This window comes from Podarcis raffonei, chromosome 13 (genome assembly GCF_027172205.1).
Source record: "Podarcis raffonei isolate rPodRaf1 chromosome 13, rPodRaf1.pri, whole genome shotgun sequence".
Classification (NCBI taxonomy): domain Eukaryota; kingdom Metazoa; phylum Chordata; class Lepidosauria; order Squamata; family Lacertidae; genus Podarcis; species Podarcis raffonei.
Window position 1 is genome coordinate 8993398 of NC_070614.1, and position 143459 is coordinate 9136856.

General features: G+C 44.6%; 3 protein-coding genes across 10 annotated transcripts; 2 read left to right on the plus strand and 1 right to left on the minus strand.

The window, feature by feature from the left end:
- Nucleotides 1-1321: 1321 nt before the first annotated feature.
- On the minus strand, nt 1322-48179 carry USO1 (USO1 vesicle transport factor). 4 transcript variants are annotated; one of them, XM_053363035.1, is made up of 26 exons: nt 47963-48179; nt 44386-44472; nt 44199-44263; nt 43380-43459; nt 40941-40952; nt 35781-35881; nt 34462-34564; nt 30007-30062; nt 28838-28958; nt 26749-26927; nt 26414-26554; nt 23931-24019; nt 21494-21648; nt 20742-20953; nt 19261-19281; nt 14163-14273; nt 12225-12343; nt 11134-11315; nt 10127-10248; nt 9078-9216; nt 8308-8471; nt 6158-6250; nt 4613-4702; nt 4225-4335; nt 3262-3477; nt 1322-2657 (listed from the first exon to the last, which is right to left on the minus strand). In XM_053363035.1, exons 1-26 carry the CDS (start codon nt 48026-48028, stop codon nt 2571-2573), a joined length of 2922 nt encoding a protein of 973 aa, XP_053219010.1. In that variant the 5' UTR covers nt 48029-48179; the 3' UTR covers nt 1322-2570. The 4 variants fall into 4 exon arrangements, with proteins under 4 accessions (XP_053219010.1, XP_053219011.1, XP_053219012.1 ...); XM_053363036.1 differs by lacking the exon at nt 40941-40952 and having other exon boundaries at nt 47963-48178; XM_053363037.1 differs by lacking the exon at nt 19261-19281 and having other exon boundaries at nt 47963-48178.
- A 2696-nt stretch (nt 48180-50875) lies between these two features.
- On the plus strand, nt 50876-88155 carry G3BP2 (G3BP stress granule assembly factor 2). 2 transcript variants are annotated; one of them, XM_053363056.1, is made up of 12 exons: nt 50876-51066; nt 61698-61816; nt 66844-66925; nt 70025-70198; nt 71126-71216; nt 74811-74913; nt 76831-77011; nt 79153-79251; nt 82174-82276; nt 83433-83561; nt 83727-83845; nt 86962-88155. In XM_053363056.1, the coding sequence occupies exons 2-12, from the start codon at nt 61722-61724 to the stop codon at nt 87232-87234; spliced, it is 1449 nt and encodes a 482-aa protein (XP_053219031.1). In that variant the 5' UTR covers nt 50876-51066; nt 61698-61721; the 3' UTR covers nt 87235-88155. The 2 variants fall into 2 exon arrangements, with proteins under 2 accessions (XP_053219031.1, XP_053219032.1); XM_053363057.1 differs by lacking the exon at nt 79153-79251.
- Nucleotides 88156-96045: 7890 nt separating this feature from the next.
- CDKL2 (cyclin dependent kinase like 2) lies at nt 96046-125427 on the plus strand. Of its 4 annotated transcripts, none has more exons than XM_053363045.1 (14): nt 96046-96144; nt 98335-98483; nt 100666-100863; nt 103863-104057; nt 105916-106094; nt 106730-106842; nt 107714-107853; nt 109604-109692; nt 111221-111344; nt 113117-113409; nt 116202-116295; nt 119292-119409; nt 120760-120899; nt 123334-125427. In XM_053363045.1, exons 3-14 carry the CDS (start codon nt 100696-100698, stop codon nt 123391-123393), a joined length of 1713 nt encoding a protein of 570 aa, XP_053219020.1. In that variant the 5' UTR covers nt 96046-96144; nt 98335-98483; nt 100666-100695; the 3' UTR covers nt 123394-125427. The 4 variants fall into 4 exon arrangements, with proteins under 4 accessions (XP_053219020.1, XP_053219023.1, XP_053219022.1 ...); XM_053363048.1 differs by having other exon boundaries at nt 120760-120866; XM_053363047.1 differs by having other exon boundaries at nt 119292-119400.
- The last annotated feature ends 18032 nt before the right edge of the window (nt 125428-143459 follow it).

Consider the following 143459-nt stretch of genomic DNA (forward strand, 5'->3'; position numbering starts at 1 on the left):
CTTTCAGATACCTTCTGAGCTCTGCTTCTCCGTGACCCGCCACTCTCAAAATGGCAAAGGCGCCCTTCCCTTCGCTTTCCTGCTCTTTTTTCTAACCTCCTGGCTAGAGCTGGCCTGTATCTCCCCTCCTCCGAATCTGAGCTAGAACTGAACCCTGGCCTTTCCTGGGAACAGCCGGTCCCTCCCTGTTGTTCCTCTTGCTCTCTTCTCTTCGATTCACTGCTCTCCTCCCCCCCTTGGGGAATGCTTTCTCCCTCTGGGAAACTGGAATCTTCTAACTCTAACTCTTCCCTGACACTCAACATAAAACAACCCAATGGTGGAAGCTACATAGTCATGCCGGCTCATGTGTTAAATGCAACTGCTTATTGGGAGGGCGATTGCATGGGGTAGCTGTCTTAAGAAGCATGCCCTGCCACACGTTACAGAACGGCAGATTACACCTTTGTAATGGGACAAATTACACAGAGGCAAGGAAGATTCTTTGCGTGGTAATTTGAAATTAAATTATGATTTAGAAGCCCGCTTTGGGAAGGGGCCAACTTTAAAAACATTGCATACAATTATACATGTGCAAATTCTCTTCGTAGCTGTAAAACTTCTGCACAACCTGTTGCTAGTTATGAATGCATTTTAACAAATTATTCCACTTAAAAAGAGGCCTTGGGGAAAAGTTTAAAAGGGCTGGGGAAGGCAACTGCTTGCGGAACTGAAGAGCTGCTACAACACAAGGTTTGGTGAAAGCGTGGGTGGCGCTGTGGGTTAACCACAGAGCCTAGGACTTGCTGATCAGAAGGTCGGCGCTTCGAATCCCCGTGACAGGGTGAGCTCCCGTTGCTCAGTCCCAGCTCCTGCCAACCTAGCAGTTCGAAAGCACGTCAAAGTGCAAGTAGATAAATAGGTACTGCTCTGGTGGGAAGGTAAACGGCGTTTCCGTGCGCTGCTCTGGTTCGCCAGAAGCGGCTTAGTCATGCTGGCCACATGACCCGGAAGCTGTATGCCGGCTCCCTCAGCCAATAAAGCGAGATGAGCGCCGCAACCCCAGAGTCGGTCACGACTGGACCTAATGGTCAGGGGTCCCTTTACCTTTTTACCATAACTTGCCACTGTGAATTAGGGCTGCTGAACTTCAGTCCTTGAAGTTAACTGAGTTCTGTGGGCAACTAGTTCCTACAGTTTGCAATATTGAAGTGTAACCCTTCCTGCTCCTTGCACATAGAAGCAGATATATTGGTTAAAAAACCCCAAAAACAACCCATGTTGGACAAAAGAAAGCCTTTTGAATATGGAATATCCGTATTTCCAAAGAGGGATTACAATATCGAGGTAGCATTCCAATTTATTTTGCTGCAACTCAGCTTATGTTACCTGTATCTTGACAAACTGGTAAGTACAAAATAGAGTATCTAAAAAATACATTTTTGTATAGCATTGGCCCAAATCCTACTTACTTTAGAGTTAAGAAGTAACTGCTCTGTAAGCTGAGTCAATAATTGGAATGAACAGAAACAGCTCTACAAATTTTGCAAACATCTTCACCAATTTGCCATGTTTCCCTGATAGATGCCATGTTTGATAGCACTTTAACAAGTCAATCTTTTTTTTTTAAAAAAATTAAGACTATTCCAAATACAGCAGCATTCAAGAAACATGATTTAAAGCAGTCAGAAGTCAACCAAGTAATTGAATACTAAATAGTTATAGCATCTATTTTTATTACCAAAACAGCAAGTTGATGCAGCAACTGCACTTAATGTCTCTTTTTAAAAATCTTATCTATTGGGCGCAAAAGTCAATAAATTAGAATCGATCAGTATGTGATTTTAATAATAGAACAAAAGGCTTGTTTTTAACGTGATAATCTGGTAGCATCTTAAAACTTCTGCATGGGTTTTTGCTAAAAATAAAATTCTGTTTTATTATGCTACCAAATGCTGCGGAAATTTGTCTACGGAAATCCCTCCCAAGTTGTTTCGGTTTCTCTTTCTCCTCTGAGGTACAGAATGCAGCCGTTTCAGGCGCAAGGCACTCAATGCTGTACAGTTCCTCCCAATCTGAAATCCACCAACAAGCAGCCAAAAGGTAAAAACCCCTTAACTTGCCAGTCCCGTACACTCCAGTAATAATTTCTGTTTTGAAGTAGCAAGAAAGAGCCCAGGAGCTCTCTCCATGCTGAATACAGGAAGCAATGATTTCATTCAACAGATGTTAAACCATATACATACCATATTTAATCACACCGAAGATCCAGATTAGATAAGTAATGACAAACACACGGAACATATGCAAATGCCAACACGCTTGGTTAACCAAACTGTTACCTTCCAATGCTTCAGGAAAGCATCTAAAACAGCTTCTAGTGTGTTAACAATTCGGTTCGGATGTGCATGTAAAACTTAAAACGGCAGACTTCTGTTTCAGCTACAAAGCATTTCCCAACTTCACACCAGAAACTCAGGACTAGTTCGAGTGATCCTTCCGCTTCTTTAACCAGGTATTTTGCATCACAAGGCCATCAACATTTATTCTTATAATGCAGTACAGGATTCCCATATTTGACACAATAAAGCTTAATTATCTTCCTCGTCGTCTTCCTCATCGTCCCCTTCATCTTCCTCACCTTGGTCGCCAGATTCCAGTTCATCGTCATCTTCAACCTTTAAAAGAAAAAAGAGGTTGTGGCATTTAGTTAACAGATTAAAAAGTCTTCTCCATGTCCAACAATTAACTGGACAGATTTTTAAAACGGCATTTTATTTTAAAAATGGCATTAATTTTACTGGGGGGGTAGTGGTGTGCTTTTGTTACGTATTTCATGTTTTTATCTTGTACTTTTATGTTGTGAACCGCTTTGAGATCTATGGATGAAGGGTGATATGCAAATTAAATACATAGAAATAAATTGTTTTAACTGTAAATAAAATGTTTTGCAAAAATAAGAAGTTTACTAAAAACTTAGAACGTAAGTTAAAACTGCTTTTGACATAAATACTTGCAAAACCGTGGATGAGAAGAAGAGGATGAAAGCGTCCTCTGAGATGGTTGGAGCCTGTCTGCTACAGCACATGAATACAGTACTAAAGTCAATGAAAACTAAAGCGGGGCAGCCTTTATTCCAAATTAGTTAATCCAGAATACTTCTTCTGGCTCTGCTCATCATCAGAGCAGCAAAAATGTTGCCAATCCAGACCAAAACTTGGGCTGTTTGCTTTCCATGATTGGAAAAACGAAATGCTCAAACCTAATGAACGTTCATCTTACCGGTTCTCCAAGCTCCTTGAGCTTATCCTTTAACGCAATTATTTTCTGATCCTGATCAGCCAGAAGAACCAGCAGATCGTCCTGTTCCTTCTTAGATTCTGCAACTTCTTTCTGCAATTTGCTTTTCTCGTTTTGCAAAATAGCCACGGTACTGTTGGATGAGTCCAGCTGCTGCTTGAGTGAAGCCTTTTCTTCGCCGTGGGCCGCAATTTCATTCTGGCAGGAGAGGGAGGGGGAAATATTAGCATGCATCACTGCTAAAATTGCTAACGCCACCCAAGCTGATACCAAAACAGTACTTTAATATGAAAGCTATCCTGGATGTCCCAAACAAGGGGCTTTTTAAAAATAAGAGTGACCCGCTGTAATCAGAATCCTCCCTTTCCTTCCCTCAGTGCTCAATCCATATGTACGATAAAAGGAGCTAAATGGACCAAGATTTGATATAAGGACAAGCACCAAGGAATTCTTTCCTCACCTTTAGGAATGCCAAAAATCCTTCAGTAGTGAAGTTACACTTTACCAGTTTATTTTGACATCTCTATGGAAACTAATTATTCTAAGCAACAGAACTTGGTAAGGCGGTTCTGTTTTCTCCAGCTTAAGGGGTCTCCCAGCAGTGGATAGCTGTTTAATCGAGGTGTTGAACTTGGAGATCTCATGCAATTGTTCTACCAGTGAGCTATGGGTCTTGAAAATCAAGTATTATACAATCCCCTGAATGTGAACATGCAGGTCCTGCTTATCAAAATACAATACGCTCCCAGGAAATCATTTGTTAGGTGAGCGTTTCGCATCATGAGTCCACGATTTCCATTATTTCCTATGGGAACATTTCTAATTTGTGATATCTGCCCCTTTCCAACCCCAATGTTGAGTTGAGCAAGGATGAGGCTGCCAGTTCAGCAAATCTTAACTGAACACTTAAATTAAAAACGTAGTATTTTTTGATTAGGAAACAACCTTTAGTTCTTTATTCTCTTGCAAGAGCGTCGAGAGCCTTCTTTCCAAGTCGGCTGTCTTTGCTACCATAACGGTGCCATTGTCTCCTGATACAGGAACCGGGGTTACGCTCTGCAAAACAAAGAATACTCAACAAGACTGACAGGGTGCACGAGATATACTTGGTCCAACACCTGCAATGTGTTCTGTACGGCAAAGTACAGCTAATGCAACAAATCAGACAATCTGTGTAAACGTGGGCCACTAGAGCTTATGTGGTATAAGAAAAGACTATGGCTATTTATGGATTATGCTGGACAGTTGAAGGAGACAAGAGGACTACTGCTGTTTATTACATCCCAGAGAAACAACACAAGGACAAAAGATAAGAGTGAAAGTCTTATATTACCAGTTTTTGAAGCAGTTCTTGCTTTTCACTCTGAAGTTTAATAATGTCTGTGGACTGTGACTGGGTTTGGGCCCTCAGGGTTTCAACTTCCTGTGAAGGGGGGAAAAATAAATGAATTCCGCTGCTAAGATAACAGCATTGTTTGCAAACAGAAGCAGGATAAGCGAATTTTCCAGAGGTTTGGAGGGCATCACCAATGCACACAACTCATTTCTTTTTTTCCTTTTTTATTATTTTTAAAAACAAAGCAGAACAAACAAGACAAAGCAAAGCAAAACAAAAAAGATAAGAAAGAAAACAAAAAGAAAAATCACATCTACAAAGAAAACCATATCATCATACTAATCATTATGTAGATATACACATACTGACTTCCTTTGTTCTGAGACCTCATAGTTTTTAATCTTTCTATACTGTTGTGTCTAGTGTAGATTACCTCTATCTTTATGCCTCTTGCGCCATTTTTCAATTGGTGCCGTGCAGGCCCACCAGGGAGGTACAGTGGTGCCTCGCAAGACGAAATTAATTCGTTCCGCGAGTTTTTTCGTCTTGCGATTTTTTTCGTCTTGCGAAGCACGGTTTCGGAAAAGTTTTGGAAAAGCTTCAAAAATCACCAAAGTCTTCAAAAACCTCAAAAAAGGCTACCACACCGCGTGCTATGAGTTGCTCCTCGAAGTCAAGTCGCAACTGTATTAACGGTGTTAAGAAAAAGGAAACAAACTTGCAAGACGTTTTCGTCTTGCGAAGCAAGCCCATAGGGAAAATCGTCTTGCGAAGCAACTAAAAAAACCAAAAACCCTTTTGTCTTGCGAGTTTTCCGTCTTGCGAGGCATTCGTCTTGCGAGGTACCACTGTATAAGTAGGCTTCTAAATGATAAGCACTGCCTCCAATGACTCAAAGGGTGGAATTATCCCCCTACTCTGAGAAAGAATGGCTAAATAAAGACAGCAATGAACTTGTACTACATATATGACTTGGAGCACTGTTCTGGACAGGGGCCTCTTTATGGCTCGCTGTCCTTCCAAAGCTTTCCTAATGGAGGAAGCATAAGCTTCCTGACCTCTGCAGATCAGCTGCCTTCTTTTTGTTGCGTATTCGGCTGGGCAATTAAGGCTTGTGCCAAAAACGTAACAAAGGTAAGGCTGGGTCTCTTCCCATCCTAATTACCTCATCCAGAGGAAAGGAGCAAAACCAGGCTTCCTCAAACTCGGCCCTCCAGATATCTGGGGACTACAATTCCCATCATCCCTGACCACTGGTCCTGCTCACTAGGGCTCATGGGAGTTGTAGGCCAAAAACATCTGGAGGGCCGGGTTTGGGAAAGCCTGGGCAAAACAAACTGTGCTGCTAAAAGCACTAGATCTCAGAGAAGGGACTCTGACTTCTCCCACCAGAAATAACAAGCTCAGAAAAAAAAGATTTATATAATGCTACTTTTTGATCAGGTTTGATCAGGTTTCACACATTGCAACTGGGGAGGAACCATGTTCTCAAACAGCAGCAGTCACGTCAGAATATCTTATGGAAGCACCAGGAATTCTTACTTTATATAGTTCTCTGTCAACCTCAGGGCCACTTGGCTTGTTCGTTTGTGAAGACTGCTCTGTTGTTGTTCCTCCTGCTGCAGGCGAAAGCTTCTGCAAATATCGGATATTAACGAAGGAAACATTAATTTTAAAAGAATAAGTATTTTTAACAAAGCACTTCCATAAATAGCATCCTGAGAAACTCAAACTTTTTCTTTTTCTTTTTTAAAAGTAAGCCCTTTGGGATTCAGCAATAGGCTGTCAAGTTTGTGGCACTGCCTGATGCTGTCTTTGAAACTAGAAGATACGCTGCAACATTTTCAGTGATCAGAAGGATTCAGGAAGTACAGTGGTATCTCGGGTTACATACGCTTCAGGTTACAGACTCCACTAACCCAGAAATAGTGCTTCAGGTTAAGAACTTTGCTTCAGGATGAGAACAGAAATCGTGCTCTGGCGGCGCAGCAACAGCAGGAGGCCCCATTAGCTAAAGTGGTGCTTCAGGTTAAGAACAGTTTCAGGTTAAGTACGGACCTCCGGAACGAATTAAGTACTTAACCCGAGGTACCACAGTAGCACAGACCATTGCCACTCTGCCCATGAACAGCAGATACAAAATATGCAATATAATGACATATTTTCACATACATGGCATAGAACTCAATTTTCCATGCAGGTGTTGCTGTTATTATTTTTATTATTATGTCAGCTCTGGTATAGGTATTTATTTATTTTTTTTAAATGACATTTATTACTTTTTCAGCATTTTCAACACAACACTACAAACAAAAAAAGAAAAGAGAAAAAAACAATACAAATACAATACAAAAACGCTACATGGACTAACAAAACAAAGCAAAAACAAACAAAAACAATTTAAAAACACCTCAAACATTTTCAATATCTTATATTTCATCTGGTATAGGTATTTAAAACCAAAATAAGAGGAATGAATAATGCCTTTTCCATCCCAATCCACTACTTGACAATTTGCCAGTGAACAAGCAGCACTGCAGATTTTACATATTGCTTGTGACTACACTGCCTCCATTATTTAACAACCATTCAGAGAAATGGTGCAACAAATCAGTGACTATAATTATAAAGTTGGAAGCATTTACTACATGTGCCTCCTTACAATTCAGACACTGACACTCATAAGGTTATTAGGTCAGCATATCCATTTTAGCCTTGTGAGGACATATGTATGGAAGTCACTTACAACAGTGGACTGAAAATCATTAAAAAAAACTTCAATAATGGCTGTGAACAACCATCAGGTTATGATAGCATTTAAAACAATAGGCAATTGTAGGTCTCAGCAGTTAAGATTTGCCACAGAGTCCCATCTGAAGACCACTTTTTGAGATTAGGTAAGTAGCTACTGAAAAAAGGATATTTATAGCAGTGGTATCCAAACCCTGGACACCCCAGCCTAGACATGCATGCTTTGTGCCTTGTTTACTATTTTTTAGGCAGTCAATGAAATCTGTCTTGTTCTTTTTTGCCTTTAACAAAATAGCTTTCAAAAACATCCAAAGCCCATTTAAATGCATTTCTTTGTACTGGTGTTTCAAAGTGGTTTTATCAGCTGTTTTTATTTTTCCCTTTCGTTGTCGCAAGCCACCGCCTTGAGGCTATGTGCATTACGATGGGATAAAAGTCTTACAAACAAACATATCCATACTGCAAGCCATGTTCTTTCCCATTAACCACTCTGTTCAACTAAGGAATAAAAAGTGACAATGGGACCAATTGCCTTCTTCCCCTGGTATCAGGAACTTGCCTGCCTTCTGATCTGAGAGCAAGAAAACAAGCCTTTTCTGATCAGCATTTTACCCAAGAAGAAGAAGAGTTTGGATTTGATACCCCGCTTTATCAGTACCCGAAGGAGTCTCAAAGCGGCTAACATTCTCCTTTCCCTTCCTCCCCCACAACAAACACTCTGTGAGGTGAGTGAGGCTGAGAGACCTCAGAGAAGTGTGACTAGCCCAAGGTCACCCAGCAGCTGCATGTGGAGGAGTGGGGAAGCAAACCCAGTTCACCAGATTACGAGTCTACCGCTCTTAACCACTACACCACACTGGTGTACTGCTCTTAACCACTACACACACAGATGGACTGGAATTTTCATATCAGGTATCGATAGCCAACACTCATGTACTCACCAAGCTTTCAATCAAAGAATCTCGTTCCTTCAGTTGTTCCTGCAACAGTTCAAGCTTGTGTTTCCATTCTTCTATCTCCCCATGCAATTTGCTGATTTCTTCCGGCTGAACGCCATTCATCTGAGCCACATCGCCATGGGAACTATGATGCTGATTGTCTTTTCCTATTAGTCAGATTTGAAAATGACCCATTTGTAGAGTTCTGGGACAAATTTCCACAAATATTACCCATCCCAAACTCATTTAAAATCTTTTCTTCCTTAGAAATGGTACTATGAGCTAAGTAAAGGTAAAGGGACCCCTGACCGTTAGGTCCAGTCGTGAACAACTCTGGGGTTGCGGCACTCATCTTGCTTTATTGGCCGAGGGAGCCGGCATACAGCTTCCGGGTCATGTGGCCAACATGACTAAGCTGCTTCTGGCAAACCAGAGCAGCGCACGGAAACGCTGTTTACCTTCCCGCCGGAGCGGTACCTATTGATCTATTTGCACTTTGACGTGCTTTCGAACTGCTAGGTTGGCAGGAGCAGGGACCGAGCAACGGGAGCTCACCCTGTCGCGGGGATTCAAACCGCCGACCTTCTGATCGGCAAGCCCTAGGCTCCGTGGTTTAACACCTGTGTCCCAAAAACTAGTACTAGTTTCATGCATTTTCCAGGGCTGCTCAAACAATTTGCATCAAAGTAAAATGTGGCGTTCCATGGTCTGAAAATGCGCAGGAATCTGCATTTGACAGCAAAACTTAGACAGGACACAGCTAGCAGTCCTACCTAGCTGTACTTTAAGGAGATTGTACTGGTCCTTGTGTTGCTGGATCTGCGACATTTGCTGGGTGACTGTTGTCTGAAGTTGCTCGTTTTGAGCTTTTATAGATTCTACTTGTTTCTTCAATTCCTCAAGCTCCTGATCCTGGAAAATAAAACAAGAATCTACTTAATGGTATCTTACATTCATTTTTTAATTCTGTTGATTGCTACTGTTATTTTTTTTTTAAAAAAAATCACCACAAAAATTAAGCACCCATAGGCATTTACCTACAGACATTTGCAAAGGAACTTAGCTCTAACTGCTTATGCTATACAGAATGCCAACAATGCCACCGGTCTAAAATAATGCTTGCGCATGTCTGTGCATTTGCATAGGGTGCCTGTGTTTGCCAGTGCATTAAACTAGTAAAAAGGTAAAGGGACCCCTGACCATTAGGTCCAGTCGTGACCAACTCTGGGGTTGCAGCGCTCATCTCGCTTTATTGGCCGAGGGAGCCGGCGTACAGCTTCCGGGTCATGTGGCCAGCAGGACTAAGCCGCTTCTGGCCAACCAGAGCAGCGCATGGAAACGCCGTTTACCTTCCCGCTGGAGTGGTACCTATTTATCTACTTGCACTTTGACGTGCTTTCGAACTGCTAGGTTGGCAGGAGCAGGGACCAAGCAACGGGAGCTCACCCTGTCGTGGGGATTCGAACCACCAACCTTCTGATCAGCAAGTCCTAGGCTCTGTGGTTTAACCCACAGCGCCACCCATGTCCCTTTCGCATTAAACTAGTAGCACTGTGCAATATATTTTATGGTATAAGCAGTTAGTGCAACAAACAAAACTGCCTATTTCCAGAATTTAGGGAATTCACAGGTGTCAGTGCACCCAGAGTGCAATGGATTAATGCCACCCTCAAGCTGCTTTTTGTTGAGAGGGTTGCAAGTTCTAATAATATGTTTAAATAGCACGATTACGGTAATGGGTAGTTTGGCCCTAATATATACCACCTTAAGCAGATACAGGGCCAACTAGTGCAAATGAAGCTAAGATGTTTGGGTTTTTTACCTGAACTCTAATGATGCTTTTGTAGCGTGTCACTATGTTGTCATGTTGTTCTAAGGACTTCTTCACCTCCTCTTCCTGTTTATCTTCTTCACTAGACTTATAAACTGCCTTTGTTATAATGCCTGTTTCAAAAAAAAAATCGTTTCTTTTATTAGACATTCTAAGCCCCATGGTTTTGAAGCAATCCCAATGCCTGTTCAGATATAGAAGCTTAACAGGAATTAGTCATTTTAGGGATTCTATCAACGAAAAAGCCATTCAAGATGCAATAAATGTGTTGTTGTAGTATGGAAAAATCACTTGTGCTCCCAATCAATGGAATGCCTTTCCAACTGACATCTTCCTGGTTTTTAAATCCAAGCCTCTCTATAAGATACTTCCTGTTCATTGTTGCTGTTCTCAACTGATCCTTGCTCACTTTCCCTTTCCTTCCTCCCTAGTGTGTTATCTATTTACCTATAGACTACAAGTCCACAGGCATGGTCCATCTTATTTTGCAAATCTCTGTACAGTACATAGCAATTTTACTATCTAATAGATCAACTACAACCTTTACAGCAGATAATGTAGCCTAATTTTGTAAGAGCAAATCTACTAGCTGCCAGGAAAAATAAATGACAAACCACATTCTCAGATGCAGAATGGATCAGAACATGTTACCAAGAATTTCAGCAGGTAAGCCTCACTGTGCTGTAAACTAATTGCACCATCACCTTCTCACCAAAGTAAACACACATGATGCAGCAAATCCTCAAATATTAAGAAGCCAAATTAACTGGTCTTATAGCACACCGTGAACATAGCAAACCTATTGTACTTCCTGTGTAAAACTGTTTGCCTCCAGTGTCATAACATGCTTTAGGATTGCAGAAAATTAAAAACCTTGAAAGGTATAACTTAATTAACTTTACATCCAATTCTGAAAAGGAAAGGCTCTAAATCTTTCAGATCTAATTGTCTTAAGTAGTAAACACAAAGCTCAAGAGAGGCAAAGTAACATGTCTCACCCTCTAGCTCCTTTACCAGTTTAGTAAATTCATGATCAAACATCATATGGTCCGGGCTAGAAAAGCTTGGCTGAGGTTTCTGAGCTGCTCGGGAATAGAATTCGTGTTTGCTGATGAATCCCAATTTCTCAACGAAGTTTTCCTTGCCAATCCTCTTTTCTATCAGTTGTTTCAATTTCTCCCTGGGGGTGAGAGACGGATCACGTAAAACCACTGCGAACTGCACAAAGATGCCCTCTTTTCCATTTCACCCCACCAGTCCACCCCCAGCAAATTCCTATTTAACAAATAGTTATATCAGTTATATCAAAGGCAACAGAGTAGTAGTACAAAGTGGTAGAGACAGATGTGCCCTCAGATTTGGCAGTTTGAATGGAGTGCAGAGGGCGAAATAGAGAACAGATGAGTTTGCAAAACCGTAAAAGCACTACTTTCAAGACCTTGGAAATAATGAGCTGAAGGGAGGCTATAGTGAAAATGAACAGGAATGGCTTTCATTTTAATGTTGAGACTCAACGTTCAGTCGTGTAAGAGAAATACAACTCATCATGCTAATGGTGGAATTATGGTGGAAAGCATTCGACCCTACCAAAGTTTGTAATAATAAAATAAGTTTAAGTCTGTATCTAATTTTCTCTGGCTTAACCATATTGGGGTGTGTGTGTTAATCTATTTCCTAGTCTTTGCCTTGAAAATTATATTAGAATAGACCAGGGGTCAGCAAACTTTTTCAGCAGGAGGCCAGTCCACTGTCTCTCAGACCTTGTGGGGGGCCAGACTATATTTTTTGGGGGGAAATAATGAACAAATTCCTGTGCCCCACAAATAACCCAGAGATGCATTTTAAATAAAAGGACACATTCTACTCATGTAAAAACATGCTGATTTCCGGACTGTCCGCGAACCGGATTTAGAAGGCGACTGGGCCGGATCCGGCCCCCGGGCCTTAGTTTGCCTACCCATGGAATAGACCGACCACATTTGTAGGCAGAGGAGTGAAGCTGTATTCGTCTCTCTTTTTTTTTTTTACTTGGTACACCAGGAATTGTGGCCACGACACAAGTTTCCCATTCACCCTTCCAAGTACTCACTTCTTATAATTCTCGAGCGAGTTGTCATTGTAATAAATGGAAATTCCTAGTAAGAGAGCACACAACCCTTGGACTAAGTGCTCCTCTTCTCCAAGGTTTTCCGCTATCTGTCCTGTCAGCTAAAAAATTGAGTTAAGGATGTGTAGACATTTCATAGACAGAGGCATTCCAATTCTTGTACAATCCTTTTTTTCTTTTCTTTTACTAATACTAGCTTAATCAAGCACAAGCATATTTATTTGTACCACACCTTTCCTCCCGAATGAGCCCAGGGTGGCAAACATTAAAATATCAATAGAATTTAATTAAAGCATGCGCTATTTATATGCATATGGCTGAGAGGAGAGATCAAAGTACAGTGGTACCTCACAAGACGAATGCCTCGCAAGACAAAAAACTCGCTAGACGAAAGGGTTTTTTGTTTTTTGAGCTGCTTCGCAAGACAATTTTCCCTATGGGCTTGCTTCGCAAGACGGAAATGTCTTGCAAGTTTGTTTCCTTTTTCTTAACACCGTTAATACAGTTGCGACTTGACTTCGAGGAGCAACTCATAGCACGCGGTGTGGTAGCCTTTTTTGAGGTTTTTAAAGACTTTGGTGATTTTTGAAGCTTTTCCAAAACTTTTCCGACACCGTGCTTCGCAAGATGAAAAAAACCGCAAGACGACAAAACTCGCGGAACGAATTAATTTCATCTTGCGAGGCACCACTGTATGAGACTTTTGAGCTCCCTTGAAAGATAATGACCAGATTCTACAGAATGTCAGAATCTGAAACGTCTGTTACAACTGTTAAATAAAAACTTTTGCAGGATTACAACACCTGTCCTTCCATTAAAGTTTACAAGTGCACATTCAAAATTAACATCCCTGTGATTTTATCCACGCGTCCAAGCCTATACCTGTCAAAAACTCCTTAAGAAATTTACATACACTTGTCAGTTTGCATTTCTTAGTACAGAAAGTATTGATATGATGTGTAGAGTTCTTCCTTATTCTACGTAATTCAAGAGGGTTCTGGAAGCTTCTCTGTGTGAAAGAAGCAAGCAGAAGGTTCATGATGTTTGGGTTATTCCTTCAGAGAAGCTGATTACAGCTGGCTTAAACTGGGACTGTTATCTTTCTGTCAAGGTCATGCTGACTATAATAGTAGGGCCAGAAGGAGCCTGACTTTCACACTTTCTTTTTCTATCTCTCCTCTGGTGTGGTGTTTAGGTTAAGTCTGCTGCAACTGGATTTCTTATGAACCAGGGCCAATCCTGAGTGTATTGGATTTGTGACCATTATGCTCATTTGCCTCCGGTAAAGCTCTGCTGGATGAAATATAATTGCCTCTGGTCTATTTATTGCGAACCCTGCAACGTGTTTAAGTTTTTACTCTGCTAACTATATATTGGAATCTACTCTGGATCAATATTGAGTAGAATTTCAATGACAATACTTCCATCAGACAGGTGGTGACATCAAGCCTGCTGATCAGCAGCACTTCAAAAAAGCACTTTTTAAAAGCCCCAGGTGGCGCTTTGAAGTCCCAAAAGTCATCACCTTACATGACTGTAAAAGACCAAAAGGTGAATGGCTGCACCCACCTTTCAACTTTAGCCTGTGAAGGATAGAGATGAAGTTCACCACCTGTGGCCTAAAGTGTTGGGGCAGCTCTGTAGGTTATGCAGAAAATATTATTTCTACAGGTATAATAGTTTCCTGCAGCAAATATGTGAAATGTGGGCAATATGTACACTTACTGAAACACCACATATACTACCTTGAGTTCCAAGAAAGGAGGGGTGTAAATGTATTTAAGAAGGAGGTAAATACTGCGTTGCAACACTAAGGTATGGAGTCTCCTTACTTTGAACTCGCATACAGAAACTTGCGCTCCTAAAGAACATTTCCTATCATAATTCAGAGACATTAATTGCTGACGTGTAAAAGGATACAAATGGAACATTGGCAGAATTGTGCAGAAAATGTGTGACAGCAATGGGGCAGTTGCTTAGCCAGGTACAAAGCAGCATTAATAATCCAACTCTTGTCTGCACTTTGCTTCCCTGGAAGAAACAAACAAACAAACAAACAACAAACTTTTACTTGTATTTACAGGTTTTCTGTTTTTTCCACGCATTGTTTCTACTTTGAAGCCTGCAGCAGTCTTAAATGTTGGGTGTCCAGAACAAGACTGGCACTTTTTACACAATTATTAAAATTCAACCATTTCCTCTATTAGGAGTGTGAATCCTTATGTAGCAAAACTGGCAAAGTCCACACACAAGAGGGAGGTATCAGAACACCCGGGAGATGGAAAGAAGAAAACTGAAGGTTTGCAGAAGTACAGTTGTTGTTGTTGTTGTTGTTAGAAAACAAGACCTTAAGGGCTGGGATGGGGAGAACCCCTCAAAACAGCTACCGTATTTTTTGCTCTATAAGACTCACTTTTTCCCTCCTAAAAAGTAAGGGGAAATGTGTGTGCGTCTTATGGAGCGAGTGCAGGCTGCGCAGCTATCCCAGAAGCCAGAACAGCAAGAGGGATTGCTGCTTTCACTGCGCAGCGATCCCTCTTGCTGTTCTGGCTTCTGAGATTCAGAATATATTTTTTCTTGTTTTCCTCCTCCAAAAACTAGGTGCGTCTTGTGGTCTGGTGCGTCTTATAGAGTGAAAAATACGGTAAATGAGGACCAAACATGGGCAGTAGCCACAGAACGTTGGGCCAATTGTTGAGGTGGAGGAGAGAGAAGGGAGTGGAATTTCCTGGCGGGAAGTAGCTGGTGAAAACGGGAATGCAGCTGCAGCAACCCAAGAAGCATAAAAACACTTCTGATCAGCGAAAAATGTGTGTGTGTATCTCTCTCCATTATCCTGTGCTCCCTTTCTCTCCTCCCCTTTCCTCACCTGAGATAAACAGGAGTACAGGAGGATGCAGAAAAGAGACACACATATAAGAAAAGAGAATCACATTATTGTCCGGCTCAGTCATCTCCTGATTCGCTCTGAGAGGCTGCCTTTGAACGTTCCCAGAGATGGAGGTGAGAGCTAGATATCAAAGAAGAAATCAAGTATCTTGGCACAGCTGTGATTGTATGCCAAGCGTGCTCATCCACACCCCCCCAAATAAAAGATACAGGAAAGGAAAATAATTCCAATTCATTCTAACTCAATTGCTATTCAGTGCAAAACAGTTTCTGGTGCAAATGCAGTTCATTGCCCCCACACTGGTTAGAATGGGCTGTTACTGGGAAAGAGTGGCGTGTGACATCCATGCGGTTTAGTTCACACACTGAATATTGCAGACCAGGCTCCCAGTGGTTTAAGGCAACCCTGCAGGGTTGCTCAGAGGTAGGAGACGGCTTAAATTGGAATGAGAAACAGAAAATACAACAGCTCTGTCATAATCAGGCTGAGGGCTTGGCTAGAGAGCAGCAGCCCTTTTTACTGCTGGAGGACAAAAGCTGGGTGTGTGGTCCCAGTCAAAAATTCTCCATACCTCTCAGGATCGTGGCAAAGATTAAATTGCCTCCGCAGACCTTCCTCTTAGGTCAGACCAAATACTCAATTGCGTGCAGAAGCCACATGCATGTAAACTGATTAACCCTCTTAAACGTTTAAAAACAAAATAAATAAGATTAATGAATACAGTGGTGCCTCGCAAGACGAACACCTCGCAAAACGAAAAACTTGCAAGACGAAAGAGTTTTCCGTTTTTGAGTCGTTCCGCAAGACGAATTTCCCTATGGGCTTGCTTCGCAAGAAGAAAGCCCATAGGGAAATCTCCGGGGACCTCTTTTAAATGCTGGCGGTGGGGAGCAAAGCCTTTCGCCCCCCTCCGGCCTTCAGAAGAGGTCCAGGAAGGTCGGCGGGGGCCGAAAGGCTTTGCTCCCCACCGCCAGCATTTTAAAAGCGGTCCGGGATAGCAGGGAAGCGCGCTGCGCTTTCCCGCTATCCCGGACCGCTTTTAAAATGCTGGCCATCGGGAGCAAAGACTTTCGCCCACCGCGAAAGAAAAGCCCTTGTCCCCCCCCCAGCCTTCAGAAGAGGTCGGGGGACAGACTGTCCCCAGACCTGGTCTGAAGGCGGTTTCCATAGGAACGCATTGATTGATTTTCAATGCATTCCTATGGGAAACCGTGCTTCGCAAGACGAAAAACTCGCAAGAAGAAAAAACTTGCAGAACGAATTAATTTCGTCTTGCGAGACACCACTGTATATGAATATTGCATACAAAAGTCAAGTCTAAATCAGAGCAGGGACTCCTGCCTTTTTTCAGGTCCCTCAGGCTCAGGTAACTCATGCACACCAGAGATACCCTGCAACACTTTGCATAAGCCTTTTAATGAGCAGGTTAATGAACACTACCTTCCAGTCTTGGTTCAAATGTAAAGTCCCCCAGCTTCTTAACCATGGTTAAGCAACTAGCAGACCCCCTTAATGAATTCTGTTTCCCTTCAAATTACTCCTTCCTTTTGCTATGATGAGTGTTCCACCTGCGTCTAGTCGAACAACAATCTCTATAGATTTAAGCCAGATTTTAAAACCATGGTTGGAGGTGAGTTTCACACTTTATTTTAAAACAAAAGCGGGGGGGAACACTTAATATTTCATCTGTGCAGAGTTGAACGCTAGCTATGGCTAGCTCTGAAAAGGGAAGGAAGGGATCTTAGTGGGAGAGGAGGGCACAGGCCTAACGCGGAACTGAGCAGGCATGGGGAGAGAGGAAGGTGTGCTCAAGCCAGCCCCTTCTGATACCTTAACCATGGTTAAGATACAGTGGTGCCTCGCAAGACGAAATTAATCCGTTCCGCGAGTCTCTTCGTCTTGCGGTTTTTTCATCTTGCGAAGCACGGCTATTAGCGGCTTAGCGGCTATTAGCGGCTTAGCGGCTTTAAGAAAAAGGAAACAAACTCGCAAGAACTCGCAAGACATTTCGTCTTGCGAAGCAAGCCCATAGGGAAATTCGTCTTGCGGAACGACTCAAAAAACGGAAAACTCTTTCGTCTAGCGAGTTTTTCGTCTTGCGAGGCATTCATCTTGCACCACTGTACTGGGAAATATTATGCCTGCACAGAGGGGTCAAGAGAAAAAAAGCACAAACCAAGAGGCTCAATGCAAAACCCTACAAAAACTTAACAGCAGCAGCATGAAAAAGGGCCTTGTTTAATACTGACCACTCATTTCAAAGAAACAGGAAATAAACAGAAAGCAGCACACACTCTTGAAATGAGTGTTGTTGTTTTTTTAAAAAAAGGCACTGCCCTACTGATTTTATTGCTGCCTGTATTTAGAAAGCAATGATCTGGCATTGCTGGTCAGTTAACTGGAGGGTTCCTGCTCATACCCGCAAAGGAGTTCACCTTCAAGTAACAAAACCCAAGGCCCTTGTTAAATTTTGCATACATCTGCAGCAGTCAAAACATCAGCTGGCAAACTAATCTGTCTTGTCTATTTCTATACCAGAGATGATTTATCAAAACAAGCAAGATCTCTGTTTTTAGACTAAGACCTTTGCGGATGGAGGACTGCGTGTTGAGATTCCTTCATTGCAGGGGGTTGGTCTAGATGACCCTCAGGGTCACTCCCAACTGTAAAATTCCGTGATTCTAAGACGAATTATTTCCTTCATCCCGCAACAGAAAATTAAGGTCTCAGTCCACAGAAACCAAGGCTGCAATCCTATCTGGCAATAGGCTCCACTGAATTCAGTGGGACTTAGTCCCACGCAGATATGCATACACTTTTCAACCAAACTCAGGCACCCGTGGATTTGAGGACTGTGCAGTGTGGGGTATAACTGTTTACCCTATGAAGCTCTCAGGGAAAGGGCAGGGGAAAGAGTGCTGCATATAACTTTTGAATAGATTGCTATTTTTTTGTATAAAAGGTAAAGGTAAAGGACCCCTGACAGTCGCAAACAACTCTGGGGTTGTGGCACTCATCTCGCTTTACTGGCCAAGGGAGCCGGCGTACAGCTTCCGGGTCATGTGGCCAGCCTGACTAAGCTACTTCTGGCGAACCAGAGCAACGCACGGAAACGCCGTTTACCTTCCCACCGGAGTGGTACCTATTTATCTACTTGCACTTTGCATGCTTTCGAACTGCTAGGCGGGCAGGAGCTGGGACTGAGCAACAGGAGCTCACCCTGTCGCAGGGATTCGAACCGCCGACCTTCTGATCGGCAAGTCCTAGGCTCTGTGGTTTAATCTGCAGCGCCACCCGCGTCCCTCCATTTTTTTGTATACTACTACTTAATTGCTTCAAATGCTGATTAAACTTATTGGAAAGGTCACTGTGGTGTTTGCCCTCCTAGATGGATCATAAGGAAAGGGTTAAATGAGTGTGAAGTGATTGGCCAGTGGGAACCCAAGGGGAGGAGTTAAGAGTTGGAGTTGCTGGGAGTCAGTTGGGAGGTGGAGAAGGAAGAGGGAGGATAAGTCTGTGGATTGGTCTAGTTTTGATGTGAGAGTGAGTGAAACTGTTAGGGGGAGTCAGACAGACAGTTGGGATAATTAGTTAGGAGTTATTAGGAAGGTATAGGCCGGTATAGAAACTAAGGATAAGAAACTGACAAGAAAAATGATCTGAAACCATAAACTTGTTCATGCTTATAAAATAAACTTGATTATTTGTTTTAATGTTAACAACTGTCTGGACTCAGTGTGTACCCGAGAGAAACGGGTTGGTGGCAGCGGGGAAGTGATTGTAGTGGTGGCACAGGGATCAATAGACGGTCAAACGTCCGGGGACCCTGTGTGATCACCACAGTCACAATAAATCCACCCTGAGAAAGCCGTCTACCCATGGCTTTGCAAAGCCTCCACTTGTGGAGAAAGAAAGCACCGTAACAGCCAAGTTTCCCACACCACAGTTCCCAAGAGCACCAGTAGAGAAAGAGAGCTGGTTACTGGAAATAAAACTGGGCAGCAACACCAAACTGTTAAATAGGGGAAGGGAAAAACTTCAAAGCAGTTATTTCATAAAACACACGGCAAAGCTAAGATAGCAGAAACACCCTAGTGTGATCCAAGCTCCAGGCGAACCAATACATACCCGTCTGTCGATCTTATCACCCTGTGAATCATACATTAAGAAGGATAAGGGAATGTTATAGGTCTATTATATACACTTACACAAAGCAGGGTTAACTTCTAAATGTTTTGTTTTTATTTTCACTGATTGGAGCTGCCCCATGTATATTTATATCGCAGGCAGCGTACAGATTAAATAAATAAATTAGCAGTGAATTAAATAAATTAGCAGTGGCCATTTCTGGTGGAGCCTGATTAATACCCTATTTTGCATGAGATGGAAGGCAGCGCAGGAGCCCAGAGGTCTGGTGACTCTGCAGCTTATATAAGTCAAATCTGACTCACGGGGATCGTATTGCACCTGTAGGCAAGCAGCTACCCATGCTGTCCCCCCAAATGCAAAACAGGATATTGCTCATTAGATAAGTAAGTAGGCAATTGTGATTTATTGCGCTGCATACCAAGCAAGAGAAAAGCCTGAAAAGCCCATTTCAAGGCTTATCGAGGAACAGACTTGCGTGTTGAGACCCAGCAGCCACCCCTCGTCGGGAAATAACTCACACAAGGACACAAATATTATGTTATTGGGCAAATTTGGCCACAACTTTATTGAATTACAGAATGTGAGCGGTATTGGCTTAGGCATTGATTGGACCAGACTATATCTGACTCCTGCGTGCTGTGCAGGAAGTCCGGTAAAGGTAAACCACCAGTAGGGGGAGGAAGCGATCCAAGAGGAAGTCCTTCGGCTCGCTCCTCGGTTTAAACTGCCCCGGCCACGCCCCCCCTCCGGCCAGCGGATTGGCCAGCCGGGCTCTGACGTGGCCGGGATCCCCTGGGCAATGGGGGACAAAGTCCACCGTTCCCCGGTGGGGAGTGGGTGGCCATGCGGTCCACCACAACTCCTCCCCACTGGGAAGTGGAGCAGATTTATCTTTCGTAATGGGCAGATGGGGGCGGGGGGGGGGACAACAGGAAGAACGCGAACCTGTTTGGCCTCCGCTTGTTTAGCAAAGTACAAAGTTAATACAGAAATTGGTGTACCCACACAATTCTTGGCATCTTGTCAGAAAGCAACTCAAATGCTAATACTGCCCAAGCCCCCAATCTATTATGCATATTTTGATTGCCAGTTCTGTTGAAGGCTTGCAGATCCACTTGACTACATTATTTAGTTCTCAGCAACCCGCCGTTCTTTGTGTTATATAAGCCACAGATGTTGCTTGTTAGGCCAGAGAGCCTGACTTTGCCCATCCTATTACGCCCAGCACGCTAACTGCAATTCAACAGGAACCGAAAGAGATCGTGTGCAACCTCTTGTGTCCGAGATAATTCACTAGGCACCTTGACTTGTTACAACAAAAACAATTAGCATGAAATTTAAAATGACCAGCAGCCTCCTTTCGACTGAAGAGAACGGCACTTCTTGATATAAAGTACCGTTATTTCCCAGCTTAACAAGAGAACGATTAACGTGAGACACACAAAACGTAAACGCTGTACCTGAGACAGAATGTTGGTGCACTGTTGGAGTAAGGACACTGGAGGGTTGCCAATGCTGGTTGCCAGCTGCACTCTTAGCAGCTGCTCTTTCAGAGTGGCGTTTTCTTGCAAGGCGTGAGCCAGGGCCACAGCCGCACACCAGTTGGAAAGAGAGTCTGTAGAGAAGAGTCCTCCACAGAGCAGCTGGCCAGCCGAGACGGAATTCCCAGTAGCTGCAATAGGAGGCACACAATGAAACAAAAAAATGTATTTAAATTATATATATATATATATATATATATATTAAATCCCTGGGAGTTCATTTAAAATACAGTGGTACCTCTGGTTACATACTTAATTCATTCCAGAGGTCCGCTCTTAGCCTGAAACTGTTCTTAACCTGAAGCACCACTTTAGCTAATGGGGCCTCCTGCTGCCGCTGCTGCACGATTTCTGTTTCCATCCTGAAGCAAAGTTCTTAACCTGAGGTACTATTTCTGGGTTAGCTGAGTCTGTAACCTGAAGCGTACGTAACCCAAGGTACCACTGTACACCCGAAACATGTCAAATACAGTTGTACCTTGGTTGTCGAACTTAATCCATTCCAGGAGTCCGTTTGACTCCTGGAAGCGTTCGAAAACCAAGGCGCAGCTTCCGACTGGCTGCAGGAGCTCCCTGCAGTCAACTGGAAGCCGCATCGGACGTTCGGCTTCCAAACAACATTTGAAAAACCTCACTCATAAAACTACAGCTACATATTTAAAATTCTATACCATCAATGGTTGAAGGTAGAAGTGTTGACACAATTTCTCCTTGCCCCTTCTCGTTCTTGTATAAAAAGCACTGGAAACAATACAGGACTGCACAACGCAGGACAAATGGTTGTCTTTCATTCACCATCGACATAAGTAGTACTACAATTGCAGGCCTGTCAAGTTTAAAAGAAGAAAATCTGTTAGTTTGGTGTTTTTTAAATGTATGCAAGTATAAAAACAATAATGATATTGGGGATTTGAATGATTATTATTATTAATAATAATTTATCTATATGTCAAACATCTGACTGGGTCCCGTCCCCCCCAGCCACTCTGGGTGGCTTCCAACAAACTGAAACATCAGCTAAGAGCAGACATTGGAGGCTGCTCAACCACGTGATTCTACAATAAGCACATCCATTATTATTTTTACTTATTAAATTTGTATACTGCCCTGCATCTGAAGATCATAGGGCAGTTCAAAACATAAAAACAAAAAATGAGGACACAAAATATATTTGAATAAACAGATGAATAAAAACACCAGCACTAGATTCTTATGCAAAGCAAAGAAACAGTTACGCTGATTGCAACAGGTGCTTGTGGAAGTCCTCTTTTACAGACTGAAAGGAAGTCTTGCAGAAATCAGAGCACAGGTAAGTGACAGAATGCACTTCAGATGGCAGTGGACTACAGCTCCCATGTTCCTGGACCATTAGCTACCTTGGCTGGGGCAGATGGGAGTGGGGAACCCAACATCATCCAGATGGCACCAGGGTGGCTAACCCCGACTTAAGAGGACTACAAAATAACAACAACAACCCTAGACCCAAAGTGGCCTGTCTGTACAGCTAGAAAGTTTCAGCTCAATGAGATGCCAGCCTTGCCATTAGAAAACAGGAGAAGCATTGATGACGTCTTGATTCTCCTTTGTTTTCACGAAGGGCTGTGGCTTGGTGGTAGATCAAATGTTTTACACGCAAAAGGTCCCACGCTCAAACTCCAGGTATGGCAGGAAGGGAGCCTTGTCTGTTGCCAGTGAGCGTAGAAAATATTGACTTAGATGGATCAGTGGTCTGGTCTTGGTATATATAACACACCTTCTTATGTTCCAAAGTTCTTCCAAGGAACAACTGTAACAGCTCAGATCAAATGCGAACAGCACTCAAAGCTAGAATGCAATGTTAACCCATTTAGGGATCAAAGAGAAATCTATTCCGCTGCTGGTGTTTTGTCAGCTGGCAAGAAAATGCTTCCTTAAGCTCTTTCCCCCTTGCATATAGGGATTCTCTGTCTGCGCACTCCAAGTACACATGCCAAGTCGACTTTCCACCCAAGTAGCTATGCTCATAACAGGAAGAAGAGTTTGGATTTGATATCCCGCTTTATCACTACCCGAAGGAGTCTCAAAGCGGCTAACATTCTCCTTTCCCTTCCTCCCCCACAGCAAACACTCTGTGAGGTGAGTGGGGCTGAGAGACTTCAAAGAAGTGTGACTAGCCCAAGGTCACCCAGCAGCTGCATGTGGAGGAGCGGGGAAGCGAACCCGATTCACCAGATTACGAGTCTACCGCTCTTAACCACTACACCACGCTGGGTCCAAGCTGGTACACCTACCTACAAGGAACTCTACTTAAGACAGCCCGTGCCCCTGCTTGCATTTCCAAACAACAAGAGTGAGCTACGCTCTGCTGTGAAAGCTAGAGGGGGTAATCCAGGACAGGCTATACAGAAGCTGGAGGAGGATCCCCATTTCAGCAGCAGAGCACATTTACCTTCAGAAGTCCCCGGTTCAATACCTGGCTGCCCCGGTTGAGGCTCTCAGGCACCAGATCTAAGATGGACCCCTGCCAAAGGGCCCTGGAAAGCTTCTGCAAAAGTTGATAAAACTTTTCAGAACTGGCGTCAACCTTTAATCCCAAGTACTTCTAACTGAAAAAGAAAATGGCGGTGTGGTGCCACTGGTGGATATAACTTATGTCAGGAAACAAAACATTCTTTGTTCTCATTCCTGAGGTACAAAACCAAAGGTCCCGACAACGAGCTATATGGATCAATGGTCAGCCTTGTCATGGAAATAGCTTCACAAGGTCGCTGCAAATTAAGCTTCATGAAACGCCAGAGGCTTCTGTTTTTGCCCGTTTCTGATCATAGAATCATAGAGTTGGAAGAGACCACAAGGGCCATCGAGTCCAACCCCCTGCCAAGCAGGAAACACCATCAGAGCACTCCTGACATATGGTTGTCAAGCCTCTGCTTAAAGACCTCCAAAGAAGGAGACTCCACCACACTCCTTGGCAGCAAATTCCACTGTCGAACAGCTCTTACTGTCAGGAAGTTCTTCCTAACGTTTAGGAAGAAATGACATTTCTGGTTTTACACCAATCAATTCCAGTTGCAAACATCTTGCGATTTATGTTTACAATAAAGGGCATCAAAATTTTCCTTACCCTACCTTGGTGGGTTTGAAGGTGCATTTACTGAAGCAAAGTAGTCTTGATTCATTTGACACCCGCGAATGACCTCCGACACAGTGTTAATGGTCTAGAAGGCAACAAAGCAAAAGCAGGTTACTGAACCATCAGAACCGAGAGCAGTACAATGAACTGGTCCCAGCTTCGGGTCTTCAGAACTATGCAACGCTATAAAACATGCAGGGACGCGGGTGGCGCTGTGGGTTAAACCACAGAGCCTAGGGCTTGCCAACTGGAAGGTCGGCGGTTTGAATCCCCATGACGGGGTGAGCTCCCGTTGCTCGGTCCCTGCTACTGCCAACCTAGCAGTTCAAAAGTACGCTGTGCAAGTAGATAAACAGGTACCGCTCTGGTGGGAAGGTAAACGGCATTTCCATGCGCTGCTCAGGTTCGCCAGAAGCGGCTTAGTCATGCTGGCCACATGACCCGGAAGCTGTACACCAACTCCCTCGGCCAGTAAAGCAAGATGAGCACCGCAACCTCAGAGTCATCCGCGACTGGACCTAATGGTCAGGGGTCCTTTTACCTTTAAAAAACATGCACATTGCTTTGTGTTTCTGTGAGTATGTGCTAGCACATGCTTTCTGCAGGTCTTGTTCTCAGCATGAAACTGTTTCAGTGAAGAATGTAAAGTAGGCAAAAACAAAGAGCCAAGTTTTCTGAGGGTGAAAAGAATCCCTTTATTTGCCAGTTCAAATCATAGGGAGGAGCAAGGGGAAAGGGTAAATGATCCAAGGCAGAGCAACCTCTCTAGCCTCAACTGTACCATCGTATGGGGTTTTTTTTGGCATTAATCATAATGCATCTGGTTTCATGCTCATCATTTGATGACTTGCCTTTGTGACAGAGACACTATAGGTAGCATTTGAGCATCAAACAGTCAAGGGAATTGTAGAGTTCTACAATTCCATGAGGATCATGAAGATCAGGGGTCAGCACACTTTTTCAGCAGGGGGCTGGTCCACTGTCCCTCAGACCTTGTGGGGGACCGGACTATATGGGGGGGGGGATGAACGAATTTCTATGCCCCACAAATAACCCAGAGATGCATTTTAAATAAAAGGATGCATTCTACTCATATAAAAACACGCTGATTCCCGGACAATCCGTGGGCCGGATTTAGAAGCCAATTAGGCCGGATCTGGCCCCCGGGCCTTAGTTTGCCTACCAATGATCTAGACTCTAGCCCAACTCCCTACAATGTGGGTAACTCCTGGCCAATGTGGGGCTCAAACCCACGACACTGCGATTATGAGTCTTCTGCTCTACTGACTGAGCTATTGATTGACAAGTAATGCTGTTCAGCAACAGCTCTCACGTTCATCACTGAAAAAATAACTCAGCATCCAGTGATAAGTCATGCCTGTGTGAACTGAGACTGTGGGTCACTACTATAATGCATTCAAGGAATTTTGACTGAGTTCATAGTCCACTATTGGTTTTCTTACACCTTAGAGAAGAAGAAGAAGAGTTTGGATTTGATATCCCGCCTTTCACTCCCCTTCAGGAGTCTCAAAGCGGCTAACAATCTCCTTTCCCTTCCTCCCCCACAACAAACACTCTGTGAGGTGAGTGGGGCTGAGAGACTTCAAAGAAGTGTGACTAGCCCAAGGTCACCCAGCAGCTGCATGTGGAGGAGCGGAGACGCGAACCCGGTTCCCCAGATTACGTGACTACCGCTCTTAACCACTACACCACACTGGCTCTCCACACTGGCTCTTTAAGAACTAAGGTTAAGAACCTTAGTTCTTAAAATGAAGGATATTCATAACAATGGAACTATGGGAACTATTCAGCTGCACAACCCCAAGGACACATTTCCAACATCTCCAGCGGACTCTTATGTTCTTACCAGTTGCACTGGGGATCTCAAGCAGAAAAGTGCTGCTGCACTCATGTCCCGCTTATGAGATTCCCAAAGGCATTTGTCTGGCTGCTGTAAGAACACAATGCTGGACTAGATACGTGTCTGATCTGACCCAGCAGCGACCTGCTTTTAAAGGTAAAGGGACCCCTGACCGTTAGGTCCAGTCGTGACCGACTCTGGGGTTGCGGCGCTCATCTCGCTTTATTGGCTGAGGGAGCCGGCGTACAGCTTCTGGGTCATGTGGTCAGCATGACTAAGCCGCTTCTGGCAAACCAGAGCAGCGCACGGAAACACGATTACCTTCCCACTGGAGCGGTACCTATTTATCTACCTGCACTTTGACGTGCTTTCGAACTGCTAGGTTGGCAGGAGCAGGGACCGAGCAGCGGGAGCTCACCCCGCCGTGGGGATTCGAACCGCTGACCTTCTGATAAGCAAGGCCTAGGTTCTGTGGTTTAGACCACAGCGCCACCCGCGTCCCTGACCTGCTCTTAAAAGCATCCAAATCCATATCATCCTCTCCTTGCCTGATCAGATCTGTTCTCAGCTACGGAGTTTATTGTTACTAAATGCACCACCTTCCTTCTACTCCCTTACCTCAGTAAGAATATCAGCAGGAACTCCAGTTGCCATCAGGATTGTGCAAAGCTGCTGCAGCAACCCACAATGAAACATGGCTCTCTGACAACTGCTCGTGGCACCAGGGGGGTTCGTGGGAGACACCAGCACTCGGACCAGCTGAAAAGGATTTCATATAGCGTCATATACACATGCTAAAAATCCACCCAAGGAACTTTCCTTTTTCACAAGGCAGAACTATGTAGAATTACATGAAAGTCAAAGCACACCTTCATCATGATATAGAGGTGAACGCAACAGATCTGACCTCAAGTCACTTTGCCGACCATTACATTATGCTGAGAAGCATTTACCTGGAGCATCAGATGAAGATTGGTTACTTTCTGAGCTGACCATCCAGAATTGTCGTCGCCAACTTCAAACCACGGCTTCATACGCTGAATATAGGAACCTTCCTTAAAGAAATTCTGATTGGAATTGTTGTTCTTCAACAAATTTTGCAGCAAGAGAAGGCAATCCTCCACAACTATGCCTGAAAGGACAGAAGCGTCAAAGCACGTTAGTTTCAACAGTCAGAATTACTCCATGCAGCCGCTGGGAGAGACCATCAGGAGGTTTGGGCTGGGTGTTCATCAGTATGCGGATGATACCCAGCTCTACCTCTCTTTTAAATCAGAACCAGTGAGGGCGGTGAAGGTCCTGTGTGAGTGTCTGGAGGTCGTTGGAGGATGGATGGCGGCTAACAGATTGAGGTTGAATCCTGACAAGGCAGAAGTACTGTTTTTGGGGGACAGGAGGCGGGCAGGTGTGGAGGATTCCCTGGTCCTGAATGGGGTAATTGTGCCCCTGAAGGACCAGGTGCGCAGCCTGGGAGTCATTTTGGACTCACAGCTGTCCATGGAGGCACAGGTCAAATCTGTGTCCAGGGCAGCTGTTTACCAGCTCCATCTGGTACGCGGGATGAGACCCTACCTGCCCGCGGACTGTCTGGCCAGAGTGGTGCATGCTCTGGTTATCTCCCGCTTGGACTACTGCAATGCACTCTACGTGGGGCTACCTTTGAAGGTGACTCGGAAACTACAACTAATCCAGAATGCGGCAGCTAGACTGGTGACTGGGGGCGGCCGCTGAGACCATATAACACCGGTCTTGAAAGACCTACATTGGCTCCCAGTACGTTTCCGAGCACAATTCAAAGTGTTGGTGCTGACCTTTAAAGCCCTAAACGGCCTCGGTCCAGTATACCTGAAGGAGCGTCTCCACCCCCATCATTCTGCCCGGACGCTGAGGTCCAGCGCCGAGGGCCTTCTGGCGGTTCCCTCATTGCGAGAAGCAAAGCTACAGGGAACCAGGCAGAGGGCCTTCTCGGTAGTGGCGCCCGCCCTGTGGAACGCCCTTCCAGCAGATGTCAAAGCGATAAACAACTACCTGACATTCAGAAGACATCTTAAGGCAGCCCTGTTCAGGGAAGTTTTTAACGTGTGATATTTTACTGTATTTTTGGTTTTTATGGAAGCCGCCCAGAGTGGATGGGGAGGCCCAGCCAGATGGGCGGGGTATAAATAATAAATAATAATAATAATAATAATAATAATAATAATAATTATTATTATTATTATTATTATTATTAAATTTTAGCGCCACATAATACTATTACTATCATCTAGCCACCGAAAAGACTAGAGTGAAGGCATCTGTTATCAAGAGTTAGGGAGCTCCAAAGTGTGGGGGCTGACACACTAAAAGAATGATTTCTTACAAATGCAGAATGAGTATTTTGTGGCACTAAAATGTTATGAGATACTAAAAGGCCTTCACTGCGCAAATACATTTTAGAACCAATTCTTATGTTACGATGTACGGAGCCCATCTGTCTAGATTATTTATTTCAGTTATAAGAACATTCATGGGCTGTTTTCAAACCCTAACAAGGATCATGAAAGCAGACAAGACCTTTTAAAAAACAATTAAAGCAATATTTCGCAAGGTGAAGAGCAAAGAGTGTAAAATTAAAACCGCAATACCCTAATTAAATGCCATTGGAATAATGGCTCTCATGCAGCCCAAAGGATCAAGGAGTCAGAAAGGACTAAGCACAGAAATTTAGGACATTTGGGGTGAAAGAAATTTAGGGTGAAAGAACTAGTCTCAGACATGCTGCCAAATGGCTTCCCCATCACACTTTTAGGCTATGAAGGAAGCTATGAGCACTGTGTTATACTGGCTATTTAAAATTAAGTTTCATTATCCCACCACAAAATGAGGTAATAAGGTTTAGGCTTTGACCCACAAGCTGTTCAAGCTCTTTTTTCTCCCTAAAGAAAGCAAGCTGGGAAAGGGTTAACCAGGATTCCTTAACCCAAATCTGAAACTGAACAGGTTCATGTTTGACATTCAGTGCTGCATAAGCTATGATGACAGAGCACATCTTTCAAGGCATACCTCCATCGCTGTTTCCCTCGTCCGTTATGATATCCAACAACCTCTCAAAGGCATTTTCAAAAGCGACTATTTTCTGGATGGCTGCATTACTTTTTGTCAACTGCTGAAGTAACAAGACACCCTAAGGGAGAAAAAGGCAGACAGAAGTGACCAGCAAAACTTTAACTGTAAAAAAAAAAAGGTTTCTTTAAATCAGGGGTCAGCAAACTTTTTCAGCAGGGGGCCGGTCCACTGCCCCTCAGACCTTGTGGGGGGCCGGATTATATTTTTTGGGGGGAAATGAATGAATTCCACTGCCCCACAAATAACCCAGAGATTCATTTTAAATAGAAGCACACATTCTACTCATGTAAAAACACGCTGATTTCCAGACCGTTCACGGGCCGGATTTAGAAGGCGAATGGGCTGGATTTGGGCCTTAGTTTGCCTATCCATGGGGACGCGAGTGGTGCTGTGGGTTAAACCACAGAGCCTAGGACTTGCTGATGAGAAGGTCGGCGGTTCGAATCCCCACCACGGGGTGAGCTCCCATTGCTCGGTCCCTGCTCCTGCCAACCTAGCAGTTCGAAAGCACGTCAAAGTGCAAGTAGATAAATAGATACCGCTCCGGCGGGAAGATAAACGGCGTTTCCGTGCGCTGCTCTGGTTCGCCAGAAGCGGCTTAGTCATGCTGGCCACATGACCCGGAAGCTGCACACCGGCCCCCTCGGCCAGTAAAGCGAGATGAGCGCCGCAACCCCAGAGTCGGCCACGACTGGACCTAATGGTCAGGGGTCCCTTTACCTTTACCTTGCCTACCCATGCTTTAAATGATACACCAATGTTCAAGTGAGCAAGATCCCACCCGGCAGAATCAGACGAGCAACGGCGTGTGCTGCTGTGTGTGTGACTGTCAGGAATGGAAGGATCAACACCCACTATCCATTATGCAATGCCCTGAAGATCTTAATGCGCTTTCTAAACCTGAACAAATATCTTACAATCAATAATCTAGTTTGGGTACCTATTTGGACATATGGACTGCTTATATCGATATATAAATTAAGACTGATGCGTTGCTCTTATTCTTAATGTAAGCTGCCATCCCCCCTTTTTTTAATCTGTTGTACTTGCAATAAAAATGAAAATATGATTAGCTACAACTGTACACTCTGTTATTTTCTACTTACATCATTCCGTATGACCTCTCTAGAATCTGCTAGCAGGTCCATCAGCCTTGAGACGCCTAAAAGAGAGAACCATGACAAAATATTGTTATGCCCAGGCCTATAAAGCTGCCTTAACGCAAGTCAAAAGGTAAGCAATTTATTATTATTATTATTATTATTATTATTATTATTATTATTATTGTCGTCGTCGTCGTCGTATTTTCTGGTGTATAAGACGACTGGGTGTATAAGACGACCCCCCAACTTTTCCAGTTTAAATACAGAGTTTGGGATATACTCGCCGTATAAGACTACCCCTCTTCCAACGCACACCAAATAAAAATTAAAAAACCAGTCTCCAGTCCGGCTTGGAAATCCGCTCCACTTCCCAGTGGCCGGGGGCTTCTGGGGCCAATTTTCAAGCGTATTTCTGCTTCATCTAGAGAGCTTGGTGTCCTCTGATTTAATTTGCTGTTGTTTTATCCTTTGGTGAGGAGTTGCTACAGGAGCTGCTGCTGTAGCCGGCGTATAAGACGACCCCCAACATTTGAGAAGATTTTCCTGGGTTAAAAAGTAGTCTTATACGCCAGAATATACAGTATTATTATTATTATTATTATTATTATTATTATTATTATTGCTGTTGCTATTATTTATTCAACTTATTTGCCATACAGAAAGTCTCCAGGTGGCTTCCATATACAACAAAAACAACTACAGTGGTCCCTTTGTTCTCAAATGCCTTAGTACTCAAACAACTTTGGAACCCAAACACTGCAAACCCGGAAGTAAATATTCCGGTTTGCAAACTTTTTTGGGAAGCCAAACGTGCTCTGTTTTGAGTGTTGTGCTTCCGATTTGAGCGCCACACTTCTGTTTTGAGTTTTACCCCGAGGTCTGTCTGGTTTTGCTATTTATTTTGCATTTTTGTTTTTGCGGCTGTGTGGAACCCAGTTCAATTGATTGATTGTGTGACTGTAGTACATTGTTTATTGCTTTCATTTTATGCATCAATGGGCTTGTTAGATAGTAAAATTCTTGTTAAATTGCTGTTTTAGGGGTTGTTTTTAAAAGTCTGGAACAGATTAATCCATTTTGCATTACTTTCTATAGGCAAGCATGCCTTGGTTTTGGAACGGTTTGGTTTTGGAACGGATTAAGTTTGAGAACCAAGGTACCACTGTATTATGTTTAGCAAAACAATATTCCTCCAAAAACACACACACACACGATTATCATAATTCCTCAAAAGCCTTAACCTGCTGCTAAAAGCCAAACACTTTCTCCTCTAACGGGCAATGGATCTCAAGGGTCTCAACCAAGAGGCCTTTCCCAGCCCTACAAATGGAGATCCATTTAATTAAAAATGCCAAGAACTGAACCTAAGAATTTCTGCATTCACACTGTGAGATGTGTCACACTTAAAGAACCTGTGAAAACAGCAACATCTGGAATGGCTTACCAGCATTCAGAGACCTTAAAAAGCTGTGGATCACTACAGCCTAGCAGATGTTCTGGCTACATTTCAGACGCAGAAATGTGTTCAGGCTGCTCTGGATAGAGCATCGGATTCACAGGTTGGAGGATGCTATTGGGCTTATCTCTGAGAGGTCAAGTGGCCTTGAAGACATGAAGCACCTTTCACCCGTTTACGTTGATGAATCTCTACTGGATGAAAATAGCCTGGCCACAGTAATTACGGCCTGGTAATATCCTGTTTGGATTACCACAATGCAGCCTAGTTCAGAAACTAGACAGTAACTTATCTGCTGTACAGTGGTACCTCGGGTTACATACGCTTCAGGTTACATACGCTTCAGGTTACAGACTCTGCTAACCCAGAAATAGTACCTCGGGTTAAGAGCTTTGCTTCAGGATGAGAACAGAAATCGTGCTCCAGCGGCACGGTGGCAGCGGGAGGCCCCATGAGCTAAAGTGGTGCTTCGGGTTAAGAACAGCTTCAGGTTAAGAACGGACCTCTGGAACGAAAGAAGTACTTAACCCGAGGTACCACTGTATTCTGTGCTCAGTGGGATCAGGCATGTTGAACATACCTAGTCAGTCAATCTTGAACAGCTGAACTGGCTTCGGATCAGTTTCTAAGCCAAATTGAGGGTGCTGGTTTTAGCTTTAAAACCGTAAATGGCTTTAGAGCACAGTATTTCAAGGACCGGGACGCGGGTGGCGCTTTGAGTTAAACCACAGAGCCTAGGGCTTGCCGATCAGAAGGTTGGCGGTTTGAATCCCTGCGACGGGGTGAACTCCCGTTGTTCAGTCCCTGCTCCTGCCAACCTAGCAGTTCGAAAGCACCTCAAAGTGCAAGTAGATAAATAGGTACCACTCCGGCGGGAAGGTAAACGGTGTATCCATGCACTGCTCTGGTTCGCCAGAAGCGGCTTCGTCATGCTGGCCACATGACCCGGAAGCTGTACGCCGGCTCCCTCGGCCAATAAAGCGAGATGAGCGCCGCAACCCCAGAGTCGGCCACGACTGGACCTAATGGTCAGGGGTCCCTTTACCTATTTCAAGGGCCACCTACCACAAGATTATTTGACTTAGCTATTAGCATCCTTAGGGACGCGGGTGGCGCTGTGGGTAAAAGCCTCAGCGCCTAGGGCTTGCCGATCGAAAGGCCAGCAGTTCGAATCCCCGCGGTGGGGTGCGCTCCCGTTGTTCGGTCCCAGTGCCTGCCAACCTAGCAGTTCGAAAGCACCCCCAAGTGCAAGTAGATAAATAGGGACCGCTTACTAGTGGGAAGGTAAACGGCGTTTCCGTGCGCTGCGCTGGCTCACCAGATGCAGCTTAGTCATGCTGGCCACATGACCCAGAAGCTGTACGCCGGCTCCCTCGGCCAATAAAGCGAGATGAGCACCGCAACCCCAGAGTCGGCCACGACTGGACCTAATGGTCAGGGGTCCCTTTACTATTTCAAGGACCACCTACCACAAGATTATTTGACTTAACTATTAGCATCCTTAGAAGCCCTGATGTTGGACCACACCAGACCCCTTGGTGGGATGGATGTAGAAGCGGAACAGGACTTTCTTTTGGTTGTGGCACTTGCTGATGGAATGTGCTCCCCATATAGGATTGTCTGGTGCATAATTTTATCTTTTCTGCACCAGCGAAAATCTTTTCAAGACGTCCCTCTCTCTCGGAGGAGAGATTCCCCGCTACGTCCCACACAGAACGAGAACAGACCAAATTTTGGAAGCATGGCATCCAGCGCCTCTTGACCCAATTTCGATTACAGTGGTACCTCGGATTACATACGCTTCAGGTTACATACGCTTCAGGTTACAGACTCCGCTTACCCAGAAATAGGACCTCGGGTTAAGAACTTTGCTTCAGGATGAGAACAGAAATCGTGCTCCAGCGGTGCGGTGGCAGCGGGAGAAGCCAATAGCTAAAGTGGTGCTTCAGGTTAAGAGCAGTTTCAGGTTAAGAATGGACCTCAGGAACAAATTAAGTACTTAACCCGAGGTACCACTGTACAAGATCTTCAGGTGATCATGAAGATGGATAAGAGGCACTTAAGAGATTGTCTCTTCAAGTCCGATGCAGAAAGGGATTTAACCACGATTGCCTCTACCAAAAGTTCACTATGGTTCCCACTTATCAAAACGGAGCACATCCGAGCTAGTTATCTGATAAAGCTCCCACTTGCCGTACTAAGAATCGCTTTTACAGTGGCACCTTAGCCGAGTCTGTAACCTGAAGTGTCTGTAACCTGAAGCACATGTAACCCGAGGTACCACTGTACAGAATTACGATTCCAATTGATGCCCTCGGCGGTGGTGGATGGTCGTTATGGCAAAGTACAGTACAAGGAGAGACTTACATAGAGGACCTGTGCCACTATTTATTGCAATGCCCGCTATATATAGAACCAAGAGTCAGATTTATAAAACCCCTGCTTACGAACGGAACACACTTGAACAGGACGGAAAGGGTGAAATGGCTGCTGAGTGATACTGACGACTTCGTAACTTATAAAGTAGCACTATATGCGTTGGCAGCTAAGAAGATCAGGAGAAAAGAACTAGATAAAATACTGGTCAGTTGCAAAGGTGATTCGGATATTTAAGCTGGCCCATTCTATCTGAGAACCAACTGCTATTCTATCGTATGCAACAAATAATTTCTAGCAGACGTGACCGTGGTTTATTGTATTTGCAGTGCCTGATGTTTTTATGGTTATTGCTGTTTTTCTTTTTCTTTCCTTTGTGAATGACGCCATGGCCTTTGGCTAGTGCAATAACGTTTATGATGATGTAAATCTTTTCATGTGTCCAGGATAGTATGCCTTGATGGATGGCTTTATTTGGTTCTTAAGAAGTTTTTCTTTTGCTGGCCTTTCCTTGCTTTATTGTATGGATTTTTACTGATGTTTATTTTTTTACTGTAAACTGCTTTGGGAGGTCACTGCATCTGAAAAGCTATACAGAAATGTTTTAAAATAAAATAAATACTTACCCATGGGGCTGACTAGTATTATCTGCTGCACTTGGGGGCCCTGCTGTTTTAATAGCACTGTAAGAAGTTTCACTCCAGGCCACCGGACGTGAAAATCAAATTCCTGCAAGTCAACATGCCTAAGCATTAAAATCCACTGTATTTCATTGCTTACGATTATTCTGGCCAATATTTGTGCTATTATTTTACCAAAAACAACAACAACAGCCACAAAATGATATGCTCTGCTTCTGTCAAAGGAAGTTTACTTTCTGGTCTAAATGACAGCCAAATTAAGATAATCATAACATCACCAACATTTGTATAGAACTTCATACACATAATCAATAATCCTTACTGCAAGGCAGGCCAGTATTATTCCCCTGTTTCAGCCATCTAGTATGCTGAGGGATGTGGGTGGCGCTGTGGGTTAAACCACAGAGCCTAGGACTGCCGATCAGAAGGTCGGCGGTTCGAATCCCCGCAACGGGGTGAGCTCCCGTTGTTCGGTCCCTGCTCCTGCCAACCTAGCAGTTCGAAAGCACGTCAAAGTGCAAGTAGATAAACAGGTACCGCTCCGGCGGGAAGGTAAACGGCGTTTCCGTGTGCTGCTCTGATTCTCCAGAAGCGGCTTAGTCATGCTGGCCACATGACCCGGAAGCTGTCTGCAGACAAACGCCGGCTCCCTCGGCCTATAGACCGAGATGAGCGCGCAACCCCAGAGTCGGTCACGACTGGACCTAATGGTCAGGGGTCCCTTTACCTTTACCTAGTACGCTCACAACAGGGGCAAAATTTGCTGCAGGGACTTTCTGGTTCATAGCTTAGCCACTTTAGTGCAATTAATTTATAATTTTGAAAATTCAATTACTGTTCCTGGGTACTCTACTTTAACACTTGGACAGATCTAACAAAGCTTGAAGGCACACACTGAAATTGAGAACAGGTTGCTATGCTACTTAAATGAAAGGATTGTTTTTTACATTTATATCCTGCCCTTCTTCCCAGGTGCTCAAACTACCAGGGCTCTTCTCTTCCATGTTATCCCCACAATGTGACACTGAGCTAATCCCCCAGATAGCGTCACAACTGAATGAAGATAGGAACCCCTGACTTCCCAAGTCCCAGTTAAACATCACTTCCTCTACAACCCTTCAAATAATGCTTTTCCCCTAGCCTGGCTCTGTGACTGGATTTGCTGGTCAGGTAGGGAAGACAGCAGTAAAAAGGAGCGGACAAGATCCACCTTCCCCTCCCCATATTAATACGGCTTTGTTCACGGCAATATCAGCCAACAAATTTGTATTCTTATTCTATGACTAAAGGAGAACAGTTCTCACCTCCAAATAGGTCAGCAGAAGAGTGACATTGTCTTGCTGTTTAATGAAAAGCTCTGTAAATTGACTTCCAAGGTCTTCTGTTTGTTTCTGCGAATTTTCTTCTGTAACATTAACAAAGGTTCAATTACAACAAAGCTTCAATCAGCTCCGTAATTGCAAACAAGTACTATCTGAGTAAACATAATAAAAATTTTAGCTTAAAAAATAATTGTCATCCACCAATCAATGCTACAGAACATATTTAATGTGCACTAGAACATTTCACAACTTCAGGCGTGAAAGTTAACAGGGACTTGCTGGAAAATGCTGAAGACAGTCAGGAAATTTACCAATAAATTGTTCATTATTTAATAGAAGTATTTCTATCCCAGCTATCCTTCCAGATGTTCACATTAATTTCATTGGGCCTGCTCTTTGCAAACATTAAATATTAAAAAAAATTCCATATGGGCATTTAGGAATAAGGCATCAACCATGGCAATATTACCACTGTGGCATATGTTGCATCTATTTATGAATCCAAAGCATATTTGCTCCAAGCCTTTATCCCGTTAGCAAATCTGCTAGAAACTTAGCTTGTAGGATTCTGCTGTCTGACCCACAACTGACAGGAAATTTGGGAGAATCTCACATCAGGTGGCAGCAGGTGGAGTTCTTCCTGAAGCTCACATCAAGAAAAAGGCCTCTAAGAGGTCAAGTGTTTTGTTTAGCAATGTACTTTGCACATTTAGCTAGTATTATTTATTGACTTTGGACTGTTTACAGGGGTGCCCAAACAATTTTCTAAGAGGGCCCGATTTCTTAGGATTGAAGTTGTTGAGCTTTTAGGATTTTGCACCAGGACATATACTGCCACAGGAGCCAGATTAAATCGATCAGCAAGCCACATTAAGCCCCCAAAACGGACTTTGGACATGCCTGGTTTACATCACCCGGACAGTGGCTTTGTTTTTTGTCCACCCCACTCATTTATTTACTACATTATTCCCCAAAAACTTTATAATTAGCATATGTATTCAGTGGTGTGACATGCAGAAAGAAAAACTGAGACCTCCACTTTCCTAGGAGGCAATGTGTTAATAATTGCATGTTCATGACAAACATAATTATTTGAGATGTGCAATGCTTTACACGGCAGATATGATGGAAATGCATATTCATGCTCAAAGCAGAACCATACTCAAAGGATGATACCTTTAATATGAGATCACATGTACAGTTCCCTGCAGTGAAGTATGAAAATCTAGCTTATCTTGGAACAGTTGCTTTTTTAAAAATTCAGAGAGGAAAAAATGAACAGACTGGTACCTTGGTAGATGAACTTAATACGTTCCGGGAGTCCATTCGACTCCCAGAACGGTTCAAAAACCAAGGCGCAGCTTCCGATTGGCTGCAGGAGCTTCCCAGTTTGTAAGCTGCTCCGGAGATTTGGCTCATGAAAAACATTCGTAAACCAGAATGCTCACTTCCTGGTTTGCAGCGTTCGGGAGCCAAAACATCTGAGTACCAAGGTGTTGGACAACCAAGGTACGATTGTAAAAGGAAGGCTGGCTTCTGGAATTCACAAAAAGAAACAAGCATTTCTATATCAAGGACACAGGTGCAGAACCTCAGGGGACACTACCATGGCACCTGCAACTGGCCTGGGAGCTTGTAAAATGGCCAGACAGGCCAAGATTACTGCCTCAAGATTACTGAGAGCCAGTGTGGTGTAGTGGTTAAGAGTGGTAGTGTTGTAATCTGGTGAACCGGGTTCGCTTCCCCGCTCCTCCACATGCAGCTGCTGGGTGACCTTGGGCCAGTCACACTTCTCTGAAGTCTCTCAGCCCCACTCACCTCACAGAGTGTTTGTTGTGGGGGAGGAAGGGAAAGGAGAATGTTAGCACATTCACTTAGGTAGCACTAAAGGGGCCTGTGTCTACCAGAGAGAGGGCCTGCTCCCATAGCATTGCCCAACACTAACGCAGCATGCCTGTCTCATGAATTTGTGGCAAGTATCCACCACCCCAGTGGGACGCAGGTGGCGCTGTGGGTTAAACCACTGAGTCTAGGACTTGCCGATCAGAAGGTCGGCGGTTCGAATCCCCGTGACAGGGTGAGCTCCCGTTGCTCGGTCCCTGCTCCTGCCAACCTAGCAGTTCGAAAGCACGTCAAAGTGCAAGTAGATAAATAGGTACCGCTCCGGCGGGAAGGTAAATGGCGTTTCCGTGTGCTGCTCTGGTTCGCCAGAAGCGGCTTAGTCATGCTCGACACATGACCCGGAAGCTGTACGCCGGTTCCCTCGGCCAATAAAGTGAGATGAGCGCCGCAACCCCAGAGTTGGCCATGACTGGATCTAATGGTCAGGGGTCCCTTTACCTTTACTTTTATCCACCACCCCTGACAGAACAGATAACAGCTGTGATCTGAACAAACGGGGAACTTACTATCACAGCAGGCACATGGTAGCAAGGTAAAGTAAAATGCAAAATGAAAGAGAGAAAGCTTAAATAAAAAAAGGAGGGGAGGTTTTTTTTAAAAAAAGCTCAAAATGAAGAGAAAGTTCTGACAATGTTATCACTGTAGCAACCATGATCTGAGTTGTGGCTGGGGACAGGCCTGCTGCCAAAGCGTTTCATTGCCCAGATTCCAAATGTTGCACCGTAGAGCCACAAAACATGCATGTGGGACTCCACGTAAAGAAGAAACTACCATACAGAAGTGATATCCTGTTTGCCATAGGATTCACATATTCATGAGTAAAGAACATTCCCAATTTGTAGAACTTCCTTTATTCTTGAAGCATCAGAGAAACATTGTCTTGTGTTTTTTACTGAACAGGTGCAAGCAAAACTGCCAATTTATTAGCTCCTGTCGTTTACTGAGCTATACTCTTGCTCTGCTACTGGAAGAGGAATCCAAGACTCCTTTGACTTTAACCTTACCCCACTCCATGTGTATCTTGCTATGAAGAGAAAATAGTGAGTTTTGTATCGTAAAAGCCTGGTGGGGACAGTCCTCCATAAACGAGTGTACACAAATGACAGAATGGTTTGGTTCAGCCGTAACATATCATTAAACTAAGCCAAAATATTTTATGCAATTTGGACAATGCTATACTTGTGGCCTATTGTAGTCACAGCTTCCCATTTGTGTCAGCTAATTCCTCATTCTCAATGGAAAAGAAACAGCATGATCTTCAATACGGAAGGAGAACATCTCCATTTTGACCACATGTATCGTATAGAATCAGAGATGGCTGGTGTAACCTTTCCAAATAAGGCGTTCAGCAATTTATACATAGGGATTATGAAGACCAGGCCCACTGGCTCCCAGCCAGCACACCTGAGAATCAAGTCTGAAGTGTTGAGGGCTTTTATGTCTTCTTGCAGGTTGTTATAGGTACGTTGTATGCTTCTAGACAGCGTATTTACTTCAAGCAGTATGTACTTCTCCATCAAGCAGTAGCTTTTTTCAGTCCTCTTGTTAGCTATTGCCTTCTTGTATAGTTGCAGGACTTTGGTCCTCCAATGGCAACTTCAGAGATAGGCTTTCCAGGAGTTAGGAAAGTGGACCTCTCCCTTTTGGCTTGCCCCGTGTCTCTACTTACTTATTTTTTGCTGGGCTACCTCTCCTGCCAACCTAGCAGTTTGAAAGCACGTCAAAGTGCAAGTAAATAAATAGGTACCACTCGGGCGGGAAGGTAAACGGCGTTTCCGTGCGCTGCTCTGGTTCTCCAGAAGCGGCTTAGTCATGCTGGCCACATGACCCGGAAGCTGTACGCTGGCTCCCTCGGCCAATAAAGCGAGATGAGCGCCACAACCCCAGAGTCGGCCACGACTGGACCTAATGGTCAGGGGTCCCTTTACCTTTTTACATCTCTACCTAGTTCACTTTGAGACTTGTTAGGCAGACTCTGTTCCCCTGAAGCCCCATCTTCTGCTCTTCTAAGTCGCACCAGGTTCAGGAGGAGCCGTCATCCTATTTTCCTCCTTATCCCCTCTAGCTCCTTTTAACCTCTACTTCTCAGGCAAATCTTCTTTCCTGCTAGCCATAACCCTTCTTTGACCTCAGAAGGGCAAGCCTCTCTTCAATCTGCTCCACTCCACCAGTCCCTCTGTTTGTAGGAGTAAGGGCTAGGGAAAAGCCAGGAAGGGGCTGCCAGAGGAGGAGAGTGAAGACAGTATTGGCAGCCACAGCCACAATGGAAGCATGCAGTTTTGTCCATTTGTCCCCACGGACACACCAGTCTGAAAGTTAAAATTCCTCAATGTCATCAATTTCCCCCCAGCTTTGAGGACACTGATCATCGAAGTTGACATCAAATCCAGTGAGCTGTAGCCAACCAAGTTCTACTCCCGGATAGACCCAGTGAAATTAATCAACCTAAGTTAGTCATGTAAAGTAACTTCAGTGGGTCTACTCTGAGTAGGACTAGCACTGGCTAAAACCCAACCAATATGCCAATGCCATATTCCAACATTATATTCCTTATCTTCCAAAATGTTAAAATAAACTGACAGAGAAAATCCAGGAAAGGATACAAGCACAATAATATGTTAATAGCAAGAAAGCCTCATATGCATATCAATATTATGCTATTAACCAGGTTACAATGTATTTGACATCGTTAGTACAGTATTGCAACAAAGTATTTTAAGATTAGCCGTTTGATATAAAAGTGTTTATGACAGAAGATGCCTGCAACATGATTCCAAGTGGACCTTGGAATCAAAGTGCTGTTAAGATGCATGCTCATGTACACAGCGTTGTTTAAAAAGGACACTGCAAAAAATACACTTTTGAACTTCAATTGCTATAAAATATTTGCAATTCAGCAAATATTTCTGAACACTGGGTGTTCATATTGCCCCCTTCATAATGAACTCAGCAATCTTATTAACAAATGGAAAAGTATTTCAGGTATTTTAATTCAGTATCTAACGTTACAAGACACATTTCTCTCCATCAATTATCAATCTGAGCAGTCACACAGCTCCCCTTTGGCATGAAAGGGGCCAAAACAGTTGCAAAATTTGAAAGTGTAAGAAGAGAGGGCTAATACACTTGCAAGTCTACACAGTATCCTTTTAAAAACCGATTAATGGTGTTGTGAGTCAGTTAATGCTTAGAACTATGGCTAAAGACACACCATGCTAATATAAATTCAGGTTGCTTTACCTTCAGAATCATCTGTAAAGGCAGACAAGAAGAGAGAAAGATTCAAAACTGAAGCAGATTTCAATTTAGTACTGCACAAAAGATCGGTTAATGGCATAAAATTGACTTCAAAAGTAAGAACTACAGATCAATGCTCACTTACAGTGGTTACTTGATTAGTTTAACTCAGGCACCCCTAAACAAATGTAGTTAAAAACATCCTCTGGAGGCCCAGCAAAGATTCCACAATCTTGTCCTCCCAAAACCTTGATCGCTACGCTGATGTTTCTACACTCTCTAAAGAAACAGGTGTGTCCCTGTTCTCCCCGCCTCCTATGGGATGCCGTGGTTTGGCCAACTGTCATCAAAGCATATTCGCCATCAAGAATGAGGAGACAGCCCTCTTGATAGCGAATATGCTGGCATAGCCCTCTCCAAAATTGGCCTAACTGGGGGCAACTGCCACTTGTTTCTTCCCTCTCTGCAATGCCTGTAAAAGTTATCATTCCAATCTGGGTAGTATATAACTGTAACGTAACTGAATCCACTTGTTTGCCTATGTCCCTTCTTTCTTTTATTGTCCTGTAAGGCATTCTGGTGGTTCAAATTCAATTTTAAGCATTTAACAAATAAAGTATCATCTGCTCACAGAATATATAAAGTATCCTCAACATTCCTTCCTCGATTTGCATTTCAGAACCTATTAGCTAAAAATTCAGAAAATTACTTATGAAGAATCAATACCAGAACCAGCAAGATATACTCATGCAAGTAAATATTTTGGCACATTCAAATATGTCTATACAGTGCGAGGCCGAATTGAAAATTCTGTTAATGCACATTCCATTATTCAACATAAAATGAAATATTCTAGAAAACTACCTGCAAGCATTTCTATCTTGAATTCACGTAAAAAGTAAGAAGCTCTGTGCAGCTATTTTCATCATAATTTTCTTCCTTTTACTTTGTAAACATTGTACAGCTTCTCAAAAACCTAGCTGACCTCCAACTCATCAGGAAAAGCATTAAAAGTCCTGCAAGAACTTGTGATCCTCCAGAGTTGCTCCTCCTGCCCAAGTCAGCCCATAAACCAGGCATAGGCAAACTCTGGCCTTCCAGATGCTTAGGACTACAATTCCCATCATCCCTAGCTAACAGGACCAGTGGTCAGAGATGATGGGAATTGTAGTCCCAAACATCTGGGGGGCCAGTTTGCCTATGCCTGCCATAAACTGCTGTACTTGTACACATTTGGATGATCAGCAGGGACATGAAAAATATTTGGTGGTGTGTAACCTGGCATCTGTAAGGGACGCGGGTGGTGCTGTGGTCTAAACCACTGAGCCTCTGGGGCTTGCCGATCAGAAGGTCGGCGGTTTGAATCCCCACAACGGAGTGAGCTCCCGTTGCTCAGTCCCAGCTCCTGCCAACCTAGCAATTCGAAAGTACATCGAAGTGCAAGTAGATAAATAGGTACCACTCTGGTGGGAAGGTAAATGGCGTTTCCATGCGCTGCTCTGGTTCGCCAGAAGCAGCTTAAGTCATGCTGGCCACATGACCTGGAAGCTGTACGCCGGCTCCCTCGGCCAATAAAGCGAGATGAGCACCACAACCCCAGAGTCATCCGTGACTGGACCTAACGGTCAGGGGTACCTTTACCTTACATCCAAATAAATTTTGGAGCGAGATGAGCGCGCAACCCCAGAGTCGTCTGCGACTGGACTTAACTGTCAGGGGTCCTTTACCTTTACCTTTTTTACCTGACACCTAGTACAGGTCTTAGGAAGTACAGTAGTTCTCAGTGCGTTAGCAGCACTAAGAACATGACCAAAGGCTCTGAACGGTAGATAGGGACAAGGTACAAAAGAGTGTGTGGCCACATTTGGCCCTGTCACATGTTAATACAATCCCTAGATCTTAGCAAACTGTGAGAGGAAGCAGTAGCACTTGCAACTCCTTTTTTCCCACTTCGTTAGTGGAGAAACTCATAATCTCATTCATAAGGAGCCAACATTTGGATCTCAGGAATATGACCTTGGGAGAGATCTGCAAACTCTACTCCACAATTACAAGCAAAAAAACTCCTGTGGTTCAAGTCACTTGTTTCCTTCTGTCTTCCTCTTATTTGTGTAACCTATGAAGGGCTCTCATTTCCTTTTGAGAAAAGTCCTTCACTGACTTCTGAAATGATCAGGTCAGCTACATCTGTGTCCTTCTGTCTGAAGATCAGTAACTTTACAGTGCTCCACAGAGTGTTGCTACAAATCCAACAGCTGCAACCAAGCAGCTGCTGGTTTTACCATACGGATGGAAAGAGCATTCATTGTCCTGCTTACTTCAAGTATTCAGAAAGTGGGCATATGTGTTCTGACAAGTTTACTGAGCCCTAGATAACCCAAAAATGGGGCATGCTTATTCATCTAGTTGTTAAGAAGCTAATATAAAAAAGCAAGTGTATACCTTGTTCTTCCTCTTCCAAATCATTCGAAATGATATTGTAGAGCGTATCCAAAGCATAGCCAATTATTTCGGAATCTGAACTGTGAATACAAGCACAATCTCTCACTGAATGAAAAGCACTAACATTCCAAAAAATAAAATCATCCACGCAAATAGTAAAAGTGGCCTAATTAGCAGCAGCAAAATAAAAGGCTGTAGCATTGATGTAAGGCTGCAAAGATCCAAATATGGTATCTCTTATGGGGCTGTGACTGTCTTATTCAGGGGTCAGCAACCTTTTTCAGCCATAGGCCAGTCCACCATCCCTCAGACCATGTGGTGGGCCAGACTATATTTTGAAAAAAATAATAATAAACGAATTCCTAAGCATTTTAAATAAAAGCACACATTCTACTCATGTAAAAACACCAGGCAGGCCCCACAAATAACCCAGAGATGCTTTTAAAATAAAAGGACACATTCTACTCATGTAAAAACACGCTGATTCCTGGACTGTTCGTGGGCCGAACTGAGAAGGCGATTGGGCCGCATCCGGCCCCCAGGCCTTAGCTTGCCTACTCCGGTCTTATTAGCCATTATTGCTCTTCATCTTTCCAAATACAAAACTGATATTTTTAAAAGCTTTATGGACTTGCTGAGGTTAACTGAAAACAAATTGATGTTTTGGATTTTGGTAAATGCGTTCTATTTAAAAACCCGTGCAATTTCATCATTTTCACATTAATTTGAATTCAACTGCAGCTCATGCTACACGACAGAAAAAGTGACTAATGCGGAACAGTTGCTTGGATACTTTTAGATTTTCCGTAAGATGCTTACCGATCTGTCTGGAGAACATGGATAAGATGAGGCATAGCTTGAACCCCCACTTCCAGGCGATATTTCTGTGAAATTGAAGAACAGAAGTAACAACTAAAAGAAAATTACAGAACTCTCAAATTGCCACCAAGTACTATTAGGTGTCATACACAATTGAAATGTCATGTAAGGGACAAAGCATACATACCTTTGAAAGAGATTTTAGTGCACGTACAGCATCCCTGCGATCATCAAGTAAGGTTGAAGATGCTACTCTATCACATAATTTCTGAATCTATAAGAGAAATAAAATGTAAGTATTTCAAAAAGTTCTCTGTTGCTTGTAAACATCTCCTCCTCACTTCATCTTTGATCTGTTCCACCGCTGAAACTTTACCGGAGTTGAAGCTCAAACTGTTCCATCAGCCTCATGCAAAAGCAAGTATCAAGGTCAGACCGTGGTCAGTTTCAGGCAGGAGTCCTTCTCAGCCTTTCCTGGAGATGCCAAAGTCTGACTCCTGGAACTTTCTGTATCCATAACATCTGCCCTACCACTGTGCTACAACCCTTCCCCACCACCACAGGGTGGCATTCAACTAAGTTGAACTGAGAGCTGACCAACTGAATGCATGACCATGCCTAAGTTAGACCCATTAATTTCTGAGTAAAACTTAGCTGATTACTACCAGTAGACTCTGGAAAAAAGGAGCAAACCTAGAATTATAGTTAGGAATGCTTAACCCACATGCGTGAGATGTGGGTAGCACTGTGGTCTAAACCACAGAGCCTAGGGCTTGCCGACCAGAAGGTTGGCGGTTCGAATCCCCGTGACGGGGTGCGCTCCCATTGTTTGGTCCCAGCTCCTGCCCACCTAGCAGTTTGAAAGCACGTCAAAAGTGCAATTAGATAATAAATAGGTACTGCTCCAGCAGGAAGGTAAACGGCGCTTCCGTACGCTGCTCTGGTTCGCCAGAAGCGGCTTATGTCATGCTGGCCACATGACCTGGAAGCAGGTCATGTGGCCAGCATGTATGCAAACAAACGCCAGCTCCCTCGGCCTATAGAGCGAGATGAGCACGCAACCCCAGAGTCGTCCGCGACTTGTCCTAACGGTCAGGGGTACCTTTACCTTTACCTTACATCCAAATAATTTTTTAAAATAATGAATTCTGAACTTGCGCGTGCCAAGACTCACTTGTTTTGTTAAAGCATCAACTACTCAACAGCATGTGCCAAATGAAAAGATGATGCAGATCAAGAACCAAGGAAGACTACAAGTTTTTTATTTTAAAGATATTAGAAGCATATATTTCTACAAAGTATTTTCACTCCCTCAGGTGCTTTCCTGTTATGCTTATTAATAATATAGCTTAATCACCCAAGTTATGCCCATGTGTGTGTATGTAAAGGTACCCCTGACCATTAGGTCCAGTCGTGACCGACTCTGGGGTTGCAGCGCTCATCTCGCTTTATTGGCCGAGGGAGCCGGTGTACAGCTTCCGGGTCATGTGGCCAGCATGACGAAGCCGCTTCTGGCGAACCAGAGCAGCGCATGGAAACGACGTTTACCTTCCTGCCGGAGCGATAACTATTTATCTACTGGCACTGGTGTGCTTTCGAACTGCTAGGTGGGCAGGAGCAGGGACTGAGCAACGGGAGCTCACCCCGTTGCAGGGATTCGAACCGCCGACAAGAGGCTCAGTGGTTTAGACCACAGCGCCACCCGCGTTCCTGTGTGTGTATGTATGTATGTGCATATACACAGTACACACCAACGTCTCAAATAGTTGATTTTTCAGTGAAACAAGTTAAGACCTACACCCACACACTCTATTAATTGCAGACAATAGGTTTTTGTTTAGTACTCAACATGAAAATGCATATAATCTCTCAAAAGTTTTTAGCACAGCAAGCAGTGGCTACTTTCCTGGCAGCATATCTGAGAAACAAAGTGATACATACTGGGAATACTCAGAAAATGCAGGGAGTTGTTTCTCCTTTGACTCTTCAGTGCGATCAAAGGCCACAAAACATCATCTTTTATTGCAGCCTCTGCACTGAGATAACTTTCATATAGCTCTGAATGGGAAGGAGATTCCTGCAGTTGAGAAATACTCACCTGGTCTGAAACATGGTGAAGAACCAAACAAGCTAAGATGCTCTTGGGCAACGAAAATTTTGTGGCCCTACTGTAATAACTTTGCCTCCTTTGCAAGTATGGAAACCACACTGTTGTTAAACAACTGGGAATCAGAAATCTTTCACAAATCATCCAACAACAGGGTTGCCATATTTCAAAAAGTAAAAACCAGGACACCCAAAAGTTGTTGAGCTTTGAATTGTTCAGCTTTTTTTAAGGAAAATCTGAAAGTTATTGACTTTTTTTATAGACAACCCCCCCCCCAATTTTTGATTTTACTTCTTGGGGAGTTATTGGTATCATATTTGATGTCCATATGAAATGTGCTGGGTGTGCATCATACACAGAATCACAGGTTACTAAACCCTCATTTATAGTGTGACATAAATCCAAACTCCCACACACAAGTTACACAACAATGTGCAAGAAGTCAGTCTGGTAAATTATTTTGTATTCAAGTTATGTCACTACTGGGGACAAAGGAGACAGGAAAGAGTGGTAATAGTGTTTTGGGTAATATATAATCACACAAATGTAGAAAGCATTTTAGCAGACTAGCGTAGAGCTAGCAAAGATGTAGCTACCAAAAGTCTCTCTTATTAAATGGAAAGGCCTGGTAAAGTATACGGACCACAAATATACTCACACCAACTAAGTGGACATGACAGTGGGTGGGGCAAGAAGTTTGAAAAAGCAGATGAGGTCAAACAGCGGTTCGTAAATGGCAAAGTGACATTATTTAATTTGCATACTCCCTTCCACCCGAAGATCGCAGGCTGGCTCACAGCATAAAAACACAAGAACACATGAAAAAGAACAAGAACAAACTAATAACCACTCCCCCAACACGTCTAAAAGGATGTAAGGTCCGTATAGTTAAAGCTATGGTTTTCCCAGTCATGATGTATGGAAGTGAGAGCTGGACCATAAAGAAGGCTGATCGCCGAAGAATTGATGCTTTTGAATTCTGGTGCTGGAGGAGACTCTTGAGAGTCCCATGGACTGCAAGAAGATCAAACCTATCCATTCTGAAGGAAATCAGCCCTGAGTGCTCACTGGAAGGACAGATCCTGAAGCTGAGGCTCCAATACTTTGGCCACCTCATGAGAAGAGAAGACTCCCTGGAAAAGACCCTGATGTTGGGAAAGATGGAGGGCGCAAGGAGAAGGGGACGACAGAGGACGAGATGGTTGGACAGTATTCTCAAATCTACCAGCATGAGTTTGACCAAACTGCGAGAGGCAGTGGAAGACAGGAGTGCCTGGCGTGCTCTGGTCCAGGGGGTCACGAAGAGCTGGACATGACTAAACGACTAAACAACAACAAGATGTTCATCAGCCCAATATAGAAATAAAATAATAATACCATCGCCGTATATCAAGCCTGCATACCGGCCTTCCCCCGAGAATCACTGTTATTAAAAACCACATTGAAAAGCTTAGGGACAAACGGGCTGTGTACACGCAAGGCCAAAACACGCGTGTTACACGTAACGTGTGAATCAGCCCCGGTGACGTGATGGCGGTGAGGAAGGGCGAGTGGAACAGGGAGCCGGGCGCCCCAAGAGAGGGACTTCGCCGGGGAAGGGCGACCCGGGTCGCCGCCGGGGTGGGACCTAAGCGAACTTCCCCGTCGGAGGACTCACCGTCTCGGCTCCGGAGGGCTGGGGCCCGGAGCTCTGGCCGCCCATGACGCCCCGCAAGAAGTTCATCTTCCCCGGCCGGCCTTCCCCGCCTCGCCAGGCTCGCTAGGCCGCGGCTCCTCTCCTCGGGCCGCGTCAGCTCCCGTCAGCAGCCAACAGCGCCGCCAGTGCGCCTGCGCCAAGACGTGGCACAAAGGTAGCCATCCTACGGAGAGAGACGCCGGAGAGACACCCGGCCTGAACTTCCGGTGTCGGGCACAAAGGTAGCCACCCTAGAGAGAGGAAACTGTAGAGTGACACGCCGCCTCAACTTCCGGCTTCTGTAGACTTCTCTTGTTTTATTTCTTTTCTCCCCCGAGGTTAGGAGTGGAAACTAGCCCATGGAGGGGAAATCCAGGGCTTTTTTTTGTTTTGTTTTTCCAGCGCAGGCTCTGATTTGGGGCAGCCCTCCTCATGCAGAAGGCATGGCTTGGCTTCAGTTATTATTTCACTCCATTAAAAGCGTTTAAAACTGCAACGTTGTTGTTGTTTAGTCGTGTCCGACTCTTGGTGACCCCATGGACCAGAGCATGCCAGGCACTCCTGTCTTCCACTGCCTCGCCCTTCCTCACCGCCCATCACGTCATCGGGTCTGATTCATACGTAACGTGGAACACGCGTGTTTTGGCCTTGTGTGTACGCAGCCTGTTTGTCGCTAGGCTTTTCAATGTGCCAGTTACAGAAAGGTAGCCGTGTTGGTCTGCCATAGTCAAAACAAAAAAATTTTTCCCTTCCAGTAGCACCTTAAAGACCAACTAAGTTAGTTCTTGGTATGAGCTTTCGTGTGCATGCACACTTCTTCAGATATCTTTTCAATGTAGCAGTGATTCTCGGGGGAAGGGCAGTATGCAGGCTTGATATATGGCGATGGTATTATCATTTTATTTCTTTATTGGCCTGATGAACATCTTGTTGTTGTTTAGTTGTTTAGTCGTGTCCGACTCTTCGTGATCCCATGGACCAGAGCACGCCAGGCACTCCTGTCTTCCACTGCCTCTCGCAATTTGGTCAAACTCATGCTGGTAGCCAACAAAGGTCCGTATAGTTAAAGCCATGCTTTTCCCAGTAGTGATGTATGGAAGGGAGAGATGGAGCATAAAGAAGGCTGATCACTGAAGAATTGGTTCTTTTGAATTCTGGTGCTGGAGGAGACTCTTGAGAGTCCCATGGACTGCAAGAAGATCAAACCTCTCCATTCTGAAGGAAATCAGCCCTGAGTGCTCACGGGAAGGACAGATCGTGAAGCTGAGGCTCCAATACTTTGGCCACCTCATGAGAAGAGAAGACTCCCTGGAAAAGACCTTGATGTTGGGAAAGATGGAGGGCCCAAGGAGAAGGGGACGACAGAGGACGAGATGGTTGGACAGTGTTCTCGAAGCTACAAACATGAGTTTGACCAAACTGCGGGAGTCAGTGGAAGACAGGAGGGCCTGGCGTGCTCTGGTCCATGGGGTCACGAAGAGTCGGACACGACTAAACAACAACAATGGTATTTTAAATTGTGTGCGGGGGTAGGTGGCTTATAGGGCTGAAGAGCGGCATGTAGCTATAAAATAAAAAACAATACCGATGATGATGATGTTTCTAAACGCCGCAGCCAATGTGGGGCCCAGGGACTCAGCTATACAGCTGCAAACGAAGCGTTTTGAATGTGTTGTACAGTGCCATATACAATTTGTGGCACTAGACGGCGACTGTGAGCTATAGCAAATTCAATGCCTTTTTCAAAACAATTTTTTTTAAAAAGCATTTTCACAACGTTTGTAACACGCTTGTTAGATTCCACCCAGGTTCCAGACCGGCTCTGACAGGGGCGAGAAGTGTGGTCGATACGGAAACGCTTTCCTTTTCTTGAAAGAAAGAATGTCTTTTTTAAAAAAAAAACATTTTTAAAAATCATTTTTTCAATACAAACAACAACAAAAACCATATACAATAAACCACAATAACACTAATAACACAATAATAAACAATTCAGATATGAGTACTGATATACCTATAACTACACCTTTTTAACAATATTTCCCCAACTCTCCTCCCCCTACTTCCTAGCACTGTCCGCCTTATCACTTAAGTATTCCTTCCAGATTTCTTCATATTTATCCATTCTTAATTTGCGTCGATATGCAATTCGTTCGTAGGTAACTAGTCTGTCCATATTGTCAATCCATGTGCTCAATGGGATCTTTTTGCGGCTCTTCCAATTCATCATGACAAGTTTTTTTGCTTCCAATATGGCACGATACATCCATATATATATATATATATATATATATATATATATATATATATATATATATTGCTTCCAATATGGCACGATACATCCATATATATATATTATATATATATTATATATATATTATATAATATTATATATTATATTATATTATATTATATATATATATATATATATATATATATATATACATATATATAATGTATATAATATATATATATTGACCCCTTGTAATCTCCCGCGTTTCCGGTATATAATTTAGAATTAAATTTAAATTAATTAAATCAATTCAAATTTAAATTAATTTAGAATTAAATTTTGAGTGTCGTCACTCGGCGCGCCCTTCGTCACTCGTCCCGCGACGGCGCTGTAAACAGCGCCCTTTAACCTGGGAAACGCAATTGGGAGGAAGCGGGCGGGCGGGCGGAAACCATAGAGATGAAGCCGCCACTTCCGGCCAAAATTCGAAAAAAGCTACCATTGGCCCTAACAAAAAAAAGAAAGAACAAAACCTGAGTGCGCGTGCGCACGCGCGTGCGCCTTCCGCTCCGGCGGCCTCTGACCCCGCCCACGTCCGGGCCGATCTTCCAGAAGCTGCGCGCGCGCCACCTTCCTCCTCCTAAACTCCTCCTCCCCCACCCCCCCTCCCGCCCGCTCCTCCTTATTAGAAAGCGAGAGCGGACGAGACATCCGGTTCCGCCCCGAATCCGTGCTTGTGAGGGAGGGAGGGAGAAAGAGAGAGACGGACGCGCTGCCCCAGTCGCTCCTCCCCCCGCGCCCTCGGCCGGGAAGCGAACCCCGGACCCTGAGACGGAGAAAGAAGAGCGCCTAGGTAACGGGGGGGAGAGGGCCGGGCCGGGCCGGGCGGGGAAGGCCGGGCTCCCTCCCGCCTTCCCCCGCGAAGGGGGTGTGTGGGGAGGGGGGCAGCGGGGCAGCTTCTCCTCAGAGAATGAGAGCGGGAGGAGGAGGATTGGCGGCTGTCAACAGCCCCGCAGGCCCCTTCCCCGGGCGCCCAGGGGGGTGCGGGGCCGGTGGCTGCGCGACCTTCTTCCCTCCGGCCTCGCCCTGAGGGGGAAATGGGATGAGGAGGTGCCAGGTAGTGGCGGTAATAATAATAATAATAATGATGTGCAATAAGTCCTCTTTTAGGCGCCCACGCAGCTCGCGGCAGCATCTGCAGCAACGAAACCGCTAGCCCGTTTGCAATGCTAAGCAGGGTTCAGACGGGATGGGAGGGGGAGGGAAACGCGTGCTGAGGTTCCCTGCATGGCGGGGGTGGGCTAGATGACCCCCCGGTGGCCCCCTTCCGACTGTTCGGTTCTGTGATTCTATGGCACACAAGCCCGCCTTTGAAAGAGTAAGATTGTGAGTGTGCACGTCACTCTCTTTCTCTCTCTAATGTTCCAGTTACAGAAAGGTAGCAGTGTTGGTCTGCCATAGTCAAAACAAAAATTTTTTTTCCTTCCAGTAGCACCTTAAAGACCAACTAAGTTAGTTCTTCGTATGAGCTCTCGTGTGCATGCACACTTCTTCAGATACAGATGTATCTGAAGAATGTATCTGAAGAAGTTCTTCAGATGTAGCTGAAGAAGTGTGCATGCACACGAAAGCTCATACCAAGAACTAACTTAGTTGGTCTTTAAGGTGCTACTGGAAGGGAAAAAATTTTTTGTTCTCTCTAATGTGTGCATGTACAGTTATGTGTGTCCCCGTATGTGCGCACATACACACACAGCTTCCTTCACTGTGGGCTCAGTGACAACTGCCAAATACTTAGTGCTCATGTGGCACCTTTCAAGTTCCCAGCACACCAGAGTAACATGCTTCCTGGCAAAAACAGCCCTGTAAGGTAGGGGTGGCAGTGCTAGAAGCGTGTGGACCTCCAGGTAATACGAGTGTTAGGAATCATATAATGGTTGGGTTGGAAGAGACCCAAGGATTGCTGAGTTTGTCAACCCCACAATAACAAATTGCTTTAACCTTTTCTTTTACCTTTTGACAGATGTACTTATTTACTATGCATTATAGCTGGTCCTAGACCTGATTTGAAAACAAAGCTCTGTTTGGTTAAAATGATAATAAAAAATAGAATTCCCTTAAGATGTATTATCATAGTTCTGAACACTAGCCTAGCCACCTTAATGTTTACTCCAATGCATTCATATGCAAATACCCTAGAGACAAAAATAGATCTTCCTTCCATTCAGAGAAAAACAGCAGCTTTACTGCATGTATGCATGCTAAAAGATCCATGTAGTTCCTCATCCTGTTTTCCATTGTAGCTAACCAAATGCTAATGGAAAACCCCCAGAGATGAAGTGGAGAGTGTGGGCTACTTTTACTTAAAAAGGTAAAGGTAAAGGTACCCCTGCCCGTACGGGCCAGTCTTGTCAGACTCTTGGGTTGTGCGCTCATCTCACTCTAGAGGCCAGGAGCCGGCGCTGTCCGCAGACACTTCCGGGTCACGTGGCCAGTGTGACATCGCTGCTCTGGCGAGCCTGCACCAGCGCAGCACACGGAACACCGTTTACCTTCCCGCTATAAAGCGGTACCTATTTATCTACTTGCACTTTTAAGGGTGCTTTCGCACTGCTAGGTGGGCAGGAGCTGGGACCGAAAGACGGGAGCTCACCCCGCCGCAGGGATTCGAACCGCCGACCATACGATCGGCAAGTCCTAGGCACTGTGGTTTTACTCACAGAGCCACCCGCGTCCCTTTTACTTAGCAGTCTATAAAGGGCCAGGCTAGGCTGCAAACAGGGTGAAGCTGCAATTGTGCAGAGCCTCTTGTTAGCTCTTCCTATAGGGCATAGGTGCAGGAAATAGGTGAATTAGGCACAAACCCCCATGAGGGATGTGTTTGAATTGGGGGCAAATTCTCCTTTTGCATGTCAGACAACAAGTGGTCATGCCAAAAGATAAGTGGGGAGGGAGAAGCAAGCAAAATTGCAATCCAACCTTCACTCTCCCCTAACAGTTTTCCAACCACTCAGGTACAGCAGGAGGGCATATTATGGGGCACAGCATCCTGACCCAGCAAAGACCTAGAGGGTTGCACCAGGAACCCCAGGTTTCACACACAAGTGGTCCCAAGTTCACAACTTCACTGCCATTTCCCACTAGAAAATTCTGGAAGGACCTAGGATGCCTTGGTGAATGCAGAGTCTTGAGCCATTCAGAGGAAATACCACATCAGTCAATTGTATGACTCCCACGTGACCCAGTTTGCTTTTGAAGCACTCAGTCCCTGCCATATAACCTAGCCACACTATTCCACATGTTCGTATGCATTACAGTGGTGCCTCGCAAGACGAAAAGAATCCGTTCCGCGATTCTCTTCGTCTAGCGGTTTTTTCGTCTTGCGAAGCAACCCCATTAGCGGCTAAGCAGATTAGCGCTATTAGCGGTTTAGCGGCTTAGCGGCTATTAAAGGCTTAGCGGCTTAGCTGCTAAAAGGCTATTAGCGGCTTAGAAAAAGGGGAAAAAAGCGGGGGGGGGGAATGGCGAGACTTGCAAGACGTTTTCGTCTTGCGAAGCAAGCCCATAGGGAAATTTGTCTTGCGAAGCGCATCGCAAACGGAAAATCCTTTCGTCTAGCGGGTTTTCCGTCTTGCGAGGCATTCGTCTTGCGGGGCACCACTGTATTGTCTGGTACTGCTGTTTATTTCCTCTCTATGTCTTGAGGAAAGACATGTCCCCAATTCTTTACCCTAACAACAGACTTACTCATTCCTTCACATGCCCACTGCGTAATTCATCACATCAGAAGTAACCAGGAGGCTTTTCAACTGTTAGGGGTCTCAACCCCCTTACCTGGAATTCAGATGGCCAAAGAAGGAATAAACTACACCAAGACCTGGTGGAAAAGAAATCTTTGAGCCCCTTTCTCTTCATAATTCTATCCTGACACGAGCGCCTGTGAATAAGAATCAGCAGGCGTGGAAAGCAGGGTTCGAAATTAGCAGGGCACCAGGCACATTTTGTGCCTAAAGATACTCCATTTGCGAGCACCGCAAAAGGTCTGGGTTCCATTTTTTTGCACTTGGCTGACACTCAAGGATTACTGAAATGTATGTGCTTTGAAGCCTCAAAGTATATGTTAAGAATAGACAGTACATTAAGGAGTTTAATAATGTAGAGTAGAGTGTTTTGAAAACTGAAGTCTAGTACCAATATTTTATTGTAAACACCAAATTAAACATGTATTTCTTTTTAAAATGGGATATTAACAATGTGTCACTTATGGGAATTGCATATTAGTTCATGCTTATCAAAATAATAAAAAGTGTTGCCGGACCCACCCCTGATGGCAACTAGACATTCTGTTTTGGCACTCACAACCCAGGTCCCACGAGCCATTTGGCTCCTAGCTTTTCTATCCCAGTTTCTAACCCTGGTGGGAAAGGGTCCTCGGCTCCTAAACCCCATCAACACAGAAGTGGCAGCTGTAACAAAGCGGAATGAGATCTGGAAGCAGAAAATATGAACATAGCTGCCAGTCACCTTGTCTCAGCAGGGCTCCTTCACCTTTGCTATGTGGCCAACAGCAAAGGAACAGGTGTATTGCTCCATAGCGCTCCATCTCTGTGTTGGCTAGGGCTTCAACAATACATAGCTGTCTCCCAAGCAGCTTACAAAAAAATACAGGAGCTTAGTAGATCAGGAAAGTCCGCAAAACACAAGGAATAGCACCGGTCACTGCGCTTGCTAACATTGTAGTCCTATTGTGTAGTCTTAGTAGGAACTGTCCTTAGAGGGCTGCCTGTGAGCCAGGAAGAGTTGGGGACATTAATGAGCAATGGTCAGGAATCTGCAACATGTTGTTGTTGTTGTTTAGTCGTTTAGTCGTGTCCGACTCTTCGTGACCCCATGGACCAGAGCACGCCAGGCACCTCTGTCCTCCACTACCTCCCGCAGTTTGGTCAGACTCATGTTTGTGGCTTCGAGAACACTATCCAACCATCTCATCCTCTGTCGCCCCCTTCTCCTTGTGCCCTCCATCTTTCCCAGCATCAGTGTCTTCTCCAGGGAGTCTTCTCTTCTCATGAGGTGGCCAAAGTACTGGAGCCTCAGCTTCACGATCTGTCCTTCCAGTGAGCACTCAGGGCTGATTTCATTAAGAATGGATGCGTTTGATCTTCTTGCAGTCCATGGGACTCTCAAGAGTCTTCTCCAGCACCATAATTCAAAAGCATCAATTCTTCGGCGATCAGCCTTCTTTATGGTCCAGCTCTCACTTCCATACATCACTACTGGGAAAACCATGGCTTTAACTATACGGACCTTTGTTGGCAAGGTGACGTCTCTACTTCTCAAGATGCTGTCTAGGCCTGTCATTGCCCTTCTCCCAAGAAGCAGGCGTCTTTTAATTTCGTGGCTGCTGTCACCATCTGCAGTGATCATGGAGCCCAAGAAAGTAAAATCTCTCACTGCCTCCATTTCTTCCCCTTCTATTTGCCAGGAGGTGATGGGACCAGTGGCCATGATCTTCGTTTTTTTGATGTTGAGCCTCAGACCATATTTTGCGCTCTCCTCTTTCACCCTCATTAAAAGGTTCTTTAATTCCTCCTCACTTTCTGCCATCAAGGTTGTGTCATCTGCATATCTGAGGTTGTTGATATTTCTTCCGGCAATCTTAATTCCAGTTTGGGATTCATCCAGCCCAGCCTTTCGCATGATGTATTCTGCGTATAAATTAAATAAGCAGGGAGACAAAATACAGCCTTGTCGTACACCTTTCCCAATTTTGAACCAATCAGTTGTTCCATATCCAGTTCTAACTGTAGCTTCTTGTCCCACATAGAGATTTCTCAGGAGACAGATGAGGTGATCAGGCACTCCCATTTCTTTAAGAACTTGCCATAGTTTGCTGTGGTCGACACAGTCAAAGGCTTTTGCATAGTCAATGAAGCAGAAGTAGATGTCTTTCTGGAACTCTCTAGCTTTCTCCATAATCCAGCGCATCTTTGCAATTTGGTCTCTGGTTCCTCTGCCTCTTCTAAATCCAGCTTGCACTTCTGGGAGTTCTCGATCCACATACTGTTTGAGCCTTCCTTGTAGAATTTTAAGCATAACCTGCATAAGCATAATCTGCAACATAGGCTCTGGCTAGTCTCAGCTTCATCTAGCCTTTCAGAAGGGAGCTATCACCCAGACAGTACTTGCTCTTTTTCCTGTGGGGAGCTGCAGTGGAGTTCTTTGTGCAGTGTCCACTTTTTTCAGACTGTGATCCTGAAAGGCAAAAGGAATGATGATTGTTTGGGTGGCACTAGCAGTAGTGGCAACACAAAGCTTACCTGCACCTGAGTCTGTGTCACTACCCCACCCCACTAAGTGTGTGTACTTAGATTTGCATAGAGACATCATTACTAGCTTTGGGAGAGGACGGCTTTGTAATGCAAAAAGTTTAACCAAAAAGGTGTTGTCGAGTAAGCATGTTACCTCCCATCCCTTGATTAGTTTTGTGGGGTGCCTTGTCCTTTCCTCCCTTGCTGGGGTAACAGAGCAGCAGTTCCTGTTGCATTGGAGTTCCCATATAATACTATTTAGAGATACCCATAATACTGTTTAGAGGATAAGCTTTTTGTGGAAAGTGCTCTTTCACTTTAGGAACGAGCCAAATCGTTGATTCACCTACTGTCTCCGCCAATTGGCAGGACCTCTCCTGTGTTTAGGAAGGAGCCTCTCCATCACACTCACCATGTTACCAGGAGTTGCCAGGTATTTAACTTGGGACCTAGATATAATAATAATAATAATAATAATAATAATAATAATAATAATAATAATAAAGTGTTGTTGTTGATTAGTCTTTTAGTCGTGTCCGACTCTTCGTGACCCCATGGACCAGAGCACGCCAGGCACTCCTGTCTTCCACTGCCTCCCGCAGTATATTATAATAACAATAGTATATAATAATAGTAATATATTATTATTATTTATACCCCGCCCATCTGACTGGGTCTCCCCAGCCACTCTGGGCAGCTTCCAACCAAATATCAAAAACAAGACAGCGTCAGACATTAAAAAGTTCCCTAAACAGGGTGTCTTTTAAAAGTAAAATAGTTGTTTATTGCCTTGACATCTGGTGGGAGGGTGTTCCACAGGGCAGGTGCCACTACCGAGAAGACCCTCTGCTTGGTTCCCTGTAACCTCACTTCTCACAATGAGGGAACCACCAGAAGGCCCTCAGAGCTGGACCTCAGTGTCCGGGCTGAACAATGGGGGTGGAGATGCTCCTGCAGATATACTGGGCCGAGGCCGTTTAGGGCTTTCAAGGTTAGCACCAACACTTTGAATTGTGCTCGGAAACGAGCCAGTGTAGGTCTTTCAGGACCGGTAGATGTTCTACCACTGAGCTACTGTCCTTGTGTAGCTCCCACCAGCAAGGTGAATCCCAGTGGTACAGGTTTTCCAGAAAATTTTGGACTGGAAAATTTATGTTGCCCTAAGGCATTTGAGTTCTGATTTAGCGCATTTGTTTGACTTACTTTTTATTTTTGTTTATTAAATGTGTGCTGTATTAATTTTACATGCTTATGAACATCTCCGAAGGTTTTCCTATATCCAAAAGTATTAGAATGGAAATTCCCCCCCCCCCCCCGGTGCTCCAAATGTAGTTTGAAATGTTGTATTCAAGCAGATTCAAAACTTCACTTGAAAATTATTTTTATTGGAATATTTGTAAATAATTTAAGGTTTAACAATTCAATAGCGCATACTTTCCTTCTGTGGCAGAGGAGGATGAAGGCACTGCAAATGTTAACATTAGAACTTTTATCATGCCGAAAGAACAAATAAGTGTGCTTCCTACAGTCACCTTATTCCAGAGTATTGTATCTATTCAATTTGATTTGAATTGTATTATGTTACATGACATACCAAATTTAAGGAAGACACTGACAAACTGGTGTGTGTCCAGAGGGGGATGACTAGCTAGAATGGTCAGTCTGGAAATACATGCTGGACAGAAGTAGCTGGGTATGTTTAGCCTGGAAAAAAATAAGATTAAAGGGAGACACAGTGGGGGTCAAGAAGATAGGGCAGCTGTTTGACTTCACCCCCCCCCCGCCCCGGAGGTGCATTTCATTGTCTCTTGAGACAGACAGATGCCAACAACAATTGACTAATTGCATGGGGTGGTGGAGTCAGCAGTGGTTTAGCTTGGGTAGTACATTGGTGCAGGGGGCTTAACATCAAACCCTAAAGCTCTCCAGCCAGCATAAATATAGGCTTGCACCCTTAGCCATCTCTTTGATAAACTGAAAAGCCCCCAACACTTTAGCATTTCTTAGTAGGGTACTTCAACCCTGTCATCTTCCTGGCTGCGCTTTTTTATATCTTTTCCAATTCTGTATCATCTTTTTGTGATGATACAACTGAAATTGTAGATAGTATTCCAAATGCAAGTGCTTTATAGATTTATATAAATGTGATATGATAGCAACTGCTTCATTTTAAATTCCTTTTGTAATAATTCCGAGCACGGTATTTTCCTTTTCCATTACAACCATGCTCTTAGTTAATGATTTTCACAGAGCTGTATGCACTGTGGTCGTAATATACATATTTTTTTTATTAGTCACCACATGTTCAGATCTCATCAATATACAGGTTTTTCCCCTCCAACGTGTATCAGTTTTCACTTAACTTGCATTGAACCTAAGTTTCATTGACTATTCATGCAGTTGGGAGAGATTTTTCAGCTTCTATTAGTTGGCAACCTGAATAATTTGCTGTTCTCTGCAGACTTGGCCATTTTAGTGTTCACGCTTTGTCTACAGATCATTTATGAACAAATTAAATGGTATCAGTATCTTATATAATGATTCATTGTACTTCCCATCATTGAAATAATTTTGTTATTTCAATTCTTTGCTTCCTGTTCTTTAGCAAATTAATGAATCTCTGTTATTTCTTCCATGACTGCTACATTTACACATAAGACTTTGGTGGGGTACTTTGTCGAAAGCTTTTTGGAAGCTAGAGTATATAATCTCTACTGAATCATTCATATCTACATGCTTGTAAAGCCCTAAAAGGCGCTTTATGGGGGTGGAGCTTTCTGGTGGTTCCCTCACTGCGAGAAGCCAAGTTACAGGGAACCAGGCAGAGGGCCTTCTTGGTAGTGGCACCCGCCCTGTGGAATGCCCTCCCATCAAATGTCAAGGAAATAAACAACTATCTGACTTTTAGAAGACATCTGAAGGCAGCCATGTTCAGGGAAGTTTTAAATGTTGGATGTATTGTGCTTTAATTTTTTGATGGCCACCCAGAGTGGTTGGGGCAACCCAGTCAGATTGGCAGTATATACGTATTCAATAATAAATGATTATGATTGTAGAAAATGAAAGGTTGGCAAGGCAGCACAGGACTCCACTTTGCCAAAGCCATGTTGTTTTGCTCCACCTTCCTTCAACTTCAGCCAGTGTGGCCAATGATCGGGGAGTTGTAATGCAGCAACATCTGGAGGACCACAGGTTTCCCCATTCCTAATTTAGAATCTAAATCTGCAGTCCTGGGAATAAGCCCCTTTGAACATGGTGGAACTTACCCTGGAGTAAACATGCATTGGGTCAGAACGTTGGGCATCAAAGTACAGTGGTACCTCGGGTTAAGTATTTAATTTGTTCCAGAGGTCCGTTCTTAACCCGAAACTGTTCTTAACCTGAAGCATCACTTTAGCTAATGGGGCCTCCTGCTGCCGCCGCATCACCGGAGCACCATTTCTGTTCTCATCCTGAAGCGTATGTAACCCGAAGTACCACTGTAGTATATTCCTGAAATAGTGCAAGTCCCACATAGGATGTGCGTCCCATGGACATGTCACGGAGAAGGTGGTCAGAGAGTTGGGAGGGGCCAACCGAAGGCAAGGTTCTAGTGGGTTGAGGACTTGCAGCCCCAGGGAAATTTCCAGTGGATTAGGAGGAGGGGATCCAGATTCAGGAGAAGGGCCTAGTGGCTTGTCAGAGGTGGGCTTCCCAAGCCATACATCACCAGCTGTGGAGGTGGTTTCAGCAGCACCGTACCCTGAAAGTGAAGAGAACTCTCCTGTGAGCTGGCTATGCCATCTCCAAGGATGCGGAGGCAACAGCGCTGGTGCAAGCAGACCATATATGCCCGGTCTCTACAGAGGAGTTCCCATTTGCTTCTCAGTCCCAAGGCTTGGGACGTCAAATGCGCGAATGTGCCTGCTTCAGTCTTCAAACGTAGAGGGCAGGGAGCACGTCAAGTGTAGGATCAAATCTTAGGCCTAGCTATGTATCTTCGTACTCTGGCTTGCTTTCATAGAATCATAGAGTTGGAAGAGACCACAAGGGCCATCGAGTCCAACCCCCTGCCAAGCAGGAAACACCATCAGAGCACTCCTGACATATGGTTGTCAAGCCTCTGCTTAAAGACCTCCAAAGAAGGAGACTCCACCACACTCCTTGGCAGCAAATTCCACTGTCGAACACCTCTTACTGTCAGGAAGTTCTTCCTAATGTTTAGGTGGAATCTTCTTTCTTGTAGTTTGGATCCATTGCTCCGTGTCCGCTTCTCTGGAGCAGCAGAAAACAACCTTTCTCCCTCCTCTATGTGACATCCTTTTATATATTTGAACATGGCTATCATATCACCCCTTAACCTCCTCTTCTCCAGGCTAAACATGCCCAGCTCCCTTAGCCGTTCCTCATAAGGCATCGTTTCCAGGCCTTTGACCATTTTGGTTGCCCTCCTCTGGACACGTTCCAGTTTGTCAGTGTCCTTCTTGAGCTGTGGTGCCCAGAACTGGACACAGTACTCCAGGTGAGGTCTGACCAGAGCAGAATACAGTGGCACTATTACTTCCCTTGATCTAGATGCTATACTCCTATTGATGCAGCCCAGAATTGCATTGGCTTTTTTAGCTGCCGCGTCACACTGTTGGCTCATGTCTAGTTTGTGGTCAACCAAGACTCCTAGATCCTTTTCACATGTAGTGCTCTCAAGCCAGGTGTCACCCATCTTGTATTTGTGCCTCTCATTTTTTTTGCCCAAGTGCAATACTTTACATTTCTCCCTGTTAAAATTCATCTTGTTTGTTTTGGCCCAGTTCTCTAATCTGCTTTAATGGCTTGTAACCTGTAGACTCATGCTGGGCTGCTGTATGAGTCAAACTTTCAGAACGGTTTGCATTCTGAGTCCAAAGGGGGCTCAGGATATCGGAGAAATATTATAAAATAAAGAATTGCAGCTGCTGCTTGTAAAAGCTGTACCTGCCCATCCCAGCTTTTATGCTCTTATCATATGTAAGTGAAGTGAACACTAGGAAGGGGGAATTACAGAAACCTTAAATTCTTTTGAAATTGAATTTTGCTGGATAGGAACTACTGTAGTTCTTTCCCTCCCTGCAGTTATAAGGTTCTGCTGCATTTAATGTTCATCATCCAATAGAGTACTGTACATTTCATCTCACGTTGTGTGTGCTCTCTTGTATTACAGCCTTTGACACTGTCTACCAAAGAAATGGTGATGGAGAAGCCAAGTCCGCTGCTTGTAGGGCGGGAGTTCGTGAGGCAGTACTATACCCTGCTAAATAAAGCCCCCGACTTCTTACACAGGTAACTTCTAAATATATCAATAGCTGGTGTTGTCTTGACTAAAGGAGCAAGTTGAATTGACCCCACTTCCTCCAAATGTAACTGTTTATCTTCTTATGGACAGCTTAACTTGACGATATGGACTAGTTCCGCCTTAATGTTTTTATTTTATTGTATGCAGCCCTTATAGTTTACTAAAGGGTGGCTTTAAAATCTTTAAATTAAATAGGTGTTCTTTAAATAAACAAGCATAGCCAACTTGGGCTATGTTTATTTTGTGTCCCATAATTTGTTTCACGCACAAAGAAAATCCACCCTTTCAAGCCATAAAAAATTACATTTCGAAGTGTAGTTTTAATTTAGGTTCTGACTAAAACAGCTGTTCTATCTAAATTCGAAGTGTTTTTTTTAAAAAAATTGTGGGCTTCATTAATAAAGTATAAGCAATTGAAAAAGCAGCTGAACAACATAAATTGGGAGTGTTGAGAGAAGAAACAAAGCACAGATACCCTGCCTCCTATTCCTGTGTCTTTATTTATTGAAGGCTTTGTTCAACTAAGTCATATTCAGTATTGACACACTGAAATCATTGGACTTCAGTTGCTCATGACTAACAATTCCATTGATTTCAGTGGGCCTAGTTTGGACATGGCTTAGCCAGATACAACCCTATGAAAGTATTATGCAATTATACTCCCAGGGTGGTTTGCAAAAACAAAAACAATTGCAGCGTGAATGCAAGAAAATACAGCAAATGAAAAAGCCGCCAAATCATAAAAGCAGCATGATACAGCAAGATTAAAATTGCTTCTTTAAAAGCTGGAAAAATAAAAAGGTCCTTACTGGTGCTGAAAAGATGTTAAGGTAACAGACCAAGCAAACCTCTCTAGAGATAGTGTTCTGCGCTGTAGTTGCCACTGCTGAGAAGTCTTCTCATACCCTCCCCCATTACATTAAAAGGTAAAGGTACCCCTGCCCGTACGGGCCAGTCTTGCCAGACTCTAGGGTTGTGCGCCCATCTCACTCAAGAGGCCAGGGGCCAGCACTGTCCTCAGACACTTCCGGGTCACGTGGCCAGCGTGACAAGCTGCATCTGGCGAGCCAGCGCAGCACACGGAACGCCGTTTACCTTCCCGCTGGTAAGCGCTCCCTATTTATCTACTTGCACCTGGGGGTGCTTTCGAACTGCTAGGTTGGCAGGCGCTGGGACCGAGCAACGGGAGCGCACCCTGCCGCGGGGATTCGAACCGCCGACCTTTCGATCGGCAAGCCCTAGGCGCTGAGGCTTTTACCCACAGCGCCACCCGCGTCCCTCCCATTACATTAGAGAGACGTTTACAAGAGGTCCGTCATTGAGAATCTAAATATATGGGTAGGTAGCTACAAAGACAAGCGGTCGTCAGCCAATCTCATGTTCCAAATGATGCCAAATTAAGCATACACATGTTCTGTTTACATGTAAGAGACGTAGAGAAGTTATTTTGAGTGATCTCATAAATGCCATAAACAAATATTTTGATTGGGAATTCCATACTGCAGCTGATCACAGTGGAGCTTGCTGTCAGTAGTCATCAGCTGATCAACATTTACAGCAAGCCTTGCTTGCCAAGGCTCCAAATTGTTTCCATGATGGTGGAGATGGAACATGTGGGTATAGTTTGGAGAAAGCAGCCTTGTGGGACAAATCAGGATTCCCACTGGACCTAATTTTACTTGCAGGGCAAAGGTTCTCCACTATTGCACCAGTTTTCAAAAAAGCTACTTCAGAGTTTGCCTACCAACAGCAGAGACTGAAAATACCCTCCTGTTGACTGACAGGATTATAACACTGTGATGTAGCTTTTCAGTTACTCTCCACTGGCCACAGTTTCTTTTCTATTGCCATGATTTTCTGTTATATGCGCCAGATAAATCTCTTGTTGCAAGAAAACTCCTTGCAATAAAGCTCATTCTCCATGATGCATGCTGAGAAGCAGTAGAAGACCTGTTACATCCTGGATACCTTGAAGTGATTTAAGTTATTCTGACCCAAGAGCTGCTTATTGACAACAGCCAATAAGAGTGAACTGTAAATGGTTAAGCGTCTCAACTGTGGTTTCTCGGCTTCCTGTGCCACACAGTTATGGAGAATGATAAGTGCTGTAAAGAATTCAACATGGGCAGTGAGGTCCTCAAGCAACAATTTTGAACTGTGAAATGGAGCATCTTTTTCCCATCGATAAGTGTTGAGATAAATAGGCATCATAATTATCCCAGAAAATGCATATGACTAACACTGATGCGGGTTTTCTTCCTACTGGGGTAGTCTGCTGCTAATCAAATGATTAGTAGGTCTGTATTTCAACATAGTGGTAGCTGACAAGAAAATTAAGAATGTCAAGGGTCATCACATGCCCCTTTACTGTGATGATGACCTAGCATTCTGTCTTTGTCTTAGGATTTGGGTCGCAATCTGAATGTGTGAAGAACTTGGGCAATAGTTCAGGAATCACTGCTTCTCTTATTGCATCTCTTACCATTAGATCTGATGGTATTAGCATCTTGGAAGCTTTTAGAATTTCATGAACAAGAAATGCTGAATCATAAATGCATATTGATGTACTCCTTTACGGCTGCTTCCAGTTTTCGGGCTGCTCTTGGAGACCAATATATTGTTTGATTAGTTTTGTATTCTGTTGGCTCCACTTAAAAAGTTACTGCACTACAGTGGTACCTCGGGTGAAGAACTTGCTGTATTTTTCGCTCCATAAGGCGCACCTGACCATAAGGCGCACCTAGTTTTTAGAGGGGGAATTCAAGAAAAAAAATATTATTTAAAGGGAGTGCTGAGCAGAGCCTGTATGCATCCCAGGCTCTGCTCAGTGCTCCCTTTCACGAGCCGCATGGAGTGTGTGTGTGGCTCTTGGGGGCTTTTGCAGGAGGTGGGGGAAGAGAGCGTCTCTCTGTCACTTCCCCCACCTCCCGCAAGAGCCGCGCGCTCTTTAAAGGGAGCGCGGCTCTTGGGGGCTTTTCTCCCCCCCACCTCCCGCAAAAACCAGGGATAGCCGTGTGAAGCGGGATGAAGGCTCCCCACTGGCCTGCAGAGGCTTTGTGCCGCTAAGGCAGAAGCTAAAACAGCTAGAGGGAGTGCTTCACGGGCTACCGCAGAGCTGCTCAGGAGCTTGTCGGGGCTGGCGAGGGAAGCCCGGGTTTCTCCCCCCAGCCCCAGGGATCACACATTCGCTCCATAAGACACACAGACATTTCCCCTTAGTTTTTAAGAGGAAAAAAGTGCGTCTTGTGGAGCAAAAAATACGGTAATTCGTTCTGGCGGTCCGTTCTTAACCTGAAACTGTTCTTAACCTGAGTTACCACTTTAGCTAATGGGGCCTCCCGCTGCTGCTGCCACCACACAATTTATGTTCTCATCCTGAAGCAAAGTTCTTAACCCATGGTACTATTTCTGGGTTAGCGGAGTCTGCAACCTGAAGCGTCTGTAACCCGAGGTACCACTGTAATGACTTTGAAATTACTGGTGCCTTGTGGTTGGATGTGGGCAGGGGAGATCAGGGAGATTGTATTAGAGCTTCAGAGTACTGTATTTTAATTGTTTTATTTAGTGATAAATAAAAAATATTTCCAATTTAAAGGGATATAAACTGACCTGAACTCTGTGATCATCATCTGAGGCCCTTCTTCATGTGCCTCTTCCATGAGAGGTCCAGAGGGTGGCAATACAAGAAAGGGCCTTTTATGCAGTGGCTCCCCGTTTGTGGAATGTGCTCTCCAATGAGTTTTGGCTGGCGCCTTTGTTATACATCATTAGGCGCCCAGCAAAAACCTTCCTCTTTAAACAGGCCTTTGGCTGATGTGGCCTTTGAAATGTGTTTGTGGGAGGTGGGGTTATTGTTTTGTTTTTGTTTTAACTATTTTATGCTTCTTTCCTGGTACCTCGGGTTACATATGCTTCAGGTTACATACGCTTCAGGTTACAGACTCCGCTAACCCAGAATTAGTGCTTCAGGTTAAGAACTTTGCTTCAGGATGAGAAGAGAAATCGTGCTCCGGCGGCGCAGTGGCAGCAGGAGGCCCCATTAGCTAAAGTGTTGCTTCAGGTTAAGAACAGTTTCAGGTTAAGAACGGACCTCCAGAACGAATTAAGTTCTTAACCTGCGGTACCACTGTATTTTTATCTTGTGAACCTCCCTGAGATCTGATGAAGGGAGGTATATTAAATTGAATAAGTAATCATAATTTTAATACAGAGAACAAATAGCAAAAAGTAATCCTTAATTATTTCAGAACTGTAGATATCAGCATTGTATTTCGATAACTTAAAGGCAGATAGGTAACAGTTGAAATTGTTCTGGCTCTCACCATATTAAGTGATCTCCTTTAGGAGTGTACCCACAGATAACCTGGAATTATGTACACTGATCCTTAAAAGACACAGTTTGTTTCATCCATGTAGTTTTATTGCCCCTGGAAAGGGATTTTGGGTGAAGTTGCCACCCCCTGAACACCCCAGTAGTTTCCCTTGAAACTAAGCAGGTCAAGGTCTGGTCACTTTCACAGGAGAATTTTTGAGAACCATTTGTTTTTATTTTATTTATTAATTTATTAAACTTGTATACCACCCTTCTTCCAAAGATCACAGGGTGGTTCACAACATAAAAATACAAAATGCAAACACAGAATACATAATAAAACAAAAGCAAAACAAACCAATACCCACTTATGTCACTTTGGGTACCATTATGGAAGAATGGTGGGATATATTTTAAAATAAACTTTCGTAAGGTGCCTAGATACAAACCAGATTTAGCGTTATCTTATATCTTATAACATCATCATTATTATTATTATTATTATTATTATTATTATTATTATTAGCTATGGGCTTTTGAACTGCATCAGAATTTTATTGATTATACCAGGTTTTAAAACCCTATAGTCCTCTTATCTAAAGCTTACATTAAACTTCTTAGCATTCTTTTTTTTTAATTTGCTGAAAACCAGATGTGCTCCTATATGACTGTCCTAAACCTCATGCTCGAATGTCTTTGCAGGTTTTATGGCAGGAATTCTTCTTATGTGCATGGTGGACTGGATGCCAGTGGCAAACCACAGGAAGCCGTGTATGGCCAGGCTGTATGTACCTAACCAATTATTTTGTCATGTTCAGTCACAATAAATAAAGGCATAGCCTTTGGCAATACATAATGTTAAATATGGTGTTTCCATTACTTCAAGCAGTAATCTAGAGAGAGCATAGCCATTTGTTTGCAGCAGCAAACATTTTAGGGTTGTTCCCAATGCAAAGCAGAAACCTATGGTGTGTTTTTTCCCATGTATGCTGATTTCTATAGGCCTTCTCTGAGTTTGGCTTAGTTGGATACAACCCTTAGTTGCCAGATGCTGGAAACAATTGTCCCCTGCAGTGTGTAAAAATATGGGATATGGCTGATATAATCATATTTCAAGGAGGAATAGGGATATAAATGGACCCTGAACTGCACGAGGGTCAAGTGATGGGGCACATCCTGTTGCGTTTACCATATCCCCTACCTTATTTTTTTAACAGAGAGGGTGTCCTCCGAAGCAAAGGTGTGGACATTTGTGTCCACCATATTTGTTTCCCAGAGCGCTGTGCCATAGAACACACATAGGAATGTGAAAAAGCCAAGATGGTAGGCACGATTATCCGGAGCCTTCGTGGGGGTAGGTTTGTTAAAGTTGGGAAAAGACAGACAAGGCTTCTGAAAAGTTTCAAATACATTTGATTTCCCATAGAGTTTCTTGCTTGGCAGTGCTAATGTAAGAGGCTGATATCCAACAGAAAATATTGGGCTTGGATGTGGGAGACCACTTCTTTCAAGGCCTCATGGTGTGACATTGGGCCAGGTCAGTTATTTATGCACTTCAGAGGCTTCTATGCAAAAATGAATAATAGTGACCTATTTAAAAAGGCAGCATAGAGATTATCAAGTGCCTAGGGCTTTTGGTTTTCAGTGTTCTTGGTAATACTGTACTGGATGTCTGTGCATTTTTTTGTTTTCTTTCATTTCTGTTACTTTAGCAATATGTGATCCCAGTTTTTGAAATAGAACCTGATTTTTGACTTCAGCAACTGCCAGAAAAAGAGCTCTAGTCTTGAACCAGCATCAAGACATGTAGATAGTAATCCATGTCTTTGTATTCATATAATATGCTCTTAACAAAAGGATGGGGGAATCTTAGGCCTTCTAGATGTGGGCCAATGGTCCAGGGTAATGGGAGTTTTAATCCAACTGCAATCTGGAGGGCTCCAGGCTCTCTACCTCTGCCCTAGCAGTGATACAGTTGTGATGTAGTAGAAGATACTTCAGTCTTTAAAAGATGCACCCAGAGTTTCAAAATATTTATTCAGCGCTTGCTGGGATAGTTGCATATTACACATTTGAATCGGATGCATTTTCTATGAATATGATGTAGTTCCACACCTATAGTCTTCTGTTTTTCTCTGTTGTCATCCAGATTTGGTATTTTCAGGGAAATGGCCAACCCGTTCCTTGAAATGTTTTAAGACAGCCAAGGATCCCTGATTTCATGGTTGCTGCCCTGAGGCACATGCTTTCAAAACTATATTAAAGACTATTGCATTGTTCTCTTGCTTTCCTAATTAGACACTTAAAAAAAACACCTAAAGCAAAACTTAGCCCAATTACATGTCCTCCTCCTCCCCACCCCCCAGATTTTAAAATACTAGATTAAGTTTATGACCACATGAAAGAGCTGCAGTGTAGTCCGTTGGCCTGCAGCCAGAATCCTCCTTATATTAATTATGTAAATAAAAGTATATAAAATATACCTAGTTTTTACTGGAAAATAGAAAAAATTAGCCATGGGGATAAGCTTTGGGTTTTCTTGAAAACACTGTAATATGCTCTAAAAATTATTATTATTATTTTCATTATTATTATTTATTATTTTCTATCAGAAGTGCATTTCACCCACATAATGTGGCACAATAGCTGTTGAGCTGTGTTACCATCATCTGATGTGCAGAAACGTCTGAGAATTTCTTGGCTTCCCCTTTAGATTCTTTGAGCAGAGAAGATGTAGGCAGTTTGAGTTGCTCATGGCTGGGGCCGAAGCAAAAGGATCAGAGTTTCCCAAAATTACTTGTGAAAGGCCTGTGGAATTTCATGGAGGTGGAGGCAAAACTCCTTGCCCCTTCCTTCTTCACTCCATCCTTTCCCAAACCTCCTAGTGAGTGAAAGTGTATGTGTGTTCTCCTCCCCCCCCCCCTTACTACCTTTCTTCCCTAGGACTTTCCCCCATCTCTTTCTAGTGTTTAACCAGGCTCCACCATTCAGGCACTGCTGTTGCAAGTACTGCTGCAGCCTTTCCCTGGCCTGTGCTGAGAAAGGCTTATTGGAAGCGGATCTGGTAGCAGGAATGGCTGCCTTGTTTGCTTGTCAGGATAGTGCCACCCTTGGCCAAGCTAACCAGCTGTGTAGCTCTCTCTCAAATGCATTCAATGGAACATTGCAGCAGACTTAGCTGTAGCCATAGAGTGAGGCACCAGGGCAGTAGGCTGTACAGGTGAGCAGGAGCCTTGGAAGAGGGAGGGAACCTTAAAGAGTCACATCTTCACTCTACCACATTTTAATTTATGTGAAACTTAGTTCTGAAGCTATGTAGCATTATGGAATTTCATCAACTAGCTTGTATCTACCAGTTATTGACCAACACACACACACACACACACAGAGAGAGAGAGAGAGAGAGAGAGAGAGAGAGAGCTTGTATAGATAGAAAAGGAAGAATGTGTCTCACATGCTCTCTACATTGAAGGAAAAGCATTTTCATATTCAGCATTTTTAAAGCAATGCATTCAGTATTAAGAGGCCCTACCTAACAAAGGAAAACATCTATACAGTGGTACCTCTGGATGTGAACGGGATCCGTTCTGGAGCCCCGTACTCATCCTGAGCAGAACGCAACCTGCCTCTGTGCGGGTTGTGATTTGCCGCTTCTGCGCATGCCGCCATTTTGAGCGTCTGCACATGCGCGAGTGGTGAAACCCGGAAGTAACCCGTTCCGTTACTTCGTGGTTGCTGTGGGACACAACTTGAAAACGCTCAACCTGAAGCGTCTTTAACCCGAGGTATGACTGTAGTTATCAAAATCAGGTACTGAGAGCTTGGGGTTTTATTTTTAATTTTTGGCTAAGTAGGATTCAAGTTTCTTTTATTTTGTCTCTAGGACATACACAAGAAGGTGATGTCCCTGCAGTTTAGTGAATGCCGCACTAAGATCCGCCATGTGGACGCTCATGCAACTCTGAACGATGGAGTAGTTGTGCAAGTCATGGGGGAGTTGACAAATAATGGGCAGCCAATGAGGAAATTCATGCAAACCTTCGTACTGGCTCCAGAAGTAAGTAACCACCGTGAACTTCAAGCAGCAGGGCCTTAAACACGAGTTGATCCCAAACGATGGCCCTCACTTCAGAAACCTTCCTAGACTAAACATAGCACTTATTTCTGCAAGCTTGCTTTGGTACCTCCACCAGCAATCTTACCTAGGTGTACATAGCTGCAATTATAGCTTCCATGTAAGGGCCATTCATATACTGTATATCAATCAATCTTTATTACGGTTCAGAGACCCAACAAATCATTACAAAGCAATACACAATTCATACAGCCTACCTCCAGGTTAAACAAGCATTTTGTTCAGAATATAGGGATCATTTGTTCTTGCAACCACTGATAAAAACTTTGCCACTGCTAATGTTCTAGCATTTGTCCGGTCTTCCAATAGGATCCTGACATAGTGAGCCTCTGATTTTCCCGGGAAAGGTACCAGCAAGGGTAATATCAGTTCAGCCCTGGCTTGCTCATATTTTGCACAATGCAACAAAATATGTTTTATAGAATCGATGTCTTGAGCACACGAGCAAAGTCTGTCCTGGTAGGGAACTCCTCTCAACCTGCCATCCAACACTGCAGAAGGAAAGACATTTAGTCTGGCTTTGGTGAAAAGCCTTCGATAGTTTGGTACTGTCGGGTTTTTAATGTAAGATGTTAACTTAAAGACATACCCATATTGTACTCCTACTGCCAGCGGACTACAGACTGCTCCCCTAGACCATTGTGTATAGGGGCATATATATATGAGATGCAAAGTGTTCCAAATGAATTGAACATTATGGCTGAGAAGTCTTACTTTTCGTGTCATTACATGAATGCAAAAGGGAAAGGACAACTGAATTTGAAAGCAATATGTAGCATTGCCAGAGAGTTAGTTAATCAACAGTTGAGTTGTTGGGTTTTTTTACCCATGGTGTGTTTGTTTTTACAGGGATCTGTTCCAAATAAGTTTTATGTACACAACGACATATTCCGTTATGAAGATGAAGTATTTGGTGACTCTGAAGCTGAACTAGATGAAGGTAAGGGAATCGGTCAGAGTTGGAATGTAGGAAGCCCTGCTAGCTCAGACTAAAGGCCTCTCTGATCCAGTGTTCTGTTTTGACAGCAGCCAAATGAGATACCTATAGGAAGTCCAAAAGCAGGACTTGAGGGGAGCAGCATGCTGGAACTGAAAAATTCAGGTGATGAACCTGAGCACAACTCACTGTGGAAACTGCATACAGTCATATCTCAAGTTGCGTTCGCTTCATGTTGTGGTTTTTTAGGTTGCAAACGCGGCAAACCTGGAGGTGTATACTTCTGGGTTTCGCCGCACGCACAGAAGCGTTTTGTGCCCTTTGTGCATGTGCAGAAGCACTCTATCGCGCTCCACGCATGTGCAGAAGCGCTGCTGTAGTTGCAGACTTTTCAGGGTGCAAACGGCAGCCCGGAACAGATCATGTCCACAACTAGAGGTACCATTATAGAGACAATCCATGCTGAGCTAGCACATATTTCCGCAAACATTTTGTGCTCCAGGTCGAAGGGATAACACCCTAGCCTTTGAATAAAAGTATGCTTATCTGAGTGCTGCTCAGGTTAGTATCTGTGCCGGTGTGGCCTAATCCTACTTGGGTTGTTGCTGCCACAATCCAGCCTGGTAACAAGCCCTGCAAGCAATTTTGCACTTGGCAGGGCCTGACTAGATTATTCAAGATTCTAGCCTGGCAATTATTTGCCTGTTGTTATCCTGAGCCAGTTCCCACAAAGGGCAATTTGAATGACGTTTGAATGAATCTGATTGATAATATTATGGCTGTTGTTGACCCTGGAGGGCTGACCGTTCTGTTACCCTTTCATATAACTATCAACTTGACCGGAATTCATTCTTTCAGTTTACAGTAAGGAAAGATCAGAGAGGTGGCTGTTAGGAATAAATTGTAGTTGGGGGAAAATTTTGTCTGCTTAAAAAAGCGCAAGTCTCCTATATGCAGGCATGCAGTGGTGTGGGGGTGGTTAAGCTGAGCATTGCAGTAGTATTGTGCTGTGTGAGTCAGATTTCATTCAGAGACCAAGCACATGTTCCTCAGGAAAGATGAACAAGAAAAGGGAGCAGTGACTATACAGTGATGGAGCTGGCGCCAAAGAGAACTGCAATATTCTGTGACTCCTCTCTTCAGTAAACAGTTTATTTCCACAGTTGTGCTTGATTGAGGGCACAAGGAGAAGGGGACAACAGAGGACGAGATGGTTGGACAGTGTTCTCAAAGCTACCAGTATGAGTTTGACCAAACTGCGGGAGGCAGTGGGAGACAAGAGTGCCTGGCATGCTCTGGTCCATGGGGTCACGAAGAGCTGGACACGACTAAACGACTAAACAATAGTCTACTTCCAACCTAAATTACTTTCCACCATGTCAGTTTGGAGGCTAGACTGGTTGAATGCAAAGAAAGACTTGATGAGGCAAAGAAATAAAGGAATATCAGCTATTTTTGAATGGGAAGGATTTCTGAAATAGAGCATGTGACTGACATATAAAGAGTATCATTTCGGATGCATTTGAGTAAAACACTTTATGTATCCAGCTGCATTGTGGTGGATTCTTCTTAAATTAGACGGTTTTCGGAATTTGTGGCAGATTATTCAGTTAGTGTGCTGCAATCGATCTTATGAAGGGACGCAGGTGGCGCTATGGTCTAAACCACTGAGCCTCTTGGGCTTGCCGACCAGAAGGTCGGAGGTTCAAATCCCCGCGACGGGGTGAGCTCCCGTTGCTCGGTCCCTGCTCCTGCCCACCTAGCAGTTCAAAAGCACGTCAAGTGCAAGTAGATAAATAGGAAGGGAAGGTAAACAGCGTTTCCGTGTGCTGCTCTGGTTCGCCAGAGCCACATGACCTGAAAGCTGTCTGCGGACAATTGCCGGCTCCCTCAGCCTATAGAGCGAGATAAGCGCACAACCCCAGAGTCGTCCACAACTGGACCTAATGATCAGGGGTACCTTTACCTTTTTAATCTATCTTATAATCGCAAATGAAAGTGCCTTGATCTTAATAGAGTTCCTCTTTTTTACAGTAACAAAATGCACAGCAGGTGTATCTATTCTGAATTAAAAACCTATGTACAGCCAGTGAAAGCTGTGGGTGGAATTCAACATAGTGTCAAGTTCCTGGGCTGTGCATGTGGAAAATGAGGTCTGCTCACATAATAAGACCCCCCACCCCAATACACATTCCATTCCTCCACCCTTCCGGTGCAGATTTAGGGGGTGCACGGAAGGAGGAGAAGGGAGAAAGTACTACTGTGTGAGCAGGCCACGTTATGTGCAGGCGGCAACTTAGTTGAATCCAGCCCTTAAATTATAGCTTTCCCTTTAGTCATTTAAAGTGAATGATCGAGTCTGATTTTGCTTGGTGCCTATTTACTGGGTCGTTCAAACACTATAGATCCGTATGCACATGATTCAAATACTTTGGTTGGCTCTGGTAATCAGCCTGAAGTTGAGATGAACATGACAACCCTGGTCTTCCCAGCTTTTGGGGTGGGGCCTTGTCCCTGCCAGCTTGCTGATTTTGAAAGGCACTCTACACACAGCTTATGGTTATGGATGATGGAGCTTTCATTTCAAAGCTCAGGGGTTGGGTGAGGGATCGTCTAGTCCACTTTGAATTAGGGGGCATTTGATGTCTCTGAGGTGCAAGAAAAATTGCCTAACTTCCTTACCTACCAAATTTTGCAGCCCTGTGAATTGGAGGGTACTTGCTTATCAGTTTCTTGTCGTTTAGTCGTGTCTGACTCTTCGTGACCCCATGGACCAGAGCAGGCCAGGCACTCCTGTCTTCCACTGCCTCCTGCAGTTTGGTCAAACTCATGCTAGTAGCTTTGAGAACACTGTCCAACCATCTCGTCCTCTGTTGTCCCCTTCTCCTTGTGCCCTCCATCTTTCCCAACATCAGGGTCTTTTCTAGGGAGTCTTCTCTTCTCATGAGGTGGCCAAAGTACTGGAGCCTCAGCTTCAGGATCTGTCCTTCCAGATGAGCACTCAGGGCTGATTTCCTTAAGAATGGATAGGTTGGATCTTCTTGCAGTCCATGGGACTCTCAAGAGTTTCCTCCAGCACCATAATGCCTCCACGGCATAGCTCATAGCTTCTCTGAGTTATTCAAGCCCCTTTGCCATGACAAGGCAGTGATCCATGAAGGAGTGTTCATTGGTTAAAAGACTTTAATATGTTAATCTAACTAACTAAGCATTGCCGCTCTACTTCAGTCTGCATTGTTCCACCTTACAGTGGACACTCGGGTTGCGAACGTGATCCATGTGGGAGGCACATTCTCAGCCCGCAGCGCCACGTCTGTGCACGCGCGGGTTGCGATTCGGCGCTTCTGTGCATGCGCAAAGCGTGATTTAGCGTTTCTGCACATGCGTGACCGCTGAAACCTGGAAGTAACTCGTTCCAGTACTTCCAGGTTTTGGCACGTCTGTAACCTGAAAAAATGCAACCTGAAGCGTCTGTAACCCGAGGTATGACTGTATATACAACGTTGTTGCTGTCAGTAAAAAGGCACATTCCTTTAAAAGTGGTGTTCTCCTACCTAATTACAAATAGTTAAAAGGACTTTCTATCTAATGTTTTAGAGTCAGAAGATGAAGTAGAAGAAGAGCATGAAGAAAGGCAGCCATCCCCTGAGCCTGCTCAAGAGAATGCAAGCAGTACTTACTACGATAATCACCCTGTAACGTAAGACAACTTTATATTCTTACATTGCAACCAGTCTATGCAAAATACGTTTCATTTTTTTTAATTATACAAATCCCATTTTAACAATATTGAGACATCCTGTTTTCAGGTCTTCTATCTTTAGCCTGTGATGTAATCTAATGTATGGAACTTATAATAAAAAGGCGTTGAAAGATTGTCCATGTTGTATTTCTGAGCAACAACATACTACCTCTGGAAGATTTTCATAAGGATCATTGCCTTACAGTGGTTCTTGTAGTGTATAGAGAAATCAGAATAAAATTTATGTGAGGCATTAATGTGTAGCCCTCTTTTTAAATATTCGGCAGATGTCGTCTCGGTTGTCTTTTTAGTGCCTACTTGAAATCCTTCCTCCTTCAACAAGCCATTTTAAGTAGAGATATTTCCCACTCTGCGTCTGCGCTGGAGATTTTTTTTAGATGTTTTGTTACTTGTGTGTGAGCTGCCCTGGGCTTTGGGGAGAAAGGGTGTGACTGAGATACATATATAAAATAAAATGTATTTCTCTTTTGGTTAATTTTACTTGTAACCAAAAATTACTGGCTTATGTATACAAGCAGTAAGTGCTAGGGCTGTAAGGGGATGAGGTAACTGATAAGGCAAACTTATGGCAATTCTTGGGAATCATCTCGGAAGGAAATTAATTTGTTAAACTGTGTTTCTTGGTGAGCACACTAGTTGAAGAATGGCTATGTACTTTTTTTATGGCACTACAGTGGTACCTCGGGTTACATATACTTCAGGTTACAGACTCTGCTAACCCAGAAATATTGCTTCAGGATGAGAACAGAAATTGTGCTCCGGCGGCGCAGCAGGAGGCCCCATTAGCTAAAGTGGTGCTTCAGGTTAAGTACAGTTTCAGGTTAAGTACGGACCTTCGGAACGAATTAAGTACTTAACCTGAGGTACCACTGTATAGGAATGAGGGATTTATCCAGCTACCAGTAGTTAGAGTTTAAGGGGCCAGTGCAATTGTGCTTCAGCAGAAAAGAGTTCAGCAAAATCATGGATTGCAGGATGGTTGAGATGCATATGCAACAAGGGGTAAAAGCTGATAGCATGTACAGTCAGCTTTCCCCCACCGATAGCTACCGTTGCTCATCGCCCTGATCTGGCCACAGTGACCCACGTGATGGTCACCTCCAGGCTTGATTATTGTAACTTGCTCTATGCGGGGCTGCCCTTGTAGCTGACCCAGAAACTCCAGCGGGTGCACAATGCCGCGGCAAGGCTCCTTACAGGGTTCTTGCCGCAGGATCACATTCATCCAGTGCTTTACCAACTGCACTGGCTCCCGGTGGAGTGCAGGGTCAAGTTTAAGGTGGTGGTTTTGACCTTTAAAGCCCTATGCGGCCTAGGACCCACATAGCTACTGGACCGCCTCTCCTGGTATGCCCCGCGGAGGACTTTAAGGTCCACAAATAACAACACTTTGGAAGTCCCGAGCCTCAATGAGGTTAGATTGGTTTGAACTAGGGCCAGGGCCTTTTCAGCCCTGGCCCCAACTTGGTGGGACGCTCTATCACAAGAGACTAGGGCCCTGCAGGACTTGACATCTTTCCGCAGGGCCTGCAAGACAGAGCTGTTCCACCTGGCCTTTGGTTTGGACTTGGTCTGACCCTTATGTTTCCCTCCCCTTATGGTCTTGATTTATCAGCTACTTTAAAATTGATTTATCAGCATTTTAAATTGTATTTTAAATTGAGTTTTTCTTCTTCTTTTTCTGCCCCCCCCCTTTCCCCCTATTATGTTTTTACTGTGATTTTATTGGTGTTAGCCGCCCTGAGCCCGGCTCTGGACGAGGGTATAAATAAAATTATTATTATAAGTCAGTATATCTGGTCCTGCTATCTGTTAGCATTTTAGAATTAATTTAGCTGCATCCAATTCTTCTAGTAATGGAATAGAAGAAACGTTGGAAGAATCTACTCACGAACCTGAGCCTGAGCTGGAATCTGAATCAAAAGCTGAGGAACTAAAACCTGAAGTGGAAGAAAAAAATATTGAAGAGCTAGAAGAAAAATCTCCATCCCCACCTCCTGTAGAAACAGTTTCTCTACCACAAGAACCACCAAAGGTTGGTTAATTTTCGATGCTTTGTGTAACTAGACTGAAGATGGCTATCAAACTCGGATTGTGAGGAAACCTGGGTAGCTATAATCACAAACAGAACTGGTGGGAGTAGCTTTTTGCATTGAGTATTCAGTATAAATGAGTGTTACCATTGCCCCATCCATACAAATGGACATTCACATTACTTATAGTACAAAGCCAAATGAAAAAATGTTTCTAATGGGTACTGAGGCTAGTAAATGTATATTAAGAACCTTCTTAAAAATAAAAACTCATTAGTACTGTTGATATAGGACAGCAAGTTTTTAACATAATTGATTCTTTACTGCTTTCTTACAATGTAAATTGAAATGCATCCAGTCTCATGATTCCCTTCCCTCCCAGTAGAAGGGGAAAATATTGCAGGCACTGTGTTCTGTTATGACAGCCTAATAATTTGAGAGCTTTGGGAAGAAGTCACAGTAAATTTACCCACAAGGTTATGATCTTGAGTACTTACACCTATTGCTTTTTAGCTATGACATATTTAGCTATTACAGAGTAATCATGTTTGGTGCCTCTGAATGAGACTCCTTCAGGAGAACATTCTATAAATAGGGATCACAACCAATTAGACCCGTTCCCTAATTGTGCCTACCTAACCTCTGGTATAAGGGCACCTGTAGAAGGATCTTGGATCAGTTGGGATAGGTTGATTTGGAAGAGGTGGTCCTTCAGAGATACTTTAGTCCAAGTCATAAAGGCAACACCTGAAATACCGTATTTTTTGCTCTATAAGACTCACTTTTTCCCTCCTAAAAAGGGGAAGTGTGTGCGCATCTTATGGAGCGAATACAGGCTGCGCAGCTATCCCAGAAGCCAGAACAGCAAGAGGGATTGCTGCTTTCGCTGCACAGCGATCCCTCTCGCTGTTCTGGCTTCTGAGATTCAGAACATTTTTTTCTTGTTTTCCTCCTCCAAAAACTCGGTGCATCTTGTGGTCTGGTGCATCTTATAGAGCGAAAAATACAGTAGTTAAAGTAATTCCTGGTCCACTGACGAGCACAATTCAAACACTCTGAATTGTGCTTGTCAGTGGACCAGCAATCAGTTTTAACTATTTCAGAACAGACAAGGTAAATTCCATATAACTGGTCCCAGTTAGTATTCTAGCCTGTTTTGAATCATCTGAAGCTTTTGACTGTTCAAAGCACATCCAGTGCTTTACAGTAGTCTAAATGGGAAGTTACCAAGGGGATCTGCCTATTTCCTTTCTGGTGGGATCATAGCTGGCAAACCAGCCCAAGCTGGTAAAAGGCACTTCATGCTGCAGATGCCACTGGGTCGTAAAAATTGAGAACAGAACCCAGTAGCATCTCTAAACAGAACTTTCTTTTCTAGGGGGGAGAGGTCCTAGTGTGGTCCTGAGAGCCAGTGTGGTGTAGTGGTTAAGAGCGGTAGACTCGTAATCTGGTGAACCAGGTTCGCGTCTCAGCTCCTCCACATGCAGCTGCTGGGTGACCTGGGGCCAGTCACTCTTCTCTGAAGTCTCTCAGCCCCACTCACCTCACAGAGTGTTTGTTGTGGGGGAGGAAGGGAAAGGAGAATGTTAGCCGCTTTGAGACTCCTTTGGGTAGTGATAAAGCGGGATATCAAATGCAAACTCTTCTTCTTCTTCTTCTTCTTCTAGTTAGGGAAGACCCTGGTTGGTCCTAATTGCAGCTAATGACAGAAATGATATCGCATGCTACCACAATTAAGACTGACAGGGAAAGTGTGAGGGAATTTGGTCCTGAGAGCAAAATGACTGTGGATAGTTCCTGTGTTTGGCCTGTTTCCAGTCCCTGGGAATATTAAGTCTGTACTAGCCCCCCCAAAATGATAAAGCACGAAAAATGTACTCATGTATAACTGCCCTCTCTTTCACCCCCCGTTAAGTGAGTATAGGATTGCAGCCTAGGGTGATGAACGTGATCTGTTGAAACGAATAGATAACAAAAATGGTAAAAGCATTCACAATCTGTTTTGCTGGCATCGTATTATGATTGCACTTAATTCTGAGACTGTCTTGCCGTAGAGCAAATCTTTCTATTGGTCTAGTTTTCCCGTAAGAAATGTCCGTAGTTTTCTATGATGAGCAGCCCAGGTTTGTTGCATTTCCTGCAGGCTTTCTCTTGGGCTTCAGTGACCAGTAAAAACCTGCCTCCTAGTGGTACTGTTTCTTCCTCTGGAATTCCACCCCATGTTAAAGCACCAGTCTCACAGGTAACCAGTCTGTGAACACCTTAGATTGTCTGCTTGTTTACATCTACAAACTGCTTCACTAACAAAGCAAGTTACAATTTCTCGAATTGTGCCAATTGGCTGCTTAATATATATCCCAGCATCCTGTACCAACTTATGACTGTTTTGTAGACTGGTTCATTCATTTCTTACCAGCAGTGCTGTTTTTCTAGAGAAAGAGGTGCTGGAACTTGCCATGAACACCTCCCTTGTTCTCTTATAATGGCAGTGGTGCCCACTTGAGAGGTGCTGGAACTGAGCTCTGGCAACTTCCGGCTGAAAAAAAGCCCTGCTTACCAGTACTATTGTTACTCCTATTTCCAAAATGTTTGTGGCAGTGCGATATATAAGTTGTCTGGAACAAAGGTGTAGAAGGGATCCCTTGGGGATCACCCACACTTTCGTTTGAACCGTATTTTGAAAATCTGAGAAGTGTATATTTCATTATTCAGGATATCATACCCAGTTACTTTCTTTAAAACAAAAAACTTCTTTATTTTTCTGTTTCAAAAAATACATATAATAAACAATCCCTGTATACCCCCCACCCCCAAGAAACATTCCATGCATATGCAAAATAAATGATACAGTCAAACATTAAGCAGTAGTTTAGAGCTGATTATAGCAGTTAAGGGTCTTCTACTCTCCGTCTTAACAGATTATCCCAGAGTGAGCCATGGGTAGTTGAAAAGGTAGTTGAGTTCATCTTTCTGCACCTTAAAATTACTAGAGAATGTTTTGTGGAGGACACGGAGATAGGTTTAAGCACAATGCTGCTGCTTCCCCCTAAAGAAAACTTAGCAAATCTGCGTAAACAGAGCTACCATACCAAGAGGTAAGGTGAAGAACCCAGCTCTGGTAGTAGACATTTAAAGATGTCACACTAGCAGCATAATCAGACCCTTTGACACAGCCCACTGTTGCAAGCTTAGTTGAAATGAACAGGGCAGTGGTTTTTTCAACCAGTGTGCTGTGGCACCTTGGGGTGCCTTGAATGATGGTCAGGGCTGCCGTGGGCAACACTGGCCTCTGTCCCTCTTTCCTTCCCCCTCTCCTCTGATGTCCTCTCGTGTCTCTGCCTCCCAAAGGCTTGCACAGCTGTTTGTTGCGGCAGCCCTGGCTACTAGCTCCGCAAGCGAATGGTGCCTCTGGGGCTGGCCAGGGGGTGCTGGTTGCCAGGAGCTGAGGCGGCCTCAGAGCAAGCAAGCAAGCAGTTCAAGGAGCCCAGCCAGCCAGTCCGCCAGCCCTTGCTGTTGGAAATGGACAGACCCACGCCCCTATGGAGCAATGTAAAGAGGCACTTCTCTTTGGGGACAGCTCAGAGATCAGGGGCAGCAGCAGCGGCTGCCCGGAGGACTCCCAGTGAGAGTAGAGGAGGCTGAGGGAACACTCCACAAGGAAGGGTGTTTGAAAAAGGGTAAGGGGCTGCCAGCTTTTCAGGCAAGGGGTGAGCCCCCCAGGGATGCCACATTGCTGGCAGTGTATATAAGATGTATAGTTTTCCCGAGTGTTAAAATCATTGTGTGTAAAACCATCCATTGACATGGGCATAAGAGTTGGCTCCTATGCCCATGTCATAAAATATTTGAGGAGGCCACCCCCCTCCCAAAATTGATGGGCACTGCCATTCAAATGGTGTGTGTCTGTCATGTCAAGTGATTTATTATGTGGGGTGGGGATTACCTGCCTACCCCTCAAAATATTTTACTCAAGTTGGCCTGGACATGGCCTCTCCCGCTAATGAGTGGGTAGGATTGGTTAGTTAGTGTAGAAAGAAGCCACATGTTTTATTGTCATCAACACTGAATACCAACAGGAATGAAGCCAAAGTTGGGTCATTGAGAAATAAGAGGGAGGTATTGGCTTGTAGCTTTAAAAGGTAAAGGGACCCCTGACCATTAGGTCCAGTCGCGGATGACTCTGGGGTTGCGGCGCTCATCTTGCTTTATTAGCCGAGGGAGCCGGCGTACAGCTTCTGGGTCATGTGGCCAGCATGACTAAGCCGCTTCTGGCGAACCAGAGCAGTGCACAGAAACGCCGTTTACCTTCCCGCCGGAGCGGTACCTTTTTATCTACTTGCACTTTGACGTGCTTTCGAACTGCTAGGTTGGCAGGAGCAGGGACCGAGCAACGGGAGCTCACCCCGTTGCGGGGATTCGAACCGCCAACCTTCTGATCGGCAAGTCCTAGGCTCAGTGGTTTAACCCACAGCACCACCTGCGTCCCTATACTCCCAAGATTTACAGTCTAACAATAAAGATACAGCACACAAGGGAAAAGGGATGAGGGGGGAAGAGGAATATAAAATTCGAAACTCAGGCCCCAATTTCTCGGCAGTTGTTGCTATGTTGACCAGCTGGCTTAGTTCATTGGCAGGAGGAGCCTACTGGAGCTTGGCCTCCAGCAAAGCAGATGCCTTGAACCCGGCTTCCTGTCTCTCCCACCAAGGCACCCTGATGAAATGGCTGTCCACAGATGACAGCTGAGGGAAGAGGAGGCCTGATGCAGCTGGCCTTTCGCAGCAGAGCCAATAGGGGGAGCTCTGCTTCGCAGCTCTCCCAGTGCTTCAGCTGCTCTTTGATAGTAGCTCTCATGGCATGACCTGGGGTGGGGGGGCTTTTCAGGGTTTCCAGGGGCTGAACCTTGAAAACCCTCATCACCACTAGTGTTTTGGGCTAGTCTGAAAAAGATGTGATTCAGAACTCAACTTTTTTGTTTTATAACAAAAAGTAAGCCCTACAGTCCTGGATTGGTACAGAGGAATTCATAAGTGGAATGTTTTTCCAACTACAAAAAACAAAACAAAAAAACCCAACAGCTTTATTCTGCATTTATGAGTTGCTCTGCTTCGGCTGTCCAAGTTATCTTTATAATTTTTGCTAACCGTGCATTTTCTCGTTCCAGCAAAGAGTAGAAACAAAACCTGAAACCCAGTCTCAACCTCCTCGTGTGCGTGAACAGCGTCCGCGGGAGCGGCCAGGCTTTCCCTCAAGGGGCCCCAGACCAGGTAAAAAAAAAAAAATCCAAGCACCAGTATTGCAAATTTGGCTTACAGTGGGTTTTCTGGGTTTTCCTTAGGAAATCAGGTCGTTCACCTGGTTTGACAGGTTGGGTGGCCATCTGTTATGGATGCTTTAGTTGAGATTCTTGCATTGCCGGGGTTCTCAGGGACCCTTCCAACTCCACAATCCTATGATTCTGTGGCCTACCGTAAGTCCTCTAGCTTTAAATTTGAATGTGAAAGGCCCTTATGGCCTTGAAGGTACACACAGAGAGAAGGAGAGAGAGGTTTTTCCCAAAGGCTTTTGCCAAGTAACAAGTGAACAGTTTTTGAAAATACATTCTTTAAAAAAGCCCACCTGTTTTCCTTTAAGAACAAGAAGAAAACACATCCAGGTAAATCTGAACTTGACTATTTACCTATCTTAAGTTAATAAATAGGCATTTCCATTTCTGCTGGAGTTCCTCTTCTAGTTCCATTTGCAGTCTTCTCTTCTGCAGTGTTCCAAGTGTGCTCTCTAACTTCCACAGTGCTCCAGCCCCTTTTATAGTGCTTCAGTGCTCTATCTTTGTTCTTTTTAATTCCCTCGTCTGTCTCTCTCTCTCTCTCTATATATATATATATACAGTCATACCTTGGGTTAAAGATGCTTCAGGTTAAATCTTTTCCGGTTGCGTCCCGCGGCGACCCGGAAGTAACGGAATGGGTTACTTCTGGCTTTCGCCGCTCGCACATGCGCAGACACTCAGAATGACGTCACGCGCATGTGCAGACGTGGCGAATCACGACCCGCGCAGAAGCAGGTTGCCTTCACATCCAGAGGTACCACTGTATATATATAATGTTACTTCAACTTTCTCTCCTAACCTTTTAGCCTGCCAGAAAGGGAATAGAATCCAGGATAAGTTTCTAGTCGCTGATAACTGTTAGGTTTATCTCTTGCCTCCCCTTAAACCTTTTAGGCTTCATTTTTTCCTAACTGTGAAGTCCCCGGCCAAATTTTGACATTCCTGGTTACAACAGATAATAAGCAAAGAGAACATCCATTTTATGAAATAGAACTGAACATGGGATTGAATCCAGAGTTCATTCTTGACAGCAGGAGCATTCCATATGTTTGTAAGCTGACTGCTGTTTGCGTCCCGGTTTTGTACGAATGCAGGTCGAGGAGATATGGATCAAAACGAATCAGACAATCGACGAATAATTCGCTATCCAGACAGTCATCAGCTCTTCGTTGGCAATTTACCACATGATATTGACGAGAATGAACTGAAAGAGTTTTTCATGAGTAAGTGACACATAAGTGAAGCTTGAGGTGGTGGGGATTCTTGCTAGTCCCATATTAAGTTACCTCTCTAATTAGCATTGCTGAAATTGCCTTCTGAGCAAACTGACTTGCTGTTTAATAGATGTTATACATTTTCCCATAACCTTCTACACCCTGCTTTCACAGGCTTTGGGAATGTTGTGGAACTTCGCATCAATACTAAAGGTGTTGGAGGAAAACTCCCAAACTTTGGCTTTGTGGTGTTTGATGACTCTGAGCCAGTTCAGAAGATTTTATTGGCAAAAGTAAGTAATCTAGTCACCATATTATAAACTAGTGTTAGATTCTGTTTTCATTATGACACATTGAATTCTGCTGCCTTAGACTTTTGTAAGTCCCCACCCACTTCACATTCATCCATCAATGGATTTCTGTGATCCAGGAATAAGACAGTGAAAGACCTGGCTTAAAAGCCTTTCTCCTTTAGGTGCTATGGGGGTTTTTTTGTAGGTAAGTGTTCAGTGTGGAAAAAGCTTAATTATGCTATTTCCCACTTGCAGCCTGAAGTGATAAGAGTCCATTCTGTCAGGGGGGTGGGGAGTGTCGGAACCGGGGGGTGAAAAGCCAGCTGGCTCGGCCGTCTCCCTCTCAGCCTTGCCGCTGTGGAGATCCATCAGTCACCCTCCTCCGACGTGCTTCTGCGACTCAAGTTGTGGTGCATGCTGGAGCACACATTACTCAGCAGAGTAATCACACAACAGAATCAGGCCCGAGGCGTGGATACGATACTAAGCTATGCATTTATTATACATAAATCAGGACAAAGAAAAACATGGCCTCTCTCCTTGTTCTTCTCCGGAAGAGAGAAAACAAAAGCAATACAGAGCAGAAGTTCCGCTCATGCCAGCAATCTGTGCTGGAATGTAAACAGACATGTGATGTGTACCGTATTTTTCACTCCATAGGGCGCACCGGACCATAGGGCGCACGTAGATTTTAGGGGGGGGGGATAAAGAAAAAAAATATATTCTCCCCCCCCCCCAGCCCCAAAGAGGAAAGAAGCCAAGGCAGCGAGCGGGATCCATCCCGCTGGCTGTCTTGGCTTCCTCTTTAGCCACGTGCAACCTCTCCAGCCGGGAGAGGCTGCGCGCGGCTTTGGCAGAAGCCAGGACAGCGAGCGGGGTGGATCCTGCTCGCTGTCTTGGCTTCGTTTTTAGCCGCGGGGCTGGGGCTGGGGCAGCTTGAGCTTCCCCCGACCCCAGCCCCCAAAACAGGTCCAGGAGCGGCGGCAAGGTTGTGCACGACCTCGCCGCCACTCCCGGAGTTTGTGGGGCTGCGGACGGGGGAAGCCCGAGCTTCTCCCGACCCCAGCCCCCAGAACAGGCAGCTATCCGCAAGCCTTCGGAGTCTGGCAGGAACTCCCGCCGCCCTCCGAAGGCTTGCGGATAGCTGCCTGAAACCTGCATTCGTTCCATAGGACACACACACATTTCCCCTTCATTTATGGAGGGGAAAAGGTGCATCCTATAGAGCAAAAAATACGGTAGCAATCCCACATATCTGCAGCTCGGGAGGAGTGTAATCCCCACAGGGTGAGGATCTGGCTGTAGGCCTGTTCAGATGGCACTCGCCTGCCTTTTGTAGATCAATACTTCACCGTGAAGTCTAGGAACAGGTTTTGCACTTCCTCTCCTTCCTCCCCACTGCACATTTATTGTAGTGGCTTTAAAACAAAACAAAAGGGGATCTCCCTAACTCCGCAATCCAGACCACAATTAGAAGAAGGATTTGAATTGAAGGTTTATGAAGAGGTCACAGTTAATGCGTAGCAAGTGATAGCTGAACTGATGAGAGGCAAAGTGCAGTGTAAACCAGTCCCTAGTTAATGTAATAGTGAAAATAATCCTCTCCTATCCGAAAATAGGTCACAGCTATTTGTTTGCGACACCATTGAATACTGAGAGTATTCTAAATTGCAAAGTGTTATTACTGAAAATTACCGCTCTTGAAAGGAGTGAATCAGGATAGAGATTTGAGGGCATAACTTTAGATACGGCACAAAACGGTTGATTGGAACGCATACAGAATTACAGTGTACTGTAGAAAGCGGCAAGAGAATAACTTCACAATATTTCAAGATAACAGGAAGCAGTTCTAGAAAAAGATGTGCCAGAACTCACCACGAACACCTCCCTCATTCTCTTAGAATGGCACATATCTGAGAGGTGCCAGAACTGAGTTCTGGCTGACAAACCCTGACAGGAAGTCATATTCTTGTAATTATTTTTTTTTTAATGACCAGTTGCTTACTGTGTTTGGATAATCAGCTCAATTGAGAATTGGCCATCCTTACACCCAGATCCTAGACCTGAAGAAAGGAGTGATCTGGGATAACTAAGAATATGCATTGCTTCTAAAGTGGAGTTTCGTAAGGAATGTTCAAAGTATGGCAGCTTCTGCCTCACGGGGTCTCTGCCATGGGAGCATATTCACCCAGTGCTTTTCCAGCTGCACTGGCTCCCGGTGGAGTACAAGGTCAGATTTAAGGTGCTGGTTTTGACCTTTAAAGCCCTTCACGGCCTAGGACCCTCGTACCTATGGGACCACCTCTCGCAGTATACCCCACAGAGGACCTTAAGGTCCATAAATAGCAACACCATAGAGGTCCCGGGCCCTAAGGAAGTTTGATTAGCCTCAACCAGAGCCCAGGGCCTTTTCAACACTGGCTCCGGCCTGGTGGAACGCTGTCTCATGAGACCAGGGTCCTGCGGGATCTGCTTTCTTTCCGCAGGGCCTGTAAGACAGAGTTGTTCTGCCTGGCCTTTGGCTTAGAATCAATTTGATTCCCTCCCCCTCTTTATTTTTTCCTTTCTCCTCCTGTGAAGGGGCTGCATCCTAATGTTTTAATGTTGTATTTAATCTTGTTTTTAAAGTTGTATTTTAATTAACTTGTTTTTATTATTGGTTGTTAGCCGCCCTGAGCCCGGTCTTGGCTGGGGAGGGTGGGGTATAAATAAAATTGATTATTATTATAGATTTCTGCCATCCATACAAACAACGTTGTCACAGGTGGTGCAAAATAACATCCACTGGGTCTGTGTATTGTAGCTAGCAAGATAACAGTCATAAGAATTGCTAATGATATGACAACCTGAATACTAACTAGCATTGTGATTGACACACTCTAAAGAAACGATGCGTTCTGATCTGGTCTGCCAATGACTGTCAGCAATTAGGTTAGCTATGCACACTCAGTGCTCTAATGTTGCATGCATGACATGGAAATGATGATGATCATACCCAGCCACTCTGGGAGCCTTCTGCATATGTTCTACTAAGTGAACCTCTTTGGAAGCTATAAAACCAGCTACGCCTTTGGTATTAACGCTTTATCTTCTCCCTCCCTCCCCGCCCTTTCAAGCCTGTTATGTTTCGTGGTGAAGTGCGCTTGAACGTAGAAGAAAAAAAGACCAGAGCTGCTCGTGAAAGAGAGATCCGAGGTGGTGGCGATGACCGCAGAGATATCCGGCGCAACGACCGAGGTCCAGGGGGTCCACGTGGCATTGTGGGTGGTGGAATGATGCGAGACCGCGATGGAAGAGGGCCGCCTCTGAGGGGTGGCATGGCCCACAAACTTGGCTCCGGAAGAGGAACTGGGCAGATGGAAGGCCGGTTCACAGGTCAACGTCGCTGAAGACCCAAATGTTGGCAGGCAGTCTTGGCAGTGATACATTATTCGTCGTGTTTGCATTCTTGTTAATTTTCTGGCTTTGGAATGTAACACAGCCTTTTTGATCATTTCTTTGATGTGAGAAACATCCTTTGGTTACCAGTTAAATTGAGGTGGACGTTCTTTCCCCAATTTCACAAAGAAGTCACACTGTTAACGTATAACTTAGACTTGGAGATTAAGAACTGAGAAATGACCATTTAAACTTTCTGCAGCAACAACTTTAAACAAAAAAAAAGGACAAGGGCGTGCCTAATTTGAGTTAAGGTCCTTTCAGTAAAACAAAACAAAAAAAGCACCCTCCTGCTACACATTTTGTGTAAGTGTTACTGTTTCTGCCTAATACTGTTGGAAACGCAACTAGTGCAATCTTTGCAATTGGAGAAGCTTACCCTTTTCCCCCCTTATAGAACACTTGGCTCCAAACAACTCACGTTTTTACGAACTCAAAAGCGCACTAATGGGTATTTGACTCCTTTTACGTTGACATCTGCTGAAAGCAGCAAGGAAAAAGTAGCTTGTGAAACGATGCAGGCATCTGCTCTGCTTTGCTCTGACCAATATATGTACACACACACAAACCTTAACGAGACTACAAGTATGTTCCAGAAGGAAACCATTTAGCTGTAAACACAGATGTAAAAACTTCAAAAATCATAGTCCTGAATACGAAACAAGTTTGGTTTGGTTTTTTTTTTTAAAGGATTTAATGAGCTCCCCCGCCTTTCTCCAGAACAGGGATGGCTAAATGCTCAACACACTCCTTCTCCCCTTCCCCCCTTTCTGTAAGCAGTGTACAGTGAAAAATTGTCTCTACTGTATTGAGGTCTCTGGTAATGTAATAAGCATGATGGTGCCTTCTATTAAATACATCATTCCAGTGTTGCTGGTGATTTTGTACAGTATAGTGGTATGAATGGCTGTGCTGCAAAACTTTTAACAGCTGTAAAAAAAAAATGTTTATAAAATCATTGTATAAAAAATTGCAGTATCTTGAAATCGGTAAAGGTTACCGGAATATTATTTGCCTAGCTCTGCGGTTGACATGTTTCTGAAGCCTTTGAAAGAGGGAGGAAAGAAATGGCTGATTTTTAAGAGAAATGGAGTTGCGGAAGCGTGTGTGCATTCTTGCATAGACAAGTCCAAAGTTAATCAAGCACGTACCTTTGTTTCAAGTATACTTCGGATAAGCATATTTAACATAAAACTTGTTACACCTCAAGGATACTGCAATTTTCACAGGGCAGGAGAATAGCTCAAAGTAATTGCTATTTCCAGGTTTTGAACTGTCGTCACCCATTTTGCACAACCTCGAAGCGACTTTGATGCCCACACAGCTCAGATTTGTACATGGAGGGAGGACCTCCTCTTGTGTATTTGGAATTTTTTTTAGAGCGTCTTGAATTTTGGTGAGAGGTTTGCTGTTTCCAGGTTCCTGTTTGCATGGATCGCACATTCCAGAAAACTGCAAATGTAGCAAAACGATGCTCCCCCGGCTTCACGCTGGACAGCTCAGTAAGCCTCGGGGTTACTCTTGAGGAGGGGAGGCAAAAATATGTGACCACTCAGAGCTGCTCTAAGCATGGAAGACCTCACTTGTTTTAATGTAACAAAAATGCCTATTGCAAGGAGCATTTGGTTAAAAGTGACCATTTGCTGTTTCCTATGAATGTGGAAAATCTTGCCTGTGTGTTAAGGGGGAGGGGGAGTGAGTTTGCATCATTTTCTCTCCCCCCCCCCAATAATAATAATAATAATAATAATTGAGGTCTTCCATGTTTGACGGTAAGTCTTGCACTATTTTCATACACTTTCTGGGACACATTTCTCTCTTTCCATGGTTATATTTGGGGGGGGTGTTTTGTGTTGAACTGTTTCATTTTCAGACGATGCCTGGAAATGTAGTACTTGAATGCTTCACCACAAACCATAAACCTTTAAGTTGAAAGCCTTTCTTTAAACTGCTCTTCTCAGCAAGCGGTTTGCTTACCAGTGTTTTGTGTTCCTTGACTTTTTTTTTTTTTTTTAGTGCTATGGTATTGCCCTGCGATCTTTAAAAAAAAAACCTCTTAAAAGGCAAATGGCACTGGAGAAATAATCAGAAAAATACGTAACTGACAATTAGAGGAGCTACTGAGCCATTCAGCTATCCGGCCGGCTTCTTTAAATGCCATGAATTAACAATATTGGAAGCATACACAGAAGTTTACATGGTGACTGTTCGCCTATTGTACTGTGGACTCATAGTGTTCTTGTCCCTCCTTTCAATAACTGTACCTCTAGAAGAAAAAAGCAACAGATCTCCTTTGACCTGTTATAAACTGCTGATTTGTTGACAATGGGGTAGTATTGCTATAATCGCAGTCCTATTTCAACAAACTTGCTTTAACCATCTTTTGGCTTTAGTAGGTATGCAAGACAGTGGACTACCATCTTTATTGCTGTAATGTGTTGAGCATTATATGCTAGTAGAATCTAGTTTAATTGTTGCAGGTGGAAAGTATTTACTTTTTAAGTTTCCATTTTTGAATGTGTTTTGACTAAACATACCAATAAACTACTGATGTCTGCAGCATTCATCAATGGTCCCGAATTCTCTTCTCAGTGGAATTGGTGTTCCTCCGTGGCAGTTATCTACATGGAAAGGCAATCGTGCCGGTGTTGATCCCAAAATTGCTGTTGATCTGATAATTTAACTAGCAGTGGATTCTGCACCTTGCAACAACTTGCATCTTAAGCTGTCAATCTGCATGTCAAAATTCTTTGTGTTGTAGCTGCTGTGAAAATATATGCACGTTGACACAGTTGTAATTGTCCATCACGCATGCTGAACCAATGGCCCTTTCTAAACGTACTAGATCTTTTATGCCAGCAGAAGAGCAGAGTCTTTATTGTAGGGCATTAAGCATAACTTATCAAATCACATGTACTGCACTATCTATTGCCTTTGCTGTTGAATTCTCTTGTTCCGCTTCTCGCTCTCTAAGGCGAAGGCTATTCTTCCACCGCTGCTGCTTCACCGTAAGCCTGTCACTTACAGAAAAGTTGAAATTTTCAAACTGAATTTGTATATTCTATCTTGAGGTCCGGTTCATGCAGGCAGCTGATGAAGAGGTGAAACTATCCCTGGACTGTACCACTCAGTGGCGTTTGGATGCACGTGTGGGCAACTCAAGACTTGACAGCTGATAGACCTTAAGACAGCATGAAAAATTGTTTTGTTGTACCTGTACACTCCCATTGTCTCCCGAGACAGATGCCAGCAACACTTTGACTTCTATTTGTCACAAGCGGCTAGTTCAGCACCAGCTGGTTATTTTGCGCAGTGATGATAAAAGTCTTTTGCATTCCAGCGGAGGGCCCATGGCTTGGTACATGGCGAAGGTCCCAGGTTCAGTGCCCGATCTGTTTGAAACCTTGGAGCTGTTGCCAGTTAAAGGTAAAAGGACCCCTTACCATTAGGCCCAATCATGGCCGACTGGGGTTGCGGTGCTTATTTTGCTTTACTGGCTGAGAGAGCCGGCTTCCGGGTCATGTGGCCAGCATGACTAAGACGCTTCTGGCGAACCAGAGCAGTGCACAGAAATGCCGTTTACCTTCCCGCCAGAGTGGCACCTATTTATCTACTTGCACTTTGACGTGCTTTCAAACTGTTAGGTTGGCAGGAGCAGGGACCGAGCAACGGGATCTCACCCCGTCGCGGGGATTCGAACCGCCGACCTTCTGATCGGCAAGCCCTAGGCTCTGTGGTTTAGCCCACAGCCAGTTAGGTGAGACTAGAGGCCAGGTGGCCCATTAGTGTGACTTGTACAAGTCAGTGTGTGTTCACTGCAGCTCTCTTGTGAGTCATTCATGGATTCTGCATTTCTCTGGCTGAAAGCAACAAGATCTCTGGGTGTAGAGATCTCTGGATGCTAGGCTGGCTGGCCCCTCCAGCTTTCTTCAGCAACAAAGCAGAAGTGCTTGCTTATTGCATTTATATCCCCCCTTCAAGGAGTACATAGTTCACCTTCCTCCTCTGTTAATCCCTACGACAGCCCTGGGAAGTAGGTTAAAAGGCTGCGGCTGGCCCAAGTTGTCACTCAGTGTGTGTCATCCCTTAGTGGGGATTTGAACTCTGACCTCCAGGTCCTATGCCAGGGGTCAGCAAACTTTTTCAGCTGTGGGCCGGTCCACTGTCCTTCAGACCTTGTGGTAGGCTGGACTATATTGGGGGGGGGGGAATCCAGTGTACCTTGGGTTACATACGCTTCAGGTTACAGACTCTGCTAACCCAGAAATAGTTCCTCAGGTTAAGAACTTTGCTTCAGGATGAGAACAGAAATTGTGCTCTGGCGGTGCGGCAGCAGTGAGAGGCCCCATTAGCTAAAGTGGTGCTTCAGGTTAAGAACAGTTTCAGGTTCTTAAACCTGAAACGAACTAATTAATCCAGAACGAATTAAGTACTTAACCCGAGGTACCACTGTAATGAATTCCTGTGCCCCACAAATAGCCCAGAGATGCATTTTAAATAAAAGGACACATTCTACTCATGTAAAAACACGCTGATTCCTGGACCGTCCGCAGGTCAGATTGAGAAGGCTATTGTGCCGCATCCGGCCCCCAGGCCTTAGGTTGTCTACCCCTGTCCTAGTCCAACACTAGCCACCACACCACACTGCCTTCCAGGAGTCCTCCTGTGATGGGGCAGCTATTTAAATCAAGCAAATAAATATGGGGAAAGCAAAACGTCACTTAGAGAAGGATCTGAAATATTTTCCTTGAAGTTTGAATTTACTGTGGGCTGTTTTGTTTGATGATTTATTGTCTTGTAAACCACTTTGAGATTCCCCCCCCCCCTTTATAATGCAGTATAGAAATGAAATGAAAAATAAAAATAAATCCCATGCTTGGGTGGGGGAATGGTGCCTAGACGTTCTGTTGTGGCAGCCAAAACCCAGGTTTAAGGTGCTATTTGGCGATTAGCTTATATATATGTGTTTCTAACACTGAGTCAGATCTGGTTCAGTATTATCCACATGGAGTAGCAGTGGCTGTTCAGGATTTCACATAGGGTTTTCTTCCAGCTTTGCAGTGCTTTTCTTTCGTACACTGAGACCCAAGTGGATTTTGCTAGCAGGAATGGAAATAATCAAGCACCTACTGCTTTCTGTAGTGGGCAGCTGTACAGTCTAGCGCTTCTAACTTCCATCACCTGCCTCCTGTCTTCTGCCAGTTGACGTTCCTCAACATACGCTGACTTCTCATCCTTCAGCTTCTTGGGGGAAAGCCCATAAACCCATTACCAATGTGAATTTAACATCCATTTTGGTAATGGTTTTTTTCTTTCTTGAGTCAACCATTTTCCTGTCCCTATTGGAGCCACAGTGGACCAGGGTTATTAACCAGCAGGTTGCTGCTTTGAGCCAATCCAGGATTTCAGCATTGCTTGGGGTCCCTTCCAACTCTATAATTCTATAATCTTAGATCTTTTCCTTGTTTTCTATGTACAGTGGTACCTCAGGTTGCAGATGCTTCAGGTTACAGACGCTTCAGGTTACAGACTCCGCTAACCCAGAAATAGTACCTTGAGTTAAGAACTTTGCTTCAGGATGAGAACAGAAATCGCGCAGCAGCGGCGTGGCGGCAGCAGGAGGCCCCATTAGCTAAAGTGGTGCTTCAGGTTAAGAACAGTTTCAGGTTAAGAATGGACCTCCAGAACCTCTAAACCAGAGGTACCACTGTACTGCAACTCAAAGTTCAACAAAACCACTCAGTCTGTAGAGCAGGGGCAGGCAAACTAAGGCCCAGGGGCCGGATGCGGCCCAATTGCCTTCTCAATCCGGCCTGCAGATGGTCCGCGAATCAGCATAGTTTTTACATGAGTAGAATGTGTCCTTTTATTTAAAATGCATCTCTGGGTTATTTGTGGGGCATAGGAATTCGTGTTGTTTTTCCCCCCAAAATATAGTCTGGCTCACCACATGGTCTGAGGGACAGTCGACCGGCCCATGGCTGAAAAAGGTTGCTGACCCCTGCTGTAGAGCATGAGAATATTAATCTCAATTTAAGCCCCATGGGCAAATGATTCCTGCATTCAGGGGGTTGGACTAATGACCCTGCGGTCCCTTCCAATTCTGCGATTCTATAATTCTATAATCCTATGCTTTAGATGAGCGGCAAGCCTTGCCTACTGCTGCCTATCGAACAGTGGGCACTATAGAATTATAGCATCGTAGAGGCAGAAGGGACACTAAGGGTCATCTAGTCCAACCCCCTTGCAATGCAGGCATCTCAAGGAAAGTCTCCCTGACAGACGACCATCCAACCTCTGCTGAAAAACCTCTTGGGAAGGGGAAGAGCCCATCCCCTCCTGAGGGAGACCGTTCCACAGTCGAAGTGCACTCGCCGCCAGAACGTTCTGCCCGATGTCCTCAGAGAATAGTTAAACGGCGGAACTTGCTGCTGCTGGAGGCAGCGATGGCTGTTGTTGTTGTTTAGTCGTGTCCGACTCTTCGTGACCCCCTGGACCAGAGCACGCCAGGCACTCCTGTCTTCCACTGCCTCCCGCAGTTTGGTCAAACTCATGTTTGTAGCTTCGAAAACACTGTCCAACCATCTCGTCCTCTGTCGTCCCCTTCTCCTTGTGCCCTCCATCTTTCCCAACATCAGGGTCTTTTCCAGGGAGTCTTCTCTTCTCATGAGGTGGCCAAAGTATTGGAGCCTCAGCTTCACGATCTGTCCTTCCAGTGAGCACTCAGGGCTGATTTCCTTAAGAATGGAGAGGTTTGATTTTCTTGCAGTCCATGGGACTCTCAAGAGTCTCCTCCAGCACCATAATTCAAAAGCATCAATTCTTCGGCGATCAGCCTTCTTTATGGTCCAGCTCTCACTTCCATACATCACTACTGGGGAAACCATAGCTTTAACTATACGGACCTTTGTTGGCAAGGTGATGTCTCTGCTTTTTAAGATGCTGTCTAGGTTTGTCATTGCTTTCCTCCCAAGAAGCAGGCGTCTCTTAATTTTGTGGCTGCTGTCACCATCTGCAGTGATCATGGAGCCCAAGAAAGTACAATCTCTCACTGCCTCCATTTCTTCCCCTTCTATTTGCCAGGAGGTGATGGGACCAGTGGCCATGATCTTTGTTTTTTTGATGTTGAGCTTCAGACCATATTTTGCGCTCTCCTCTTTCACCCTCATTAAAAGGGTCTTTAATTCCTCCTCACTTTCTGCCATCAAGGTTGTGCCATCTGCAGCGACGGCTACCACTACCAAAGTCGCTGGGAGTTCCGTCGGAGGCTGTGCGGCGTGATGCAGGCATGCAACAGCGCCGTGCCCATTGTGGGGAGAGCCCCTCACTCCCGCACAGGCTGGCAGCAGCAAGGCAGGGTGGGGCTCTAACCTGGCCTTTGGCTTGGAGCCAATTTGATTCCCTCCTCCTCTTTCTTTTTTCTTTTCCTTTCTCCTCCTGCGATGAGGCTACATTTTAATGCTTCAATATTTTAATGTTGTATTTTAATTTTGTTTTTAAGTTGCATTCATTCAACTTATTTTTATAATAATAATAATAATAATAATAATAATAATAATAATAATAATAATAATAATAATAATTTATTATCTATACCCCACCCATCTGGCTGAGTTTCCCCAGCCACTCTGGGCGGCTCCCAATCAGTGTTAAAAACAGTACAGCGTTACATATTAAAAACTTCCCTGAACAGGGCTGCCTTAAGATGTCTTCTGAATGTCAGGTAATTATTTATCTCTTTGACATCTGATGGGAGGGCGTTCCACAGGGCGGGTGCCACTACCGAGAAGGCCCTCTGTCTGGTTCCCTGTAGCCTCACTTCTCGCAATGAGGGAACCACCAGAAGGCCCTCGGCGCTGGATCTCAGTGTCCGGGCTGAACGATGGGGGTGGAGACGCTCCTTCAGGTATACAGGACCGAGGCCGTTTAGGGCTTTAAAGGTCAGCACCAACACTTTGAATCGTGCTTGGAAACGTACTGGGAGCCAATGCAGATCTCTCAGAACCGGTGTTATGTGGTCCCAGCGGCCACTCCCAGTCACCAGTCTAGCTGCCGCATTCTGGATTAATTGCAGTTTCTGGGTCACCTTCAAAGGTAGCCCCACGTACAGCGCGTTGCAGTAGTCCAAGCGTGAGATAACTAGAGCATGCACCACTCTGGCGAGACAGTTCGCGGGCAGGTAGGGTCTTAGCCTGCGTACCAGGTGGAGCTGGTAGACAGCTGCCCTGGACACAGAGTTAACCTGCGCCTCCATGGACAGCTGTGAGTCCAAATGACTCCCAGGCTGCGCACCTGGTCCTTCAGGGGCACAGTTACCCCATTCAAGACCAGGGAATCCCCCACACCAACCCGCTCCCTGTCCCCCAAAAACAGTACTTCTGTCTTGTCAGGATTCAACCTCAATCTGTTAGCCGCCATTATTGCTTGTTAGCCGCCCTGAGCTCGGCCTTGGCTGGGGAGGGCGGGGTATAAATAAAAATTATTATTATTAACCTCCACCACCTGCAGCTGCTGCAGGAGCCGCAGCCCCTTGCGCGCGCGCTCCCGCCCAGCTTTCCACCGGCGGCGCGCGAGAGAGAGAGCGTGTTGTGCAAGCGGCAGGCTGGCCGTTGCCCCTGGTTACCGCCCGGGCCCCGACGTTCCATTCGCTCGCCGCCCGCCCCCGCTCGCTCCTGCAGCTGCAAAAGAGGTCCCTGCGCCGTCGGAGGGCGCGCTGCTGGCGGGGGCACGGCGGAGAGGGCTCGCCCCGGCTCTTGGAGGGCGGCAGGTGAGTGGCAGGTGCCAACTCCGGGATCCCCGGTGCTGCGTGCGCTTTTCAAGGAGGAGGTTTGGGCACCCATCTCCCAGGAGCCGGAGTAAAGGTATTTTTGGGGGGGTGGAGGGGGTGCCCGGGGCCGTGGGTGCCATGCAAGGTGCACGGCCCGGCCCCTTCATGGGGGGTTTTGTGGGGGCTCGGGCACCCAGGGAGTCGGCACCTATGTTCGACAGTATGCCAGTCTGTGCCACCCCAGAGGGTGCCTCGCAGCCGCCTCCCTTCCTCGCACGTCGGAGCCGCTGCCAGGAGAGCCTCCTGCCATCTCTGCCCTGCCTCTGTTTCCCACAGGATCGGGCGCAAGGGGGCTGGATCACCCCTTGGATGCGCTGCCCCAAAAGCCAACTGGCAGAGGCCAGCTAAGGCAGGTTCTACAGGGGCAGCAGATTCTGGCATAGATCTTGGAATGGGTCCCAGGGGTCATCTAGCTCAACCCCCCTGCAATGTGGAGTTCAAACCCCCAGCCCTGGGCTTCAGAGTCTCCCGTTCTATTTTCGCAGTAGCTTCCTTCCATCTTTGTTCCCCGTTCTTCCCTCACCCTTTTTCCCTGGTGAGGAGGAGGGGGGCCTGTTTTGTCGTTCCCCTCAGGGGCCAAAAGGTCTTGGACCGGCCCTGGGTCCAGGGGCAGGTGATGAGTGGAAGATGCAATGGTACCGAGAAGGGACAAACGGGGAACCGCAGGCAGCAGTAGCAGCTCCTTAGGGTGGCCGGGTGAAAAAGAGTCGCGCACAACCTGTAAGATTTGTGTACAGTGGTACCTCGGATTAAGTACTTAATTCGTTCCGGAGGTCCGTTCTTAACCACTTTAGCTAATGGGGCCTCCTGCTGCCGCCGTGCCGCCGGAGCACAATTTCTGTTCTTATCCTGAAGCAAAGTTCTTAACCTGAAGCACTATTTCTGGGTTAACGGAGTCTGTAATGTGAAGCGTATGTAACCCGAGGTACCACTGTAGTTCTTCTTGTTTGGATCAAGCCTAATAGGACAATTCCAGAGGATGCTGCAGGACTACTGTGGTACCTCGGGTTACATACGCTTCAGGTTAGAGACCCCGCTAACCCAGAAATAGTGCTTCAGGTTAAGAACTCTGCTTCAGGATGAGAACAGAAATCGTGCGGCGGCGGTGCGGCGGCGGCAGGAGGCCCCATTAGCTAAAGTGGTGCTTCAGGTTAAGAACAGTTTGAGGTTAAGAACGGACCTCCGGAACGAATTAAGTACTTAACCCGAGGTACCACTGTATTAGGATAGCTCAGCTTCTAGAGCACGAGACTCAGAATTTCCGGGTTATGGATTCGAGCCCCATGTTGTGCAAAAGATTCTTGCGTTACAGGGGGCTGGACTAAATGGACCTTGTGACCATAGCTTTCAATGTTTCCCTTTTTTTAAAGGGGAATTCCCTTATTCCGAGGACGCGGGTGGTGCTGTGGGTTAAACCACAGAGCCTAGAGCTTGCCGATCAGAAGGTTGGCGGTTCGAATCCCCGCGACGGGGTGAGCACCCGTTGCTCAGTCCCTGCTCCTGCCAACCTAGCAGTTCGAAAGCATACCAGTGCAAGTAGATAAATAGGTACCGCTCTGGCGGGAAGGTAAACGGCGTTTCCGTGCGCTGCTCTGGTTCGCCAGAAGCGGCTTAGTCCTGCTGGCCACATGACCCAGAAGCTGTACGCTGGCTCCCTCGGCCAATAAAGCGAGATGAGCGCCGCAACCCCAGAGTCGGCCATGACTGGACCTAAGGGTCAGGGGTCCCTTTACCTCTTACCCTTATTCCGAATAGGATTCCTCTCAAGAAAAGGGAAATGTTGACAGCTATGCCTAGTGACCCCCATCGAACAATTCCATGATTCTTACCTCCTCTCCCACGGGGTGATGTGGTGGTGATTGGTAATAATTTTTATAATCTTGCTACAGGTGCTAGCCAGCCAAGTGCCACACTTTTAAAATTTGGGTGGAAAATGGTGCTGATTCTGCTTAATTGATTGTGATTTTATGTAAACTGTGTTACTTTTATTGTTGTTAGCTGCTCTGAGCCCGGCTTCGGCTGAGGAGGGCGGGATATAAATAAGAATTATTATTATTATTATTATTATTATTATTATTATTATTATTATTATTAACGTTGAGTACCCCCAGAAAAAAAGCACAGCCAATTACTAAATTTTGTGCACTGTGTTCTAACGTCTAAGCTACTTTGAAGGGGGTTGGAAAGCAGCTCATATAAATATTTTTTATTTTATTTTATGAAGGATTTGCTGGTCAGCTGCTGCAAGCTGGTAGTGTGTTCGTTCCGTCTCGTAGTGTTGTTGGAAAGTGGGAAGAAGGATTGGAGATGCACCCATCTGCTTGTTTAGTTACAGCTTTTTCCATACACACCTGCTGCATTGCTGTTTTAATAGTAAGTATGAACAATGTGTTTCTAGTTATTTGATAAAAACAAAGAAATGCAATATAGTATTTGGAACTGTGTGTGAAAGAACAATAGAGATAATAATACAGTGAGTCTAATCGGAAGTTAAATGTATTTTTTTTAATAAAGATATTTATTAAGTTTCCAATTTTATACAAACAAAAAGAAAAAAGAAAAAAAGTTTAATACAGTTCACAATACTTAATTTTCAATGACATATTTCCCTGACCTCCTCATACCTCCCCTTCTTGTATTCCAATTCAAATTATTTACTCAGCAAATCCTTATCTCAAAACATTTCAGCTGGAAACCCCTTAATTTCAATCCAACATCATTCAACATTCTTTAATTTTACAATATTTCTGTAAATAGTCCTTAAATTTCTTCCGGTCTTCTTCCACCGACTCTTCTCCCTGGTCACGGATTCTGCCAGTTATTTCTGCCAATCCCATACAGTCGATCATCTTCACCTGCCATTCTTTCAGAGTGGGTAAATCTTGCGTCTTCCAATACTTTGCAATAAGTATTCTTGCTGCTGTTGTAGCATACATAAAGAAAGTTCTATCCTTTTTTAACACCAACTGGCCGACCATGCCCAAGAGAAAGGCCTCTGGTTTCTTCAAGAAGGTATATTTAAATACCTTTTTCAATTCATTATATATCATTTCCCAGAAAGCCTTAATCTTAGGGCACGTCCACCAAAGGTGAAAGAATGTACCTTCGGTTTCCTTACATTTCCAACAATTATTATCGGGCAAATGATAGATTTTTGCAAGCTTGACTGGGGTCATGTACCACCTGTATATCATTTTCATAATATTCTCTCTTAAGGCATTACATGCCGTAAACTTCATACCTGTGGTCCATAACTGTTCCCAGTCAGCAAACATAATGTTATGTCCTACATCTTGTGCCCATTTAATCATAGCAGATTTCACTGTTTCATCCTGAGTATTCCATTTCAACAGCAAATTATACAGGAAGTTAAATGTATTTATTTTTTCTTTTTTATTCTTTCCTTTCTTGATTTCTTTTTTCCTTTTTCTTTCTTGGTTTTCTTTTCTTCTCGCTTTATCTTTTTTCTCTCCCTCCTTTTTCTCTTCCTATCTTCCCTTTGGTCTCTTTTCTTATCTGCTAAGAAAGGGACAGAGATATGAAAAGTTGACTAATTCGAAGCGAATAGTTTGTTAACTATTGTTAAAGATGGTCCGCCATAGCGAATAGCGAATTGATGTGTTAGTTATTGGTGATTTATTGTTATTGTTGAATCTTAAAGAAAATTTATTAATTAAGAGAAAAGAAAAAGCGTTCCTCCTGCGATGGAAGCGTACTGGAGGCTACCCCAGCTGGTTGCTGTGAAGCCGGGTTTGCGCTCCTGGTAACAGGACTGCTGTGGAGAAGACAGCCTCTATCTTCAGCCTGAGTCTCAAGCTGAAATGCCTCATTAAATCATCTGCCCGATAATAAATGTTGGAAATGTAAGGAAAACGAAGGTACATTCTTTCACCTTTGGTGGACGTGCCCTAGGATTAAGGCTTTCTGGGAAATGATATATAATGAATTGAAAAAGGTATTTAAATATACCTTCCTGAAGAAACCAGAGGCCTTTCTCTTGGGCATGGCCGGCCAATTGGTGTTAAAGAAGGACAGAACGTTTTTTATGTATGCTACAACAGCAGCAAGAAGACTTATTGCAAAGTATTGGAAGACGCAAGGTTTACCCACTCTGGAAGAATGGCAGATGAAGATGATCGACTGTATGGGATTGGCAGAAATGACTGGCAGAATCCGTGACCAGGGAGAAGAGTCGGCGGAAGAAGATTGGAAGAAATTTAAGGACTACTTACAGAAATATTGTAAAATTAAAGAATGTTGAATGATGTTGGATTGAAATTAAGGGGTTTTCAGCTGTAATGTTTTGAGATAAGGATTTGCTGAGTAAATAATTTGAATTGGAATACAAGAAGGGGAGGTATGAGGAGGTCAGGGAAATATGTCATTGAAAACTAAGTATTGAGAATTGTATGTGTTTTGTTGTTTTCCTTTTTTCTTTTTGTTTGTATAAAATTGGAAACTTAATAAATATCTTTATATAAAAAAATGCCTCATTAAAAAAAGGATAACGAGCGGCTTTGTCGTGCGCACGGTGACGCTGATTTCTCTCTCATAGCCAAGCGATTCATCAGCTGCTTGAACCCAGATGGAAAAGTATGAGATCCTTGGGCTAGTGGGAGAAGGAAGCTACGGAATGGTGATGAAATGCCGCAACAAGGAGACCGGCAGAGTCGTTGCCGTCAAGAAGTTTCTGGAAAGCGAGGATGACAAAATGGTTAAAAAAATCGCCATGAGAGAAATCAAGCTTCTCAAGGTAAGCTTGCTGCTGGGGATCTTCAGAGACGTGTAGCTCTTTCCTTTAATCGGTGTAAGTTACCTGACTTTGGATACTCATAGTCAAAAGTCAGGTTTGCGCAGAACAATTGCCCGTATCTAACTGCATTATATGGGACGCGGGTGGCGCTGTGGGTTAAACCACAGAGCCTAGGGCTTGCCGATCAGGTCAGCGGTTCGAATCCCCGTGACAGGGTGAGCTCCCGTTGCTCGGGAGGTACTGCTCCAGCGGGAAGGTAAACGGCGTTTCCGTGCACTGCCCTGGTTCGCCAGAAGCGGCTTAGTCATGCTGGCCACATGACCCGGAAGCCGTACGCCGGCTCCCTTGGCCAGTAAAGCGAGATGAGCGCCACAACCCCAGAGTCGGCCATGACTGGACCTACCTAACTGCATTATATAACAGTAATGTCATATATGTTTTAAGAAACAAATATGATTCTAAATAACTTCTGTGGGAGGTATTTTTGAATGGGACTCTGCTCCCAGCTCTTTTTAGCCCCACAATAAGAATTAGGTTGAAGGTAGACAGGAGCAGGCAGGTGCAAAGTTGTTCTGGGAACGCATTTTATCTGCATTCATTCTGCAACTCGTCTCTGATTTTATACGTTTAGGCAACTTTGCGGGTGGCTTCTGGTTTCTGTAACTCCATATGATAAGATTTTTTTTGATACAGCTTCCCACATGGCCTGGGCAATTGTCGTGCTAATATTGGGCACATATACCGTATTTTTCCGTGTATGAGACTAGGTTTTCCCCCCAAAAAATAATGTCCAAAACTTGGGGGTGTCTTATACACGGATAGATCTCTCCCTGTTTTCTTAAATCCCCCCAAATAGGGGGAGTCTTATACATGGGGGCGTCTTATAGACGGAAAAATACAGTACTTGAAAGACTGGGAATAGGATTATGTGTATCCTCCACTCTCCAGAACAAAAAACCCGTCTCACCTTAACCATGGTTAATTGGTTCTTCTGCAATAAGTGCTAACCAGGGTTTCATCTTAATCAGACTTTGAAACTGACTGCTGTGGTTAAGATGGAACTTGATTAGCATTAACTTCCATTTACACCAGATCTGATGCAATGCTTTGCTGCAGCAGCACTACCCAGAACTAAGCCATGGTTTGGCTCAGCGTTCTATGAAAACCCGGGCTCATGGTTTGTCTCACTTCCAGCAAGCCACAAGTTGTAACGAAGGTCTGAAGTTGAATCCTGGCAAGACAGAAGTACTGTTTTTGGGGGACGAGGCGGGCTGGTGTGGAGGACTCCCTGGTCCTGAATAGGGTAACTGTGCCCCTGAAGGACCAGGTGCGCAGCCTGGGAGTCATTTTGGACTCACAGCTGTCCATGGAGGCGCAGGTCAATTCTGTATCCAGTGCAGCTGTCTACCAACTCCATCTGGTACGCAGGCTGAGACCCTACCTGCCCGCAGACTGTCTCGCCAGAGTGGTGCATGCTCTAGTTATCTCCCGCTTGGACTACTGCAACGCGCTTTACGTGGGGCTACCTTTGAAAGTGACTCGGAAACTACAACTAATCCAGAATGTGGCAGCTAGACTGGTGACTGGGGGCGACCACATAACACCGGTCTTGAAAACCTACATTGGCTCCCAGTACGTTTCCGAGCACAATTCAAAGTGCTGGTGTTGACCTTTAAAGCCCTAAATGGCCTCGGCCCAGTATATCTGAAGGAGCGTCTCCACCCCCATCGTTCTACCCGGACGCTGAGGTCCAGCGCCGAGGGCCTTCTGGCGGTTCCCTCATTGCGAGAAGCAAAGCTACAGGGAACCAGGCAGAGGGCCTTCTCAGTAGTGGCACCCGCCCTGTGGAACGCCCTCCCATCAGATGTCAAAGCGATAAACAACTACCTGACATTCAGAAGACATCTGAAGGCAGCCCTGTTCAGGGAAGTTTTTAATGTGTGATATTTTAGTGTATTTTTGGTTTCAATGGAAGCCGCCCAGAGTGGCTGGGGAAACCCAGCCAGATGGGCGGGGTACAAATAATAAATTATTATTATTATTATTATTATTATTATTATTATTATTATTTTCTTGGCTTATAGCTTGTGGGTTTTCTAGGGAATACAAACCCTCATATGCTTTGGCCTGCATGCAGCACTAAAGCAAACTGTGGCTTAGCGCTGGGTAGCATGGTAGCAACAGAACCAGGGCAGGCACCAAGTCGCCACAATTTTAGCACTTGAGTACCCACACATTTGCTTGTTCGTGTTCAGCCACAGTATTGCTTAGCATTAAATTCAAAGAAGCCACTATGTTCTAAACATTGTTAGGCAAAGAGGGCTTCCCTCCGACAAATTCCCTAATACAAGTTAGGCACCAGAACCAGGGCAGTTCTTAACTTTCAACCTCTTCTGTCAATTACATTTAGCTGTACGTATTAAAGGTTGCGATTCTAGTACTGTGGAATAAACTACCGTATTTTTTGCTCTATAAGACTCACTTTTCCCCTCCTAAAAAGTAAGGGGAAATGTGTGTGCATCTTACGGAGTGAATACAGGCTGCGCAGCTATCCCAGAAGCCAGAACAGCAAGAGGGATTGCTGCTTTCACTGCGCAGCGACCCCTCTTGCTGTTCTGGCTTCTGAGATTCAGAATATTTTTTTTCTTGTTTTCCTCCTCCAAAAACTAGGTGCGTCTTGTGGTCTGGTGTGTCTTATAGAGCGAAAAATTCGGTATATGAGAGCGTTTGTCAGGATTACTGAAGCTTGTGAAGCATTTTCAGTAATTTTAAAAAGCATTGTGCGAAAACAAAAGCTGCAATCCTAAGTCGTGTCTACTTGGGAGTAAGCCCCGTTGAACGCAGAGGGACTTGCTTCCAAGTAAACATGCACAGGATCAGGCTGCAAATATTATTCACTGTTTCCTCCGCATTGTATGTATTCAAGGGGCAATTATAGTGAGTGTTTTCAGACTCACTGTCTGCTGTCGTTTTGTGACGCATTTGCTGTCTCCTGATAGCAATTAAGGCACGAGAACCTGGTGAACCTGCTGGAAGTCTGTAAGAAGAAGAAACGATGGTATCTGGTGTTTGAATTCGTGGACCACACAGTCCTTGATGATCTTGAGATGTTTCCAAATGGCCTGGATTACAACAGAGTTCGGAAATACTTATTTCAGATTATAAAAGGGATAGGATTTTGCCATAGTCATAATGTAAGTAAGCTGTTACGTCTGCTTGGTTATTTGTGTTGCTGTGCTGTTTGTTCTTGGTCGAACACATCAGATTTATCGATTCAAGGATCTGAGCTTTTAGTTTCAAATATATGTCACAGTAAGGGACGCGGGTGGCGCTGTGGGTTAAACCACAGAGCCTAGGACTTGCCAATCAGAAGGTCGGCGGTTCGAATCCCCGCGACGGGGTGAGCTCCCGTTGCTCGGCCCCTGCTCCTGCCAACCTAGCAGTTCAAAAGCACGTCAAAGTGCAAGTAGATAAATAGGTACCGCTCCAGCAGGAAGGTAAACGGCGTTTCCGTGCGCTGCTCTGGTTGGCCAGAAGCGGTTTAGTCATGCTGGCCACATGATCTGGAAGCTGTATGCCGGCTCCCTTGGCCAATAAAGCGAGATGAGCGCCGCAACTCCAGAGTCGGCCATGACTGGACCGAATGGTCAGGGGTCCCTTTACCTTTACCTATGTGTCACAGTAGTAAGAGTTAGTTCTAATTACCCAAGTTAACAATGGGAATTATCATTGCGACAAATCTGATTTTGAGTGTTAGCTGGGTAGAATGTTTGCTAGATGTGCCGATTCCATCTACTCAAAATACATTTGCTTTTGAATTTCTAAGAATTTAGGAACTTCTGAGAATTTCTGAGAATTTCTGAGAATTTCTGAGAATTTAGGAATTTTGTGGTGTAATTTCAGGGTTTTCACTACAATCTAGATCAGGGGTCTGCAACCTTTAAGACAAAAAGAGCCACTTGGACCCGTTTCCGAAGGGAAAAAAAAACTGGGAGCCGCAAAACGCGTCATTATAAAAATAACTTTTTGGTCACTTTTTTATTATTTCTTTGTTCGACCCCTCAGAATTACTCCTCCTCATAGAAATAAACGTTAAATTAACAAGTTACCTTTTTGTGTGTGTGTGTTCTTCACTCCCCTTTCAATGCAGTGACCAGCGTACATGCCCCTTACAGTGTAGCGGGCGGGCGGGAAGGTGACGTCGGGACGGTGCGTGACTAACGCACGCACCGTCCCCATGCGACGTCACAGCCAGTACAGCGCCCGCCACAGTGGGGAGTGTCGGGGCGCACAATGCGCCTCCTCCCCTCGCTAGTATCCGCCCCGGAGCCGCGGCAAAGGTGTAAAAGAGCCACATGCGGCTTCGGAGCCGCGGGTTGCAGACCCCTGGTCTAGATTGATGACCTGGGTATAGAACAAACTGAGGTTCTTAAACATCTTGCCATCTTTTTTTGCCAAGGAAAAATGGTTTGGCCTCATAATTTAAGATGCAGTATGACTTCAGCCTTACAGTATTGCACAATATGGATTTCTCTGGAAAATAGGCATAGATGATAATATATGAATGTTTTTGCATGTAGCTTTTGTGCTCATGTAAGGTAACAGTTTTCATTGTCTCCTCTTCTTGAACATTCAAAAAATCTGCTTCTAGGATCAGGAACGCAGTGTTTTAAAAACACTCTGCATAATTGGGAAGCCTGAGAAACAATATTTCTGATTGTTTGGAGACATCTTTTAGTGCAGGGACAGTACATATGAAATTTTACTCCATTCCGTACATATTAATGGATAAAAAGGAATTGCTTTTTTGCATTGTTGTAGCAAATTTATATTATGAATTTATTAGTGTGCTTCAATTTGCATTAATATATTTAAAGCATGGTATGTGATGTGATAAAGATGGATGTTTTTGCCAGTAATTGCAAATCATCACTTGATGTTGCAGTCATCAAATTATGAGTGTTTACATGTGGACTAGCCGGCCACCTTGGTGCTTAAGTTCAAAGAACCTGGGTTAATCTAAACACACACATGCTTCTTCTTTTTTTTAAGATCATACACCGAGATATTAAACCTGAGAATATATTGGTCTCCTATTCTGGAATTATCAAACTCTGCGATTTTGGATTTGCTCGAACCCTGGCAGCCCCTGGCGAAGCTTACACAGATTACGTGGCAACGCGATGGTATCGGGCTCCTGAGCTGCTTGTTGGAGATATCAAATATGGCAAGTAAGGAATCATAGAATACGTTACTGGGTTTCCCCTACATTTTCAGGAATAGATCATTATTATTATTAATGAGAACAGAAATATTGCTGTTCAAGCTCAGGGGGTGATAAATTGCAGCCAAAGGAAGGTTTGGTCACTGTGGGGAGGCTGGTTTTGGCACCATCCTTGTAATTATTATTAATTACAATTAATTAATTACAAGTGGCCTCCCCAGCCACTCTGGGCGGCTTCCAACAGGATATTAAAAACAAAATAAAACATCAAACATTAAAAACTTCCCTAAACAGGGCTGCCTTCAGGTGTCTTCCAAAAGTCTGGTAGTTGTTTATTTCCTTGACATCTGGTGGGAGGGCGTTCCACAGGGCGGGCGCCACCACCGAGAAGGCCCTCTGCCTGGTTCCCTGTAAGCTCACTTCTTGCAGTGAGGGAACCGCCAGAAGGCCCTCTGAGCTGGACCTCAGTGTCCGGGCTGGATGATGGAGGTGGAGACGCTCCTTCAGGTATACTGGGCCGGGGCCGTAATGAATATAAGCTGCCTCAGGTGTAGCCAGTCACAATCAGCTGCCTATCATTCTTGTAAAATGTATTTTTTGGCAGAGCTGCCTCTAACTATGGCACCTGTTTTCCCTCCCCAGGGCTGTTGATGTGTGGGCCATTGGCTGCCTGGTAACAGAAATGCTTACCGGAGAGGCGCTTTTCCCTGGAGACTCTGATATTGACCAATTGTACCATATTATGAAATGTTTGGGTGAGAAAGCATCCCTTGTTTTCTTCTGTGCAGCCAGCAGAGCTTTGGAAACTTCAAGCTGATAGCGAAGGCAGAAGAAAGAGAGCCTGAAATACTTATCGTTGTTGGATGAGATTATGTTGACAGGTTCCTAAATCCTTCAGGGTCCTGGCTTGTAAATCCAGATGGCCCTTCTGTGAGTTGACAGCAAGAGATTTTGCACGCCATTAAGGATGGCAGAGTGCAATAGGTCTGATCCATGTAGCCCAACTGGGTTATGATTAGTAATAATAATTCATGATTAAAGGTAAAGGTAAAAGGAGCCCTGACCGTTAGGTCCAGTCGTGACCGACTCTGGGGTTGCGGTGCTCATCTCGCTTTTCTGGGCGAGGAGCCGGCGTACAGCTTCCGGGTCATGTGGCCAGCATGACTAAGCCGCTTCTGGCGAACCAGAGCAGCGCATGGAAACGCTGTTTACCTTCCCGCCGGAGCGGTACCTATTTATCTACTTGCACTGGTGTGCTTTCGAACTGCTAGGTGGGCAGGAGCAGGGACCAAGCAATGGGAGCTCACCCCATCGCGGGGATTTGAACCGCCAACCTTCCGATCGGCAAGTCCTAGACTCTGTAGTTTAACCCACAGTAATTTATTATCAGCAGCAACCTGTTTGTCTCCAGGACACACAGAGTCGGTTTGCAGAATTAAAGAAAGCAAATAAAACTACACAGCTATCCTAAAGCAAGGTAATCGGAAACAGTGAATTAAAACACCAGGTTCAAAGCCAAGCGCAGGGAAGTAGCAGAAAACTCAGGGATCAAATAATTTGGCTTAAGCTGTCTGCAGTTTTGCGTTCTGAAAACTGAAGAGTCTTATAAATGATTATTAATTCCAGGTAACTTAATCCCAAGGCACCAAGAGTTGTTCTACAAAAACCCTCTTTTTGCTGGAGTGCGGTTGCCTGAAGTCAAGGAACTTGAACCTCTTGAAAAACGATATCCCAAACTCTCTGTTGCCGTCATAGAATTTGCTAAGGTACGTGCCTTGCCGATTCCTTAGCTTTCCATTTTGTTCCTGTTGGCAAAGCCTTCTGTTTGCTTTCAGGAGCCAGCCCTTGATAATGAGTTAGGAAGATTGAAATCAGTGGGAACTTAACTGGGAGCTGAGTCAGCTTACCCAGATTTGCTTTTGTTCAGCGGCTAGAGGCCTTTTCAGACACAGAAAGGAATACAGCTGTCCAGTATTAGCCCCTGAGATTGGCAGGAAGTATAAAGCCCCTAAATTAGCCAGGCCTCATGTAAATAAAGGTAAAGGGACCCCTGACCATTAGGTCCAGTCATGACCGACTCTGGGGTTGTGGCGCTCATCTCGCTTTATTGGCCGAGGGAGCCGGCGTACAGCTTCCGGGTCATGTGGCCAGCATGACTAAGCCGCTTCTGACGAACCAGAGCAGCGCACGGAAACGCCGTTTACCTTCCCGCCGGAGCGGTACCTATTTATTTCCTTGCACTTTGACGTGCTTTTGAACTGCTAGGTTGGCAGGAGCTGGGACAGAGCAACGGGAGCTCATTCCGTCGCGGGGATTCGAACCGCTGACCTTCTGATCGGCAAGTCCTAGGCTCTGTGGTTTAACCCACAGCACCACCCGCATCCCCTCGTATAAATACCTGAAGCCTAACCTTCTGTCCTTACCTGGTCAGCAGAGCAGTACCTCTCTGTTTCCTGCTCTCAAACCAATGTCACGCATACGCACATTATAAGCTGTGATGCGCATGTAACACACTATATATTCCAGTTATTTATTAGCTGCTTATCAGGGTCAAGTCCTCACAAAGCAGTGGAGAGACAGAAATAAAGCAACAGAACTTCAGGCAACACATGTAGCAATGAGTGAATGAAGACAAACTGGGGCATGACAGCTGCGGAATTAGACAGCCACAGTTCCCTTAAGCAGAGGCAGTAGCAAAAAGTTGTGGTTTTAAGGCCCGAAAGAGGTCCAGAACTACAGGACCACCATCAAGAAGGCCCCATAATCTCACGTGCTTGTCAGCCTTACCAGTTTCACCAGTGGGCACATAATGTCATATGTGTAGTTATGTCTCAGCCATAGAGTTTGGGACTGACAGTAAGATCCTAGCCTAGAGAAAGCTGCACTTTCTATCTCTAAAAGTCAATGGTACATCATTTCCCTCTCCTTCCTTTCTTCCTTCCTTCCTTCCTTCCATGACTTAATAGACAGGACCCGGTGAGCTACCGTATTTTTTTATCTATAAGACTCAATTTTTCCCTCCTAAAAAGGGGAAGTGTGTGCGCATCTTATGGAGCGAATACAGGCTGCGCAGCTATCCCAGAAGCCAGAACAGCAAGAGGGATTGCTGCTTTCACTGCGCAGCGATCCCTCTTGCTGTTCTGGCTTCTGAGATTCAGAATATATTTTTTCTTGTTTTCTTCCTCCAAAAATTAGGTGCGTCTTGTGGTCTGGTGCATCTTATAGAGCGAAAAATACGGTATTTTAAGCATGCTTGAAGATGCTCAGTTGATTTTCCCCTTGCAATGTCCTTACAACCCCATAATATTGCAAACTGTTTTTAAAAGCCCTCACCATTTCAAACGTTGTTTGTTATGTGGTATGAGGAGAGTAGCTACGGTTTGCCTGAAACCTTGCGGGTGCAGAACTACTTGCATTGTTTTTGGATCCCGGCAAATATCAATGAAATTCAACCTTTGGGATTTTCCTTTTTCCTCCTCCACTGTATTTACAAGAAAAATTTTGATCTTATGTTAGCAATGTCTCCAGACTGATCCGGACAAAAGACCATCCTGTGCTGAGCTGCTGCAGTGTGATCTGTTCAACAAAGATTCCTTCACTGAAAGGTGTGTGGCTTTTTCTTGTTCAGCGGAGCTGGGCCTTGAAAGGATACAGTACTGAGAATTTTTGGGAATTACAGTTGGTTAAGGGTTTCTTACAACTCTGTGAGTGCCCATAATTCCTTGAGGGGAAGAATGTGTTTCAGGTGGGCTTTAAAGGTACGTACTGGATCTCAGAGCCCATCTTGGGGAAATGAAAGCTTTCCAGGGGAGAGGTGCAAAGAAAAGGTTTAGTACTTTCTGGTTCTTTTTTGACTACTTCACTGCAAACCCCCACTCCCTGCTGTCGGAAGTGAAGTGAACACAAATTTTGAAGTACAGTGGTACCTCGGGTTACATACGCTTCAGGTTACATACGCTTCAGGTTACACACTCCGCCAATCCAGAAATAGTGCTTCAGGTTAAGAACTTTGCTTCAGGATGAGAACAGAAATTGTGCGGCGGCAGCAGGAGGCCCCATTAGCTAAAGTGGTGCTTCAGGTTAAGAACAGTTTCAGGTTAAGTACGGATCTCCGGAATGAATTAAGTACTTAACTTGAGGTACCACTGTACCACTGCCAAATGTCTGGTACCAACACCAGACTTAGGGCGGTTCCCCCTAAGGCAGGGGTCAGCAAACGTTTTCAGCATGGGGCCGGTCCCACTGTCCCTCAGACCTTGTGGGGGGCCAGACTATATATTTTTTGGGGGGGATGAATGAATTCCTATGCCCCACAAATAACCCAGAGATGCATTTTAAATAAAAGCACACATTCTACTCATGTAAAAACACCAGGCAAGCCCCACAAATAACCCAGATATGAATTTAAATAAAAGGACACATTCTACTCATGTAAAAACATGCTGATTCCTGGGCTATCCGCGGGCCAGGTTGAGAAGGTGATTGGGCTGGATCCGGCCCCCGGGCCTTAGTTTGCCTACCCATGTCCTGGGTAGGCAGTGGGTTTTTACATGAGTAGAATGTGTGATTTCCCACATTGTCATTATTTTTGTTTTTAAAAAGCTACCATGGAAGTTGCTGTAGTTGACATTTCTGAATCCCCGGCTCAAATTAACATCTTTTCACGTGAGCCGTATGAACTGAGGGGGGAAATGGAGAGAGGGGAGAAATGGGATATCATGTGTGAATTTTAAGTCTGCAGATTATATGCATGCTTCTAGTTCTGATCTCTTTTCCTGCTCCTCTTAAGATGCTGGAGTTATATTTCTCTTCTTCCTTTTTTATCTCCAAGGGTGGCTTTGGGTTTCGCTGTTCGTTTACCTTTCAAGTTTGTGGTGATGTTAAGGTTGGGGCAGAACAGAGTCCTTGTTGCAAGGGAGAGGATTCCAGTAAAATAATAATATAATAATTTCCCCAGCCACTCTGGGCGGCTCCCAACCGAATATTAAAAACACAATACCGCATTAAACATTAAAAACTTCCCTAAAGAGGGCTGCCTTCAGTGTGTTCAGAATTTTGTCTACAGAGCAATTAATTTTAAAAAAGGTTTCATTTTGTGCATGTGCTCTTCTTCTTCAAACACAACAAATAAAGGTTCACTCAGGAACTTAAAGCAAAGATCCAGAAAGAAAGAGACCACCCTTTGCCCAAGAAATCGAAAATAAGCAGGAAAGACAAAGACGATTCCGGTGATGAAAAGAAAACGCTTGTAATCCAGGTTTGTGGAACTTGGTTTATTCTTCCATATTCCTATCTGTAATGCTTTGTTCTGAGTCAGACCATGTCCCCTGGTCTTGTCTCTGCTGATGAAGTTCTCAGTTAAAAGTTGCTGAGAATGGAGGAGAACAAGAAGGAAGGAAGATAGTTCCTGATTAGGAAGAAGAATTGTTGGTGATGCCACTAGCAAATTCATGCCATGCAAGATAGATGCCAGCAGGCAGTAAAATCACACTGTTCAAAGTTGGAATTAACTCTTTGTTAGCAAAAACACTGTTATAAGAAAAAAAAACAACCCTGCTCTTTTCCCCTTATGGGGTATCCAAGAGCCCGTATACAGTCCTTAAGTGGGTTCCCTATTGGCAGGAGAAAATAACAGAGGCCAACCAGAGAATATTGAGAAGCAAAGCAGCTAGTAAGCCTGATCTTTATTGATCTGTTGCAACACGGTCCTCACTCACCACGCACAGGAAGGAGGAGGAACCCAGAACAATGGTGCGCAAGCCCTTATATAGTCTTTTGAAATTGCCCACCCCCCTAAAACATCATACATGCATCACAGAAGGAGGTGGATCTACCGCAGAAATCCTCTCTGCCAGGATACCTGATAATGGTCGCTGGTTGCATTACCTGGGGAGCCTGGCCATTCATTGGTGGTGGTTAATACCTTAGTTCAGGCATAGGCAAACACAGCCCTCCAGATGTTTTGGGACTACAACTCCCATCATCCCTAGCTAACAGGACCAGGGGTCAGGGATGATGGGAATTGTAGTCCCAAAACATCTGGAGGACCGAGCTTGCTTTAGTTCCTGAATGCAGGTCACAGGCTCACCCTATTCATACACAAATACGCCCTAAAGACAGGATTTGCAAGCAAAAGACAATCCGAAGGCTTTCACATTTCCTTTCTCTTTGCAGAGAAATATTTGAGGTCAATTTGGGAGAATCAAAATGGCTTCAGGATTGCTCTCCTGTACTATTTCAGACACGTGGTTTATATACTTCATCATTTTCATCATCGTTTTTAATTTGTATACTGTCTTTCTATCTTACAATACTCAAGGCGGTTTACAAGCTGAAGAAACAAAAAATGTACATCTTATAACAATCTAATGCAATACAGAAATGTGATAATAAAACAAAACTTTAAAATAAGCAACCTACATCAAAAAAATGTTGAAAATACTGTTGAATATCAGCATATAAAAATTAAACAGAAATCCACCCAACGGTTACAATAAATAATTTCTAATTACGTATGTGTTTGCCTTGTACATTTATGAACGTTTAATTTATGTTTGGGACCTTAGAATTCTTATAACAACACGATATCTGCAGACGTAGCTGTCAGGCCTGATCAGCTTATCCCCAGTCATTCTGAACCCATGAATTACCGTATTTTCCGCTCTATAAGACGCACCAGACCACAAGACGCACCTAGTTTTTGGAGGAAGAAAACAAGAAAAAAAATATTCTGAATCTCAGAAGCCAGAACAGCAAGAGGGATCGCTGCGCAGTGAAAGCAGCAATCCCTCTTGCTGTTCTGGCTTCTGGGATAGCTGCGCAGCCTGCATTCGCTCCATAAGACGCACACACATTTCCCCTTACTTTTTAGGAGGGAAAAAGTGAGTCTTATAGAGCAAAAAATACGGTAGTTACAGAGACTGAAATTCCCCTCCTCCCCGAAGTCACCCGTCCCCTCTTCTCCAGGGCTTTTCCCCAAACAACCTGCCACTCATTTTTTTAACACTACAATGTTTGGATTTGAAACAGGACTTGGGCATGGAATCCAAGCTGAAAGACTCCAAGCTGTTCAGAATGAAGTTGTCCAAGGTTGACACCGAGAAATCGGACAGATCTTCCAATGCGAGTTTCCTGTATGAGAGTGGAGCTGGGCAGGTCAAGGCGATTCCTTCGACAACTTTGAAAGATTCCAGTAGCAGCCTGGATTATGTGAAAAATCCCGGCACGGTGATCCCTCCCATAACACAGAATTATTCCACCATATCCTCCAGCATCGGTGGAAACCCTGGCTTGGGGTCAAAACTGGGAATGCATAATTTCAGGTAAAGTAAAATAACAAAGTACCTAAACCACTGAGCCTCTGGAGCTTGCCGATCAGAAGGTCGGCGGTTCGAATCCCTGCACGGGGTGAGCTCCTGTTGCTCGGTCCCTGCTCCTGCCCACCTAGCAGTTCGAAAGCACATCAGTGCAAGTAGATAAATAGGTACCGCTCCGGCGGAAAGGTAAACGGCATTTCCGTGCGCTGCTCTGGTTCACCAGAAGCGGCGTAGTCATGCTGGCCACGTGACCCGGATACTGTCTGTGGACAAACGCCGGCTCCCTTGGCCTATAGAGCGAGATGAGCGCCGCAACTCTAGTGTCGTCCACGACTGGCCTTAATGGTCAGGGGTAAAAAGGTAAAGGGACCCCTGACCGTAGGTCCAGTCGTGACCGACTCTGGGGTTGCGGCGCTCATCTCGCTTTATTGGCGTACAGCTTCCGGGTCGTGTGGCCAGCATGACTAAGCCGCTTCTGGCAAACCAGAGCAGCGCACGAAACGCCGTTTACCTTCCCACCGGAGTGGTACCTATTTATCTACTTGCACTTTGACGTGCTTTCGAACTGCTAGGTTGGCAGGAGCAGGGACCGAGCAACGGGAGCTCACCCCGTCACAGGGATTCGAACCGCTGACCTTCTGATCAGCAAGTCCTAGGCTCTGTGGTTTAACCCACAGCGCCACCCGTGTCCCTAATAATGGTCAGGGGTACCTTTACCTTTATTCAGCATTAGAACAAAGGAAAAACATGTCTGCTTCCCTTCGTGTCTAAGCAAACAGCATAAAACAAAAGCTATACACAACGGAAGTTCCCAGCAGGCTGTGCAGGACTGTAAACAGGCATGTGACACACAACAGTCATGCCTGTTCCTTTTAAGGTGGAACGGAACATCAATATCCTAACGAGTAGCTCGTTAGGGAGCTGTGATTGGCTGCACCAACCTACATGGTTGGTGCCGAAGATATTGTTGTGCAAAACAGTCCTTACTGCTTAGCATTTTCTACAATGCTCTGATAAAATAGTTAGCATGCTTTCAGTGTCTCTTAATATATTATCCTTGCATTGCAGAAAGGGAATGGGGGTCGAGTGCTTAAGTTTGCCGGTCCTAAAACTACTGGGTACATTTGTGATTGAGGCGAGATTTGAGTCAGGGATTGACACAGCTTCGTTGAAGTGAATGGATCAATCCCAGTGATTCATGGCTTTTGGTTGGATTTTCTGGGTTCCATGATTTCTGAGTCCTTGGTTTACCTTTTTATGACAAACATAGGTCCATTTTCCATAGGACATGTCCTGAATAGGTACTTAAAAGTATCCCATGTTCACTATCCTGGATTTTTTATGTGTGAGTTCTTCCCATTAACTGTGCTAGAGCGGGGAAGCCAGCTATAAGCATGTTGACACAACTTCCATTTGCTAATTAAGTGGCCTAATTAAGCCCAAGTAAGTCTTCTGAGCTTATAACTTCCTGCTTGTGTTCTTCCCAGAGGCAACCGGCTGGCCACTGGGGGAAACAGGATGGTATTCTTGAGATACAACTTTTGATTTGATTGGTAAATGCTGGATTCAGAGTGGAGCTCATTTTTTTATTTTTTTATTTTTTTTGGTGTTGCTCCTCTAAAGGCTTTTGCAGACAAACAGGTCTTCCTCGGTCCTAGCCAACCTGCTCCACTCTTTGATATGGAGGGCTGAGGAACCCACATGATTTTTAGGGAAGTGGCCCACAACAGTTTATGCCACGATAAATCTTCCAGTCTTTAAGGTGCCCTGCAACTCTTTGAACCAAGCCAGAGACCCTGTCTGCAGCCCCTATCTTCATACCTCTGCCCTGGGCTTGCTGCCTAGTACAGTGGTACCTCGGGTTACATACGCTTCAGGTTACATATATTTTATATTTTATACCCCGCCCATCTGGCTGAGTCTCCCCAGCCACTCTGGGTGGCTCCCAATCAAGTATTAAAAACAATACAGCGTTAAATATTAAAAACTTCCCTGAACAGGGCTGCCTTCAGATGTCTTTTAAAGATAAGATAGCTTCTTATTTCCTTCACATCTGAAGGGAGGGTGTTGCACAGGGTGGGTGCCACTACCGAGAAGGCCCTCTGTCTGGCGCCCTGTAGCCTTACTTTTCGCAATAAGGGAACCACCAGAAGGCCCTCGGCGCTGGATCTCAGTGTCTGGGCTGAACGATGGGGGTGGAGACGCTTCTTCAGGTATACTGGACCGAGGCCGTTTAGGGCTTTAAAGGTCAGCACCAACACTGACACTGGGAGCCACTGCAGATCTCTCAGAACCGGTGTTATGTGGTCCCGGCGGCCACTCCCAGTCACCAGTCTAGCTGCCGCATTCTGGATTAATTGCAGTTTCCGGGTCACCTTCAAATGTAGCCCCACATAGAGCACTTTGCAGTAGTCCAAGACTCTGCTAACCCAGAAATATTACCTTGGGTTAAGAATTTTGCTTAAGGATGAGAACAGAAATCATGCTCCGGCGGCATGGCAGCAGCGGGAGGCCCCATTAGCTAAAGTGGTGCTTCAGGTTAAGTACAGTTTCAGGTTAAGAACAGACCTCCAGAACGAATTAAGTACTTCACCCAAGGTACCACTGTATTTAATTTCTTCCATGGAGGTCAAGGTACTGAAGCAGACCTTCTTGCTTCAGCAACTTTTTCTGCACGATGCTTGCTTCCCAGCCATGCCCGGAAATAGTTCTGTCTGTTAGCCATGATGCAATGTTTGGAAATGGGTTTTTAAAATAATTTCACGCGATCTCTGGATTTTTTTGTGTTGCATTTCCAGGATTGATGAGAAGTCTAAAAGATACCTCAACCCTTTCCTAAAGCAAGGGAAAAAGTCACCAGTAGGACACTATAGCATCAACCTGACAGCATCGGTAAGCTCTTTAAAACAAAATCTCCAGTGAAAGCAGGCATGCTTCAGAGACACTGTCACGGGACGCCTTGTTCTTAATGCCAGTCCTAGGTTTGAATTCAATTCCTTTCTCTTTGAGAGTTGGTTGTGTTGCAATTCCTGGCTAACGTCCTAATGCAAGCAGCGTGTTCTGTTTGAAGTGCATGATATAAAAACAATATGGGTGGTTGGCTTTGCTGCCCAGCTCCCCAAGGGACTGATTCCCCTAAGTCCATGATCGGTCAGAGATGATGATGATGATGATAATAATAATAATAATAATAATAATAATAATAATAATAATAATAATAATTTATTATTTATACCCCGCCCATCTGGCTGGGCTTCCCCAGCCACTCTGGGCGGCTTTCAACAGAATATTAAAATACAGTAATGCATCAAACATTAAAAGCTTCCCTAAACAGGGCCGCCTTCAGATGTCGTCTAAAAGTCTGGTAGTTATTTTTCTCTTTGACATCTATTGGTAGGGCGTTCCACAGGGCAGGTGCCACTACCGAGAAGGCCCTCTGCCTGGTTCCCTGTAACTTGGCTTCTTGCAGTGAGGGAACCGCCAGAAGCTAGACCTCAGTGTCTGGGTAGAACGATGGGGGTAGAAACGCTCCTTCAGATGTGAATGGATGAAGGCAGGAGGCAGTGAAAGCAAGGCAGATCTTTATTTTTCTGTTGCAACAGAGTTCCCTCCCCTCCTGGCAAGGAGGCAAGAGAGACCCAGAATCCAGAAGAAAACCTCTCTTTTAAGGGTTTTCATTTTGGCGTAGAGAAGGAGGACATCCCGTCTACAAAAATCCAGAAATTACATCACACATAAGGTGGGGTTACTGTGGCTCAGACAGGCCAAGGTGTGATTTTCCTGAGGATTTAGCAAGTTTTACATAGTTCCGGACACAGTTTACACAAAACATTACCATTTGATAAAACCATGGGTAGGCAAACTAAGGCCTGGGGGCCTGATCCAGCCCAGTCGCCTTCTAAATCTGGCCCATGGACGGTCCGGGAATTAGCGTGTGTTTACATGAGTGGAATGTGTCCTTTTATTTAAAATGCATCTCTGAGTTATTTGTGGGGCATAGGAATTTGTTCATTTCCCCCCTTCCAAAATATATAGTCCAGCCCCCCACACGGTCTGAGGGACAGTGGACTGGCCCTCTGTTGAAAAAGTTTGCTGACCCCTGGATAAGACCATTGAGATGCCCCTCAGACATCCCTCAATGTGGAGCATCTGGGCAAACAATGACAATTAATACAAAGGAGGTTCCTAGATATAGGAGAGGAATCCCTTCAGGAACTTCCCCTGGTTGTTCTCTGCCTAAGTGGTCTCAAACAAGAGGGATGAAGGAGGCAGAGGAAATACTGATAGTCTTTAGGAAAGCCAAGATGGCTTTGGTTTGCTCCCCTGTACTATCTTAGACATATGGTTTATATATTTACCGTACTTTTCCGTGTATAAGACGATGGCTTTTTCTTTTAAAGTGATGTTAAAAAATTGGGGCAGGGATGTCTTATACACGGTCAGTGCATATTGGTGACATTGGGGATTGGTTGCTTCCGCTAGCCGGAGATTGTCAGAGGCTATTGTGCATGTTATTGGTGGCTGCGGCAAGGCAAGGACTGGTGTTGATTTGCTGTCGCTGCGGCAATTGGGCAGGCGATTGGCGGCTTCTGCCGGTGAGGGGACAGACAATAGGCGGCTTAATTTCTGGCAACTCCCCCCCCCAAAAAAGCTCAAAAACTCTGCGCAATCTCCCCCCGTTTCCTTAAGTTGGAGTCCCCAAAAAGTCTTATACACGGTAGGGTGTTATACACAGAAAAATATGGTATGTGTGTGTGCAATTATCAGCATTTATTCTGGATTCAGGTAGGTTGGTCTGACGCAATCGAAATATATAAAATAAATGGACAATTATTTTTTTTAAAAAATCATATTTCGACAGCATTTATTCTATATTTGAGACCTTAGAATTCCTATAACAGGCAGAACTATGGCTCAATGTCAGAGTGCATGTAGAAGGGTCCCAGCATTTTCAGGCAGGACTGGGAGAGAACCCCACCTGAAACGGTACTGGATATCTCCACTGGCTCCTTCCTCCACGGCTTCCTCCTTCTCAGCCTCGGGAGACATCGCACCAACTGGGCTGATTTGCTTTCAAAATCTAGACTGCTTTTGAACATAGCTGTCAACCGTCCCTTAATTGGTGGGAAAGTCCCTTATCCCAGCGCTGTGTCCTGCTGCTGTCCCTTATTGATGATGTCCCTTAAATTTCCCGGGTTTCAAAGGAAGCAGCTCCTCTCCCTCCCTCCCTGCCAGCCAGGAAAGAGGGAGGCTCCAACTGTGTTGCTTGGCTGCGTTGCTCACCCAATAAGGAGTCTAACAACGACTGGGGGGTGGAGCTTGCATGCCTTGTGCCGATCAAATTGACCGCGTTGCCTGGGGACTCGCCTTTGCTCAGCGCTTCCCAGCAGAGAGGTGACGGTGGTTTTCCTTGCTGCATCCCCTTTGCCGGGTTGCTGCGCTGTGGGAACCACCGCTTGAGGCTTCGTTTGGCTGCTGGCTGGGCTTTCTGCCTTTGGCTCGGAGGGGCTCAGAAGTTGAACATACCTGTGCTCTGAAAAATCCCTTATTTTGGCTGCTGATCCCTTATTTTCAAGGCTGCTGGTCCCTTATTTTCAAATCTGTAAGTTGACAGCTATGCTTTCAAATAGTATCTCTCTTGGTCCAGATCTCGTTTCCTGTCTGGAGCTTAGCATATCTGGATGAAACTCTGCTTTTAACCATTCCTGCCTTGGCCAGTCAGATGAGGGAGCCCAGAGATAGTGGATGTTGGTACTTTGTATAATCTCTGTACATTATGGAAAGTAGCCTTTAAAAAAGTACTAAATGCAGACCACAGATTAGGGTTGTTGTTTTTTTTAAAAGCAACGTTTTCTTCATGTTTTCGCCAATTAACGGCTTGGTAACAGGTCTCGAATGAAAACAACGTGCTTCAGACAAACAAGAAAAGATGGGAGTTTTCCAAAACAGATGTACGTTTGCCAGAGCTTAACTACGGCTATCTCCCTGAACTCAAAGGTGTGGACGGTAAGAGTTCATGATAGATATCCAACCAATTACGGGATCTAGCAGCTAAATAATAATGATACAGTGGTGCCTTGGTTCTCAAACTTAATCCGTTGCAGAAGTCTGTTCCAAAACCAAAGCATTCCAAAACCAAGATGCGCTTTCCCATAGAAAGTAATGCAAAATGGATTAATCCGTTCCAGACTTTTAAAAACAACCCCTAAAACAGCAATTTAATATCAATTTTACTATCTAACAAGACCATTGATTCATAAATGAAAGCAATAATCAACGTACTGTACTATAAAATAAATAAAACGGTATTGTAGATGATAAAAACTAAAATTAATTTTTTTCTTACCTGCACTGATCATTGTCTGGATGGGGGGCTTTTATCCATTTCTGCCGTCGCAATCAATCAGTAACTGAACTGGGATCCACACAGTCACAAAAACAAATTAGCTGAAAAAGCCTCAAAACAAAAACCGCAAAATAAATAGCAAAAACAAAAGCGCCAAATATCAGCTCCAAATATCGCGTCAGAACACTGCAACCAGAAACAGAAGGTTTGAATTACAATTGGGGAGGGACACAAATTAGCAGCGCAACAGGAAATACAGGGGGACTCAAAATGGAGCACGTTCGGCTTCTGAAAAATAGTTCGAAAACCGGAAGACCTACTTCCGGTTTTGCAGCATTCGGGTTCCAAGTTGCTTGTGAACTAAGCTGTTTCGAAAACCAAGGTACCGCTGTAATTTTTTTGAAAGAAATGGGAAAAACATGAACCACGATTGAACTTTATGAAATTAGACTGTCCATAGGAAAGTAAAAGTATGTATTTAAGTGTATGAAGTTTTGCCTTGCCCTTAGCCAGACACACAAAAGTTGTGAACAAGCAGTTGAGAGAAACGTGTTGTTAGATTCAGCTTTGATGTTTTACATTCCTGGGATAGTTCTTGGAATTAAATTGTGCTTCTAACTTGCACAGATGAGTTCATTCCAAAAATGCGCTAATTGATGCATGTGTACAAAAGCTCAGCGCATAATGATCCACCCTTCGGCTTGTACAGGAGTTGTGAGGAATCGCGGTGCTTACCTGGCAAGAGTGATCTTTAGTCCAGGTTTCCCTATCCCTGCTTTTTGCGGTCAAACTTCTACAAAAAAAAGGGCGTGGAAATGGGGGCGGAGTGGGGGGAACCAGCTAAGCAGATGTGAACCACGTTCAGATAAACGAACATAAATATCAAAGTAGCTTTTAATGTTTGTGTAAGCCAAATCAAAAGAAAAGCCACAGGAAGGAGAAACTACTTTCGCAAGAAAATAATGACAATAAGATGATGTGAAAACAAATTGTCTTGCCTTCGTCCGTAGCTCGGAATTCCAGATTTCTGAAGAAAGAAAACAAAATTGTTTCTGAGTCTCGCATGCCATCTCTCGCCACAATAGATCTTCAGAACCCGAGCCTTGCCCTGCACCAGGTACTAAATCTCTCAGAGTTTGGGAAGGAGAGGGTAAGTCTCCAGCTATTGAGCTAGTAAGTCATCTCTGTAAGATGCCTATCTCCGCAGTCCGTGGGGCTCGTAGGATTCAGGGTGTGCCTTAGAGAAGTGCCCAAGCCACAGAGGTCCAGGCTGAACCCAGTTGGCCCTTGTGCCATGTGACTCCTGTTGGCTTCTGAGAAACCCCTGCTTGGAGACTCTTGGGAATAGAGATGGCAATCTGTAGTGTTTTGATAGGGCATCCTGATCAAATTTGCAGATGACACCAAACTGGGAGGGGTGGCTAACACCCCAGAGGACAGGATCACACTTCAAAACGACCTTGACAGATTAGAGAACTGGGCCAAAACAAACAAGATGAATTTTAACAGGGAGAAATGTAAAGTATTGCACTTGGGCAAAAAAAATGAGAGGCACAAATACAAGATGGGTGACACCTGGCTTGAGAGCAGTACATGTGAAAAGGATCTAGGAGTCTTGGTTGACCACAAACTTGACATGAGCCAACAGTGTGACGCGGCAGCTAAGAAAGCCAATGCAATTCTGGGCTGCATCAATAGGAGTATAGCATCTAGATCAAGGGAAGTAATAGTGCCACTGTATTCTGCTCTGGTCAGACCTCACCTGGAGTACTGTGTCCAGTTCTGGGCGCCACAGTACAAGAAGGACACTGACAAACTGGAACGTGTCCAGAGGAGGGCAACCAAAATGGTCAAAGGCCTGGAAACGATGCCTTATGAGGAACGGCTAAGGGAGCTGGGCATGTTTAGCCTGGAGAAGAGGAGGTTAAGGGGTGATATGATGGCCATGTTCAAATATATAAAAGGATGTCACATAGAGGAGGGAGAAAGGTTGTTTTCTGCTGCTCCAGAGAAGCGGACACGGAGCAATGGATCCAAGCTACAAGAAAGAAGATTCCACCTAAACATTAGGAAGAACTTCCTGACAGTAAGAGCTGTTCGACAGTGGAATTTGCTGCCAAGGAGTGTGGTGGAGTCTCCTGCTTTGGAGGTCTTTAAGCAGAGGCTTGACAACCATATGTCAGGAGTGCTCTGATGGTGTTTCCTGCTTGGCAGGGGGTTGGACTCGATGGCCCTTGTGGTCTCTTCCAACTCTATGATTCTATGATATGCCAACGTTCATTCTCCTTGCCCTGCCTTTTAGAAAGCAACAGAGCCTATAATTATAATAAGAATTTATTATTTATACCCCGCCCATCTGGCTGACTTTCTCCAGCCATTCTGGGCGGCTCCCAATCGAGTGTTAAAAACACCATTAAATATTAAAAGCTTCCCTAAACAGGGCTGCCTTCAGATGTCTTTTAAAGATAAGATAGCTGCTTATTTCCTTCACATCTGAAGGGAGGGTGTTCCACAGGTGGGCGCCACTACCGAGAAGGCCCTCTGTCTGGTTCCCTGCAACCTGTGGAACACCCTCCCATCAGATGTCAAGGAGATAGACAACTATCTGACATTTAGAAGACATCTGAAGGCAGCCCTGTTTAGGGAAGCTTTTAATGTTTGAGGTTTTATTGTATTTTTAATCTTTTGTTGGGAGCCACCCAGAGTGGCTGGGGAAACCCAGCTAGATGGGTGGGGTATAAATAATAAATTATTATTATTATTATTTTTAAGGGGGTTATGTAAAAGAAATTTAAATTCACAGGGAGTAGGTCTTTTTGTTTTTAGAAGGAGATTTTTATTTTAAAATTTCCATAATACAGTAGAATAGCTGCTACCAGAAATACATGTCAAATAAGTAGAAAATTGAGGCCTCTCTAAAAAGTAATTATTAGCTCTTGCCACCCACAGAGGATAGTAGCTGATTCCCCTCCCAGCCTCTTACCCTGGGAGACCAACATTTCCCTGTCAATCATTCATCTAGAGCAGGGGTCAGCAAACTTTTTCAGCAGGGGGCCAGTCCACTGTCCCTCAGACCTTGTTGGGGGCCGGACTATATTTTTTTTGGGGGGGGAATGAATGAATTCCTATGTCCCGCAAACAACCCAGAGATGCATTTCAAATAAAAGCACACATTCTACTCATGTAAAAATACCAGACAGGCCCCACAAACAACCCAGAGATGCATTTTAAATAAAAGCACACATTCTACTCATGTAAAAACACCAGGCAGGCCCCACAAACAACCCAGAGATGCATTTTAAATAAAAGGACACATTCTGCTCATGTAAAAACACGCTGATTCCCGGACCGTCCGTGGGCCGGATTGAGAAGGTGATTGGGCCGGATCCGGCCCCCGGGCCTTAGTTTGCCTACTCATGATCTAGAGAATAGGTCCATCAATGGCTGTTAGCCGTCTTGTATGGCACTTCCATATTGAGAGATAATATTTTAAGAGGGCCTCCAAGTGGTTTATGAAAATACCTCAGTTGCCACAGACAGATGTGGTTTGATGGAAACCAAATTAAAATTTACTCAATTTGCAGGTATCTGGAATATCTCTGCAAGACGCTTCAGACTCCACTTTTCCCAGAGTAGAGCATTAACGTCAAGTGAGACGGAAGGGTCTCGATCCTGCAAGTGTCTGCAGTGCTTCTACACCCCTGTTGCCTTTTGGGAAGTGCAGAATCCCTTTGAGGAGCTTATACATGGGAACAGGGGTGGGGCGTGTGTTTTCACCACATTCTAGGTAATGGCAGCAAAAGGAAACAAACATTCCCAGTTTCTTTACAGTTGCCAAGGTGCTATAAGACTATAATGTATATAAAATGTCATCTGGATTGAATTATTTCAGTGCGTCTGGGAGAAACGATACCAGTCATGGCAGTGTCAGGCTTTTATGAGTTTTGAGTACTGCCCGGCGTCTTATTCCAGAAGAGGTCTGGGAGTAACGTAGCTATTTTTTCAGAATCCTAGTACAAATGTGAAGCGCTTCAGTACTTGAACGACTCCCTGGCACTCGTTACACTTTCTCCAGGAAAGAATCTTTTGTCACATGCAAATATTGTCAAGTGAGACGTGGAAATGTGTGTTTGTAAACTGCTAGGCATGATGTGCTGGTTTCCTGCCTCAAACTCCCTCACGGGGAGTCTGCTTTTGTGTTTTGCAAACGTGCGTTTCTTGCTTGGTGGAGCTTTCCATTCTAGAATCCCACTGCGTATCCAGCAAACTCCCTTTCTGTATAATGCGCAGATCAAAGCCCTAAGAACTCAGTAATATTAAAAACGGCCTTTGAAAATTCCTCTTTCATCTTAGGAGAAATGAATATTTCATACCTGCAGTATAGATATATTCATCCGTGAGGCCAGTGGTACAGGAGTAGCTTTGTCAGAAACAGCTTGCATGATGCTGCAACGTTAGATCATATAGTTTTTGCAATCTCTAAAGGAAAGAAAGGATTTTAACTATTGTCAATGCTGACTTGTGCATGTGGTGGCTACAAAACAGATTACTTCTAAGTAGTTCTCCTCGGGTTCCCACTAACCATAATAAGATGTGTATACTGATTGCTGCTCAGATTGTAAAAGTACCTGAAATCTTCTGTAGCAGTTATGTACGTCAGGAGGTCCTACACACTAGTAAGAGTCTGGCAGAGACACATGCCTGACTGGCATGTTCTCTCCCTCCTGGTTGGTCGTTCGGGAGATTCAAAACCTTTCTCCAGCTCGAACATCACAGCGACTGATACCTCAGAGCATAGCTGCCAACGTTTCCCCTTTTTTAAGGGAAATTCCTTTATTCCGAATAGGATTCCTCGCAAGAAAAGGGAAGTTGACAGCTATGCCTCAGAGGCACCAGCACACTTCAGGATCAGCAGAGTATAGGCAGTCAGCGTTCAGATTCAGTAGCGCAGCATTTTGGCTAAACTACGTTTATTTACGTATACGTTTATTTCCCTATGTTTAGGGAAGCTTTTAATGTTTAATGTATTACAGTATTTTAATATTTTTTTGGAAGCCGCCCAGAGTGGGTGGGGAAGCCCAGCCAGATGGGCGGTGTATAAATAATAAATTATTATGATTATTATACACACTTGGAACATCGTAACTCCGCTCCTTCCTCTTTAGCATCAGACAGCAAAGCGAAAGGACAGATGTCCTACATCACGGAAACACAGTCATAAAATTATCCTGTCTCCATCACTTCCCACAATGTGGAATGAAAACGTACACGGTCATGTGATAAAAATAATCCCATGACTGCAACACGCGGAATGAATCCTAACACTGTATACGTACATCTATGTTTCCTGGTAAGATTGCATAGATTCAATTCAACAAAAACATCATATCACTTCTTGTGGACCGCTTAGACGTTTCAATCAAGCGGTATATACATTTTGTTCAATAAATAAATACATATGGAGTCGCCCTTGTTCCTCATTTTCCCCTTCACTCATCCTAGGCTTGTAACTCAAGCATGATGACTGTTTTATCCTGGTCCTGATTTTTTCTCATGGATATTTTTGTGTAAATTGAAATAAATGCCATTCGTGTGCACATAATCCAGCCATATAGAGGGAATTGTGCACATTTCCTGGTCAGTATGCACAATCTTCCAGCAGCCCTTTTCTTAATAGCGGCATTTCCAGAATTGTGAAAGAGGGAGGGAAGGTTTAGAAGCTGTGCTGAAAAGATTGCTGGACTTCGGGGGGGGGGTGTTAATATTTAGCTGGAGCCCCACCCCTTCTTGTTACTCAGTTGGAGAGTACGATTGTAAGAGTGTAAGATTAGACAAGGGGCCAGATCACACACCAAATTACACTTCAGGCTGCAGATTACACACTTCTGAACAAGAGATGTAGGGAGGAAATGCATATTGTTATTATTATTACGGTAATTTTTATTGAATTTCTATACCACGCTTCATCTGAGGATCATAGGGCGGTTTACAATATAAAAACACAAAAATAGATAACAGTACCAATTAAAAAAAAATACCCCCCTCCATAATTTAAAAGGCCATAGATTGGCTAAGGCCTGGGAGAAGAGGAAAGTTTTTGCCTAGCACCTAAAGATATGTGACGAAGACACCAGCTCAGCGACCCTGGGGAAGAGTACTCCACAAGCGGGGAGCCACTGCAGAAAAGGCCCTGTTCTCGTGTTGCCACCCTCCGGACCTCTCGTGGAGGAGGCACACAAAGAAGGGCCTCTGAGGATGATCTCAGGGTCCGGGTAGTTTTATATGGGGAGAGGCAATCCTTGAGGTATGGCAGGTTTGAGCCTTTTAAGGCTTTATAGGTCATGCTTCTTGGAGAATCTGCATACTGACTGGAGAATGTGTTTATAACCCAGTGAATGCACAAAATGCATTTGAGATATTCACTTTCCCCAAAGCCTCTTAGAGATTATGTATGATGGCTGAAGAACGTATAAAAATGCAGTTGATTATATGCACATTTCCCAAGGCCTGTTGGAGATTATGTATTATCGACCAGGAAATGTGCAGAGCTCCCACTTTATGGCTGGATTATGTGCACATTCTCCATGAGTTCTGCTGAATGTACACCTGCCCTGCCCCCCCATCCCAGATAATGTGAATTGACAATAGGCCTTTCTAAAGAGCTTATCTGAGAAACCTCATCCAAGAAGTTGGAAAACTCTTGTCTGTAAATAATCTGTATCTGCAAGTGCTTTTCTTTGTAGCTCAACCTTCTTAGCACGTTTGCAAGCTCTGGGCACTGATGACGTTTTAAGTGTATAAATATGTGATGTTATAAAGCACTGTATACATTGGTGGGACAATAATAACAATATATGTAGCATTTTATATCTACAACACAGAATTAAACTGGTTTGATGGTGATTCCTTCTCACCACCAGACAAATTGGGAACTGGAATTCTTTAGAGTGAATTCTCAATGCTGTCCACAAGCTGCAGTTCCCAGTTCTTTGGGGTAAGCTGTGATGGTTAAACTGGTATAAAACCAATACATTTTTACAGTACAGAAATGTCATTTGTGTTTCCTGTTGGAGTGATCTTGTCTCCACTTTTAAGAAAAACACAAAAACATGTGGATCATATTGCTATGCAGTCAAGTCTTTGGGCAATGCAGCTAACAAGGCTAGCTTTAAATGAGCAAACTGTGTTTTATTTTCTAAAGCTTCTTAGGATCTTAAGCATGGAAGCTGCTTGCTCGACTAATTTCAAGGCGGCAAATTTGGAAAAACAAAATTGTACCTCATTTGTTCTCAGTACAGTGGTGCCTCGCAAGACGAAAATTGTACCTCATTTGTTCTCAGTACAGTGGTACCTCGCAAGACGAAATTAATTCGTCCCGCAAGTTTTTTCTTCTTGCGAGTTTTTCGTCTTGCGAAGCACGGTTTCCCATAGGAATGCATTGAAAATCAATTAATGCGTTCCTATGGAGACCGCTTGCCAGGCTGGCGGTGCGGAGAAGGGCTTTTCTCCCCACCGCAAGCCTTCAGGACAGGTACGGGAACAGAGGGGAAGGCGCGCAGCGCTTCTCCTCTGTTCCCGGGGCTTGCTGTGGGAGGAGGGTTTTTCCTCCCCACCACCAACATTCAGAACAGCATTTTGAATGTTGGCGGTGGGAAGGAAAACCCTCCTCCCACCGCAAGTCTTCAGGACAGCCATCCGAAGGCTGGCGCGGGGAGGAGGTCTCTCCGCCCCACCGCCAGCCTTCGGAGCAGCCTTCTGAAGGCTGGCGGCGGGAGGAGGTCTCTCCGCCCCACCGCCAGCCTTTGGAGGAGGTCCGAGGACAGTGGGGAAGACGCGCTGCGCTTCCCCGCTGTCCCGGAGATTTCCCTAGGGGCTTTCGTCTTGCGAAGGAAGCCCATAGGGAAATTCGTTTTGCGAAGCGCCTCCAAAACGGAAAACCCTTTCGTCTAGCGGGTTTTCTGTCTTGCGAGGCGTTCGTCTTGCGGGGCACCACTGTATTACATTGTTAACGGTATGTTCCCAACTGTTTTATTGAAAAGATAGGATGGAAATGACATTTTTAAATAATAAACAAGGACTATCATGGTGCGGCCAAGTCATAAACCCAGCTTTCTTAACATAATTGCTTCAGATACCGCCCAGCCTCCTGACTGGCCGCTCTTGGTAGAATTGAAACAAATATGTCTTGGGTTAGCTGACCGGAAAGCTCACATCACCACCCAATATGTCCCTTGTTCTACATTTCTGCTACTTTATTTTGTCTTCTTAGAGTAATAGTCTCCATTGACAAACTCACTTTTTATTGCAAATTTTAAACGATCGACGAATCTGCGGTAGCATTTGGTTTTATAAAGTAACTTTGATCTGTGTGTCAGTGTCTATAGGCTTTTCCCACCAGGAACTATTGTTTTGCTATAACGTGCATTCCTTCAGACGTGACAGGGAAATTTGAATAATGCATGTCAAGGTTTGTTTATTAGGCATATTGCAAGATGGTACCCAGAGTGCCAGTGTGGTTGATATTTATGCTGGTTGAGTGGAATTGCTTTACCAAAAGAAAGGGTTGCATGAGTTGCAAGTCACCACACGTGACCTGTTCAAATTGTAACCAACTCTTTAATCAACAACTTGCACTCGTAAGCAGTGCTTCTTTTCTGGAAAAAAAAATGTTTAGGGGTACTCTCATTTTCCTACTCGCATTGAAATACTGCCCCTCAGTGAGGCCAATCTTAGATTCACAAAATGTTTAGGGGTGTGCGTACCCATGCGTTCCGCCAGAAAAAAGACCTACACTGGCTCCCAGTACATTTCCAAGCACAATTCAAAGTGTTGGTGCTGACCTTTAAAGCCCTAAACGGCCTTGGTCCAGTATACCTGAAGGAGCGTCTCCACCTCCATCGTTCTGCCCTGAGGTCCAGTGCCAAGGGCCTTCTGGCGGTTCCCTCACTGCAAGAAGTGAGGTTACAGGGAACCAGGCAGAGGGCCTTCTTGGTAGTGGCACCCGCCCTGTGGAACACCCTCCCATCAGATGTCAAAGAGAAAAACAACTACAGTGGTACCTCGCAAGACGAATGCCTCGCAAGACAAAAAACTCGCTAGACGAAAGGGTTTTTTGTTTTTTGAGCTGCTTCGCAAGACGAAGTTCCCTATGGGCTTGCTTCGCAAGATGGAAACGTCTTGCAAGTTTGTTTCCTTTTTCTTAACACCGTTAATACAGTTGCGACTTGACTTCGAGGAGCAACTCATAGAACGCGGTGTGGTAGCCTTTTTTGAGGTTTTTAAAGACTTTGGTGATTTTTGAAGCTTTTCCAAAACTTTTCCGACACCGTGCTTCGCAAGACGAAAAAAATCGCAAGACGACAAAACTCGCGGAACGAATTTATTTCGTCTTGCGAGGCACCACTGTATCAGACTTTTAGAAGACATCTGAAGGCAGCCCTGTTTAGGGAAGCTTTTAATGTTTAATAGGTTATTGTATTTTAGTGTTTTGTTGGAAGCCGCCCAGAGTGGCTGGGGAAACCCAGCCAGATGGGCGGGGTATAAATAATAAATTATTACTATTATTATCACTGCTCACAAGTATCAGCAGCCTGTTTTTTGGAAGAAAGTGGACTTTGGGCATGTCACTCTCTTTCAACCTAGCCTGCTTTGTCAAAGGTGTATCAATGTGAAGGTAAGACGAACCCTGCTCAATGGGTTTAAGCTAAACGTGAACATGGAACAGCAGCCTAAACCAGCGATTGTGCATCAAGGCCCGGCCTCTCCACTCACCCTTTCAAGCAACTAGGATAGGAAAATAACAATTATGCTGGATATCCCATTATGTGGGAGTCTAGAGAATGGGTTGAAGTAAGAGCAAGAACCCGAGTTCATTACGAAGGTTCAGGATCATATTTTAGGAGCCGAAGTAGAAGGGGGCAGCATTGCCCCTGAATCACTAAGTATCCCAAGTTAGCAGTGGGCAAGAACAGGTAGGAAAAATTCGTGGAGTCTGTATGGAAACTACACCAATGGAAACTGGAATGATAAAAAATGGGAGCTAAATAATGTTTGTGATGGATAAAGAGCTGCTGTAGTAGGACTAGGAAGACTGATACCACAAAAACCCTGTTCATATTCCACCTCTGACATGAACTCGCTAGATCGTTTCACTCAGCTTCCATCCGCAATATGGGGCAATAATACTGAACTACATGGCAGGGTTGTAAGCATTGTAACCAGATTATTTGGACATGGGTGGCGCTGTGGGTTAAACCACAGAGCCTAGGACTTGCTGATCAGAAGATCGGCAGTTTGAATCCCCACGACGGGGTGAATTCCCGTTGCTCGGTCCCTGCTCCTGCCAACCTAGCAGTTCGAAAGCACATCAAGTGCAAGTAGATAAATAGGTACCGCTCCAGCGGGAAGGTAAACGGCGTTTCCGTGCGCTGCTCTGGTTCGCCAGAAGCGGTTTAGTCATGCTGGCCACATGACCCGGAAGCTGTACGCCAGCTCCCTCGGCCAATAAAGCGAGATGAGCGCCGCAACCCCAGAGTTGGCCACGACTGGACCTAATGGTCAGGGGTCCCTTTACCTTTAAGAACAAATAAAGGCAAATGCTAAGTACTAGCATGTTTATTGGAAGTGCTGCCTACCTTCTAGGACAGGCTTCCTCAAACTTGGCCCTCCAGATGTTTTTGGCCCATGATCCCTAGCTAGCAGGACCAGTGGTCAGGGATGATGGGAATTGTAGTCTCAAAACATCTGGAGGTCCGAGGGTGAAGAAGCCTGTTCTAGAAAGTGTTATCTTCAGTCCTGCTGCCTTTAACTGACATGAGCTATTGCCTCTTATTTTAGAAAGCATTTCTCACTGGTCTGTTAAAATGGGTGTATATTTTTAAATGTAATCTCCTAGCACAGGGACCTTTTTATACTGAATTTTGTTTCGAGGTGGTTGTTGTTTTTAAATTACTGATGGCAACATGCTTTTTACGTGTGCTGGATGTTTGTTTTTGATGCTGCCGTTACAGCTAATAAAAATCAATACTATTTGTGCCAGAAATAACTCTGCCTTCCTTATGGAGTGGGAGGAAACTTCCTTTGCCAGGTGAAACGTCTGTCAGGATTTATGGTGAAACCTTCAGTATATATGTAATAAATTCTGTTTAACTCCTTTGTGGATTGTAAGATGTGCTTATTCTACACCTGAACCCTCTCCGAGGTGACAATGAAGTAGCATCATCTTTATACAAATATATACCTCTCCCCTCAAAAGTGTTACCACAAAAATACCATTTTGACTTCAACGCTTGCTTAATAACCTGTAATTTCTGAGCGCTGTGGCTTTGCAATGTTCAGACATGTACATCACATTCTTGTAAATAAAAGCCTTAATCAAATTTCTGTCTGGCTTTGATCACTATTTGGATAATTTATCCGAAAGAACCTGTGTTGCTAAAGGAACAGAATCCATTTATTTGAGCAGCTTGTAGTCCGTTCTGTTAGAATACGCAGCACGGTGATTTGACATCAGCTCTACATGATAAGAATGTGTAGATTTCAAAACCGCAAGTATTTTCAGAAGACTATTTCCGCGTAATGATACAGCGTCTAAATGTCCTGATAGGTTTGGACAAGCATCTCAGTTCTTGCTCTGGCAAGGAGTTGCCCATGTATGCAAACCCAAGCCTCAAATAGATTGTTGTGGTCTCGTTGCCAACTTCTGATTTCAGAAATTCTGAAACTGGGCAAGACCAGGGGGCAGAATTGGTGAAATTCAGCACGAGAGAAGCCAGTAGTGAAAAACCAAACTCGTTCTAGTTGCCCCTTTACCAGAGATCAAACCTTACAGAATCCCAGATAGTTTCCTTATAGAATTTCAGATTTCTGGGAGAAACATAACCGTTTGCTACGAAGAACCTTTTCCAACTCCATCCGAAAGGAATCTTGCTCACCTACTTGTTCACAAGTAGATCTTTATTCTAAATTCAGAAACTGGGCAAGCTCACCTGCAGATTTGCCCTTTTCTGCTAACCTGTTTGCAGGCTTAAGTCCAGGATTTAAATTTGTTGCTGCATCAATAGGAGTATAGCATCTAGATCAAGGGAAGTAATAGTGCCACTGTATTCTGCTCTGGTCAGACCTCACCTGGAGTACTGTGTCCAGTTCTGGGCACCACAGTTCAAGAAGGACACTGACAAACTGGAATGTGTCCAGAGGAGGGCAACCAAAATGGTCAAAGGCCTGGAAACGATGCCTTATGAGGAACGGCTAAGGGAGCTGGGCATGTTTAGCCTGGAGAAGAGGAGGTTAAGGGGTGATACGATAGCCATGTTCAAATATATAAAAGGATGTCACATAGAGGAGGGAGAAAGGTTGTTTTCTGCTGCTCCAGAGAAGCGGACACGGAGCAATGGATCCAAACTACAAGAAAGAAGATTCCACCTAAACATTAGGAAGAACTTCCTGACAGTAAGAGCTGTTTGACAGTGGAATTTGCTGCCAAGGAGTGTGGTGGCGTCTCCTTCTTTGGAGGTCTTTAAGCAGAGGCTTGACAACCATATGTCAGGAGTGCTCTGATGGTGTTTCCTGCTTGGCAGGGGGTTGGACTCGATGGCCCTTGTGGTCTCCTCCAACTCTATGATTCTATGATTCTAAAGTGTTCTCTGTTGTGGTTAAGGGGTGCGGGGAGTTAGTACTGCTCAATCCCACAGGGAGTCCTTGCTCTGTTGTGTGTCTCTCTTCCTTCACTTCTCTTCCGAGGAGTCCTCACTTTGGGATTTGCCATTCCACAAGGGCATTCCAATGACGGATTTGCCATTCCAATGACGGGCGTGTCTGTTAAAGGGAACAAAAGCACGATAGAAAGTGGGCTGTCTGCGTAGGTAAAAAGGCCTCCAATATAACAGCCGAGGTGCGGCTGCCACAATACGGTGAGTATTCGCCTTCCTGGTTTTTGGGGTTGTGGTTCTTGCTTTGGTGGCTGGAGATGTTGGTGTTGTTAAGGGGAAAATTTGGCAGTTGGTTTCCTCGCTGTCCAGCCTGCTGAGCCGCGGCACACCAAAGGCGCTGGACCGTTTTGTCAGCCCTGTTGGAAATGGAGTTAGTTAGGAAAGTCGGATACTATTTGAACATTTCTTGCAGATTGTGCCAACAACAGATAGATATATTATTATATTATATTATATTATATTATATTATATTATATTATTATAATATTAGACGCGGGTGGCGGTGTGGTCTAAACCACAGAGCCTAGGGCTTGCCGATCAGAAGGTCGGCGGTTCGAATCCCCGCGACGGGGTGAGCTCCCGTTGCTCGGTCCCAGCTCCTGCCAACCTAGCAATTGAAAGCACGTCAAAGTGCAAGTAGATAAATAGGGACCGCTCCAGCGGGAAGGTAAACGGCGTTTCCGTGCGCTGCTCTGGTTCACCAAAAGCGGCTTAGTCATGCTGGCCACATGACCCGGAAGCCGTACGCCGGCTCCCTCGGCCAATAAAGCAAGATGAGCGCTGCAACCCCAGAGTCGTCTGCGACTGGACCTAACGGTCAGGGGTCCCTTTACCTTTACCTAAGCATATACAGGATTACAGGATTAAACTGTTCTTAACCTGAAGCACCACTTTAGCTAATGGGGCCTCCCACTGCCGCCACTCCGCCGGAGCACAATTTCTGTTCTCATCCTTAAGCAAAGTTCTTAACCCGAGGTACTATTTCTGGATTAGCGGAGTCTGTATCCTGAAGCATATGTAACCTGAAGCGTATGTAACCCAAGGTACCACTGTATTGTGAAAACATTTTTTCAGTGGTTTTGCTTCTTCCACCGTCTAGACAATTTGCTCTCTCTTTAATGTAATAAAAGTGAAGACTATTCATATACCGTGTTACAGTTTGTATTCTGGAGTAACTGTATGTAACATTCCAGAGTAGACTTAGCCTGTGCAGTCTGTAGGGTAAAGGTAAAGGGACCCCTGAACATTGGGTCCAGTCGTGGCCGACTCTGGGGTTGCGGCGCTCCTCTCGCTTTATTGGCTGAGGGAGCCGGCGTACAGCTTCCGGGTCATGTGGCCAGCATGACTAAGCCGCTTCTGGCGAACCAGAGCAGCGCATGAAAACTCCTTTACCTTCCCACCAGAGCGGTACCTATTTATCTACTTTCACTTTGACGTGCTTTCGAACTGCTAGGTTGGCAGGAGCAGGGACCGAAGAACGGGAGCTCACCCCATTGCGGGGATTCGAACCGCTGACCTTCTGATCGGCAAGTCCTAGGCTCTGTGGTTTAACGCACAGAGCCACCCGTGTCCCTCATAGTCTTTAGGGTAGACTTAGCCTATAATTTCCCCTAAGTCCTTGTTGTTGGCCTGTAAAGGACATCCACACGTTTTCCTTATTTCATTGTCATACTTACTTCTTGGTCCACATCCCACTGGGAACTCAGTATTGTCAATGCGCTCATCATCTGCCGTGGGCAGCTCAACCGTGACATCCTGGTTTTCTTCACCAGAGAAAAGACTTGAATATTTCCCTAGAAAGATTAGAGCCTACACTAGTTTACTGTGCCAGGAAAAGCACGCAGACACCATGACGTGCCCTTTTTGCCAGTGCATTTAGCCTCAGACTCTACAACAGGGGTCAGCAAACTTTTTCAGCAGGGGGCCGGTCCACTGTCCCTCAGACCTTGTGGAGGGCCGGTCTATATTTTTTTGGTGAAAATGAACAAATTCCTATGCCCCACAAATAACCCAGAGATGCATTTTAAACAGAAGCACACATTCTACTCATGTAAAAACACCAGCCAGGCCCCACAAATAACCCAGAGATGCATTTTAAATAAAAGGACACATTCTAATGTAAAAAACACGCTGATTCCTGGACCGTCCGAGGGCCAGATTTAGAAAGCGATTGGGCCGGATCTGGCCCCTTGGGCCTTATTTTGCCTACCCATGCTCTACAAGAAGGAAGAGGTGTCTGCATCTCAGTCATACACAGTGGTTCAATGAGGCAGGAATTGTGCTGTCCCAGTATTTGCCCCCCAGCAGGAACAGAAATTCCATTTATCTGCAAGAGTGTTGTAAGCATGGGGCAAAGAGGACAGACCTGGGCCGCAACATGATACTTTTTTTTTTTTTTTAGGTAGGCTAGCCTCAGACAGTAGCTAGCTGATGGATGTCAACTTACATTATGGATGTACAGTACGTTCTGTATTATTTTATGAATACTATTGCTACGTGTTTGCCCTGGCCTTTGGCTGGAACAATAAACTTAGGAACTGAACTGAACATACTAACACTGTCTACATGCCAATTCATGGATTTACAAATTCTCTATAGGAGTCTGGCTATTGACTCTCTTCAGGGTAAGGGCTGTCACCAGAAGCGGCTGGCTTGCAAAATTTACCACACGCAGAAGCATGGGCATAGCTGGGGGGACAGTGAGGGGCATCTACCCCCCCAAATCAATAGGTAACAGGTTCTGCTCCCCCTCCAAAAATCCCCACCTTGCGGAGCCCAGAGATTGTCTCGGATTCCCCATGTGTTTCTGGTGCTCTCAGATTAAGAACTGAGCTATGCCAGGAGCAATTAGGTGTCTAGCCTGCATAGAATTGCGGTGGACGCTCTAATCCTGTGGTTCTCAACCTGTGGGCCCCCAGATGTTGTTGGACTACAACTCCCATCATCCCTGAGCTCTGGCCTTGCTAGCTAGAGGTGATGGGAGTTGTAGTTCAACATCTGGGGACCCACAGGTTGAGAAAGGCTGCTCTAATCTCTTCATCCCGGTATTTCAAAGGGAACATGTGCCTTGTGATCACATTGTCCATTCTGCTACAGCGTTTTCATAAAAGATGGTACATTACAGAATATAGCTTTCGGGCAAAGGACAAAAACTGTCTCTCCAAAGCTACCCACATTTCTATAGTGCTTCAGTATCTGTTTTCTTCGTGGAATTTGTATTTAAGTCGCTCAGCTGCACTTCATGCTAAACACAGACTCCTGGTGCCATGGTAGTTGGGTATAACCTGCTATTCACCAGCCCATGGAAGTAACACTCAATTATAATTATGTGGATAAAAATTATGTGCCAAAATCTAGAAAGAAAGATGTCAGGAGCATTTAAAATTTACATCCTTGAAGCAAGCTCACTTCAAATGCATTAAATAATGTGGATTTGCCTGAATCAGCGAAGCACACCAATTTTGTTGTTTGAAACTTTGCAGAATGAATTTTGATGCTCAGATTGTAAATACCTGGGAAACTAACAGCTTTTAAGAAAAATAATAGGCTGATTATGAACAGCTGCTCTGATTGTGACCAGGTGACAACAGAAACACCCAAATTCATGCATCCATCAGTAAACTTCTATGGGACCAGATCTGTTTAGAATGCCATTTTGAATACACTTACGGCAAACTGAGGCATGAGGTAAATTGCATGAATGTATTTTGGCTGCAAGCCGTATTAAGTTTTTTGCACTGCTCGTTTTAACTGTTGTCTGCAATACGTTACTGTACTGCTTTAAATTGCTTTTATGTGATTTTATTATCACGAAATGCACTGGGCTCCCTTTGGGCAGGAAGGGTGGGTTATACATTTGAAATACTGTGGTAAATAAGTAGTATACACATGTTACGTAAATAGCAGCCGTGAGAAAGCCTGAGCAGCCTTAGGACTAGAGGGGTGGGGAAGGGGGATAAAATCCATCTTTCCCAGGCTGCTATTTCCAGTTTTGGGGAAGTCTCCACTGGTAGGTAGTTTTGGAGAGCCAGTTTTTGTCAGGGTCATGGCAGGGGCAATAAGTTAAGCATTCCCACCTTGCGGAGCCCAGAGATTGTCTCGGATTCCCCATTAGCTGCTAATTTATATAACCCCCCAAATGCATGTCAATTCCATTCACACAATGAACACTTCATCAAGTTTAGCTCTTGGTCCCAGACTCATATGCCTTTATGTGCAACTATCTATGTCCCAGGGACGCGGGTGGCGCTGTGGGTAAAAGCCTCAGCGCCTAGGGCTTGCCGATCAAAAGGTCGCGGTTCGAATCCCCGCGGCGGGGTGCGCTCCCGCTGCTCGGTCCCAGCGCCTGCCAACCTAGCAGTTCGAAAGCACCCCCGGGTGCAAGTAGATAAATAGGGACCGCTTTCTGGCAGGAAGGTAAACGGTGTTTCCGTGTGCTGCGCTGGCTCGCCAGATGCAGCTTTGTCACGTTGGCCACGTGACCCGGAAGTGTCTCCGGACAGCGCTGGCCCCTGGCCTCTTGAGTGAGATGGGCGCACAACCCCAGAGTCTGTCAAGACTGGCCCGTACGGGCAGGGGTACCTTTACTTTTATCTATGTCCCGCTGTCTTTTCTTGAGATCCATTGCAAACATCTATTTCCATATTAAGCATATGAGAAGCCAGTGTGACACAGCGAGTACAGACATGGGTGGGGAAGGACCTGTGTTTGAATCCTGCTCAGCCTTGTGCTCACAGTGTGACCTTGGTCCAATCACACTCACACACATGCTCTGTCTAAATAATAAAAATGAGAAAACCCAAGGGATGTTCTCCTGGACTGTTTGGCAGAAGATTATTTAAATCAAACTAAGATTTGGCAAGCATTCTTGCTTTTGGTCTTTGTCTCTTGAGCACATTTTTAAATGCTTTGGGTTAGCCAGTCTCTTAAATACCATTTTATACTGTTTTTTAAATGGTGTGGTGCTTTTATTGTATATGTGTCAGTACACCACCTTGTTATACATTATGAATTGAGGGACTATATCAACACTTATATAAATGAGTAGACAAAGTGTCCTCCATTTCCAAATTATGTGAAATTTTTGTAGTGTTTTCCCCACAAGCAACACCTCAACATTTACTAGAATTGCTTATGTAATAAGCTCCAAACAAACTAGGCCAGCTTTAAAGATCTCTCAGATGAGACAGATACTTATCTTCACATGTTAACACCACAAAACTGCCCCTTCCCTGCAACAACCTGATATTTGACACAAAATAAAAAAATTCCTTCCAGTAGCACCTTAGAGACCAACTAAGTTTGTTATTGGTATGAGCTTTCGTGTGCATGCAAAACACGAAAGCTCATACCAATAATAAACTTAGTTGGTCTCTAAGGTGCTACTGGAAGGAATTTTTTTATTTTGTTTTGACTACGGCAGACCAACACGTCTACCTGCCTGTAACTACTGATATTTGACTGTTTAATATCTGGGAAGAAATGGAGGCAGTGAGAGATTTTACTTTCTTGGGCTCCATGATCACTGCAGATGGTGACAGCAGCCACGAAATTAAAAGACGCCTGCTCCTTGGGAGAAAGGCGATGGCAAACCTAGACAGCATCTTAAAAAGCAGAGACATCATCTTGCCAACAAAGGCCCGTATAGTTAAAGCTATGGTTTTCCCAGTAGTGATGTATGGAAGTGAGAGCTGGACCATAACAACATTTGCTGTACAGCTGTCCCTCATGCATCACTGTACACACATATGCTCTTGAATTCTGAATTACAACTGAAAAAATATCATAAACCACAGAAGACTTACCTTCCACAATGGACAGAGCTATCCAGAAAGTCAGCCACCTGCAGGAGAAGCCAGCGGTTTGCTTGAGAGACATTTTCTACGCTCTGAGCATCTCAGCAGCCCTGCCTTTAAGAAGAGGGGATGAGTCAGGGCCTGGCACAGCTCTCCGCTGGATTAGTTTGCAAAGTTTGCAAAGTGGACCACAAGGTAAAGAGCGCTGCCTTCCTGCTTTGAATCAGAGTCTTAAAGAGCAACCCCACCAGTTTTGTCTGGATAGAAATTTTTTTTTTTTGAAGCGTGTTCCAGGAGGAATGTTTACATTTATCGAATACCTCTGTTTTCACCTTGGTACCAGAGAACGGGATGCTCTAGAGAAAGAGGGCAAATGGCTGACAGCTTAATTTGACGCTCCACCAGCCAGACCTTGTTCTTGCAGTTTAGGTCAAGGGGAGTCTGTAACCTGGGGCAGCAAGATTCCTAAACTCCATTCAGGAAGCTCCCGCCCCGTGGAATGCCTTCCCATCAGATGTGAAGAAATAAAAATCTACCGTATTTTCCGCTCTATAAGATGCACCAGACCACAAGACGCACCTAGTTTTTGGAGGAGGAAAACAAGAAAAAAAATATTCTGAATCTCAGAAGCCAGAACAGCGAGAGGGATCGCTGTGCAGCGAAAGCAGCAATCCCTCTTGCTGTTCTGGCTTCTGGGATAGCTGCGCAGCCTGCATTCACTCCGTAAGACGCACACACATTTCCCCTTACCTTTTAGGAGGGAAAAGTGAGTCTTATAGAGCAAAAAATATGGTACTTGACATCTGAAGGCAGGCCTGTACAGGGAAGTTTTTAATGTTTGTGGGTTTTTTGTGTTTTAATACATACCCAACTCCCTCAACCAGCCTCATAAGCCTTGGTTTCCAGACCCTTAATCCTCTTGATGGACCTTTTCCTTTTCTGCTATTGGGTCCCCGGAGCACAGATTCACACAAAGTGGTAAACTTTGTGGTAAACCCCCTTGCAGGATACAACAGGGTTTATTTGAAATGCATATGCATAGCAAATGTGCAGCGCAATAAGCTCACAATCTGCACACTCAGTTCTGAGCGTGCCAGCTTTTTATACATTTGCAGAATACAATGCCACCTGATTTCTTGTAGACCACCTGATTTCTGGGAAATCGAAAGTTATAGTAAGTTTCTATTTCCTTATATAGGCATCGCCCCTCTCCCCTCTGCAATGGCCCCACCAGCCCACCACGCCAGGTGGATTCCTGAGTCCTCCTTATCTCTTTACAATAAACATTTGAGAAGCCCCTCAATGCCAGCCTTGTGGGTGAACATATCAGACGACACAGCGATTCTTCAAACAGCTCTTGTTTATTCACAGGCCAGGACAGAACTGAACTGAAGGGTTCAGCCAGCCTGCTTATATAGAGCTCCAGTACAGCATAACTGTAACAACTTTCTAAAACTATCCAATCACTGAACGTCACTTTCGATCCCTTATTTGGATAACTATCTACAGTATCCCCCTGCTGGCCCAGGGTGAGAACTTCAGTACATAACATTGGCAATGCCAGCGGACCTCTCCTTTCTCAGAAAGGCCGTTGGGGGAGGGGGGTTTCCTTATGGCCCTACAATCTTTGTCACCCTCCTCTGCACACACACCAGTTTCTCAATATCCTTCTTAAATTGTTTACCCAGAGGTATGCATCTCTGTATTTAATGAGCCTGCACCCAGGCAAGCAGGCACCCAGGATTGTGTCTAAAATACTGTGCAACTCTTTCCCCCCCAAATTTTTTTATTTATTTATTTTATAACACAAATAAACAACATAAACAGAAAAACAAACAATACAAACAAATTCTTGTCTTATCCTTATTTCTTCTAAACATTGTTAGGTGGGCTTCCCCAAGTCCCCCGTATCTGATTTTCATTTTACCTCATCTTTAGCAGTTTACATATAACATAATTTTTAACCATTTTTTTATCACACTTACTTTTACCATAAAAAATCTTCACAATTTATCCCTTACAAATAATACAGTTTTAAAATACACTATCTTCTACTTCTAACCCTACAGCCTATATCCACTTCCAAAGCTATTCTAAGATTTAAATATTAACATATTTTTATTCTTTAAACTTCTTCCAATCTTCTTCCACCTCTTATCCCTGGTCTTGGAGTCTCCCAGTCAGTTCGGCAAGTTCCATATAGTCCATCATCTTCATCTGCCATTCTTAAAAATACTGGGCAACTCTTATTTGGACTAATCTCAAAATGGTATGTATGTAGTGATGTATGGAAGTGAGAGCTGGACCATAAAGAAGGCTGATCGCCGAAGAATTGATGCTTTTGAATTATGGTGCTGGAGGAGACTCTTGAGAGTCCCATGGACTACAAGAAAATCAAACCCATCCATTCTTAAGGAAATCAGCCCTGAGTGCTCACGGGAAGGACAGATTGTGAAGCTGAGGCTCCAATACTTTGGCCACCTCATGAGAAGAGAAGACTCCCTGGAGAAGACACTGATGCTGGGAAAGATGGAGGGCACAAGGAGAAGGGGACAACAGAGGACGAGATGGTGAGACAGTGTTCTTGAAGCTACCAGCATGAGTTTGACCAAACTGTGGGAGGCAGTGGAAGACAGAAGTGCCTGGCGTGCTCTGGTCCAGGGGGTCACGAAGAGGCGGACACGACTAAACAACTAAACAACAACAACAACAAAATGGCAGGTGGCCTGTGTCTCTGGGATCTACTGCTAGCGTTCCATGGAACTGTTTTCCTCCGTACATGCTTGGGTGTAGATGATGGCAGCGTATGGTATATAGATAAATGAAAAGAACAAATGGATGAATACTTTCCATCATTTTCTCTTTGAGTAACACCAAGCAGGAAGTCGTTGCTGAAACAGAGGCTTTTATTCTTTTTTTGCTGTGACTAAATTGTGCTTCAGTCCTGATGGCTTAGTAGTACGCCATTTCTTAATTCCCCAGGTGCCCTGACTGAGAAACTGAGGAAACACTGGCCAGCAATGACTCACATGCCGTCTAGTAGTTAAAAGCTCAAACCTATGAATGATACATGATGAGCGTTATTTTCCACCACAGTGCTGGTACCTAATGCATTAAAGGATGGTTGCAGAGATCTAGTATGATGGCTGCTAGAAATTTAGGTACAGGACAGGAAATATTGCGAGTTTTCCCTTTTTAAAATTGGTTTAGACACACAAAATATAAAGATCAGGAATAATAAACAGAGAATCATAGCTGTCAACTTTCCCCTTTTCTTGCGAGGAATCCTATTCGGAATAAGGGAATTTCCCTTTTAAAAAGGGAAAAGTTGACAGCTATGCACAGAATCACAAAGGGCGAGGTAAAAACCAGAAGCCCATTCAGTGATTCTTAATACATTATGTAGTTGTTACTACATTCCACCTTTTAAAAATGTTCATTACAGGTAGCACAAAGGCAGCAAATATCAAATAATACTGAGGAGGGGATCTTTAACCTAGGACATCTGTTCTCCCTTGGACTTCGGTTGATCCAGATTTGTGTTTGCACTCTTGTAAAGAAAGCTCACAAGCCACTATCTGACATTTTGAGCCATTTCTCCTCCTTCTGTAAACACACAGATAGGCAAGGTGGCTCACTGTTGCGCCGGCTTGGTGTGGCAATGTTCCTGCAGTGGCGAGAGCAGCAGCGCATAAGGAAAAGCGTTTGTAGTTTAAAGGTGCTGGGAATTGTAGTTCTGTGAGGGGTAAACTATAGCTCCCATGATTCGGGGTGCACCGTCTCTGCCTGTCCCTTTCCATTCACTCTCTGGTGCCCTGAGGGCTGGGCCAAGACATTTTGCTGCTTGAGGTACATGGTCAATTGGCAGCCCGCCCCTCAAAGTCCAGGCGCATACGTTAATTTGGCACCTGAGGCAGATAATCCTACAAGCACTTTCCCCCTTCCCGAGGTACAACAATAATGAATTAAATAACAACCCTTTTATGAGACCCAAATTTAGCTCCCCAAGGCAGCCACCTCACACTTGCCTTGGGTTTGTGAGGCTAGACCTCTCTCTCACTCTCTTCCCTTAAACCAAATAATAATAATTGTTATGTACTGAAGTTCTCACCCTGGGCCAGCAGGGGGATACTGTAGATAGTTATGCAAATGAAGGATCGAAAAGTGACGTTCAGTGATTGGATAGTTTTGTATGCAAATGAAGGATCGAAAAGTGACGTTCAGTGATTGGATAGTTTTAGAACGTTGCAACAGTTACAATTGTTCTGTAGCTCTATATAAGCAGGCTGACTGAGCTCCTCAGTCAGTTCTGTTCCAGCTTACAAAATAAAGAGCTGCTTTGGAGAAATCGCTGTGTTGTCTGCTATGTCAACCCACAACTTAACAACAACAACAACAACAACAACAACAACAACAATATTTATATCCCGTCCTCCCCAGCCGAAGCCAGGCTCAGAGTGGCTAACAACAGTAAAATAATACAACATTCTAAAATCAGTTCATTCTAAAATCAGTTCAAATCAAATTAATGGCAACCATTGGGCTAGAGTTCTGTGAGGATCGCCAAAGGAGGGGGTCAGGCTGTGCCCTGGCCAAAGGCCTGGGGGAACAGCTCTGTCTTGCAGGCCCTGCGGAAAGATGTCAAGTCCCCCAGGGCCCTAGTCTCTTGTGGCAGAGCGTTCCACCAGATCGGGGCCACGGCCGAAAAAGCCCTGCTCTGGTTGAGGCCAGCCTAGCCTCCCTGTGGCCTGGGACCTCCAAGATGTTTTTGTTTGAAGACCATCAGGTCCTCTGTGGGACATACCAGGAGAGGCAGTCCCGTAGGTACGAGGGTCCTAGGCCATATAGGACTTTAAAGGTTAAAACCAGCACCTTAAACTTGATCCTGTACTCCACCGGGAGCCAGTGCAGCTGGTATAGCACCGGGTGAATGTGATCTCGCAGCGACGACCCCATAAGGAGTCTCGCCGCGGCATTCTGCACCCACTGGAGTTTCTGGGTCAGTCTCAAGGGCAGCCCCATGTAGAGCGAGTTACAATAATCCACTCTGGAGGTGACCGTCGCGTGGATCACAGTGGCTAGGTCAGTGGCTACATCATCTTCTCAAGCCCACTGTAAACTGCTAACTTTCCCATTTGATTCCTCATTAATAAGGCCATATGGACAATTTAAAATTCACAAATTGCCTGGTGCAGATGGTATCCA

Excerpts from the sequence above, each read along its gene's own strand:
- USO1 (XM_053363035.1), bottom strand. The coding sequence starts at position 48,028 with ATGAACTTCTTGCGGGGCGTCATGGGCGGCCAGAGCTCCGGGCCCCAG. Across the intron at positions 12,344-14,162 it reads ATTCTGCCAATGTTCCATTT|CTGACAGGACAGATAGCGGA; the intron begins GTATCCTTTTAC and ends TCAATTTTTTAG. Across the intron at positions 8,472-9,077 it reads TCTCCTTAAAGTACAGCTAG|GAAAAGACAATCAGCATCAT; the intron begins GTAGGACTGCTA and ends TCTGACTAATAG.
- CDKL2 (XM_053363045.1), top strand. The coding sequence starts at position 100,696 with ATGGAAAAGTATGAGATCCTTGGGCTAGTGGGAGAAGGAAGCTACGGA. Across the intron at positions 100,864-103,862 it reads GAGAAATCAAGCTTCTCAAG|CAATTAAGGCACGAGAACCT; the intron begins GTAAGCTTGCTG and ends GTCTCCTGATAG. Across the intron at positions 116,296-119,291 it reads GCATCAACCTGACAGCATCG|GTCTCGAATGAAAACAACGT; the intron begins GTAAGCTCTTTA and ends GCTTGGTAACAG.
- G3BP2 (XM_053363056.1), top strand. The coding sequence starts at position 61,722 with ATGGTGATGGAGAAGCCAAGTCCGCTGCTTGTAGGGCGGGAGTTCGTG. Across the intron at positions 66,926-70,024 it reads AAGCCGTGTATGGCCAGGCT|GACATACACAAGAAGGTGAT; the intron begins GTATGTACCTAA and ends TTTTGTCTCTAG. Across the intron at positions 70,199-71,125 it reads CCTTCGTACTGGCTCCAGAA|GGATCTGTTCCAAATAAGTT; the intron begins GTAAGTAACCAC and ends TTGTTTTTACAG.